This window comes from Oncorhynchus gorbuscha, linkage group LG09 (genome assembly GCF_021184085.1).
Source record: "Oncorhynchus gorbuscha isolate QuinsamMale2020 ecotype Even-year linkage group LG09, OgorEven_v1.0, whole genome shotgun sequence".
In the NCBI taxonomy this organism is placed as follows: domain Eukaryota; kingdom Metazoa; phylum Chordata; class Actinopteri; order Salmoniformes; family Salmonidae; genus Oncorhynchus; species Oncorhynchus gorbuscha.
The window spans coordinates 77,665,807-77,809,985 of record NC_060181.1 but is presented as its reverse complement, the minus strand read 5'-3'; the positions used below and the strand labels follow the sequence as shown (position 1 = coordinate 77,809,985).

The window sequence follows — 144,179 nt, the reverse complement described above, 5'->3', positions numbered from 1 at the left end:
GGTCTGCGGCGGTGTGTCACAGCATCATCAGACTGAGCTTGTCATTGCAGGCAATCTCAACGCTGTGCGTTACAGGGCAGACATCCTCCTCCCTCATGTGGTACCCTTCCTGCAGGCTCATCCTGACATGACCCTCCAGCATGACAATGCCACCAGACATACTGCCTGTTCTGTGCGTGATGTCCTGCAAGACAGGAATGTCAGTGGTTTGCCATGGTCAGCGAAGAGCCCAGATCTCAATCCCATTGAGCATGTCTGGGACCTGTTGGATCGGAGGGTGACGGTTAGGGCCATTCCCCCCAGAAATGTCCGGGAACTTGCAGGTACCTTGGTGGAAGAGTGGGGTAACATCTCACAGCAAGAACTTAATGTACTTAATGCAGCTGTTGGCCACACCAGATACTGACTGTTACTTTTGATTTTAACCCCCCCCTTTGTTCAGGGACACATTATTCCATTTCTGTTAGTCACATGTCTGTGGAACTTGTTCAGTTTATGTCTCAGTTGTTGAATCTTGTTATGTTCATACAAATACTTACACATGTTAAGTTTGCTGAAAATAAACGCAGTTGACAGTGAAATGTGGGTTTATTTTTTTGCTGAGTTTTGTTGTAAAAAATTGATTTCTTGTCATCTTTTGGTTGAACAGGTGAAAGGTCAGTGATGAAAAGTCACAATTCGGGAAAACTCAGGTAATTACGAGTCGGGGTGTAGTTCAAGCTAATCTTTTGAAACTCATGTTTTTAATCATTCCGAAGGCACCATTAGGTGTGAAGGCACCATTAGGTGTGAAGGCACCATTAGGTGTGAAGGCACCATAGGTGTGAAGGCACCATAGGTGTAAGTAAAGGTACCATTAGCAACAGATCTCAACAGGACTAGAAATAGATACGCATCACTGGTTTTAGTGCATTTCACTATGTCAACACTTTTCTTTTTATCAAATTAAAACGTGTTGGAGCACCTCTAAGATGCCTTTTGTGAGACTGTATTTTTTTTAGATGTAAGGCATGAGTTTGCTTGTTCTGTGTTTTGTTTATTTAGAGGAAGAATCCAACATATACGTCTCTCTATTGTTTGTTAAAGCGGTGTGGAGAGTTGAGTTTGGCTTTGTGCCTGGGAGATATTGCATTTGGGGTTTCTGTGTTATATGCAAATATGTGTCTGTAGGTGATAATGGGATACATGTTGTCACAGTAACTGGAGAGGAAATGTAATGCGACCTCTCCCTGGCTCTCAGGGACAGAGAGTTACCAACCCCAGTTGTTTAACTGTTGCCTCACTGACTCTTTGATAACCTCAAAGTCCAAAAGTAATCCCTGTCTGTCGCTATCCGATTCCTTTGAAAAGAGTGCACCATTTTGTTGAAGTGTGTCCAAACAATTAGGACCCCCCTGCCCTCATCCCCCTCTCTCTCTTTCTCTCTTGCTCTCCCTCTTTCTTTCTCTCTGGACCTCCAATGAAACTGAACATTTTTGCAGTGTCTCCCTTCACTTGTAATTACAAGTTGGGGTGTAGTGATTCTGAAGGCACCATTAGGTGTGAAGGAAACATTAGGTGTGAAGGCACCATTAGGTGTGAAGGCACCATTAGGTGTGTAGGCACCATTAGGTGTGAAGGCACCATTAGGTGTGAAGCCACCATTACGTGTGTAGGCACCATTAGTTATGTTTCCTGACAGAGAGATATCAACACTCTCTCTCTCTGGACCTCCAATGACACTGAAAGCTTTTGCAGGGTCTCTCTCCACAACCCCATCTTAACTTTTCCCCTCTTTTTTCCTTCTTTCCCATCCTCCCATTCCCCATTCCATCTCTTCTAACACCATTTAGGAATATGCACTACTTTTAACATAATTCAGCTCATTGTCTGCCCACCCCCACCCTTTGGGGGACAAGGGGCCAAGGGAGACAGTGGTCCCCAGTGAGCCAGGTGTTCCCACTCTGTAATGGCTGTAGCCTGGTGCCTCTGCAGCTGCCTGCCGGCCGGGACCCTTTTGTTTGGCTGCCATTGTTAGTGCACGCCCCTTGTCCATTCATGGCTCGAGCTGGAGGGGTGGAGGGAAGGGAGAGGTGCTTATTTTATTGCCATATTGGTGTGTGGGGGTTTGTGTGTGTTGATGGGGGGGTCGATGTAGTGGGTTTAGGGTGGTGTGTGTGTGTGTGTGTGTGTGTGTGTGTGTGTGTGTGTGTGTGTGTGTGTGTGTGTGTGTGTGTGTGTGTGTGTGTGTGTGTGTGTGTGTGTGAGTGAGTGAGTGAGTGAGTGAGTGAGTGAGTGAGTGAGTGAGTGAGTGAGTGAGTGAGTGAGTGAGTGAGTGAGTGAGTGAGTGAGTGAGTGAGTGAGTGAGTGAGTGAGTGAGTGAGTGAGTGAGTCAGTCAGTGAGTCAGTCAGTGAGTCAGTGAGTCAGTGTGTTTATGTTTGCGTGTGTGAATAAATGTGTGCCGGAGTAGACGGCTTGGTGGTGGTCACTGCTGTGCTCTTATTGGTCACTAGGCAGACTGTGTGTAATGGGGAAATTAATGGTAGACACTGCAGCTCCATCTGTTCACACTCACATTGTTCAACCCTCCTGCCTTGGGACCAGACTGCAGCACTACCAAACCTAAAAGGGCATTGAGTTGAGTTGAGTTTGGACCACTGTGCTACAAAGAAGCTTGATTCACTACACCTTCGTTTGGATTTTTTGTCACTTTATTCATTCTCTGCTGGATACATAGAACCTGGATTTGTACGTACAAAAAGTAGAAAAACCTGAGAAAGTCCTTCTGGCATGCTGGAATGACCAAAGCTATTCTGTCCAGAGCATATCTTTAGGAGTTCCTTCTGTATTTGTGTTGCTGTTCTTTTCTTCTTCCTTGAAGCCTGTGGTAAGTCTTTTAATAAACATTTGTATAGGCAGTTATATACATTCATTTTATAGTTACAAGTGTAAAAACTACATCTGAAATCAACATTTTCTCTGTCTGATCCTGACCGTTGCACAGTTTAGTGCACAATTGTTCATTGTCATTGATTATGTGATTTACTTTAAGTGTTTGATTAAGTGTTTTTGTTTTCCGAAATCTTGGTTGGAAACAATCTTAAATATATCTAATGATAGATAAGCTTTATCCCAGTTTGATTATTTATTCATTTGATATCTATGATAAATGAATTGATAAATAGACTACAATCAATAATACCGGTATACTATCAGTAAAACAGTAAAGATGTAAGATGCTAATTGTCCTAAACATAGATATGTGGTCCTCAGTTGGTAGCGCAGGGTGCTTGCACCACCAGGGTTATTGGTATGATTCCAGGGGCCACCCATATGTAAAATGTATGTATGCATGACTTTAAGTTGCTTTGGATAAAAGCGTCTGCTAAATGGCATACATTATTATGTTTATACTCTGAACATAGCAACCAGGGAATCCCTACCCCATTGAAGTTTACATTTACAATGGTTAAGGTTAGTGTTAGGTAAGGGTTATGGGTATGGATGGCCCAAGGATCCCAGATAGCTCTAACCCATAAAACAGTGTTGGAGTAGACAATACAAGATGGAATGTGTTAGTGTTGAAACTTTTCATTTCACCTTTGGGCTAAAGATACAGTTTACGTTTGAAAGATCAAATTGTTCAATCTATGTAGTCAGGCGCTTTCAGGGTCACCAGTCTTCATGTTTAATGACAGGGGAAAGACAGGTCAGGGATTGCTGCCAATGAAAATACAATTCGCATATAGTATATTATGATACAGTGAATATTTTGTCTGAGAGAGCGAGAGAGAGAACCTGTCCACTGTCGCTATGTACAGACACAGTGAGCGTTTTTATTGATAGAGGCCACTTATAGGCAGACCTGGCTCTTAAGAGAAGACAGACTGTCACACCCTGACCGTAGACATGCTTTTTATGTCTCTATTTTGGTTTGGTCAGGGTGTGATTTGGGTGGGCATTCTATGTTCTTTATTTCTTTGTTTCTGGCTGAGTGTGGTTCCCAATCAGAGGCAGCTGTCTATTGTTGTCTCTGATTGTGGATCATACTTAGGCAGCCCTTTTCCCTCCTTCTGTGTGGGATCTTGTCTTTGTTTGTGTGCAGGTAGTTTGCACAACGAAGCTGGTCGGTTGTTGTATTCTTTATTGTTTTGTCTTTTCTAAAGTTTCAGTTCGTTAATAAAGTATGTGGAACTCAAAGTACGCTGCGCCTTGGTCTCGTCCTTCATCCAACGACACCCGTGACACAGACTATGTGCACACTGCCCACAATATGAAGTGGAAACTGAGCTGCACTTCCTAACCTCCTGCCACAGATTACACAGACCCACAACAAATTTTAAAACAAATCAAACACTGATAAATTCACATATCTATCTGTCAGGCGAAATACCACAGTGTGCAATCACAGCAGTAAGATTTGTGGCACATTGCCACGAGAAAAGGGCAACCAGTGGAGCACAAACCACATTGTAAATAACACCAATATTTATCTGTTTATTTATCTTCCTCTACTATTCGTACTAGAAGTATTTGCACATTGCTAAAACACTGTACATAGCTGATAATATAACACATGGAATTTATTTTTGAGTGCAATATTTACTGATACATTTTAATATTTAAATATGTTCACTTTTGTTTATTGTTTATTTCACTTGCTTTGGCAATGTTCCCATGCCAATAAAGCCCCATTTAATTTAATTTAATGGAGAGAGCGAGAGAGAGAAGCAAGAGCAAGAGAGAGAGAGATGGGGGGGCAGAATATAAAATGAGTGAAGGACTGAGCAAATGGAAATTTGTGTTCATGTCTGTGCTGAGGGGTGAAAGTGAGGTCCATTACCGGGTCACATGACAGTGGTGATATGTATCAGCCTTTACTGAGCGCCAGTTTCCGTGGTCCCCTGTGGTTTCAGTAGGCATCTGTTGCCCCTGCTGCCTATACACTCACCCTGTCCCCCCCCCCCCTCTCTTTCACTCTTTCAGTGCAGACTTCAGAGTGTCATGGCTCAGCATTCAGAGGGGAATAGGTCAGGGCTTCCCCAGCCCCAGGGGAAATAGCAGGGCCTAAGGGGGCTAACCCTGGCTCTCTCCCTCAGCCCCAGGTACAACCATCCCGAACACTGAGGAGGAGGCCGCAGCATCTGCTCACTGTAGTAGGACCTTAACGCCCACTTCCATCTCTGTCTCTATCTCCATGTCTAGATCTAGCTTGCCTTTTATTTCCATTTTTCCATATCATTCTTTGTCTTTATTTGTATCTCTCTTCAGCTGGAAGTATAGCTTTACATTTACTTCCACTCATCTTTGCTGGAGACTGAGGCAGTGCAGAGAGAAGAGCAGTTGTGGCGTTTCTAGGACTGCTAGTGTCTGTGGTTATTGTATGCTAAATAAAATGTGCAACCAGGCTCACTTATTTTCTAAATAGCCATTCAAGTTTCTCTTCATCTCTAATACAGAATTGTTCTGGTTTCTGTTGTTGTGTTTAACAAAACAAGATTACACTTAAATCATCATATAAATAAGTAAAGTCCTCTATATTGTAATTTAAATTCAGTGTCTATTCAGCCATGGTCCTTTACATCTGACTACAGTAAAATCAATGGACTGAGAACTGCACTGTACTACTTATCTTCATGGGGAGAATGAGTATATCTATGATGTGTAGAAACATGGAAATAATCTGACCTCCTTATCCACTGCTTATGGAATATTTTAATGGTGTCTGTATTTGTTTGGAATATTGTTGGGGTAAAATTTGGAGGTTGTGTGTTTGTGTTTAAAGAGAGAGAGAATAAGAGTGTGTGTGTGTAGTGTTGGTGTGTGTGTAGTGTTGGTGTGTGTGTAGTGTTGGTGTGTGTGTAGTGCTGGTGTGTGTGTGTTCATGTTGGTGTGTGTGTTCGTGTGTGTGTGTGTGTGTGTGTGTGTGTGTGTGTGTGTGTGTGTGTGTGTGTGTGTGTGTGTGTGTGTGTGTGTGTGTGTGTGTGTGTGTGTGTGTGTGTGTGTGTGTGTGTGTGTGTGTGTGTGTGTGTGTGTGTGTGTGTGTGTGTGTGTGCTGGTATGTGTGTGTTCATGTTGGTGTGTGTGTTGGTGTTGGTGTGTTTGTGTTTGTGTGTGTGTAGTGTTGGTGTGTGTGTGTTGGTGAGTGTGTTCGTGTAGGTGTGTGTGTAGTGTGTCTTATCATGTTTAAACACTTGCGGATTCCATCTGATGAGCAGTGACTCAGGCCCGCACAAGTACATCTGTTCTGATTTTAATGGGATAATTGTATGTGTGTGTATGTGGTGTGTGTATGTGGTGTGTGTGTGGTGTGTGTGTGTGTGTGTTTGAATAGCCCCATCCTCTATCTGTGCACACCGCACGCCGCTGTGGAACAATGCTCTGTCAGAGGAGTCCAGATTGGGATGGCAGCAGCATTGTTTGGGGACGGCAAGCCAGACACACTTTAGCCCCTCCATATCACCCTCCCACACACACACTCTCTCTTTCTTTGTTTGTGCCCCTTTTGTTGTTAGAGGACTAAATTATTTCAGCCATCTTGTGGCATTCATAGCGACCCACAATGGGGCAGCAGCTTGGATACTGAGGGGCAGGTCATTAGGAGGCCTTTTTTCCAGTACTGAGATCCCACCTTTACCCTACTTATACATGCAGACACACACAGACATATACACACTAATACATAACTCCACACACACACACTTATACACACTCATATATCACTCCACACACACACACACTTATACACACTCATATATCACTCCGCACACACACTCATACACACTCATATTTCACTCCACACACTGAAACACACTCATATACCACTCCAGACATTCCCTTAAGTTAGATGTGCAGTGGTCTGGTGTAAATACAGGGCTATAGGACAACTGCTTGTGCACATTGATGAAATAATAGTATAATGCAAAAGTCTAGCAACCCAATGATTCCGTGTTCAAATCTCATTACTGACAACTTTAGCATTTTAGCTAATTAGCAACTGTGCAACTACTTACTACTTTTTAGCTACTTTGCAACAATTTAACATGTTAGCTCACCCTTCCCCTAACCTTAACTCTTTAACCTAACTACTAACCTTAACCCTAAACTTAAATTGTCGCCAAGATGGCATAGCAGTCAGATGTCTTTTGTCCTTGTCTTGTCGTGTCCCGTATATATATATATTTACAACTTTCTTCGCATACCTATTTATATATTTTTTTGCTTTTCCATAAACTCATCTTCAAAACACTCTCCTGCAACCCGCCTCACCAATTTATATTTTAAAAAAGGAAAGTATTATTTACCTCAAATCTGTAATCCTCCATAGAAGCTAACCAGAAGCTAGCCAGAAGCTAACCAGAAGCTAGCCAGAAGCTAGCCTGAAGCTAATCAGAAGCTAGCCAGAAGCTAGTTAGCTTCTTTACTGGCTAATCGTTCGTATTCAGCTAACCACGGTTTGTGGTCATCAGGTATCCTTCAGCTCGAAAATCTATCGCCAGTTTTGTACGGCGCGGCTCGGACCGGAACATACCGGACTTATTTTTCTCTCCATGTCCCTGGATTTCAACCGCAAGCTCTGGACATTTATACCTGGATCTCGCAGCTAGCTAGCTGCTATCCGTGTGACTATCGGCTTACGTCGATTCCAGAGCAAACATAAATTATTCCGGAGCTAGCCAGCTGAAGAGTTCCATCAGTCACTCCTGGGCTACAATCACCTATCTGGACCCGTTTTACTGCCAACGTGGAGCCCCACCAGGCCTTTACAACTGGACTACGGACGTTATCTGCCCGAGGGAGTTATCCAGCTGGCTCCTCCGTCTTGACGTTACCTGAACGCCCATCTGCGGTCCGCTAATCGTTAGCTGTCTTATCGGCTGCTATATGAATAGACCTATCGGACAATTTTTTTTTCTTTCTTGGGCCTCTATAACTATATCTATTTTTTTTTTTTTGCGAATTGGATTGATCCCCTCTACCACACGGAAACCTACTAATCCTACCAACAGAAACGCACGAGGTGGCTAAAAACAGACCTCCATCCTATGCTAGCTTGCTACTGATGGCCCGGCTAGCTGTCTGAATCGCAGTGACCCCAACCAACCTCACTACTCACTGGAACCTTTTGATCACTCGACTAAGCATGCCTCTCCTTAATGTCAATATGCCTTGTCCATTGCTGTTCTGGTTAGTGTTTATTGGCTTATTTCACTGTAGAGCCTCTAGTCCAGCTCACTATACCTTATCTTGTTAGGGAAGTGCTCCCGCTGTGGGAACATCAATCAGTGGAAATCAGTGGAAATTTCAAGTGCGCCACGTATAGTTTTTGATAAAACTCAAACTTTCATTAAAATTTACATACAATATACTGAATTAAAGCTCCACTCGTTGTGAATCTATCCACCAAGTCAGATTTGTAAAATGCTTTTCGGCGAAAGCATGAGAAGCTATTATCTGATACCATGCACCCTCAAAATACTGCAATGTCACCTAACACGACAGATTTTGCATTAGCCGTCGCAAACCAAAACGCTGAAATAAAATATAAAACAGTCATTACCTTTGACGAGCTTCTTTCTTGGCACTCCTAGATGTCCCATAAACATAATTTAGGGTCTTTTTTTCGATTAAACCGGTCCATATATAGCCTAGATATATCGATCTAAGAATACTGTGTGATAAACGGAAAAAATAGCGTTTCATAACATAACATAATTTTTTAAAATTCAAAAAGTCGACGATAAACTTTCACAAAACACTTCGAAATACTGTTCTAATGCAACTTTGGGTATTAGTACACGTTAATAAGCGATAAAATTCATCAGGAGGCGATGTAATTTCTTTTGCTGTCCCTGTATAAAACATGTCCTGAGAGAGCTCGATCAAAACATCCGGTCGGAGACCGGAGGGAAGGAGTTCCCTTGAACCGGTTAGAAGAATCAAGAATCAATTGCGACTCAAATGACAAGACAAATGACAAGACTCTAGACAACGTGTGGAGGCTGTAGGCAGTGTAACCTCAGCCCTATTTAATTCGGTTCACTTTGAACAATTCCTTGAAGTCGCGGAAGGATATATTTTTCCATTTTCAGTAAACAGATTTCCCTGCACTTTTCGATGAAACGCACGTTCTGTTAAAGCCACAGCCGTGATTTAAACAGTTTTAGAAACATCTGGGTGTTTTCTATCCACACATACTAATCATATGCATATACTATATTCCTGGCATGAATAGCAGGGCGCTGAAATGTTGCGCGATTTTTAACAAAAAGCTGCGAAAAGCTGCCTGAATTCTCTACTTCCTTAACAGGTTTTAAACAACCTATTAGTTCCACCTCCCACACATGCGATGACATCTCCTGGTTTCAATGATGTTTCTAGAGACAATATCCCTCTCATCATCACTCAATACCTAGGTTTACCTCCACTGTATTCACATCCTACCATACCTTTGTCTGTACATTATACCTTGAAGCTATTTTATCGCCCCCAGAAACCTCCTTTTACTCTCTGTTCCAGACATTCTAGATGACCATATCTCATTGCTTTTAGCCTTACTCTTATCCTACTCCTCCTCTTTTCGTCTGGTGATGTAGAGGTGAATCCAGGCCCTGCAGTGCCTAGCTCCACTCCTATTCCCCAGGTGCTCTCTTTTGATGACTTCTGTAACCGTAATAGCCTTGGTTTCATGCATGTTAACATTGGTTGGTTTCATGCATGTTAACAAGTTTTACTCACTGCTTTAGCACACTCTGCCAACCCGGATGTTCTAGCTGTGTCTGAATCTTGGCTTAGGAAGACCACCAAAAATTCTGAAATGTTCATCCCAAACTACAACATTTTCAGACAAGATAGAACTGCCAAAAGAGGCGGTGTTGCAATCTACTGCAAAGATAGCCTGCAGAGTTCTGTCCTACTATCCAGGTCTGTACCCAAACAATTTGAACTTCTATTTTTAAAAATCCACCTCTAAAAACAAGTCTCTCACCGTTGCCGCCTGCTATAGACCACCCTCTGCCCCCAGCTGTGCTCTGGACATCATATGTGAACTGATTGCCCCCCATCTATCTTCAGAGCTCGTGCTGCTAGGCGACCTAAACTGGAACATGCTTAACACCCCAGCCATCCTACAATCTAAGCTTGATGCCCTCAATCTCACACAAATTATCAATGAACCTATCACGTACCTCCCCAAAGCCGTAAACACGGGCACCCTCATATATATCATCCTAACCAACTTGCCCTCTAAATACACCTCTGCTGTCCGACCAAGATCTCAGCGATCACTGGCTCATTGCCTGCATCCGTAATGGGTCAGCGGTCAAACTACCTCACTGTCAAACGCTCTCTGAAACATTTCAGCGAGCAGGCCTTTCTAATCGACCTGGCCGGGGTGTCCTGGAAGGATATTGATCTCATCCCGTCAGTAGAGGATGCCTGTTTTTTTTTATGCCTTCCTAACCATCTTAAATAAGCATGCCCCATTCAAGAAATTTAGAACCAGGAACAGATATAGCCCTTGGTTCTCCCCAGACCTGACTGCCCATAACCAACACAAAAACATCCTGTGGCGTACTGCATTAGTATCGAACAGCCCCCGTGATATGCAGATTTTCAGGGAAGCTTGAAACCATTATACACAGGCAGTTAGAAAAGCCAAGGCTAGCTTTTTCAAGCAGAAATTTGCTTCCTGCAACACTAACACAAAACAGTTCTGGGACAGAACACCCCCCTCCCAGCTGCCCACTGCACTGAAGATAGGAAACACTGTCACCACTGATAAATCCTCTATAATTGAGAATTTCAATAAGCATTTTTCTACGGCTGGCCATGCTTTCCACCTGGCTACCCCGGTCAACAGCACTGCACCCCACACAGCAACTCACCCAAACCTTCCCCATTTCTCCTTCTCCCAAATCCAGTCAGCTGATGTTCTGAAAGAGCTGCAAAATCTGGACCCCTACAAATCAGCCGGGCTAGACAATCTGGACCCATTCTTTCTAAAATTATCTGCCGAAATTGTTGCCACCCCTATTACTAGCCTGTTCAACCTCTCTTTCGTGTCATCTGAGATTCCCAAAGATTGGAAAGCAGTCATCCCCCTCTTCAAAGGGGGGTACACTCTTGACCCAAACTGTTACAGACCTATATCTATCCTACCCTGCCTTTCTAAGGTCTTCAAAAGCCAAGTCAACAAACAGATGACCGACCATTTCGAATCTCACCATACCTTCTCTGCTATGCTATCTGTTTTCAGAGCTGGTCATGGGTGCACCTCAGCCATGCTCAAGGTCCTAAACAATATCTTAACCGCCATCGATAAGAGACATTACTGTGCAGCCGTATTCATTGATCTGGCCAAGGCTTTCGACTAGGTCAATCACCACATCCTTATCGGCAGACTCGACAGCCTTGGTTTCTCAAATGATTGCCTCGCCTGGTTCACCAACTACTTCTCTGATAGAGTTCAGTGTGTCAAATCGGAGGGTCTGCTGTCCGGACCTCTGGCAGTCTCTATGGGGGTGCCACAAGGTTCAATTCTTGGACGACTCTCTTCTCTGTATACATCAATGATGTCGCTCTTGCTGCTGGTGAGTCTCTGATCCACCTCTACGCAGATGACACCATTCTGGATACTTCTGGCCCTTCTTTGGACACTGTGTTAACAACCCTCCAGGCAAGCTTCAATGCCATACAACTCTCCTTCCGTGGCCTCCAATTTCTCTTAAATACAAGTAAAACTAAATGCATGCTCTTCAACCGATCGCTGCCTGCACCTGCCTGCCTGTCTAACATCACTACTCTGGACGGCTCTGACTTAGAATACGTGGACAACTACAAATACGTAGGTGTCTGGTTAGACTGTAAACTCTCCTTCCAGATCCACATCAAACATCTCCAATCCAAAGTTAAAGCTAGAATTGGCTTCCTTTTTCGCACCAAAGCATCCTTCACTCATGCTGCCAAACATACCCTTGTAAAACTGACCATCCTACCAATCCTCGACTTTGGCGATGTCATTTACAAAATAGCCTCCAATACCCTACTCAACAAATTGGATGCAGTCTATCACAGTGCCATCCGTTTTGTCATCAAAGCCCCATATACTACCCACCATTGCGACCTGTATGCTCTCGTTGGCTGGCCCTTGCTTCATACTCGTCGCCAAACCCACTGGCTCCATGTCATCTACAAGACCCTACTAGGTAAAGTACCCCCTTATCTCAGCTCGCTGGTCACCATAGCATCACCCACCTGTAGCACGCGCTCCAGCAGGTATATCTCTCTGGTCACCCCCAAAACCAATTCTTTATTTGGCCGCCTCTCCTTCCAGTTCTCTGCTGCCAATGACTGGAACGAACTACAAAAATCTCTGCAACTGGAAACACTTATCTCCCTCACCAGCTTTAAGCACCAACTGTCAGAGCAGCTTACAGATTACTGCACCTGTACATAGACCACCTATAATTTAGCCCAAACAACTACCTTTTTCCCTACTGTATTTATTTTATTTTATTTATTTATTTATTTTGCTCCTTTGCACCCCATTATTTTTATTTCTACTTTGCACATTCTTCCACTGCAAAACTACCATTCCAGTGTTTTACTTGCTATATTGTATTTACATTGACACCATGGCCTTCTTTTTGCCTTTACCTCCCTTATCTCACCTCATTTGCTCACATCGTATATAGACTTGTTTCTACTGTATTATTGACTGTATGTTTGTTTTACTCCATGTGTAACTCTGTGTCGTTGTATGTGTCGAACTGCTTTGCTTTATCTTGTCCTGGTCGCAATTGTAAATGCGAACTTGTTCTCAACTTGCCTACCTGGTTAAATAAAGGTGAAATAAATAAATAACTCCTAACCCTAATTGTTTATTATATTGCGTATACCCCTGAGTGCAGGTTTCCCTGGATGCCTAGATTAGTGTGTCACCGTGTTCAGATGATGCTGTAATACATGTCCCTTTTAAAGGGGTCACTGAGAAATTAGGAGGCTGGCCCATTAGAACAGGTCTTTCTTTTTTTCAACCAATCACAAACCCCAGCACACAACCACTGATCCTAGTTTGAACATCAGGTGGTGGATGTAAAGAGTCCCCTTTAAATCATGTCAAGACAATGCAATGCAGAGTATGTTATTGAGTGTCAATTCTGCCAGGTTTGTGTGTCTTAGCACGGTGTGTTGTTAACACCGACGTTGATGAGAGCTTCTCTGACTGCTGATCTCATCGCTGCTAAAATGCAAATCAATTGAAGTGAATGATGGAAACGATGGTTTTAAACCTGCCCTTTTGGAAATGCATCTGGTGTGTCATTCAGCCTAACGCTTAATAAGCTCTACTACAGCTCAGGTTACTCAATTAGAGCTCTTCAAGGTTACCTACCACCTGCAGCATGGGGAGGGCTGGGCTCAGTGATTTAAGGGAGGGCTGGGCCCAGTGATTTACTCTGGCTGTTATAAAGTATCTCAACAAGTTAGGAAATAGGAGTCAAATCACTTGGGGGTTAATTGTAACATTACGAAAGGTTCAGATAGAAAAGTATTGAAAATTTCCCAGATTTATAGGAGGAAACCAGTCTGACCAATGCACCTCCTTCTCCCCCAGGCTTCTGTCTCAGGATTGGTCAGAGAGCAGCCTATCAGCAGCAGTGACATTGGGGTCGTCCGGGGTCAGAGGTCCGGTGTTAGATACTGGATGTATGAGACGGCTTAATGGGCCTGAAGGACCATCTGGAGGATGAAACAGGCCACATCCTCAACCTGGGGCTGGATTTGGACTACCTCCACGTGGAAGGCACCGACCGCCAGGCCAGCTTGAGTGCCACAGTTGGCACCCACTCAGGAGCCTTGGAGGGGGACGAGACGGAGGTAGGAGGCACCCATAGCAGTGTCAGTAGTAACAGCATCAGCAGTAGTAGTAGTTGTAGTAACTCCTCTGAAGAGAGTGCTGCGTCGGACAGCGAGGATGAGCGAGGGGTCCAACATGGCTCTGGTTCTGACGCTCAGACCACCCACCCACACCCCTGTCACCCAGCTGGGCAGGGCCCGGCACAGAGCCCCCATTCTAGAGACCCAAAACACTCCACCAACCCCTTCACAGAGTTTCGCCCCAAGATGGAGTTTGCCCTGAAGCTGGGCTACTCTGAGGAGCTGGTTCTGCTGGTTGTGCGGAAGCTAGGGCCCGACGCCCTCATCAATGACATACTGGGAGAACTGGTCAAACTGGGCACCAAGTCAGAAATGAATCAGGCTGGGGGGTCAGCCACCTCCCACTCACCCTCCTCCTCCTCCTTATCCTCCTCCTCTCTGGACTCCTGCAGGCTGGACTGCTCCTCCCAGCTGCTGTTGGATGACAAGGAGAACATCAGGCCTGTGGTGGTGGATGGGAGTAATGTAGCCATGAGGTGAGTCAACACAAACTGCTGCTGCATTCAGAAACACTTTACTGAGGTTCACTCTGAAAAAGCTTATCCACTAGTTCATCTAATCTTCATTCTGTAGTATTATAGAAATAAACGAAGACGCCAAGAATTTCATGACCATGGATTTGTGTATGTTTTTCCACAGCCATGGGAATAAGGAAGTGTTCTCCTGTCACGGCATCCAGCTGGCTGTTGATTGGTTCCTTGAGCGCGGTCACCGTGACATCACTGTGTTTGTGCCCGCCTGGAGAAAGGAACAGTCCAGACCGGACACCCTTATCACAGGTTAACCAGCATTTCCACGTGCACCCTCAACATTCCATAACTCTCCAAACCCCAACCTTATTTAGATTAAACTCCACCCTCACTCCTGTTTTAAATCACCTCTTTCTCCCAACATTTGTGTCTTCCCTTTTCCCTTTAAGGACAGTAACACCAATAGCATATTTGAGGTAATTGAGGATGCTCAAATCTCAGGACATTAACCCTTAAAAAAACGTGATCTATCCTCCTTTTTTTTACACAACATAAGTGTTTGGGGTGGAAAACAACATGTTACAAAAAAATGTGTTTAGAAAAAATTATTTAGTTATTAAAAAAAAGATATTTATATTTCATGGTAAGAGCAAAATTGTCCTCTGTAGTGGTCATTAGGATTTAATTATGAAAACATGTACAGTAAGGGCGAAAAATGTAATAACATATATTAATAACATAAATATAAATTTTCACAAAGTCTGCTGCCTCAGTTTGTATGATGGCAATTTGCATATACTCCAGAATGTTATTAAGAGTGATCAGATGAATTGCAATTAATTGCAAAGTCCATCTTTGCCATGCAAATAAACTGAATCCCACAAAAACATTTCCACTGCATTTCAGCCCTGTCACAAAAGTACCAGCTGACATCATGTCAGCGATTCTCTCGTTAACCTCTTACGTCGACCCAACACGCATGCGTCCCATCTAGCCATCTGGAAATGCAAATGCGCTATGGTAAATGCTAATAGCACTCGTTAAAACTCAAACGTTCATTAAAACACACATGCAGGGTACTGAATTAAAGCTACACTCGTAGTGAATCCAGCCAACAAGTCAGATTTTTAAAATGCTTTTCGGTGAAAGCATGAGAAGCTATTATCTGATAGCATGCAACACCCTGAAATACCCGAAGGGGACGTAAACAAAATAATTAGCATAGCCGGCGCTACACAAAACACAGAAATAAAATATAAAACATTTATTACCTTTGATGATCTTCTTTGTTGGCACTCCTAGATGTCCCATAAACATAACTATTGGGTCTTTTTTCGATTAAATCGGTCCATATATACCCTAAATATCGATCTATGAAGAGTGTGTGATCAAGGAAAAAACAGCGTTTTAAAACGCAACGTCATTTTTTTTATTAAAAAAGTTGATGATAAACTTTCACAAAACACTTCAAAATACTTTTGTAATCCAACTTTAGGCTTTTAGTAAACGTTAATAATCTATCAAATTGATCACGGGCGATGTGTATTCAATAGCTCCACGTCTTAAAATCATGGTCGGAAATTTCTCATCCAAAACATCCTATCGGAGACCGGAAGGAATGGGCTCTTTCTCACTCGTTTGACCAAGAAACAAAGGCCAGGCAATTGACAAGACTGGCAACATCCTGTGGAAGCTGTAGGAATTGCAATCTCAGCCCCATGTAATTTGGTTTCCCATAAACAATACATGCAAGTGGCGCATTGATATATTTTCCAGATTTTGGTGATCAGTTTTTCTTCCGCTTTTCGATGAAACACACGTTATGTTATAGTCACAGCCGTGATTTTACCAGTTTTAGAAATGTCAGAGTATTTTCTATCCACACATACTAATCATATGCATAGACTATATTCCTGGCATGAGTAGCAGGACGCTGAAATGTTGCGCGATTCTTAACAGAATGTTCGAAAAAGTAGGGGGTAGGATTAACAGGTTAATCACCCTGTCATCTCAGATTTTCAAAATATGCTTTACAGCCAAAGCTAGACAAGCATTTGTGTAAGTTTATCAATAGCCTAGCATAGCATTTTGTCCAGCTAGCAGCAGGTAACTTGGTCACGGAAATCAGAAAAGCAATCAAATTAAATTGTTTACCTTTGATGAGCTTCGGATGTTTTCACTCACGAGACTCCCAGTTAGATAGCCAATGTTCCTTTTTTCCCAAAAGATTATTTTTGTAAGCAAAATAGCTCCGTTTGTTCTTCACGTTTGGCTGAGAAATCGCCCGGAAATTGCAGTCACAAAAACGCCTAAAAATATTCCAAATTAGCTCCATAATATTGACAGAAACATGGCAAAAGTTGTTTTTAATCAATCCTCAAGGTGTTTTTCAAATATCTATTCGATAATATATTCACCGGGACAATTGGTTTTTCAGTAGGACTGATTGGAATAATGGCTACCTCACAATGCTGTAGATACCTTGGGGAATACGGAGAAAAAGTCATCTGGTTGATAGCCCATTCACTGCTCAATAGGGACGCATTGGAACGCAGCGCTTTCAAAACATGAGGCTCTTCCGGATTGGATTTTTCTCAGGCTTTTGCCTGCAATATCAGTTCTGTTATACTCACAGACAATATTTTTACAGTTTTGGAAACTTTAGAGTTTTTTCCATCCTAAGCTGTCAATTATATGCATATTCTAGCATCTTGTCCTGCCAAAATATCCCATTTACTACGGGAATGTTATTTTTCAAAAAATGAAAATACTGCCCCCTAGTCACAAAAGGTTTTAACTATTCCTGGGATATTCACTCGCTAGAAGTAATTTGAATATCAAACTGACAAAAATGATCATTATTAATTGCACATTACAAATGTGCTGATTCTGACGACAGCCATTTTCTTCTACCAGGAAGATAAAGTTGTCAAGGTCATACCACCACACGTGATATAATTGAACATCCCAGAATGTCCTCTCAAAGGGACAACATGACTTATTACAGTGGCTTGCATGGCCTTAGAGATACGGACCAAGAACTGATGTTCACTAGAGAGGACAAAAATGGAGGATAAGATAAATGATTTCCTTTAATTGAAATTGAGTAACACCAATGATACTTTGTTTCAAGGCATAAACATACATTTCTGCAGTATAAAGGACTTGCATTATGTTCTTCATTGATATGTTTTATCATTGATAAAAGTTCAACATAAACACAAACATATATGATGTGTAACTATATGTCAATTTTAAAGTGTTTTTCATGGTTGCAAAGGCGAGGGATGCACACCAATTCAAGGACAAACATGAAGCCACTTTAGACTGTTATAGACTTGTCTAACATTTTACTGATATCATTGCTTATTGTCATATAGGTGGGAATTGCGTACTTTTACATTCTCTATAGGCACAAGCCGAGCCCTGGTGTTAGGCTACTTGACATTTAAATGTTTCATCAGAAAATAATCACAGACAAACGCTGGGTGGCTTTGTTCATGAATTCAAATCAAATCAAAATAAATGTTATTGGTCACATACACATGGTTAGCAGATGTTATTGCGAGTGTACTGCAAAGTTTCCAAAGGACTAGAATTGAGGCAGCCCTCTCTGTCATTGCCATCTTAATTCATTGGTTTTTACATGTCTCACCAGAGTAAAAGTCTGAAGCCATAGTCGATTTCTGCACCTAAGTTCCTAGTTTATATTATACTGTATAAGTTCGATCAATCAATCAAATGTATTCATAAAGCCCTTTTTACATCAGCCGATGTAAGTGCTATACAGAAACCCAGCCTAAAACCCCAAACAGCAAGCAATGCAGATGTATAAGCACTGTGGCTAGGAAAAACTCCATAGAAAGGCAGGAACCCAGGAAGAAACCTAGAGAGGAACCAGGCTCTGAGGGGTGGCCAGTCCTCTTCTGGCTGTGCCGGGTGGAGATTATAAGAGTACATGGCCAAGATGTTCAAACGTTCATATATGACCAGCAGGGTCAAACATAATTTACGGTGATACGGCCTCTGCAGAAGTCAGGGCATTCAAACTTCTTGCGCTTTGTAGAGCAGCGCAGAGCTGTTGTGAAGGAATCAAATCAAATGTTATTTGTCACATGCGCCAAAATGCTTACTTACACGCCCTTAACCAGCAATGCAGATTTTAAAAAATACCTAAAAAAGGTATGAGATAAGAATAGCAAATAATTAAAGAGCAGCAGTAAATAACAATAGTGTGGCTTTATACAAGGAGTACCGGTACAGAATCAATGTGTCAATGTGGGGGCACCGGCGTCAAGGTAACTGAGGTAATTATGTACATGTAGGTAGAGTTATTAAAGTGGCTATGCATTGATAATAACAGAGAGTAGCAGCAGCGTGGGTGGGGGGGCAATGCAAATAGTCTGGGTATCCATTTGATTACCTGTTCAGGAGTGTTATGGCTTGAGGGTAGAAGCTGTTTAGAAGCCTCTTGGACCTAGACTTGGCGCTCCGGTACCGCTAGCTGTGCGGTAGCAGAAAGAACAGTCTATGACTAGGGTGACTGGAGTCTTTGATAATTTTTAGGGCCTTCCTCTGACACCGCCTGGTTTAGAGGTCCTGGATGGCAGGAAGCTTGGCCCGAGTGATGTACTGGGCCGTACGCCCTACCCTCTGTAGGGCCTTGCGGCCGGAGGCCGAGCAGTTGCCATACCAGGCAGTGATGCAACCCGTCAGGATGATCTCAATGGTGCAGCTGTAAAACCTTTTGAGGATCTGAGGACCCATGCCAAATCATTTTCAGTCATTTTCAGGGGGAATAGGTTTTGTCGTGCCCTCTTCACGATTGTCTTGGTGTGCTTGGACCATGTTAGTTTGTTTGTGATGTGGACACCAAGGAACTTGAAGTTCTTAACCTGTTCCACTCCACTACAGCCCCGTCGATGAGAATGGGGACGTGCTCGGTCCTCCTTTTCCTGTAGTCCACAATCATCTCCTTTGTCTTGATCACGTTGAGGGAGAGGTTGTTGTCCTTGCACCACACGGTCAGGTCTCTGACCTCCTCCCTATAGGCTGTCTCATCATTGTATGTGATCAGGCCTACCACTGTTGTGTCATCGGCAAACTTAATGATGGTGTTGGAGTTGTGCCTGGCCATGCAGTCATGAGTGAACAGGGAGTACAGGAGGGGACTGAGCACGCTCCCCTGAGGTGCCCCTGTGTTGAGGATCAGTGTGGAGGATGTGTTGTTACTTACCAATACCACCTAGGGGCGGCCCATCAGGAAGTCCAGGATCCAGTTGCAGAGGGAAGTGACCAGCCTTTCAAAGCATTTCATGGCTACAGACGTGAGTGCTATGGGTCGGTAGTCATTTAGGCAGGTTACCTTAGTGTCAAGGAAGTGAGTTTGTATCTATACAGGACCCCCACCTACCGTCAACCAATCATGTGAATGGGGAGCTATATGGAGCTATACAGAGCCCTCCGCATTATTACAAAATTTGAAAGGCGCATGGCGATATATACATTTAACATTTAAGTCATTTAGCAGACGCTCTTATCCAGAGCGACTTACAAATTGGTGCATTCACCTTATGACATCCAGTGGAACAACCACTTTACAATAGTGCATCTAAATATTTTAAGGGGGGAGGGGGTGAGAAGGATTACTTTATCCTATCCTAGGTATTCCTTAAAGAGGTGGGGTTTCAGGTGTCTCCGGAAGGTGGTGATTGACTCCGCTGTCCTGGCGTCGTGAGGGAGTTTGTTCCACCATTGGGGAGCCAGAGCAGCGAACAGTTTTGACTGAGCTGAGCGGGAACTGTACTTCCTCAGTGGTAGGGAGGCGAGCAGGCCAGAGGTGGATGAACGCAGTGCCCTTATTTGGGTGTAGGGCCTGATCAGAGCCTGGAGGTACTGAGGTGCCGTTCCCCTCACAGCTCCGTAGGCAAGCACCATGGTCTTGTAGCGGATGCGAGCTTCAACTGGAAGCCAGTGGAGAGAGCGGAGGAGCGGGGTGACGTGAGAGAACTTGGGAAGGTTGAACACTAGACGGGCTGCGGCGTTCTGGATGAGTTGTAGGGGTTTAATGGCACAGGCAGGGAGCCCAGCCAACAGCGAGTTGCAGTAATCCAGACGGGAGATGACAAGTGCCTGGATTAGGACCTGCGCCGCTTCCTGTGTGAGGCAGGGTCGTACTCTGCGGATGTTGTAGAGCATGAACCTACAGGAACGGGCCACCGCCTTGATGTTAGTTGAGAACGACAGTTTGTTGTCCAGGATCACGCCAAGGTTCTTAGCGCTCTGGGAGGAGGACACAATGGAGTTGTCAACCGTGATGGCGAGATCATGGAACGGGCAGTCCTTCCCCGGGAGGAAGAGCAGCTCCGTCTTGCCGAAGTTCAGCTTGAGGTGGTGATCCGTCATCCACACTGATATGTCTGCCAGACATGCAGAGATGCGATTCGCCACCTGGTCATCAGAAGGGGAAAGGAGAAGATTAATTGTGTGTCGTCTGCATAGCAATGATAGGAGAGACCATGTGAGGTTATGACAGAGCCAAGTGACTTGGTGTATAGCGAGAATAGGAGAGGGCCTAGAACAGAGCCCTGGGGACACCAGTGGTGAGAGCGCGTGGTGAGGAGACAGATTCTCGCCACGCCACCTGGTAGGAGCGACCTGTCAGGTAGGACGCAATCCAAGCGTGGGCCGCGCCGGAGATGCATAACTCGGAGAGGGTGGAGAGGAGGATCTGATGGTTCACAGTATCGAAGGCAGCCGATAGGTCTAGAAGGATGAGAGCAGAGGAGAGAGAGTTAGCTTTAGCGGTGCGGAGCGCCTCCGTGATACAGAGAAGAGCAGTCTCAGTTGAATGACTAGTCTTGAAACCTGACTGATTTGGATCAAGAAGGTCATTCTGAGAGAGATAGCGGGAGAGCTGACCAAGGACGGCACGTTCAAGAGTTTTGGAGAGAAAAGAAAGAAGGGATACTGGTCTGTAGTTGTTGACATCGGAGGGATCGAGTGTAGGTTTTTTCAGAAGGGGTGCAACTCTCGCTCTCTTGAAGACGGAAGGGACGTAGCCAGCGGTCAGGGATAAGTTGATGAGCGAGGTGAGGTAAGGGAGAAGGTCTCCGGAAATGGTCTGGAGAAGAGAGGAGGGGATAGGGTCGAGCGGGCAGGTTGTTGGGCGGCCGGCCGTCACAAGGACGCGAGATTTCATCTGGAGAGAGAGGGGAGAAAGAGGTCAGAGCACAGGGTAGGGCAGTGTGAGCAGAACCAGCGGTGTTGTTTGACTTAGCAAACGAGGATCGGATGTCGTCGATCTTCTTTTCAAAATGGTTGACGAAGTCATCTGCAGAGAGGGGGAGGGGGGAGGGGAGGAGGATTCAGGAGGGAGGAGAATGTGGCAAAGAGCTTCCTAGGGTTAGAGGCAGATGCTTGGAATTTAGAGTGGTAGAAAGTGGCTTTAGCAGCAGAGACAGAGGAGGAAAATGTAGAGAGGAGGGAGTGAAAGGATGCCAGGTCCGCAGGGAGGCGAGTTTTCCTCCATTTCCGCTCGGCCTTCCGGAGCCCTGTTCTGTGAGCTCGCATTGAGTCGTCAAGCCACGGAGCGGGAGGGGAGGACCGAGCCGGCCTGGAAGATAGGGGACATAGAGAGTCAAAGGATGCAGAAAGGGAGGAGAGGAGGGTTGAGGAGGCAGAATCAGGAGATAGGTTGGAGAAGGTTTGAGCAGAGGGAAGAGATGATAGGATGGAAGAGGAGAGAGTATGTTATATATATAAGATATGTTACGGTCCTCAATTTGGCCTCTGCAATTGCGTTACATAATGCATACCTCTCTCTCTATCTCTTCTCTCTCTAGACCAGGAGATATTGCGGCATCTGGAGAAAGACAAGATCCTTGTGTTCACTCCCTCTCGTCGGGTCCAGGGCCGCCGGGTGGTCTGCTATGACGACCGCTTCATCGTCAAGCTGGCCTACGAGTCCGATGGTATAATCGTCTCTAACGACAACTACCGGGACCTGGCCAATGAGAAGCCAGAGTGGAAGAAGTTCATTGACGAGCGGTTGCTCATGTATACGTTCGTCAATGACAAGTATGGAAGTCCCACCAACACAGTGGACAAAGAGCCTATCACTATTAGTATCTGGAGTTGTTTTTCCAAGGGGATTGATCTGTGGATATCTGATGGTGTGTCTGGTATGTGGTTGTGTCCAGGTTCATGCCTCCTGATGATCCTCTGGGTCGCCATGGTCCCAGTCTGGAGAACTTCCTGAGGAAGAGACCAGTTATCCCAGAACACAGGAAGCAGCAATGTCCCTATGGTAACACCTAGCCATTCTCTCTTATGCGTCATTCATTCAGCCTCTTTTGGTTTGTCTCAAAATTGAGAGTTAACCATCCTGTATTCTCTCCTTAGGGAAGAAGTGCACTTACGGCCACAAGTGTAAGTTCTTCCACCCTGAGAGAGGCAGTCAGCCCCAATGCGCTGTGGCCGACGAGCTGCGTGCCAAGAACTCCTCTTCATCCTCTACGTCTTCCTCCAAAATGGTGGGCGAGGCTCTGATGGTGAAGACTCACAGCATGTCCAGCAGCTCCAGGGTAGACGGGATGCCAGACCCCCACCAAGCTCCCCCAAAGAGACAGTCGGACCCCAGCCTTTGCGTCCCCTCCTACAACGACCTCCTGGAAGAGCGTCTGGGCAGGAGGACTAAAGCAGAGGCCCGCAGAGGGAGTAGCAGCAGCAGTAGCAGCAGCAGCAGCCTCCTGGCTTCTGCTCCTGGGGGACCTCCTTCCAGCCACGGCTTCTCTCTTCGGGACTGGGGGAACACCTCCTCCAGAGCTCCAGGGCTGTCGGGGCTTGGTCACTCAAAGTCATACTCCACCTGTGAATCCCCGGAGCTAAACTACCACTCCCTGATGGGGGCTTACTCCAGCCTAAGCCTGGTAGTGCCGCGGAGCCCCGATCGGCTGTTCCCAGCTGACCTACGGACGGGCTCAATGGTGTCTGACTGCAGCAGCGAGGGCAGCGTGAGCTCAGACTCCTTCTCCCCTGATCCCCTGCTGGATGACAGCCTCAAGTGCCACTATCCCCACCCCCATCACCACCACCATCACTGCCCTAGCTGCTACCCACAACACCCCAACCACCCACCCCCTGGTTTGACCCAGCACCCCCATGGAGGCTCCCACCATGGCTACCCTCTAGCTCAGAGCAGCCTGGAGGATCCTCCCTCCTCCCTCCACCACTTCAAGGCCCAGCTCTCCTACCTTCCTCCCCATATTCAGCAACCGTCTGTGGGGAGCCACTCTGGCTGTTCTGGGAACTACCCTCCCCAACCTCTATCCCAGATCTCAAGCCCCCTCTCCCACTCTCACAACTCTCCTCTGGGGCATAACCTGGGGGGCTCCACCTGGCAGGACAACAACAGCCTCTACAAGCAATCCCCTGTCCACCCAAGGAGGATCTACCCTGGGCCAGGACAGGAGCAGCGACTGGCCAGATGGGACCCCCACTACAAGCATCCCCCCCAGGCCTGCTACGAGCCTTTCACTTTCCAGTCCCTGCCTCAGGGCCGCAAACAACCCTGGCACTCGCCCTGGCCCAGGGGGACACACTCTCCCCATCCTCAATCCCTTTCCTCCTCCCATCTTCAACCTCTTACCCACCACTCTACGGCCCCCCAGCACCAGGAGCCCCCTGCACTGGGCAGATACCAGAACGTCAGGGAGAATGTGTTTGTCAACCTGTGTAACATCTTCCCCCCAGAGCTGGTGAGGGTGGTGATGGTGAGGAACCCCCATGTGATGGATGCCCAGCAGCTGGCTGCAGCCATCCTGGCTGAGAAGTCCCAGGCTGGCTACTGAATACTGACACTACTGTAGCAGAGGAAATAAGTGGCGTGCTCAACTCTATAGTCTCCCCAAAACATCTACAATGGCAGGGGAAGATGCTTTATCTTTTTCCATCAAATATTATTTTTTCAACCTTATTGGTTTTTTTTTCACTGCCCTGCTCATTCATTACTGTTGTGTGGTATGAGAACATCTTCAGCACTAAGGTCAGGATTCCGGAGATTCTGAATGGGATGTGTTGCTTTAATTAATTTATTTTGTAATATATTTTAAATTATTTCTATAGCTTTTCATATTTTTTAAGGGCACTTTTCATAGATTTATTTATGATTTTTATTTTATTTGTGGAAATCATATCATAGTGTAAGGAGGGCTCAAGTGTTTCAGGGTGCTTCAGAGTTAGGGAAAGTCCTGAGGTGTCAAAACAGGGTGAATTCTGGGATTCCAAATCTAGGGTATGGTTTGTCGTCATAAAATTACACTTCCAAACATTTAAATTTAAAGACAAAGCAAATACATAAGTCCAAGCTACACTGATTTAATTTTATCCCTGTCATTTCTCATCAGAGAATTGTTAAAACAGGTGGTGAATTTGATATCATTGTTGAAAGATTTAATGAATGTTCCCCTTTAGAGAAGTGAAACGCAGGAACTCCAACTGTTAAAGGCCCGATAAAGTTTATGTGAAAACCCCAGATTATTGTTTACTCTTACATACAGGAGCTAGTTCCTCTCTGGGGAGAGACCAAAAACTTACGTCACAGCATGGAACATTGCGATATTGATTTTCTTTTCCTTTTTTTAATCATTTTTCTTTGTCCTCCAAAAAACATTCTGGCCATTGAAATCATATCAAGATGGTTCTTGAGGATATTCAAACTAGTGCAGGTGCACTGTTCGTTTTAACAGTTTTTAAAAATATATATTTTCTTTTACGTATGAATGTGTTAATTTATTTGTCCCTTTGTCATTTTCATTATGAGTAAGAGTATTTTAGTTAAAGAGGGTATCATTACAAGAGAAGACGTCTGGTGTAACCATCCAGACAGACAGACAACTGTAACTTCAGTCTGTGGAGAGGGTATTTCTAAACTCTACCTCCTGGCTTAGAATCCATTGCAAGTTGTCACTATCACTGAGTGAATATAATAAATAGTTAGGCAATGACACCTCTCACACAGCAGTCCAAAACACTGGACTTGTGTTGCCAAGGTAACCTGACCACCACATACTTTAGTGAACAAGAGAATGCCTCTCCTCGTTGATACAAATTGTATCCTATTAACTTAAACCAGATCATTGTTTTATAGGAGAATATTTATACAAAAGGTATTTTGAGTATATGTGGCGTAATTGGTCACATTTGTTACTGTTCTAAAATATACTGAAGAAAAATATAAACGCAACATGTAAAGTATTGATCCCATGTTTCATACAAGATCCCAGATATTTTCCATACGCACAAGAAGCATATTTCTCTCAAATGCTTACATCCCTGTTAATGAGCATTTATTTTTTGCCAGGATAATCCAGATGTGGCCTATCAAGAAGCTGATTAAACAGCATTATCATTACACAAGAGCAACTTTTGTTCAGTATATATTTTGGGATTTGTGAAAGAAAAGGGCATCAAATGCAATTTCTTCAAACTACTGTTACTGTGATTGATGATCAGCATACAGAGAGGACAGAAAAAGGTATGTGATATCCGGGTTCCTTGGGACATCCCCACTCCATTGAAGTTGACATTTGAAATAGTTAAGGTTTGGGTTAGGTAATGGTTAGGATGGAGGTGAAGGTTTAAGGTAGGGATGTCCCAAGGATTCCGGATAGCACTGATCGACAGGAAAAGGTGGGTTGTTGTTTTATTATTGTTGAACTGAAATTGTGTTCTCAGTCATGTGAGTGGGACTGTGGGGGTCAGCTTTATGGTGAAGCCATTATTTGTTCACCATCAGCCTCTATTGACAGTCATGATCTTTCTCTTAATATATTTCTGTACAGTGGTTCTCAGCTCTCTCTTCAAACTAAGGCTATCCCTTCAGAGGATCAGTGGAACACCGCTGACTTGACAAAGACAGCACTTAAGTCTCTGGAACCAGTTTCTCAACATGACAACAGCCAAAAGTGATTTTTTTTAGCTGAGCAACGTGTAGCACCTTCTCGGGCACTATGTGCCAGTGTGCTTGTGTGTGTGGCAGAGTATTAAATGCCTCTACATGGCATTGTGCTTCTTTTAACCACATCTGATGATAGTCTGAACCATGTTCAGTTAAAAAATGTAATATTTTTTCCATGTTCAGAATTTTTAAAGAGATGTTTTTGGAATTCTGGGTGATGTTTTTACTTTTTTATCAGCATTAAGATATTTGAGGGGAATTGTTTGGGTGGTTTCCCTCAGTGTCACTGGATATGGCCTGTGCTGTACTCTACTGTTAATCTCTGCTATAATGAAACACCCTTTGATGAGGTGACTTGTTCGGTTCGGTTTGTTCGGTTTGCAGACAGTGTATGTATACTGTATGTCAGTGGAGGCTGCTGAGGGAAGGACAGCTCCTAATGATGGATGGATTGAGTAAATGGAATGGCATCAAACATGGAAATCATGTATTTGATACCATTCCACTTAATCTGCTCCAGCCGTTACCACGAGGCGTCCTCCCTAATTTAGGTGCCACCAACCTCCTGTGGTACAGTGCCTTGCGAAGGTATTCGGCCCCCTTGAACTTTGTGACCTTTTGCCACATTTCAGGCTTCAAACATAAAGATATAAAACTGTATTTTTTTGTGAAGAATCAACAACAAGTGGGACACAATCATGAAGTGGAACGACATTTATTGGATATTTCAAACTTTTTTAACATATCAAAAACTGAAAAATTGGGCGTGCAAAATTATTCAGCCCCTTTACTTTCAGTGCAGCAACCTCTCTCAGAAGTTCAGTGAGGATCTCTGAATGATCCAATGTTGACCTAAATGACTAATGATGATAAATACAATCCACCTGTGTGTAATCAAGTCTCCGTATAAATGCACCTGCACTGTGATAGTCTCAGAGGTCCGTTAAAAGCGCAGAGAGCATCATGAAGAACAAGGAACACACCAGGCAGGTCCGAGATACTGTTGTGAAGAAGTTTAAAGCCGGATTTGGATACAAAAAGATTTCCCAAGCTTTAAACATCCCAAGGAGCACTGTGCAAGCGCTAATATTGAAATGGAAGGAGTATCAGACCACTGCAAATCTACCAACACCTGGCCATCCCTCTAAACTTTCAGCTCATACAAGGAGAAGACTGATCAGAGATGCAGTCAAGAGGCTCATGATCACTCTGGATGAACTGCAGAGATCTACAGCTGAGGTGAGAGACTCTGTCCATAGGACAACAATCAGTCGTATATTGCACAAATCTGGCCTTTATGGAAGAGTGGCAAGAAGAAAGACATTTCTTAAAGATATCCATAAAATGTGTCGTTTAAAGTTTGCCACAAGCCACCTGGGAGACACACCAAACATGTGGAAGAAGGTGCTCTGGTCAGATGAAACCAAAATTGAACTTTTTGGCACCAATGCAAAATGTTATGTTTGGCGTAAAAGCAACACAGCTCATCACCCTGAACACACCATCCCCACTGTCAAACATGGTGGTGGCAGCATCATGGTTTGGGCCTGCTTTTCTTCAGCAGGAACAGGGAAGATGGTTAAAATTGATGGGAAGATGGATGGAGCCAAATACAGGACCATTCTGGAAGAAAACCTGATGGAGTCTGCAAAAGACCCGAGACTGGGACGGAGATTTGTCTTCCAACAAGACAATGATCCAAAACATAAAGCAAAATCTACAATTGAATGGTTCAAAAATAAACATATCCAGGTGTTAGAGAATGGCCAAGTCAAAGTCCAGACCTGAATCCAATCGAGAATCTGTGGAAAGAACTGAAAAACTGCTGTTCACAAATGCTCTCCATCCAACCTCACTGAGCTCGAGCTGTTTTGCAAGGAGGAATGGGAAACAATTTCAGTCTCTCGATGTGCAAAACTGATAGAGACATACCCCAAGCGACTTCCAGCTGTAATCGCAGCAAAAGGTGGCGCTACAAAGTATTAACTTAAGGGGGCTGAATAATTTTGTACGCCCAACTTTTCAGTTTTTGATTTGTTAAGAAAGTTTGAAATATCCAATAAATGTCGTTTCACTTCATGATTGTGTCCCACTTGTTGTTGATTCTTCACAAAAAAAATAGTTTTATATCTTTATGTTTGAAGCCTGAAATGTGGCAAAGGGTCGCAAAGTTCAAGGGGGCCGAATACTTTCGCAAGGCACTGTATATGTGCTATTTTTTGTATAAAGTATTTCTTCCACCAATTTTTTTTAAATCATTTTGGAATTTGGTTAATTTTATTTTATCTGACTGGTTAGTATATTATTCTATTTGACTGTTTGTTTCATTGTGTCCGTCTGTATCCAAGGCCTACAATTCAGGTTTAAAAAACAGTTTGTCAGACACTTCTCCAAATACCATGTATAATTTATTCAAATATCCATCCCTGTTGTGCTTTAAATCCAACATAATTTGTGCTACAATAACTGTTAAATCTAATAAATGCCTTATAAAAGTGTGAAAAATAAGGTTGGGATGCAGTATTCCGTCAGGGACCAAAGCAATTGGCAAAATGATTGAGGGTTAGCCTATGTTATGTATGTATTATGATGATCCTCTCTTCACAGGTCAACATGGGTCATTTCAAGCCAAAATGTAATGGAGGAAAATGGAGAACTGTGACCTGATATGATGTTGATGTTCTTGCCTTAGTGACTGTACAGTATGTGAATGGGGGGGCAACGCATGTTAAAACAATGAGCTTTAAGTGCCGTAAACCCAGAGCACGTGACTCTTTATAATACTCTGGCATGTGTAGCAGTCTTACTTGCTGATTCAGGGAACTGAGGCCAAATGGAAAATGTTGACTCCTCATGAGTTATGAATAATAAAGCAATAAAGCCTTACTCAAGGTGGTGACGATGAGTCTTTTTCGGGGGGAAAGGAATGGGTTTGCTGCCTAAATTGTTCTCAGGTTCATTTAGATACAGTAGGATGCTAGTGAGGCATGTGTGTATCATCATGTGATAATGAAATTTCAACACTTGGGGGGCATATGTCAGACATGTACTGTAGCCTACACTGAATGGGATGACAGGTTAATGACACTTAATAAGAAGCTCGTCATTTCAACATCATGATAATAATGCGAGACTTTCCTCCACTTTTGCATGTCAATTCAAATAGGCCTACCTGAAATATTCTTCACAACTTTTATATCTATTTGTTTTATTATTGTCATACTGAACGGAATGTCTGAAGATGATGCGTACATAAATAAACTCCAACATCTGAAATTAAATTTAAAATCAAAACAGTTGTTACATTTACTGTGGTGATGAAGTTGAATGAATAACCTGGTGTGTTGTCATCCACAACACTACACATGTACTTTGGAAGGGTTACCACCACTATAGTTATGGGTTTAACTTAAATGATTTCACATCTAGAAGAGGTCAGTACATATAGTACATACTGTACTTTGGTTGACATTTAAGGATAACACAGTTGACATGACTATTTGACCTAGTCTTAGATTTCCCAGACTGGAACATTGGTTACATTGTGGGAGGCAACCCGTCAGTCTAGACTAGAGACTGTTTTACCAGTTGTAGGAGGAGCTAGACAGATCATTGGTTACATTGTGGAAGGCAACCTGTCAGTCTAGACTAGAGACTGTTTTACCAGTTATAGGAGGAGCTAGACAGATCATTGGTTACATTATGGGAGGCAACCCGTCAGTCTAGACTAGAGACTGTTTTACCAGTTGTAGGAGGAGCTAGACAGATCATTGGTTACATTATGGGAGGCAACCCGTCAGTCTAGACTAGAGACTGTTTTACCAGTTGTAGGAGGAGCTAGACAGATCATTGGTTACATTATGGGAGGCAACCCGTCAGTCTAGACTAGAGACTGTTTTACCTGTTGTAGGAGGAGCTAGACAGATCATTGGTTACATTATGGGAGGCAACCCGTCAGTCTAGACTAGAGACTGTTTTACCAGTTGTAGGAGGAGCTAGACAGATCATTGGTTACATTGTGGGAGGGAACCCGTCAGTCTAGACTAGAGACTGTTTTACCAGTTGTAGGAGGAGCTAGACAGATCATTGGTTACATTGTGGGAGGGAACCCGTCAGTCTAGACTAGAGACTGTTTTACCAGTTGTAGGAGGAGCAAGACAGATCATTGGTTACATTGTGGGAGGGAACCCGTCAGTCTAGACTAGAGACTGTTTTACCAGTTGTAGGAGGAGCTAGACATATCCTTTGTTACATAACCTTAGTGTCAAAACCATGATTTAGACCACTAAAATGTCTCAGGTGGTTTTATGATTATTTTCCCTTCAATCATTCTTAAAATGCGTGTCGGAGATCTTTGTGGGCTATACTCGGCCTTGTCTCAGGATGGTAAATTGGTGGTTGAAGATTTCCCTCTAGTGGTGTGGGGGCTGTGCTTTGGCAAAGTGGGTGGGGTTATATCCTTCCTGTTTGGCCCTGTCCGGGGGTGTCCTCGGATGGGGCCACAGTGTCTCTTGACCCCTCCTGTCTCAGCCTCCAGTATTTATGCTGCAGTAGTTTATGTGTCGGGGGGCTAGGGTCAGTTTGTTTATCTGGAGTACTTCTCCTGTCCTATTCGGTGTCCTGTGTGAATCTAAGTGTGCGTTCTCTAATTCTCTCCTCTCTTTCTTTCTCTCTCTCGGAGGACCTGAGCCCTAGGACCATGCCCCAGGACTACCTGACATGATGACTCCTTGCTGTCCCCAGTCCACCTGGCCATGCTGCTGCTCCAGTTTCAACTGGCCTGGGCCCTAGGACCATGTCCCAGGACTACCTGACATGAGGACTCCTTGCTGTCCCCAGTCCACCTGGCCATGCTCCTGCTCCAGTTTCAACTGTTCTGCCTTACTATTATTCAACCATGCTGGTCATTTATGAACATTTGAACATCTTGGCCACGTTCTGTTATAATCTCCACCCGGCACAGCCAGAAGAGGACTGGCCACCCCACATATGCTCTCTCTAATTCTCTCTTTCTTTCTCTCTCTCGGAGGACCTGAGCCCTAGGACCGTGCCCCAGGACTACCTGACATGATGGCTCCTTGCTGTCCCCAGTCCACCTGACTGTGCTGCTGCTCCAGTTTCAACTGTTCTGCCTTATTATTATTTGACCATGCTGGTCATTTATGAACATTTGCACATCTTGGTCATGTTCTGTTATAATCTCTACCCGGCACAGCCAGAAGAGGACTGGCCACCCCACATAGCCCGGTTCCTCTCTAGGTTTCTTCCTAGGTTTTGGCCTTTCTAGGGAGTTTTTCCTAGCCACCGTGCTTTTACACCTGCATTGTTTGCTGTTTGGGGTTTTAGGCTGGGTTTCTGTACAGCACTTTGAGATATCAGCTGATGTACGAAGGGCTATATAAATAAATTTGATAAAATGCCTGGAAGGTGATTCATCTGGAATGTTCAAAATAAACAGTTCCTCATACCACTCTATCCATATAATATTGAACTGCTGCCTCCCTCCCATTCTACCCTCATCCAACCTGGGATAAATACTTTAACTAGCTGGAAGTAAGAAATATACATGGATTCTTTATTGTGAACCAAAATATATGTTAACAAAACCGTCAATGGACGGTGAATCACACATCAAACGTATAGGTTTGAAGGGACAAATAAAAAGCTGTGTTCAAATTCTGAAGGAATTAAACCACTGGTTCAACATCAGCTGACCCAAGACTAGAGCACAACTAACTCACCACAGTTAAATATGAAACCAAAACTGAAGTAATGTAAATGAAATGAGACGAATAAGGCAGTTTAAGAAAACCATTTAAATACTTGATCACAAACAAAAAAAAGTAAGGTACGATATTTAAAGCTTTACATACATGCTTGTCAACATCAAAAAGCTACAGATGGCAATTCTCTCAATAAAAGCAAGATATTCACTAATTTCTCTCTACATTATTAAAAAAAAAATCAATTCTTACATCAGACATGCAAGGGTTAAATTATCCTTTGCTCAAGGAGAAGTTCATTTCGGCAGGATATGTTGCTTGTCATTCCAGATTGGATGATTCCAGATGTGGTTGGGTGGAGCTCTAAGCATGGAGCGGTTTGATTGGCCAACCGCTAGTGGGCAGAGCTTTGGCAAGGAGTAGTGGGTGGGACATTGAATCCACACACCTCTGGCCTTTTTGAAAGTACGGATTTGGGGGAACGGGGTGGGAACGAGCAGGGTCGGCTATCCAAGAAAGTGAGCTGTTGTCATGGCAACGCAGGGTTGGGAGGGCGCTGACTCTTACATGGACTCGAACTCGTCAATGCGCTGCTTGGTGTTGCCCTGTCGGATCTGGCGCAGGGTTTTGTACTTGTCCCTCCCAGCCTTCACATTCTCCGCATGTAGCATGTCATTCTGGGTCTTCTTGGTGTCGTCCCTCGCCTGAGCCAACTCTGAACTCAGAGCCTGACAAAGAGGGAGAGGGGAAAGCAAAGAACACTTCATTTTGACAGTTGCAGACAGATGGTGTATTGTTCAACATATTATCAGCAAACTGTTGATCTACTGACCCCAACACTAGCCCTAAACATAACCCTACATTTTTTTGCAGTTGATAGCTACAAGCATTTCGCTACACCGACAATAACATCTGCTAAATATGCGAGTGACCAATAAAACCGTATTTGATTATTATCTTGTTGAGCCTGTATGGGGTCTATCCATCCTAATGATATGAGGCCACGTCTTCCTGAGCCTACCTGCAGCTGTTCCTTGACGCGTTCCTTCTTCTGGGCCTCTGTGACACGTTCCTCCTCGCTGCGGTGGCTGGTGACCCAGTCACTGTGCAGCTCGGTACTGCCCTCTGCGTTAGTCTCATCTTGCTCATCGTGCTCCGGCGCCGGGGGTGATGACATCACAGACTTCAGCTCCTCTTTAGTCTTTTCCAGGTCTTCCTGGGCTGAGATGGCCTGGCGGGAGGGTTAATGTGGGAATAACTGTTTGTCATTTGGTGTTCAATAAACTACTCATCTATTGTATCATATATAAAAATCATACAGTACTGACACATTTCAATATTCTATTTGGAACAGGAAACACAAAAACATTATTGCTTACACACACACAAACACACACACACACAAACACAAACACATTTCAAGACAACTTTGTCAAAAGACAGGGACACCTGTATTTAAATTGCTTGCCGGTGTGGGACCTGAGTAGACCAGAGACTTTCCAAAAACAATAAAACACTCACGCAGACACACACATACTAAACTGGGGGTTAACATGCAAATAAGGGACACAATAACATCTTAAAAACATATTGTTCTGGCTCAAGCACACCATTTTAAAAACTCAGCTCTTACTCATACATATACTGAACAAAAATACAAAGGTAACATGCTACAATTTCAAAGATTTTACTGAGTTACAGTTCATATAAGGAAATCAGTCAATTGAAATAAATTCACTATGGATTTCACATGACTGGGAATACAGAAATGCATCTTTTGGTCAAAGAAAAAAAGTAGGGGCGTGGATCAGAAAACCAGTCAGTATCTGGTGTGACCCCTATTTGCCTCATGCAGCGTGACTTCTCTCCTTTACATATAGTTGATCAGGCTGTTGAATGTGGCCTGTGGAATGTTGTCCCAGTCCTCTTCAATGGCTGTGCTAAATTGTTGGTTATTGGGGGGGGGGGGGGGGGGACTAGAGCATACTGACGTACATGTAGATCCAGAGCATGTTCAATGGGTGACATTCCTGGTGAGTATGCAGTTCATGGAAGAACTGGGACATGTTTAGCTTCTAGGAATAGTTTACAGATCCTTGCGACATGGGGCCATGCTGAAACATGAGGTGATGGCAGCGTACGACAATGGGCCTCAGGATCTCATCACGGTATCTCTATGCATTTAAATTGCTATCAATAAAATGCAATTGTGTTCCTTATCCATAGCTTATGCCTGCACATACCATAAGGCCACCTCTACCATGGGGCACTCTGTTCACCCACACAATGCCATACACGTGGTCTGCGGTTGTGAGGCCGGTTGGACGCATGTCCAAATTCTCTAAAATTATGTTGAAGCCGGCTTATGGTAGAGAAATTAACATTAAATTCTCTGGCAACAGTTTGTGGACATTCCTGCGGTCAGCATGCCAATTGCGTGCTCCCTCAAAATTTGAGACATCTGTGGCATGTGACAAAACTGCACCTATTAAAGTGGCCTTTTATTGTCCCCAGCACAAGGTGCACCTGTGTAAAGATAATGCTGTTTAATCAGCTTATTGATATGCCACACCTATCAGGTGGATGGATTATCTTGGCAAAGGCGAAATGCTCACTAACAGGGATATAAATACATTTGTGCACACAATTTGAGAGAAATAAGCTTTGTGTGTATGGAACATTTCTGGGATATTTTATTTCAGCTCAAGGAACATGGGACCAACACTGTACATGTTGCCTTTACATTTTTGTTCAGTGTACATTAGATCTTATGAATGCTGTTAAATTATTTGGTTTGAGGGCATACAGCCCCACACATTTGAATACAGACACTATTATTTATGTGTCAGTCCCAGGGGGCAGAGCAGTGGAGGCTGCTGGGGACGGCTCATAATAATGGCTGGAACTGAGTGTTCTGGCTGGAATGGAGTGAATGGAATGGTATCAAACACATGAAAACCATATGTTTATGTTTGATACCATTCTATTAACTCTATTCAAGACATTATTATGATCCATCCTTCCCTCAGTAGCTGCCACTGGATCAGAGAGAGGTAGCCGTTACTTTGTGTTGCCATTCAGTTGCCTCCTCTTCCTTCTTCCTCTTGGCCTCTTCAAGCAGAGCGATTTTGGCAGTGAATTCTCCTAGCTCAGCGGCCTGCGAGAGACAAGCACAAAGCACTCTTCTGTCAGACATATACACCAACACACTGGCCACCAGACTGCAAGAGCTGACCATGGCGCCCATGAGGTTTAATGGGCCAACCAGTATGAAAATGTAATTGACACATGGTTTCATGGTGAGTACTGTTAACCATGTAATACCACCCATTAAATATTATTTGAAATACCAAAGAGAGAGTGGGGGGTGGTGAGAGCAGAGAACTTCCCCTAGGGCACGCCGTCTGCACATTAACACCTCAATCACAGATATCTGTCAGCACCCAGAGATTATATCTAGTTATCATTGCAAAATAGGCAGGTAGCCTGGCGGGTAGGAGCGTTGGGCCAATAACTGAAAGGTTGCTGGATCAAATCCCCAAGCAAGGCAGTTAACCCACTGTTCCCCGGGCACTGATGACGTGGATGTTGATTTAGGCGGTCTCCAGCACCTCTGATTTTGATGGGTTGGGTAAAATGCGGAAGACACATTACAGTTGAATGCATTCAGTTGTACAACTGACTAGGTATCTCCTTTTCCCTTAAAAGGTTACTGCCTCAGGGCCTTCCAAAACTGTATAAATGTTATTTCCCTACACCCAATGAAAAGGTGTCTAGTCTCTTTGGCTTATTGTCTCCCTCTCTCCGTATCACTCGTAACTCTACTAACTTGGCAGTACTTTTTTGGGATGTTATTTCACACCTTATTACTGTAGCTCAGAACGCATCCTTTGCATTATTACATACAGCCGGAAATAACGTTTGGATATTAGAGCGGTGGTAACTCACCAGCATTTTGCTACACCCTCAATAACATCTGCTAAATATGTCTATGTGACCAATCAAATTTGATGTGGAAACAGTTACATGAACAATAAGCCTACTGTCAGTCACTTGGAGCTGTAAGCCATTAGTAGAGCTATGGGATTCCAGGTTAAATACCATGAGGAATAACCATATCACCTTTGGAGTGCATGTCGTAAAAGCATCCATACATTTTCTGTAAGCAAGGGAGGTGTTTACAAGAGGTCAGTCAGTGTCACTCATTTACATAGAACCATAGGTATTGACGTGATACTAATTTAGCAGGTACAGTGCAGATATGTTGTAGGTTAGAGTGTTTACAAAGGTTTTAGTGTGTTGGACAATCCAGAAGAGACCGATGGCTTAGAGAATTGCTGTATACCTGTCTACAGTAGGTATATGTACATCCTTCAGGTAATCAATCAATAGGAAGTTGAGTAGGGTGTCTATTATATTGCATTCATCAATCATTTAACATAAAATCAGTGATTTCTTTAAGGAAGGAAGGAAAGAAGGATGCACTGAAAGTATGTTAACGGGACCCTAATCGAAAGTGGTGAAGTGAAGTGTTACCAGTTGTTCCTGGTTCTTCATCTGGTCAGCGGACTGTTTAGCCAGCGCTGCCTTGGCCTCCTCTGCTGCCTGTCTCTCTCCCTCCAACCTTTCCGCCTCCTCCTTCGCCCTCTTCCTCTCCTGGTCCAACTCCAGGGCCCTGCGTGTCTGCTCCTCCAGCTCTGTGCACACACACACACACCACACACACACAACAATGTTACTGTATAACAAATATAATCAGATCTTAGCGAGAGTCGCACCTGTAGCGTTTGCTTGCAACTCACACACTCAAATACATAGATCCCCTGAACGCAGCTCACTCTCCAGATCCCAATCACACACTTGTATGTCATTATCACACACCATTTGGTTCAGTTCTTTGCACCCCATCATTGTGAGGTATTTGTTTTGTGACACACTTCTATTCGGAGCTCTGTTTTTCCCATAATTGAAACCTCCCGTGTATGTTAGTTTTTGCCTGCCTCACTAATGACCCCTTTTGCCTATTCCCTGCCTGTACTTTATCGTATTTCCTGTTATCTACCTATTGCCTGATCTCACAGGATGACGTTACTAGTCTTTTCCCTGCTTGTACTGTTGCCTTTTTGGACCCCCTGTGTATGACCTTCTGCCTGCCCCTGGAACCAGCTACCTGCCGCCTCCTGTAGTCCTTTACAAATAAACACCTGCTGCACCCTGCTCTTGAAACCAGCTCTCCGTCTCCCATTGTGTTCATTACAGCACCCATCTTTCCTGACACACATTCACACATTCATCTCATGAAATACAAGAGGACTTGAATAATCTCCCAATAATCTGGAACACAAATGTTTATATAGGGAGATACCTCTGAGACAGGCCCGACCTATATTTGATGAGAGCATTTCTAGAGGCAACATTCTGTAGAAATCAATCATTCTGATTGGAATGGCACTTTCAGGATCAAATCATTTTTTATATTAGCCAATCAAACTCCTGTCTTTTACCAACAGAATGGCTCTGCAGTGATTCGTTAGATCTGCTGGGGATTTCAGGGCTGTAGCTAACTCTCTCCCTCCAGCCGTTCACTATGTAAATAGTGTGTTCTGTCCTTTTCGGTTATGACAGCCGTGGTGCTAGGGCCAACACTATAGAGAATGAATGTTCATGTCCCCCTCCCTGTAACATGATAAAACAGCTAACAGTCCTCCTATGGTCTCTAAATGATATCCCATTCCTCACTCCTCCTAATAAGAGCTAGTATGCAAATCCCAGTGTTGCGTACTATAGCTGTGAACTTGTCTGAACACCAGCTGTGAACTACAGCGGGTGTAAGTGTTACTCCAGGGTGTTGGTTGCATGATAACCTATGACATGTAAAATAAGTGAGATGATCAGTCCCATTTACATTGTTCCTCTGAAGTTGTATCCGTTGTTGGTGTATGTGTAATGCATGTGCATGTAATTTGTGTGCATTTATGTAATGTAAGTGTGTGTGCACGTGTGTAATGCACGCATGTAAGTGTGTGTGCGAGCGTGTGTAATGCATGCACGTGTGTAATGTTCATGCGCTTGTCGGAAGTCATTAAAACTTCTTAGGGATCAAATCCCATTAACGGGATCAATTTGACAAAATCCGGTGAAATGGCAGAGCGCCAAATTCAAATTGATTTATTAGAAATATTTAACTTTCATACAATCACAAGTGCAATACACCAAATTAAAGCTTTACTTCTTGATAATCCAGCCACCGTGTCAGATTTCAAAAAGGCTTTCGGCGAAAGCAAACCATGCTATTATCTGAGGACAGCACCCTAACAAACAAACACAGACAATATTTCATCCAGCAAGACGCGACACAAAACTCAGAAATAACGATATAATTCATGCCTTACCTTTGAAGAGCTTCTTCTGTTGGCACTCCAATATGTCCCATAAAAATCAAAAATTTTAATTTTGTTCATTTATATCGATTATATCGTTATATCTCCAAAATGTCTATTTATTTGGCGCGTTTGATACAGAAAAACATTGGATCCAACTCGCTCAACATGACTTCAAAATATCTAATAAGTTACCTGTAATCTTTGTTCAAACAACCTTCCTAATACAACTTTAGGTTATTTTTAACGTATATATTCGATGCAATTTAAGACGGGATAAACTGTGTTCAATGGCGGATAAAAAGTGGTGGTGGTGCAAGCTTCAGGTCATGCGCCCCAACCAGTACACTAGACTCAACCCTGGTTCTGAAAAGCCTTACTTCTTCATTACACAAAGGAAAAACATCAACCAATTTCTAAAGACTGTTGAGATCCAGTGGAAGCGATATGAACTTCAAGCAAGTGCCTTAGAAATCTAGATCCACACAGAAAAAACATTGAAAACACTGTCACCTCAACAACAACAAAGATTACTAGATGGTTTGTCCTCGGGGGTTTCGCCTGCCAAATAAGTTCTGTTATACTCACAGACATCATTCAAACAGTTTTAGAAACGTCAGAGTGTTTTCAATCCACATCTACTAATAATATGCATATCCTAGCTTCTGGACCTGAGTAACAGGCAGTTTACTTTGGGCACACTTTTCATCTGGACGTGAAAATACCGCCCCTAGCCTAGAGGTTAAAACTAATTTTTCAACCACTCCACAAATTTCTTGTTAACAAACTATAGTTTGCAAGTCAGTTAGAACATCTACACTGTGCATGACACAAGTAATTTGTCCAACAAATGTTAACAGACAGACTATTTCACTTATAAATTAACTGTATGACAATTCCAGTGGGTCAAAAGTTTACATACACTAAGTTGACTGTGCTTTTAAACAGCTTGTGAAATTCCAGAAAGGGATGGCATGGCTTTAGAAGCTTCTGATAGGCTAATTGACATCATTTGAGTCAATTGGAGGTGTACCTGTGGATGTCTTTCAAGGCCTACCTTCAAATTCAGTGCCTCATGGGAAAAATCCAAAGAAATCAGCCAAGACCTCAGGAAAAACAATTGTAGACCTCCACAAGTCTGGTTCATCCTTGGGAGCAATTTCCAAACACCTGAAGGTATCACGTTCATCTGTACAAACAATAGTACGCAAGTATTAACACCATGGGACCACACAGCTGTCATACTGCTCAGGAAGGAAACCCGTTCTGTCTCAGAGATGCAAATCAATCCCAGAACAGCAGCAAAGGACCTTGTGAAGATGCTGGAGGAAACAGGCACAAAAGTATCTATATCCACAGTAAAACGAGTCCTATATCGACATAACCTGAAAGGCCACTCAGCAAGGAAGAAGCCACTGCTCTAAAACCAAAACCCAGACTACGGTTTGCAACTGCACATGAGGACAAACATCGTACTTTTTGGAGAAATGTCCTCTGGTCTGATGAAACAAAATTAGAACTGTTTGGCCATAATGACCATCGTTATGTTTGGAGGAAAACGGGGGAGGCTTGCAAGCCAAAGGTCAGCATCCCATCCATGAAGCACAGGGTTGGCAGCATCATGTTGTGGGAGTGCTTTGCTGCAGGAGGGACTGGTGCACTTCACAAAATAGATGGCATCATGAGGAAGGAAAATTATGTGGATATCTTGAAGCAACATCTCAAGACATCAGTCAGGAAGTTAAAGCTTGGTCGCAAATTGGTCTTCCAAATGGACAATGACCCCAAGCATACTTCCAAAGTTGTGGCAAAATGGCTTAAGGACAACAAAGTCAAGGTATTGGAGTGGCTATCACAAAGCCCTGACCTCAATCCTATAGACAATTTGTGGGCAGAACTGAAAAAGTGTGTGCAAGGAGGCCTACAAACCTGACTCAGTTACACCAGCTTTGTCAGGTGAAATGGACCAAAATGCACCCAACTTATTGTGGGAAGCTTGTGGAAGGCTACCCGAAACGTTTCACCCAAGTTAAACAATTAAAGGCATTGCTACAAAATACTAATTGAGTGTATGTAAACTTCTGACCCACTGGGAATATGATGAAAGAAATAAAAGCTGAAATAAATAATTCTCTCTACTATTATTCTGACATTTCACATTCTTAAAATAAAGTGGTGATCCTAACTGACCAAATACAGGGAATTGTGAAAAACTGAGTTTAAATGTATTCGGCTAAGGTGTATGTAAACTTCCAACTTCAACTGTAGATACCTTTCTGGGCCTTTAGCGTCTGTTGCTCAATCTGTCTGAGCCTCTCGACAAGCTCGTCCTTCTCCTTCTCTATCTTCGCCCTCTCCTTCTCCGCATGCTCTCGTTTTCTCTTCTCGTTTTCTAGCTGGGCTCTGTAAAACAAAAGAGACATAGTTCAGTTGATGAAAATGCATGGGCTAATAATATATTCAAATTAAATGTAATTAATTGTTGAATATCTTACTCATATCATTCAATATATTGTTGTATAAAATATGATCACAACACTGGTGCAACTTTCTGCAAATTCAAGATGCTTTACAAAAAGGTAAAACACAAAAATGCACATAAGAGCAATACAGAGATATCCAGTCCATAGCTGTCTCCAAATGGCCTCATTAGACACACGAGAGCAGTGTTAGGATGGTGGATCGGCCTAATATTTCAATTGTATTTCTGTAATTCCCAATATCCGCTCTTCTCACCTCCTTTGAGGAATCAAGGGAATACAGAGATCCACCCTTTATATAGCTCTGGTACAGAGATATTTTATACAATGCTGCCCCCTTCTGGTCAGAATCACAACCTCATGTTTGCATGTGTTCTTTCTGTACCTTTCCATCTGTTTGTGGTGTTTCTCCTCCCTGGCCTGGGCCTTCATTTGCTGAACCTCAATGGTGTCAGGCTTTCTCCTCCTCATGTACAGTTCGTGGTTCCCCATGCACAGTGCCAGGATACGCTTGTTGATCCGCAACCGCGGGGCATAGAACACAAAATCCTATAGAGAGAGGAGTGGAGAGGAAAAGGGGAGAGGAGGGACACAGTGCCAGGATACGCTTGGAAGATCCGCAACGGAGGAAGGGGAGAGGAGAGGCGGAGGAAGGGGAGAGGAGAGGCGGAGGAAGGGGAGAGGAGAGGCGGAGGAAGGGGAACACAAAATCCTATAGAGAGAGGAGTGGAGAGGAAAAGGGGGAGAGGAGGGACAGGGAGGAGAGAGGGAGGAGAGGAAAAGAGGAAGGGGAGAGGAAAAGAGGAGTGGGAGGGAGGGAGGGAGGCAGAGCAGGGAGGTGGAGATGAGGGAGAGGGAGGAAGGGGAGAGGAGAGGCAGGGATGAGGAGGGGAGGGCGGAGGGGAGATGAGGGAGGAGGCAGGAGGGAGGAGGGCGGAGGAAGGGAGAGGCACGGAGGAGGGAGAGGAGGGAGGAAGGGAGAGGAGAGGCGGAGGGGGAGAGGAGAGGCGGAGGAGGGGAGAGGAGAGGAGGGAGAGGAGGAGGAAGGGGAGAGGCGGAGGAAGGGAGAGAGAAGGAAGGGGAGAGGGGAGGAAGGAAGAAGAGGCGGAGGAAGGGAGAGGAGAGGCGGAGGAAGGGAGAGGAGAGGCGGAGGAAGGGAGAGGAGAGGCGGAGGAAGGGAGAGGAGAGGCGGAGGAAGGGGGAGGAGAGGCGGAGGAAGGGAGAGGAGAGGCGGAGGAAGGGAGAGAGAGAGGAAGGGAGAGGAAAGGAGGAGGGAAGAAAAGGAAAGGAAGGGAGTTGACTCATTTTGCAACGGAGGAAGGGAGAGGAGGAGGGAGAGGAAGGCAAGGAGGAGAGAGGAAGAGAGGAGAGAGGAAAGGAGGAGGGAAGAAAAGGAAAAGGGGTTGACTCATTTTGCAGGTAATTTTACATTTAAGGAATTTAGCACTCATTTTACGAATTTACAGATTAGTGCAATGTCTTTATTATATTATCAATGTTTATTGTACATTGTGTTGTATTGTTTCCTCCCGCCTTCCCCAACCTTCCCAGTAGACTGACCAACCCTAAACCTTCCCCAACCTTCCCAGTAGACTGACCAACCCTAAACCTTCCCAGTAGACTGACCAACCCTAAACCTTCCCAGTAAACTGACCAACCCTAAATCTTCCCAGTAAACTGACCAACCCTAAACCTTCCCAGTAAACTGACCAACCCTAAACCTTCCCCAACCTTCCCAGTAGACTGACCAACCCTAAACCTTCCCAGTAGACTGACCAACCCTAAACCTTCCCAGTAAACTGACCAACCCTAAACCTTCCCAGTAGACTGACCAACCCTAAACCTTCCCAGTAGACTGACCAACCCTAAACCTTCCCAGTAGACTGACCAACCCTAAACCTTCCCAGTAAACTGACCAACCCTAAAACCTTCCCAGTAAACTGACCAACCCTAAACCTTCCCAGTAGACTGACCAACCCTAAACCTAACCCTACCTTCCCGGTAGACTGACTAAGCCTAAACCTACCTTCCTGTTCGACTGACTAAGCCTAAACCTAACTCTACCTTCATGGTAGTCTGACTATGCCTAAGCCTAAACCTAACTCTACCTTCATGGTAGACTGACTAAGCCTAACCCTACCTTCCTGGTAGACTGACTTACTGGAGCTTTCTTGTCGATGGGTTTGATGACAAACTTCTTGTCGCTGAAGGAGATGTTCCTGATCTCGCTCCAGGGGAAGCCAATCTTTGGTGTCAACCTGGGGAGAAGGGAAGGAAAAATACGGACTGTCTCAACACTATGCTAGTACAGTACAATGCCATGTGAAGGTAACTACCCACCCATATCAGTGTAGTATTAAATTAAGCTAGAGGCACCATCCATGCCCAGCAGAGGGCGATAGTGTCATGGAGTATATCTGACAAGGCCATGCTCAGGTATGCTCTCTTACGTTCCACCTTAGTGGATGAATGGCATATTCCACCTTCCACTCTAAAATAACAACAAAAAACTGTATATCAGTATTGCGTACTTGTCCTCGTGTTCGTAGATATTGAGTCCCAGTGCATCCACACCCAGCCACAACTCTGTTCCCTTCTTGTTCTTGATCTCAAAGTAGTTGACGCCATACATCTCCAGGTCCTGGGCTATCTTCAGATACTCCATCACTGAGTACTCTCTGTGGACACAAACACACATTACAACTTGTGTAGAGAAGCAAGTTTGACACTAACAGACTCATAACGAAACACACATATAGAGCCTTGTACAAAGCCCTACCTGAGCATGCCTCTGTGTTCCTCATGCCAGGTCTGTATTCTGTCCTCCCACTGCTCCTTAGTCAACTTGTGCTGCTCCAAGACTCTGCAGGACACACAAAAAAATACAACGGGTTATTCAAACAGGGTTATTCAAAAAGGGCCACACTAGAGGCCTAGCATCAAAAGACAGAACAGATTTATAGTGAGGGAGGGGCAAGCCACTCTACTGAAGAACAACTCCTTTACAAAAGCACACAATCCCTCCCTCCAGCACACACTAACGGGGGAGAATGGAGAGAATTCATTAAGTAGCAGGACATTCCAGCCTCCTCAACCATTGTAGGAGCAATTTCAATAGAGATTCTCTGAGTTGCTATGACAACAAGACTCTTCCCCTGGTATTCTTTGAGTGGGACAGAGGAAGTGAAGGTGGAAATGTGGAAGTCTCTTCTGCACAGAGAGGGTTAGAGAGGGGACAGAGAGAGAGAGGTGCGTGTGGGGTACGGACCTCTGTGGCAGCAGGCGGTCGGAGGTAAGGTAGCCAGGCCTGTGGAGGTCTCTGTTGTAGTCTGCGTACTTGGCCTGGACAGAGTAGGAGGCCAGCAGCACGGCTGTCTCTGGAGGACAGTAGTTCTCATCATTCAGGATGGCCTCCTTTACCTGGTATGGGCAGGGAACACACACACACTTGTTTAAGTACTTTGTTTGGATTTGCAATGTACATTCTGAGTATGAAGGACACCAATAAATACTGAACAAAAATAAACGTAACATGTAACAATTTCAAAGATTTTACAGTGACAGTTCATATAAGGAAATCAGTCAATTGAAATAATTTCATTAGGCCCTAATCTATAGATTTTACATGACTGGGAATACAGATATGCATCTGTTGGTCACAGACACCTTTAAAAAAAGGTAGGAGCATGGATCAGAAAACCAGTCAGTATCTGGTATGACCACCATTTTCCTCATGCAGCTTGGCACATCCCCTTCGCATAAAGTTGATCAGGCTGTTGATTGTGGCCTGTGGAATGTTGTCCCAGTCCTCTTTAATGGCTGTGTAAAGTTGCTGGATATTGCCAGGATCTGGAAGTCACTGTCGTACAAGTCGATCCAGAGGATCCCAAACATGCTCAATGTCTGGTGATGGAAGAACTGGGGCATTTTCAGCTTCCAGGAATTGTGACATGGGATCGTGCATTATCATGCTGAAACATGAGGTGATGGTGGCGGATGAATGGAATGACAATGGGCCTCAGGATCTCATCACGGTATCTCTGTGCATTCAAATTGCAATTAATAAAATGCAATCGTGTTCGTTGTCTGTAGCTAATGCCTGCCCATACTATAAACCCACCGCCACCATGGGGCACTATTTCCACAACGTTGACATCAGCAAACCACTCGCACACACACAAAGCCATACACGCTGTCTGCCATCTGCCCGGTACAGTGAAACCGGAATTCATCCGTGAAGAGCACACTTCTCCAGCATGCCAGTGGCCATCGAAGTTCAGCATTTGCCCAATGAAGTTGGTTATGACGCCGGACTGTGGTCAGGTAAAGACCCTGGTGAGGACAATGAGCACGCAAATGAGCTTCCCTAAGACGGTTTCTGACAGTTTGTGCAGAAACTTTTCAGTTCAGCAAACCCACAGCTGCCCGGATGGCTGGTCTCAGAGGATCCCGCAGGTGAAGAATCCAGATGTGGACGTCCTGGGTTGGCGTGGTTACGTGGTCGGTTGGACGTACTGCCAAATTCTCTAAAACAACATTGGGGGTGGCTTATGGTTGATAAATTAACATAAAATTATCTGGCAACCGCTCTGGTGGACAATCCTGCAGTCAGCATGTCAATTGCACGCTCCCTCAAAACTTGAGAAATCTGTGGCATTGTGTTGTGTGACAAAACTGCAAATTTTAGAGTGGCCTTTTATTGTTCTCAGCACAAGCTGCAAATAATCATGCTGTTTAATCAGCTTCTTGATATGCCACACCTGTCAAGTGGATGGGTTCTTGGCAAAGGAGAAAAGCTCACTTACTTACAAAACATGTGACCAACTATTTACATGTTCCGTTTATATTTTTGTTCAGTGTGTGTGTGTGTGTGTGTTACCTGCAGGAAGAAGAGTCTCTGTGTGATCTCCTGGATGAGTTCCTCAGACACGTCCTCCGGGAAGAACTTGGCTCTGAACTTAAACTGCAAAGGGTTCTCCTTCTTCACATCCTGCTGCGTCACCTTCTTGTTGAGTTTGAGCCACGTGCTGTAGCCTTTACTGTCTGTGTACTGCAGGCCAAAGAACCACACCTCCCGGAGGCCCACTGTCTTCACCACCTGAAAACACAATATGTGTCAATGGTTAGCAGGTTAGGCCTCACGTAGCACTGAGAACCCAGATTCACCCTAGCCCAAAGCCTGCTCACCATTGAGGCTCAAGTGTGTGAGCCACCTCACTGTTGGAGAACATCACTTTTTTTACAACACTCCTCTTTTCGCCATTCACACGACATCTTTCTCTCTCTCAGAAAGGCCCCTGAGGGTGTGTTCTCTCAGGTGCCGGCTCAACCATCAGGACTGATGTGATTTACAGTCAATAGAGCACCGCTGACCAGGGACATCATTCACTAACAACACACCATTAACTCTCCTCTCAATCTTACTCTGTCCATTTCTCACTCCCTCTGTGGTCCCATTCTCTCAAACACACACTTGTATTGAACGAAGCCTGTTTGTGTTTTATTATTATTTCATTATCATCGGACACACACACACACACACACACACACACACACACACACACACACACACACACATTCAAAAGTTTGGGGTCAGTTAGAAATGTCCTTGTTTTTTAAATCAAATTGATCAGAAATAGTGTAGATATTGTTAATGTTGTTATTTACTATTGTAGCTGGAAACAGCTGATTTTGAATGGAATATCTACATAGGCATACAGAGGCCCATTATCAGCAACCATCACTCCTGTGTTCCAATGGCACATTGTGTTAGCTAATCCAAGTTTATCATTTTAAAAGGCTAATTGATCATTATAAAACCCTTTTGCAATTATGTTAGCACAGCTGAAAATTGTTGTTCTGATTAAAGAAGCAATAAAACTGGCCTTCTTTAGACAAGTTGAGTATCTGGAGTATCAGCATTTGTGGGTTTGATTACAGGCTCAAAATAGGCAGAAACAAATAACTTTCTTCTGAAACTCAGTCTATTCTTGTTCTGGGTTCTGGGGAGGCTATTCCATGTGAGAAATTGCCAAGAAACTGAAGATCTCATACAACACTGTGCTACTCCCTTCACAAAACAGTGCAAACTGGCCTTAACCAGAATAGAAAGAGGAGTGAGAGGCCCTGGTGCACAACTGAGCAAGAGGACAAGTACATTAGAGTGTCTAGTTTGAGAAACAGACACCTCACAAGTCCTCAACTGGCAGCTACATTAAATAGTACCCTCAAAACACCAGTCTCAGTCAACAAAGAAGAGGCGACTGACTCTGGGATGATGGCCTTCTAGGCAGAGTTGCAAAGAAAAAGCCATCTCTCAGATTGACCAATAAAAAGAAAAGATTAAGATGGGCAAAAGAACACAGACACTGGACAGAGGAAGATTGGAAAAAGGTGCTATGGACAGACAAATCTAAGTTTGAGGTGAAAAGTGAAGATGCTGGAGGAGTGCTTGACACCATCTGTCAGGCATGGTGGAGGCATTGTGATGGTCTGGAGGTGCTTTGGTGGTGGTAAAGTGGGAGATTTGTACAGGGTAAAGAGATCTTGAAGAAGGAAGGCTATCACTCCCTTTTGCACAGTCACCAGATCTCAACCCTATTGAGCTGTTGTTGGAGAAGCTTGACCGTATGGTACATAAGAAGTGCCAATCAAGCCAATCCAACTTGTGGGAGGTGCTTCAGGAAGCATGGGGTGAAATCTCTTCAGAATACCACAACAAATTGACAACTAGAATGCCAGGATTCTAGTTGGAGGATTCTTTGACGAAAGCAAAGTTTGAAGAACACAATTATTATTTAAATTAAAAATCCTTATTTATAAACCATGTTAACTTCTTGACTATATTTCCTATTCATTTTGCAACTAATTTAATGTATGTTTTCATGGAATACAAGAAAATTTCTAAGTGACCCCAAACTTTTGAACAGTAGTGCATATGTGTACATTATGATTCATCTCAAAACAGGCCTCCTAGATCACAGAAAGGGAGGGGTAACTCCTGAGGTATGTTAGTACTAATATTGACATGCATAACACCATAGAGCCTCTTTTTTCATTTCACCTTTATTTAACCAGGTAGGCTAGTTGAGAACAAGTTCTGCGAAACGGCCAAGATAAAGCACAGCAGTTTGACACATACAACAACACAGAGTTACACATGGAATAAACAAACAGTCAATAATACAGTAGAAAAAGTCTATAGTGTGTGCAAATGAGGTAAGGGAGGTAAGGCAATATATAGGCCAATAGTGGAAGTAATTACAATATAGCAATTAAACACTGGAGTGATAGATAGGCATTAGATTAATATGCAAGTAGTGATACTGGGGTACAACGGTGCAAAATAAATAAATAAATACAGTATGGGGATGAGGTAGTTGGATGGGCTATTTACAGATGGGCTATGGACAGGTGCAGTGATCTGTGAGCTGCTCTGACAGCTTGTGCTTAAAGCTAGGGAGGGAGTAAGAGTCTCCAGCTTCAGTGATTTTTGCAGTTCATTCCAGTCATTGGCAGCAGAGAACTGGAAGGAAAGGCGGCCAAAGTAAGAATTGGCTTTGGGGTGACCAGTGAAATATACCTGCTGGAGCGTGTGCTATGGATGGGTGCTGCTATGGTGACCAGTGAGCTGAGATAAGGCGGGGCTTTACCTAGCAAAGACTTGTAAATGACCTAGAGCCAGTGTGTTTGTGAAGAATATGAAGCGAGGGCTAACCAACGAGAGCGTACAGGCTGCAGTGGTGGGTAGTATATGGGGCTTTGGTGACAAAACGGATGGCACCATGATAGACTGCATCCAATTTGTTGAGTAGAGTGTTGGAGGCTAGTTTGTATATTACATCACCAAGTCGTTGATTGGTAGGATAGTCAGTTTTACGAGGGTATGTTTGGCAGCATGAGTGAAGGAGGCTTTGTTGCGAAATAGGAATCCGATTCTAGGTTTAATTTTGGACTGGAGATGCTTAATGTGAGTCTGGAAGAGAGTTTACAGTCTAACCAGACACCTAGGTATTTGTAGTTGTTCACATATTCTAAGTCAGAACCGTCCAGAGTAGAGATGGATGGGCGGGCAGGTGCGAGCAGCAATCTGTTGAAGAGCATGCATTTAGTTTTACTTGCATTTAAGAGCAGTTGAAGGCCACGGAGGAAGAGTTGTATGGCGTTGAAGCTCGTCTGGAGGTTAGTTAAACACAGTGTCCAAAGAAGGGCCAGAAGTATACAGAATGGTGTTGTCTGCGTAGAGGTAAATCAGAGTATCACCAGCAGCAAGAGTGACATCATTGATGTATTCAGAGAAGAGAGTTGGCCTGAGAATTGAACCCTGTGGCACCCCATAGAGACTGCTAGAGTTCCAGACAACAGGCCCTCCGATTTGACACACTGAACTCTATCAGAGAAGTAGTTGGTGAACCAGGCGAGGCAGTCATTTGAGAAACCAAAGCTGTTGAGTCTGCCAATAAGAATGTGGTAATTGACAGAATCAAAAGCCTTGGCCAGGTCGATGAATATGGCTGCACGGTATTGTCTCTTATCAATGGTGGTTATATCATTTAGGACCTTGAGCGTGGCTGAGGTGCACCCACGACCAGCTCTGAAACCAGATTGCATAGCGGAGAAGGTACAGTGGGATTTGAAATGGTCGGTAATCTGTTTGTTAACTTGGTTTTTAAAGACCTTAAAAAGGCAGGGTAGGTTAGATATGTCTGTAGCAGTTTGGGTCTAGACTGTCTCCCCCTTTGAAGAGGGGGATGACCGCAGCAGCTTTCCAATCTTTGGGAATCTCAGACAATACGAAAGAGAAGTTGAACAGGCAAGTAATAGGGGTTGCAACAATTTTGGCAGATCATTTTAGAAAGAGAGTGTCCAGATTGTCTAGCCCGGCTGATTTGTAGGGGTCCAGATTTTGCAGCTCTTTCAGAACATCAGCTATCTGGATTTGGGTGAAGGAGAAATGGGGAGGCGTGGGGGTTGCAGGGCTGTTGACCGTGGTAGGGGTAGCCAGGTGGAAAGCATGGCCAGCCATAGAAAAATGTTAATTGAGAATTTCAATTATCATGGATTTATTGGTAGTGACAGTGTTTCCTAGCCTCAGTGCAGTGGGCAGCTGGGAGGAGGTGCTCTTATTCTCCATGGACTTTATAGTGTCCCAGAACTTTGAGTTTGTGCTACAAGGCCTACTCGCTGAAGTGTTTTAGGGAGAGTTTGACATTGATGAGGGATTGTCGCTTGACCGCAGACCCATTAAGGGTGCAGGCAATGAGCCAGTGATCGCTGAAATCTTGGTTGAAGACAGCAGAGGTTTATTTGGAGGGCAAGTTGGTTAGGATGATGTCTAGGAGGGTGCCCGTGTTTACGGATTCGGGGTTGTACCTGGTAGGTTCATTGATAATTTGTGTGAGATTGAGGGCATCAAGCTTCGATTGTAGGATGGCTGGGGTGTTAAGCATGTCCCAGTTTAGGTGACCTAGCAGCAAAAGCTCTGAAGATAAATGGGGGGCAATCAATTCACATATGGTGTCCAGGGCACAGCTGGGGGCAGAGGGTGGTCTATAGCAAGCGGCAACGGTGAGAGACATGTTTCTGGAAAGGTGGATTTTTAAAAGTAGGAGCTTGAATTGTTTGTGCACAGACCTGGATAGTGAGACAAAACTCTGCAGGCTCTATCTGTTATCTCTGCAGGCTCTTTGTGCTATTGGGGAAAATAAATATTAGATTGATTAAATATGTTACTGAATTGTATTTGGAATTCAGTTTAATTTCAGTTTTCAGACCTGATTTGCTTGTTTTTATTTAGTTGTCTAAAAATATATCTATTTTGTTATATTATGATTTAGTTTCAGTTTTCGTGTTCGGTTCAGAAAGCATGCATGGGCCAGGCTAGGAGCCATGTGTGTTGAAAAGTGTTTTTTTAGGATGTCACTAATGGGGGGCAGTAATACAGTCATGACCAAAAGTTTTGAGAATGACACAAATATTACTTTTCACAGAGTCTGCTGCCTCAATTTGTATGATGGCAATTTGCAAATACTCCAGAATGTTATGAAGAGTGATCAGTTGAATTGCAATTAATTGCAAAGTCCCTCTTTGCCATGCAAATGAACTGAATCCCAAAAAATAATTTCTACTGTATTTCAACTCTGCCAGAAAAGGATCAGCTGACATCATGTCAATGATTCTCTCGTTAACACAGGTGTGAGTGTTGACGAGAACAAGGCTGGAGATCACTCTGTCATGCTGAATGAGTTTAAATAACAGCCTGGAAGTTTCAAAAGGAGGGTGATGCTTGGAATCATTGTTCTTCCTCTGTCAACCATAGTTACCTGCAAGGAAACACATACAGTCATCATTGCTTTGCACAAAAAAGTGCTTCACAGGCAAGGATATTGCTGCCAGTAAGATTGCACATAAATCAACCATGTATCGGATCATCAAGAACTTCAAGGAGAGCGGTTCAATTGTTGTATAGAAGGCTTCAGGGTGCCCAAGAAAGTCCAGCAAGCGCCAGGACCGTCTGCTAAAGTTGATTCAGCTGCGGGATCGGGGCACCACCAGTATAGAGCTTGCTCAGGAATATGAGGCAAAGACTTTTGGAGGATGGCCTGGTGTCAAGAAGGGTAGCAAAGAAGCCACTTCTCTCCAGGAGAAACATCAGGGACAGACTGATATTCTGCAAAAGGTACAGGGATTGGACTGCTGATGACTGGGGTACCGTCATTTTCTCTGATGAATCCCCTTTCCGATTGTTTGGGGCATTTTGAAAAAAACTTGTCCGGAGAAGACAAGGTGAGCTCTACCATCAGTCCTGTGTCATGCCAACAGTAAAGCATCCCGAGACAATTCATGTGTGGGACTGCTTCTCCGCCAAGGGAGTGGGCTCACTCACAATTTTGCCTAAGAACACAGCCAGGAATAAAGAATGGTACCAACACATCCTCCGAGAGCAATTTCTCCCAACCATCCAGGAACAGTTTGGTGACTAACAATGCCTTTTCCAGCATTACATTTACATTACATTTAAGTCATTTAGCAGACGCTCTTATCCAGAGCGACTTACAAATTGGTGCATTCACCTTATGACATCCAGTGGAACAACCACTTTACAATAGTGCATCTAAATATTTTAAGGGGGGTGAGAAGGATTACTTTATCCTATCCTAGGTATTCCTTAAAGAGGTGGGGTTTCAGGTGTCTCCGGAAGGTGGTGATTGACTCCGCTGTCCTGGCGTCGTGAGGGAGTTTGTTCCACCATTGGGGAGCCAGAGCAGCGAACAGTATGATGGAGCACTTTGCCATAAGGCAAAAGTGATAACTACGTGGCTTTGGGAACAAAACAATGATATTTTGGGTCCATGGCCAGGAAACTCCCCAGACCTTAAGCCCATTGAGAACTTGTGGTCAAACCTCAAGAGGCAGGTGGACAAACAAAACCCCACAAATTCTGAAAAACTCCAAGCATTGATTATGCAAGAATGGGCTGCCATCAGTCAGGATGTGGCCCAGAAGTTAATTGACAGCATGCCAGGGCAGATTGCGGAGGTTTTGAAAAGGAAGTATCAACACTTCAAATAGACTTTTTGCATCCACTTCATGTAATGGTCACTTATGAAATGCTTGTAATTATACTTCAGTATTCCATAGTAACATCTGACAAAAATATGACACTGAAGCAGCAAACTTTGTGAAAATTGATATTTGTGTCATTCTCAAAACTTTTGGCCACGACTGTACATAATGAGGTGATGGGTCAGGTCATAGGTTAGGCTGAGTTTCATCTCTCGTGGACAGACCAGTTCAACAGAAATGGTTCCATAGATCAGCCATGGTACAACAAGATGCATTAGACAAAAAGCAGTATTAGTTCCGGTGCTTTGAACAAATCACGATTTGAGGAAACAATCGGCCATCAGACTTGGATCAACAGTTGGCCCAGTGCAGTGTGTGTGAGAGAGTGTGAGAGAGTGTGAGAGAGTGTGAGAGAGTGTGAGAGAGTGTGAGAGAGTGTGAGAGTGAGTGAGTGAGTGAGTGAGTGAGTGAGTGAGTGAGTGAGTGAGTGAGTGAGTGAGTGAGTGAGTGAGTGAGTGAGTGAGTGAGTGAGTGAGTGAGTGAGTGAGTGAGTGAGGAGTTAGAGAAATTATTTTGTAGAAAATGCAACAGAGTATCTTGTAGTGTGTGTTGCAGCGATTATCACATGGTGTGCATGCAAGAGTGTAAGTAAAGGTCATTGGAGTCCAGTGACTGAGTGTGTCATTGGAGTCCAGTGTGTCCACTGATATGACTCTGCCTGCGTGACCAGCAGAGTCAGCAGAAGAGGATGCCTGCTGATTCAGAGCTGGGCTCCAGTCCAGCACTACAGAGATAACGAGTTTCTATCAATCGGACTAGAATGGAGTCGCAAATTGAACGGACTGTCAACGTAAACCACATTACGGGTTAAAAGGTTTCAAATCTCAGCATTTCCTCGACTCACATACATAGCCATTTCCTGTCTCAATCAGCTTCCATGGGAAACACATGCAAACAATATCTGTCTCTACATCTCTCTGCCTATCCCTCTCTGCTGCTCCAGCATTCTCCTGTAGCCCACCCGAGTTCTGCTACTGAAAGCTGCCCTTTCTTCACACAACACACACACTGGCCTCCCACCTCTCTGTCTTAGTCTCCACTGGCCTCTCTCTGTCACTGCTCTGCACAATGACTGCTTTGTTTGTCTCAGTCTCTTCCTCTCTGTTCCTGACAATACCCATACAGGCTCTAACTAGACCAGCTCCCAGCCTTGTTGACCCTCTATAGTGTGTGTGTGTGTCTGTTCTAAGTCAACCCCATGCTTACCTGGTCAAAGAGCTGTTTGCCGGTGGTGTTGGGCTGGATGGCAAACTCCAGCTCTGCATCCATGGTGGTGACCCGCACATTTATCTACATAGACAGACAGAATAAACATTAGTAACTCATATGCTCATAAACACAGACAGTACTTTAAGCAAAAGGAGAGGAAACATTTGTGCACAACAGGGTAATTCTCTTCCAAGGTGCTGGTTTTGACGAGACCAATTTGAGCACAGCAAATTCAGAGGAAACAGATACACATGTTAATGTTCCACAGATATGTGTCACACAGAACCCACTTGGCAGCATGCTCCCCCTCCCTTCCCCCTCAGCCAGTCTCCTTATCTGCATCCCTCCATCTCACAGCTGGAATGAAGAGAACACATACTGTTAATGTACAGCAGTAAAAAGTGAGAGTCCATGACACTGATACACCACCACTGCTGGGTAACTGAAAAGAGAGGGCCAAGGACTTTAGCGGCATGTACTGTAGCCTAACGTGTGTTCACATGGATGTTGGAGTTATCCGACTGTGTTGAGTGGGCACCTGTGCAGTCTTCTGCTGAAGACATGTAAGTGTGTGTGCTCCGCTTCTTATCATTTTTCTAGAAATATCTCTAACCTCTTGTAGGACATCAAAATAAGCCAGAAAGTGCTCTGGGCCAGAATCTAAGTGAGTCACACTTGCTCTGTTGAAATGATCCCCTCTCTCACTCTCTCTGTCCCATTTCTCTCCCCCTCTCCTCTCGTCCCAAGGCACTGAGCTTCACAGAAAGAGGGTACAATAGCAGTCAATTGGCACCAGAATAGCAGCAGCAGCCATTTGACTGAGGATTCTCTGATGGCCCTTTAGCACACTGGTTCTCAATCCTGGTCCTGGGGACCCAAAGGGGTGCACATTTGTTTTTGCCCTAGCACTACACAGCTGATTTAAATGATCAACTCATCATTTGCGACCAAGCTTTAACTTCCCGACTGATGTCTTGAGATGTTGCATCAATATATCCACTTAATTTTCCTTTCTCAATTATGCCATCTATTTTGTAAAGTGCACCAGTCCCTCCTGAAGCAATGCACCCTCACGACATGATGATGCCACCCCTGTGCTTCAAGGTTGGGATGGTGTACTTCGGCATGCTAGCCTCCCCCTTTTTCCTCCAAACATAACGATGGTCATTATGGCCAAACAGTTATATTTTTGTTTCATCAGACCAGAGGACATTTCTCCAAAAAGTACGATCTTTGTCCCCATGTGCAGTTGCAAACCGTAGTCTGGCTTTATTATGGCGGTTTTGGAGCAGTGGCTTCTTCCTTGCTGAGCGGCCTTTCAGGTTATGTCGATAGAGGACTTGTTTTACTGTGGCTATAGATGCTTTTGTACCGGTTTCCTCCAGCATCTTCGCAAGGTCCTTTGCTGTTGTTCTGGGATTGATTTGCACTTTTCACACGAAAGTACGTTCATCTCTAGGAGACAGAATGAGTCTCTTTCCTGAGCAGTCCGAAGGCTGCGTGGTCCCATAGTGTTTATACTTGCGTACTATTGTTTGTACAGATGAATGTGGTAACTTCATGTGTTTGGAAATTGCTCCCAAGGATGAACCAGACTTGTGAAGGTCTACAATTATTTTTCTGAGGTCTTGGCTGATTTATTTGGACTTTCCCATGATGTCAAGCAAAGTGGCACTGAATTTGAAGGTAGGCCTTGAAATATATACACGGGTACACCTCCAATTGACTCAAATTATGTCAATTAGCCTATCAGAAGCTTCTAAAGCCATGACATGTTCTGGAATTTTCAGAGCTGTTTAAAAAGGCTCAGTCAACCTAGTGTATGTAAACTTCTGACCCACTGGAATTGTGATACAGTCAATTTATAAGTTAAATAATATGTCTGTAAACAATAGTTGGAAAAAGTACTTGTGTCATGCACAAAGTAGATGTCCTAACTGACTTGCCAAAACTATAGTTTGTTACCAATACATTTGTGGAGTGGTTGAAAATGAGTTGTAATGACTCCAACCTAAGTGTATAAAAACTTCCAACTTCAACTGTAGCTGATGTCTCAAGAGGAAACTTCTAACTGTGCCTAATGCCTGTAATCTAACCCCGATTATCACTCAACCATCTTGAGTACATACCAATAGTGTTGGATCTGTGACATCCACTTTGATCATATCTTCAATAATGCTGAATAAATTTGCTCCAAAGCAATATTAGTTTTCATTGGCTGTAGTGACCATAACATTTTGGCAATAACAAGGAAAGTCAAAGCGCCAAAGGTTGGGCCTAAAGAAATTCATAAAAATCATACAAAATGTTTTCTTAGGATTCTTTTGTTAAATAATGTATGTTGGTCTGATGTGCATGAGGAAGTGAATCCAGATGCAACACCGGAAGTATTTGTACAATTATTCATACAAATGATTGACAAGCATGCAACTGTGAGAACCATTAGAGCCCCCTGGATTAATGATGAATTGAAAAATGGTATGGTTCAAAGAAATAATGCAAAAGAGGTGGCATGCTCGGATGATTTTCTCTTTTTCTCAGATGATTGTTTGACATACTGTGAATTGATAAATGTGGTGACTAAACTTAAGAAAATTATACATTATATTACCAAACAGATATAAATGACATAAAACAAAATAGAAAAAGACTTGAGTACCTTGAATGAGCATCATGGTCAGAAAACCCAATACATCTACATCGTTCATTGAAGTTGATGGGTCATATAAAACAAAACCTTTTGATATTGCCATTCATTTCAATTGCTATTTTACTAGTGAAATTAAATTACTTTGAAAAGTGAAGCATCATATTTTGGTATAAAATATCTAATAATGAAAGAGAAGGATTGCCTTTTTTAATTTGGTCAAATTAGTGTGGGAGAGTTGTAAAAACGATTGTTATCCATTAATAATGATAAGCCACCAGGTATAGACAACTTGATGGAAAACAAAAAATAGTAAAGCACTTTGCTGGCTCTAACAGCCGCCCAATCAGTTTGCTGCCTGTTTTTAGTCAACTGATGGATTATAGTGTTTGACGAAATACAATTATATTTTTCAGAGAACAAGGTAACTACAGACTTTCAGCATGCATCTAGAAAAGAGCACTCAACTTGCACTGCACTGACTCAGATGACTGATGATTGGTTATAAGTTGATAGTTGGAGCTGTATTGTTCGATTTCAATGCAGCCTTTGATCTTATTGACATAAATAAAACATACTTGCTATGGCTTTACATCAACTGCCATCACATGGTTGGAGAGTTATTTATCCTATATAACCCAGAGAGTGTTCTTCAATGGACGCTTCCCTAACATCAGATATGTACAGTGCAGTGTCCCTCAGGGCAGTTGCCTTGGGCCATTATTCTTCTCTATTTTTTACTATTTGCTACTGGTCTTACACAAAGCTAGAATGACTATGTATGTGGGTGATTCCACACTCATGACAGCACCCAAAGCCAGTGAGCTCACTGAAAATCTGAGGAGTTAGTCAGTATCATAATGGTGGCTTATTAATAAAATAGACTTAAATACATTAAAACTAAACGCATTGTATTTGGTTCAAAACATTCTCTAAGCTTTAAACACCAGCTGTTAATAAGTTGTTAATAAAGGTTGTGACCATTGAGCAAATTGAGGAAGCTGAACTCCTAGGTATAACATTGGATGGTCAATTATCATTGGCAAGTCATATTTACAAAGTCGTTGTGAAGATGGGGGGGGGTGTCTGTTATAAAAAGAGGTTCTGTGTTTTGACACAAAAATCAACTGTACTAGTTGTTCAGGCGCTGGTCTTGTCCCATCTTGATTACTATCTGGTAATATGGCCAAGGGCAGCAAAGAAAGACCTAGCAAAGCTGCAGCTGGCTCAAAACAGAGCAGCATGCCTTTAACTACACAGGCAGCACTAACATCCACAACATGCATGCCAGTCTTTCCTGGTTGAGGGTTGACAAGATATTAACTGCTTCTTTTCTAGTATTTATGAGAACTATTAATGTGACAAAAATTCCAGATTGTCTGCATAATCAAAAAATTCAACTCAGTCATCCATACATACACCACCTAACATACCACCAGGGGTCTCTGCACAATTGTATACAGAGCAATGATAGCATGGAACTCCGTTCCAACTCCAATTTCTCAAGCAAACAACATAATTACCTTTTTTTTATTTATTAAAAAACAACCCATGGAACGGCGGGGACTGTGAAGGGACAAACACAAACACACATTGTTTGTAAATTGTTGTATTTTACATTTCTGTGACTGTCCTTGTCTATCAATGTATCAGTGTTTTGTTACTTGTCATGTTCTGTGTTTAATTGTAGGGTTAGGGTTATGCAGCTGGGGACAATGCACTAGCAGTAAGAGGGGTGTGCATGCCAGAGACAGAAGCTTGAAGGGCATGCACACACTTAGCAGTGTGCACAAGCAGAGGATGTGCCTTTTGATTGTGCACTAGGAACGAGGAGCAAGAGAATATGCTAAGGAAGTCAGGCTAAAATAGTGTGCACAAGGAGAGCGGATCGATCAGGAGCGTGCAAAAGGAGAGCGGATCTATCAGGAGCGTGCACAAGGAGAGCGGAACTATCAGGAGCGTGCACAAGGAGAGCGGATCTATCAGGAGCGTGCACAAGGAGAGCGGATCTATCAGGAGCGTGCACAAGGAGAGCGGATCTATCAGGAGCGTGCACAAGGAGAGCGGATCTATCAGGAGCGTGCACAAGGAGAGCGGATCTATCAGGAGCGTGCACAAGGAGAGCGGATCTATCAGGAGCGTGCACAAGGAGAGCGGATCTATCAGGAGCGTGCACAAGGAGAGCGGATCTATCAGGAGCGTGCACAAGGAGAGCGGATCTATCAGGAGTGTGCATGAGGAGAGGGGACCAATCAAGAGTGTGCATGAGGAGAGTGGATCTATCAGGAGCGTGCACAAGGAGAGCGGATCTATCAGGAGCGTGCACAAGGAGAGCGGATCTATCAGGAGTGTGCATGAGGAGAGGGGACCAATCAAGAGTGTGCATGAGGAGAGGGGACCAATCAAGAGTGTGCATGAGGAGAGAGGTGCAATGCTAGAAGAGCATGCACATAGAAAGCAGTAGGTCAGGTATTATTAGAGGAGGATGCTGACATGTTGGTAGTCAGTGAATTAGCAGGTCAGGACAGGGCTGTGGGAGGTTTAGTGGGTCACGGCTTTGGTGTCTATATATACAGTAAGTACTGTGTCTTTATGTGTTGTGTAAATTAGGGTTACAGAGGGTTAGGATGGGGCTGTATGAAGGGTTTGGTTTGTATATAAGTGTCTTCAGAAAGTATTCATACCTCTGTACGTATTCCACATTATGTTGTGTTAGACTGAATTCAACATATATTAAATAGTTATTATTTTTTCACCCATCTACACACAATACCCCATAATTACAAAGTGAAAACATGATTAAAAAATAATTCCACTTTGACATTATGGGATGTTGTGGGTAGGCTAGTGACAAAAGACATCTAAATTAAATCAACTTTAAATGCAGGCCTTAACACAACAAAATGTGGAAAAAGTAAAGGGGTGTGAATACTTTCTGAAGGCACTGATATATATACAGTGTATTGGGAAAGTATTCACACCCCTTAACATTTTCCAAATTTTGTTTCATAACAACCTTACTCTAAAATTAATTAAATTGTTTATTTTTCCTGGTACTGTATATACACACTACATGACCAAAAGTATATAGATACTAGAGGTCGACCAATTAATCGGAATGACCGATTAATTAGGGCCGATTTTAAGTTTTCATAACAATTTAAATTGGTATTTTTGGGGTGCCAATTTTGCCGATTTAAAAAAAAGTCAGCTAAGAACACATTCTTATTTTCAATGACGACCTAGGAACGGTTGGTATTTTTGGGGTGCCAATTTTGCCGATTTAAAAAAAAGTCAGCTAAGAACACATTCTTATTTTCAATGACGGCCTAGGAACGGTGGGTTAACTGCCTTGTTCAGGGGCAGAACGACCGATTTTCACTTTGTCCGCTCGGGGGATCCAATCTTGCAACCTTACAGTTAACTAGTCCAACGCTCTAACCACCTGCCTCTCATTGCACTCCACGAGGAGCACAGCGCTGGTTATGACTTCAAGCCTATCAGCCTAATGGCTGGTGTAACCGATGTGAAATGGCTAGCTAGTTAGCTGGGTGTGCGCTAATAGCGTTTTAAAATGTCACTCACTGAGACTTGGAGTAGTTATTCCCCTTGCTCTGCAAAGGCCGCGGCTTTTGTGGAGAGACGGGTAACACTGCTTCAAGTGTGGCTGTTGTCGATGTGATCCTGTTTCGAGCCTAGGTAGGGGCGAGGAGAGGGACGGAAGCTATACTGTTACACTGGCAATACTATAGTGCCTACAAGAACATCCAATAGTCAAAAGGTATATGAAATACAAATGGTATAGAGAGAAATAGTCCTATAAATACTATATTAACAACAACCTAAAACCTCTTGCCTTGGATTATTGAAGTCTCATGTTAAAAGGAACCACCAAACTTTCATATGTTCTCATGTGCTGAGCAAGGAACTCAAACGTTAGCTTTTTTACATGGCACCTATTGCACTTTTACTTCAACATTTTGTTTTTGCATTATTTAAACCAAATTGAACATGTTTCATTATTTATTTGAGGCTAAATTGATTTCTATTGATGTATTATATTAAGTTAAAATGAGTGTTAATTCAGTATTGTTGTAAGTGTTATTATTACAAATAAAAAAACGTTTTATTTAATTTAATTTTGTTTAATTATTATTATTATTATTATATATTTATTTTTAAAATCGGTATCGGCTTTTTTTTGGTGCTCCAATAATCGGTATTGGCGTTGAAAAATCCTAATTGGTCGACCTCTAGTAGATACAGTGGGGCAAAAAAGTATTTAGTCAGCCACCAATTGTGCAAGTTCTCCCACTTAAAAAGATGAGGCCTGTAATTTTCATCATGGGTACACTTCAACTATGACAGACAAAATGAGGGGGAATAAATCCAGAAAAATCATATTATAGGATTTTTTATGAATTTATTTGCAAATTATGGTGGAAAATAAGTATTTGGTCACCTACAAACAAGCACGATTTCTGGCTCTCACAGACCTCTTCTTTAAGAGGCTCCTCTGTCCTCCACTCGTTACCTGTATTAATGGCACCTGTTTGAACTTGTTATCAGTATAAAAGACACCTGTCCACAACCTCAAACAGTCACACTCCAAACTCCACTATGGCCAAGACCAAAGAGCTGTCAAAGGACACCAAAAACAAAATTGTAGACCTGCACCAGGCTGGGAAGACTGAATCTGCAATAGGTGAGCAGCTTGGTTTGAAGAAATCAACTGTGGGAGCAATTATTAGGAAATGGAAGACATACAAGACCACTGATAATCTCCCTCGATCTGGGGCTCTATGCAAGATCTCCCCCCGTGGGGTCAAAATGATCACAAGAACGGTGAGCAAAAATCTCAGAACCACACGGGGGAACCTAGTGAATGACCTGCAGAGAGCTGGGACCAAAGTAAGAAAGTCTACCATCAGTAACACACTACGCCGCCAGGGACTCAAATCCTGCAGTGCCAGACGTGTCCCCCTGCTTAAGCCAGTACATGTCCAGGCCCGTCTGAAGTTTGCTAGAGAGCATTTGAATGATCCAGAAGAAGATTGGGAGAATGTTATTGGTCAGATGAAACCAAAATATAACTTTTTGGTAAAAACTCAACTCGTCATGTTTGGAGGACAAAGAATGCTGAGTTGCATCGAAAGAATGCCATACCTACTGTGAAGCATGGGGGTGGAAACATCATGCTTTGGGGCTGTTCTTCTGCAAAGGGACCAGGACGACTGATCCGTGTAAAAGGAAAGAATGAATGGGGCCATGTATCGTGAGATTTTGAGTGAAAACCTCCTTCCATCAGCAAGGGCATTGAAGATGAAAAGTGGCTGTGTCTTTCAGCATGACAATGATCCCAAACTCAGTTGCAAATGAGAACTTGTTCTCAACTAGCCTACCTGGTTAAATAAAGGTGGGGGGGACAATACTTTTTAATTAACCGCCCGGGCAACGAAGGAGTGGTCCTGAAGTGACCTAGCCAGTCTCCAGATCTCAACCCCATAGAAAATCTTTGGAGGGAGTTGAAAGTCTGTGTTGCCTAGCAACAGCCCCAAAACATCACTGCTCTAGAGGAGATCTGCATGGAGGAATGGGCCAAAATACCAGCAACAGTGTGTGAAAACCTTGTGAAGACTTACAGAAAACGTTTGACCTCTGTCATTGCCAACAAAGGGTATATAACAAAGTATTAAAATAAACTTTTGTTATTGACCAAATACTTATTTTCCACCATCATTTGCAAATAAATTCATAAAAAATCCAACAATGTGATTTTTTTTCTCATTTTGTCTGTCATAGTTGAAGTGTACCTATAATGAAAATTACAGGCCTCTCTCATCTTTTTAAGTGGGAGAACTTGCACAATTGGTGGCTGACTAAATACTTTTTTGCCCCACTGTACCTGCTCATATTACATCTCATTCCAAAATCATGGGCATTAATATGGAGTTGTTCCCCCCTTCACTGCTATAACAGCCTCTAATCTTCTAAGAAGGTTTTCCACCCCTATACATTGCTGACGGGACTTGCTTCCATTCAGCCAGAAGAGCATTAGTGAGGTCACGCACTAAAGTTAGGCGATTAAGCCTGGCTCGCAGTCGGCTTTCCAATTAATCCCAAAGGTGTTCAATGGGGTTGAGGTCAGGGTTCTGTGTAGGTCAGTCAAGTTCTTCCACACAGATCTTGACAAACCATGTGTATGAAGTCACCACAAGAATAATAAACAAGCAACTTTTGCTAGTCCCCACAAGGTCAAATGCTATTCTAGGAGGTTAAGGGTTACAGTTAGGCTTATGGTTAGTTTTAGGTTTAGGAGCTAGGTCTACTGTAGGTTTAGGGTTAAGGTTAGGTTTTAAGTTAAAGGTTAGGGTAAGGAGCTAGGGTTAGTTTTAGGTTCAGGGCTAGGGAAAATATTATTTTAAATGGGACTTAAGGTTATTTATACAAGACTGTGTGTGTGCGCACACACACGTGTAAGCGTGTCTGCACATATGCATGTGTGCACGTGCGTAACAGGTGGCTGACAACGTGGCAGACACCTTGCGGGCTTGCTTTAATGTAATTGTAAAAAGCTGCCCGACACCACTAAATAGGGATTTAAACACTGACTGGGGCACAGAAAACAATGACTGTAGGATTAACCTCTTAGGCTGCATCATTAACGCATGATGGACCACTTTAAAACGGAAAGGTTGCACGATATATATATTCCACAAATCTAACAACATAGATTAATTATGTTCGATCTAAACAGTCTTTATGAAAAAGTTTATACAAATATATATAATTATATACTTCAATAGCTACAGGACTAGCTACAGAAGCCTTGCAGGTAGACCACTTTTAACCCTTCAAGAAATGATTATGTGGCCTAGAACCTGGAATTGGAGGTAATTCTGGTGCGTTGTAAAGATAATTTCCTTTGTGTCGTATGCAGTACCCATCCTATAGCCCATCAATAGCTTATTTCTACAAGGAAATAATTTAATATGTTTGTGTATGCGTGTTCGAGAGCAAGAGAGAGCGAGAGAAACTGAGCAGGAGAGAAACTGAGCAGGAGAGAAACTGAGCAGGAGAGAAACACTACTGAGTGGGAGAGAAACTCTACTGAGTGGGAGAGAAACTGAGCAGGAGAGAAACTCTCTACTGAGCGGGAGAGAAACTGAGCAGGGGAGAGAGGGAGAGAAACTGAGCAGGGGAAAGAGGGAGAGAAACTGAGCAGGGGAAAGAGGGAGAGAAACTGAGCAGGAGAGAAACTAAGCAGGAGAGAAACTGAGCAGGAGAGAAACACTACTGAGTGGGAGAGAAACTGAGCAGGAGAGAAACTCTCTACTGAGCGGGAGAGAAACTGAGCAGGGGAGAGAGGGAGAGAAACTGAGCAGGGGAAAGAGGGAGAGAAACTGAGCAGGAGAGAAACTAAGCAGGAGAGAAACTAAGCAGGAGAGAAACTAAGCAGGAGAGAAACTGAGCAGGAGAGAAACTGAGCAGGAGAGAAACTGAGCAGGAGAGAAACTGAGCAGGAGAGAAACTGAGCGGGAGAGAAACTGAGCGGGAGAGAAACTGAGCGGGAGAGAAACTGAGCGGGAGAGAAACTGAGCGGGAGAGAAACTGAGCGGGAGAGAAACTGAGCGGGAGAGAAACTGAGCGGGAGAGAAACTGAGCGGGAGAGAAACTCTACTGAGCGGGAGAGAAACTGAGCTGGGGAGAGAGGGAGAGAAACTGAGCAGGAGAGAGAGGGAGAGAAACTGAGCAGGAGAGAAACTGAGCGGGAGAGAAACTGAGCGGGAGAGAAACTGAGCGGGAGAGAAACTGAGCGGGAGAGAAACTGAGCGGGAGAGAAACTGAGCGGGAGAGAAACTGAGCGGGAGAGAAACTGAGCGGGAGAGAAACTGAGCGGGAGAGAAACTCTACTGAGCGGGAGAGAAACTGAGCAGGGGAGAGAGGGAGAGAAACTAAGCAGGAGAGAAACTGAGCAGGAGAGAAACTCTACTGAGCGGGAGAGAAACTGAGCAGGGGAGAAACTGAGCAGGGGAGAAACTGAGCAGGGGAGAGAGGGAGAGAAACTAAGTAGGAGAGAAACTGAGCAGGAGAGAAACTCTACTGAGCGGGAGAGAAACTGAGCAGGGGAGAGAGGGAGAGAAACTGAGCAGGAGAGAAACTGAGCAGGGGAGAGAGGGAGAGAAACTCTACTGAGTGGGAGAGAAACTGAGCAGGAGAGAAACTGAGCAGGAGAGAAACTGAGCAGGAGAGAAACTGAGCAGGAGAGAAACTGAGCAGGAGAGAAACTCTACTGAGCGGGAGAGAAACTGAGCAGGGGAGAGAGGGAGAGAAACTAAGGAGGAGAGAAACTGAGCAGGAGAGAAACTACTGAGCGGGAGAGAAACTGAGCTGGGGAGAGAGGGAGAGAAACTGAGCAGGAGAGAAACTGAGCAGGAGAGAGAGGGAGCGAAACTGAGCAGGATAGAAACAGATGGAGAGAAACTGAGCAGGAGAGAGAGGGAGCGAAACTGAGCAGGAGAGAAACAGAGGGAGAGAAACTGAGCGGGAGGGAGGGAGAGAAACTGACATATACTGTAGAATAGAACAGCAAACAGAGCAAGATGTCTCAAAACTGATAGGAGCTGATCACCAACTGACAAAACACGTAGAGACAGCAGTGCACAGTGAATACTAGAACCCTTCATTCTCTGACTGCAACTCGGCTATACATACAGTAGCAACGTCTGCTAGTTAGCGGTCAATTCAGTTTCTTTGCAGCTAATTCAGGAAGTAAATTGAAAATGGCTTAGAAAACCAGGCAAAAAAAAAAAAAAGGATAACACCATCTTTATGCTTGAGTGGCTATTTCTTTTTGTCCAGTGACCCCCAAAGCAAAGGTAGCCCGTTACATATCCCCAACCCAAGCAACACTTGATAAGTATTGGTAAAAATTGGTTAAAGATGGACAGCTGTGACTTGTAGATAGCAAAATAGTTGTGAAGAGATGTGCCATTGAATCGGTACATGGTTTGTGAACTGACACACAAGACAACGCTGGATTCAAAACCTTTCAGTTTAACTGATTATACAAAATTATTGCAATCAATAGAATGTTATATACATGTATATGGGGTATAGAACCATCCCAGCTCTGCAGATTTTGCTGCGAAGAGACAGAATCATTAGATCATTATTTTACTACTGTCCATATGTAGCTTGTTTTTCGTCGCAGGTTCAAGAATGGCTGAATAATTGCAACATTTACCTGGGGCTAACTCTGCAAATAGCACTGCTAGGTGATTTAAAAAGTCATAGTCAATTGATCAATAACAATTATACTCATAACAAAAATGTTTCTTTAATTTACAATATGTAGAATCTATGAGAATAGAAAGGTTCAGAACTTTAATGAAAGTTCTGAAAAACAAACAAAAGATAACTATTGTAAACTATACTCTGTCTGTGAACATGTATACAGTACGTACATTGAAGACGGAACTAGAAGCATAAGTCTTGTTGTCCATTAGTTTACTCCAATTAGGGGAGGGGTGGTAGGGTTAGGAGAAAATATATAACAAAATTGTGGAATAATAGTGAAGATATCAAAACTATGAAATCATGTAGTAACCAAAAAACACCCTTTGCCTTGATGACTGCCTAGTGTGCAAAGCTTTCTCCCAACCAGATTCACCTGGAATGCTTTTCCAAAAGTCTTGAAGGAGTTCCCACATATGCTGAGCACTTGTTGGCTGCTTTTCCTTCACTCTGCAGTCCAACTTGGGTTGAGGTTGGGTGATTGTGAAGGCGAGATCATCACTCTCCTTCTTGGTCAAATAGCCCCTACACAGCATGGAGATGTGTTTTGGGTCATTGTCCTGTTGAAAAACAAATGATAGTGGGACTAAGTGCAAACCAGATGGGATGGTGTATCACTGCAATATGCTGTGGTAGCCATGCTGGTTAACTGTGCCTTGAATTCTAAATAAATCACAGACAGTGTCACCAGCAAAGCACCCTCACACCTACTCCTCCATGCTTCACGGTGGGAATGCTTCCGTTCAGCTACTCTGCGTCTCACAAAGACACAGGGTTGGAACCAAAAATAACTTATCCTCTGCAGCAGAGGTAACTATGGGTGTTCCATTCCTGTGGCGGTCCTCATGAGAGCCAGTTTCATCATGATGGTTTTGCAACTGCACTTGAAACTTTACGTTTTTGAAATGTTCTGCATTGACTGACCTTTATGTCATAAAGTAATGATGTACTGTCGTTTCTCTGCTTATTTGAGCTGTTCTTTACATAATATGGACTTGGTCTTTTACCGAATATGTCTATCCCCTACCTCGTCACAAAACAACTGAATTGCTCAAACGCATTAAGGAAAGAAATTCCACAAATGAACAAAGCACACCTGTTAATTGAAATGCATTCCAGGTAACTACCTCATGAAACTGGTTGAGAGAATGACAAGAGTGTGCACAGCTGTCATCAAGGCAAAGGGTGGCTACTTTGAAGAAAATATATTTTGGTTTTTTAACACTTTTTTTGGTTACAACATTATTCCATGTGTTATTTCATAGTTTTGATATCTTCACTAATATTACACAATGTAGAAAATAGTAAAAAATAAAGAAAAACCCTTGAATGAGTAGATGTGTCCAAAATTCTGACTGGTACTGTATATTTACAAAATATATATATAAGGGGGATTGGAAATTATGCATTGTGGCTTCCATCAATCTGCAATATTCAATCTGATATACCCCCACCCCCACCAAAAATATAAAACCTTGATGAGTGCGGATTTTCCATATGGTAAACTGTGTGTGTGTGTGGTACCAGACAGGCCTAATTAAATGCACAGCTGTTTGTTGCTAAGCCGGTTACCAGGGGCTTTAAGGCACAGAGGACCCGGCTTTACCCCTCTTCACTCCCTCCTCCTCTACCGCACCTCTCTTCACCCATCCTCCTCCTCTACCTCATCACACTTCACCCTCTGCCTAACCCATCCCCTTTACCTCCATTACCTCACCCTCTCCTCTTGCCCGGGATCTACTAGATTATTTTTACATAGCAAGACATATAATAGGAAAGATACAGAAACTGGATGTAGGGACATACGGCCAAGAGAGCAAGGGTTGAGTGTTTCAAGATAGTTATTTTGGGTCCAAACTGCTGCAGAAGACTCTTGATTTACCACCACCAGCTGTCCTACTAGGCACCACAACACCAAGTCCATGTTTTTCTGGGAGATGCAGCTTTCTCCCTACATGAGAAACTGAGTCGCCCTTATCCAGATATGTTGATATTAGAATGTTGGAATCAATTTTTCTATTTCTAATTTCCCTTGTTACTGTATAGACGTATGCACATCTGTATGAGAAATGCCATTTTATTAAGGCTTTTGGAATACGGTTCTGGAAAATTGTATTATTATTTATTTTTTTACCAAATAGGCTATATTTTATATCTAACATATATTCTTATTATCTCTCATTCACAGGTGTCCATCTCAATGAACCTACCTACAACTACCGCCACTCTTGTTGTCATAGAGAATGCATTCGGCATCATGGCTGCAAGGATGAGGACTCTAGTTCGGCTAATCGAGTGTACCCCTGAAAAGGCTAAGGACATTCTGAAGGCTTGTCTGACCTTCCACAACTACCTGTCCTCCACAATTGAAGCTCATGAACCGAAACGAAATATAAGTGTCTCCCACTTTTGGGGACACTCCGCTCCCTTCTGGCAACTACCAACCTGGAGAGTGGAAGTGGGTTGTGGCCTGGGGACAACAATCTCCAAGAGCCAGGCAGACTCTCCCGTGCCAGGGCGACACAGCTTGCAAGTGAAACAAGAAAAAGCTGAGGGATGTCCCCCCCCCCCCCCCCCGCATGTGTGCAAAAAGACATGGTTAGGAGAGGACAACTCAACCCATGACCAGCCAATCGTGCAGAATAGGACTTTGTTTGGACTGCTCACACACACACCCCTTGATGGAGGCACGCATTCTTTGTGTGCACTGTGAACCAAAGTATTTCGTACTAAAATGTAGTTTTAATCTTGTTAAACCAAACTTTATGATGTATGTGTGCGTTAATTTAGATTGAACTACACCACACAAAAGACAGCCTGTAAGGTCTGCAGCACACAGCTCTTCCAACATTGTCAGTACTTGATTATCAAATAGAATGCATTGAAACACCTTGTATCGAGATGAAGAAACAGAGCTTTTTCAGCACACAAAAAAAAAAAAACCTTATTCTTGCAACAGGGCTCTGAAAGTAAACTACAATACAACAGTGTCTGCTAAGAACAGACATGTAAACAACACATCAATGAAATATCATTAAAGTGTCAGACAAATTAATTATTTGAAGAATAGTACAAATGTGTCTATGAAAAACAGACACGCAAACAACAAGACAAGTGTCTATGGAATAAAATTGTCTAGAGTCTGACTCCTGAGATGTCTGAACAACAAGTTGTTAATTTCACCGTGGTCCCAGTCGTTCGGTCCATGTCTTCTTGAAGTCATGCACAAATTCATGCAGCTGGTGATCGAATTCCAACCAGAGTTTTGTCAATAGTTCATCCATGAAATCAGATATAGGTGCCAGGGCCCTGTGGAGAGGATGAGAAGAGGGGGGACATGTTAGGAGTGTCTGTGGCGAGCAGTGTGCATGGTGAGGAGAGGAGGGGAAAAGGACAACAAAAGAAAGGAAAGGATATCAGAATAAAGGAGGAGAGTCTGAAATGATTTACCTCTGGATGGCTCAATGCATGACGTTCTCCAGATCTTGAGATCGGTCTTTGCAACGCCTTTACGGGTGATGTGTCTGAGTCTGCAGCTCTTTTCTCTCTTCTTCTCACTGTCCTGCGACTACTGCTGCTGCTCTGTGGCATTGGTGAGGAGCAAGCCAGTGGAGTAGATATTGGAAGTGGGCCCAGGATAGGGTTTCCCAGGTCCTTCATAGAGATGGTTTTCCATTCTGCACTGCAGCTCAGTGCGGGAGATGGGCTGGGGGTTAATGACCAGTCAGTGCTGGGGGCCGGTGAAGAGGCAATGATGGGAAGCAGAGAACAAAACCTGGTGCTGTCCCCAGTCACTGGTGTTTGTGCCTTGGAAAATAAAAAAGTAGAGGGCTTTTTAGTTCACATAATCAAACCATCCAAAACAACCAATGAACAACATATCAAATATCATTAACCAAGACTAAAATAGATTATAATGTTGCAAATGTTTGAGCAGAGTTGAGTTGGCCTAACTAGACATTTGCAACATTTTAGCTAGCTGGACCTTGATACTGAACTTTGACTTAGGTGTTACCAATGTGGGAAGCTTATGATTTTCATTCTCTGACAAAATTATGTTTAATCAAAAGGTTGTAAAGATCTTTAGTTTAATTGGTTGGCTTGCTTGCTTTCTCTACATGAGTATGCTGCTAAGCTAGAGCTAGCTGGCTGGGTTTAGTTCGCAAACATGGCTGCTCTTTTCCTCGACTACAATAGAAAATACAACATACCTCATTCTCTGGTGAAGATGGCATGTTGCTTTCCGCCTTGCTTACTTCTGTCCCTTCTTGGCTAAGAAACGCTTGAAGTTGTCCTTCGCCATGTTGAATCACACTGAGTTTTCGGACTAAATCGAGAAAAAGAAACTCGTGCCACCCCTACAGTTGACCAATCGCCAAAGAAGGGGTGTAGACTTCGGCTAGCTTCGCAAAACATTTTGTGTGCACGAACAGATTAACAAAACCCTTAACAAAGACCAAAACTAACCAAACTATCACAAAATGTCTTCATAATATATGCACAAGGAGAAACTAGGAGAGGATGAAAATAGAGAGGGAGGACTAGAAGGACATCAAAAGGTATTGAGAAAATAAAGAGCAGGGGAGAGCGACGGTACATTTTTCTGTGTGTTTGGGCTAAGGTAAGGTTGAGGGAAAGGGATGGGTGAGTGAACTTCACACTTGATAATTAGATTTAGTGACTTGGATAATTCCCATTATATTAATGAAAACCGGCTTATGAAATATTTAAAGCCTGCCTGTGTCCCCGGCGGGTGGGCGCAGGCGTGCTGGTGTGGAGCAGGGAAAGTAGTGAGGCGAACCAGAGGGGCGACATGTGCAAAACGTTTCAGTAAATCAATAATGCATTAAGTCCCACCACGCCCCACACCATAGTCCTACAATGGTGATACATGCTTACAAGCAACACAAATATACAGATGAAGTACACACACAACAAACAAGTACTCACTAGCACACACACAACCCCCCCCCCCAAAAAAAAAAAAAACCTGCAGACACTCAGCCCTCCGTGGAATGAGTTTGACACCTCTAGTTTACAGTGATTGACGGACTATAGAGTGGAGGGTTTACAGTGATTATGGAGACTCTCTGGAGCTCTCCATCAGTCTGTCCCCAAGCTCTGAGCCTGTTACAAACTAAATAAGCCTGTGTGTGTGTGTGTGTGTGTGTGTGTGTGTGTGTGTGTGTGTGTGTGTGTGTGTGTGTGTGTGTGTGTGTGTGTGTGTGTGTGTGTGTGTGTGTGTGTGTGTGTGTGTGTGTGTGTGTGTGTGTGTGTGTGTGTGTGTGTGTGTGTGTGTGTGTGTGTGTGTGTGTGTGTGTGTGTGTAAGAGTAAAAGATGCCTTTGTGTTTTCTCCAAACAGGTCTGAAGTGGGTAATCAGGACTCTGTGTTTTTGTTTGTGTGTTGGGGGGAGGGGTACTGTGTGGTTGTCAGTGGAGGCTGCTGAGGGGAGGACGGAGCAAATGGAATGGCATCAAATAGGTGTGTGATGTATTTGATACCATTCCACTAATTCCGCTCCCGCCATTACCATGAACCTGTCCTTCCCAATTAAGGTGCCACCAACCTCCTGCGGTGTATGTGAGTGTTTGCTACAGTCAGGTTACTGTGTCCTAACATGTGGCTGCTGTTCTTGGATGGTGTGAAAGATACTTTGGGACAAAGCCTGAGGTGTTGTGGTGGAAAATACATTGTGAAATTCACAACACAACCTGAACATTCACGCCTCCTGTAAATATTGTTTTCCCCAGTGTGTTTATACATCTAAATTTTCATAATTCTTTCCTGAGGTGAGTCTCACCGGTTTGGGCATCTTTGTCCTCTCTCCAGCCTTGCCCTTCTGCTGAGAAAATGCAAAGAAATCGTCCTCCGTCTCGTTGACTCGCCCTGGGCTCCACTGCCTGTAGGAGAGAGCAGATAAGTTATTACTAACACTATAAATAACAATGAAATGTACAGATCAGTTACCATTAACACAGAGAAAGAAAAAAATTGATCTAACATCAATTCAGGATAACAAAACTTGTGTAAAAAAAAACATAAAATCAAATGTATTGATATAGCCCTTCTTACATCAGCTGATATCTCAAAGTGCTGTACAGAAACCCAGCCTAAAACCCCAAACATCAAGCAATGCAGGTGAAGAAGCACGGTGGCTAGGAAAAACTTCCTAGAAAGGCCAAAACGTAGGAAGAACCCTAGAGAGGAACCAGGCTAGGAGGGGTGGTCAGTCCTCTTCGGGCTGTGCCGGGTGGAGATTATAACAGAACATGGCCAAGATGTTCAAATGTTCATAAATGACCAGCATGGTCAAATAATAATAATAATCATAGTAGTTGTCGAGGGTGCAGCAAGTCAACACCTCAGGAGTAAATGTCAGTTGGCTTTTCATAGCCAATCATTAAGAGTATCTCTACCGCTCCTACTGTCACGAGAGTTGAAAACAACAGGTCTGGGACAGGTAGCACATCCGGTGAACAGGTCAGGGTTCCATAGCCGCAGGCAGAACAGTTGAAATTGGAGCAGCAGCACGGCCAGGTGGACTGGGGACAGCAAGGAGTCATCATGCCAGGAAGTCCTGAGGCATGGTCCTAGGGCTCAGGTCCTCCGAGAAAGAGAGAATTAGAGAGAGCATACTTAAAATTCACACAGGACACAGGATAAGACAGGACACAGGATAAGACAGGAGAAGTACTCCAGATATAACAGACTGACCCTAGCCCCCCGACACAAACTACTGCAGCATAAATACTGGAGGCTGAGACAGGAGGGGTCAGGAGACACTGTGGCCCAATCCGATGATGCCCCCGGACATGGCCAAACAGGCAGGATATAACCCCACCCACTTTGCCAAAGCACAGCCCCCACACCACTAGAGGGATATCTTTAACCACCAACTTACCATCCTGAGACAAGGCCAAGTATAGCCCACAAAGATCTCCGCCACGTCACAACCCAAGGGGGGCGCCAACCCAGACAGGAAGATCACATCAGTGACTCAACCCACTCAAGTGACGCACCCCTCCAAGGGACGGCATGGAAGAGCACCAGTAAGCCAGTGACTCAGCCCTTGTAATAGGGTTAGAGGCAGAGAAATCCCAGTGGAGAGAGGGGAACCGGCCAGGTAGAGACAGCAAGGGCCAGACTACACTCAATCATAGGACCTACTGAAGAGATGAGTCTTCAATAAAGACCTAAAGGTTGAGACTGAGTCTCCGTCTCTCACATGGATAGGCAGAACATTCCATAAAATGGAGCTCTATAGGAGAAGGCCTTGCCTCCAGCTGTTTGCTTGGAAATTCTAAGGACAATTAGGAGGCCTGCGTCCTGTGACCGTAGCATACATGTAGGTATGTATGGCAGGACCAAATCGGAGAGATCGGTAGAAGCAAGCCCATGTAATGATTTGTAAGTTAGCAGTAAAACCTTGAAATCAGCCCTTGCCAAAACAGGAAGCCAGTGTAGGGAGGCTAACACTGGTGTAATATGATCAAATTTTGGGGTTCTAGTCAGGATTCTAGCAGCCATAGTTATTACTAACTGAAGTTTATTTAGTGCTTTATCCGGGTATCCGGAAAGTAGAGCATTGCAGTAGTCTAACCTAGAAGTACCAAAAGCATGGATTAATTTTTCTGCATCATTTTTGGACAGAACGTTTGCAAAATTCAATGTTACGTAGATGGAAAAAAGCTGTCCTTAAAACGGTCTTAATATGTTCGTCAAAAGAAAGATCAGGGTCCAGATTAACACAGAGGTCCTTCACAGTTTAATTTGACACGACTGTACAACCATCAAGATTAATTGTCAGATTCAACAGAAGATCTTTGTTTCTTGGGACCTAGAACAAGCATCTCTGTTTTGTCCGAGATTAAAATCTTGCTCCAAGATGGCATAGCAGTCAGACATATTTTGTCCTCGTCTTGTCGTGTCCCGTATATATATATATATATTATATATATATTTACAACTTTCTTCGCATACCTTTTTATATATATTTTTTATTTTCCATAAACTCATCTTCAAAACACTCTCCTGCAACCCGCCTCACCAATTTATATATTTTTTTAAAGAAAGTATTATTTACCTCAAATCTGTAATCCTCCATAGAAGCTAGCCAGAAGCTAACCAGAAACTAGACAGAAGCTAGACAGAAGCTAGACAGAAGCTAATCCAGAAGCTAATCCAGAAGCTAATCCAGAAGCTAATCCAGAAGCTAGTTAGCTTCTTTACTGGCTAATCGTTAGTATTCAGCTAACCACAGTTTGTGGTCATCAGCTATCCTTTAGGTCAAAAATCTATCGCCAGTTTTGTACGGCGCGGCTCGGACCGGAACATACCGGACCTATTTTTCTCTCCATGTCCCCGGATTTCAACCGCTAACTCTGGACATTTATACCTGGATCTTGCAGCGAGCGAGCAGCTATCCATGTGACTACTGGCTTACATCGATTCCGGAGCAAACATAAATTATTCCGGAGCTAGCCAGCTGAAGAGTTCCATCAGTCACTCCTGGGCTACAATCACCTATCCGGACCCGTTTTACTGCCAGCGATGGGAGCCCCACCGGGCCTTCACAACGGGACTACCGACGTTATCTACCAGAGGGAGTTATCCGACTGGCTCCTCTGTCGCGTCGTTACCTGAACACCCATCTGCAGTCCGCTAATCGTTAGCTGTCTTATCGGCTGCTATCTGAATAGACCTATCGGACAATTTATTTTATTTTTTTCATTCATTTTTTCTTGGGCCTCTAAATATATCTATTGTTTTTTTGCGAATTGGATTGATCCCCTCTACCACACGGAACCCCACTAATCCTACCGACAGAAACGCACGAGGTGGCTAAAAACAGACCTCCATCCTATGCTAGCTTGCTACCGATGGCCCGGCTAGCTGTCTAAATCGCCGTGACCCCAACCAACCTCACTACTCACTGGACCCTTTTGATCACTCGACTAAGCATGCCTCTCCTGAATGTCAATATGCCTTGTCCATTGCTGTTCTGGTTAGTGTTTATTGGCTTATTTCACTGTAGAGCCTCTAGTCCTGCTCACTATACCTTATCAAACTATTAGTTCCACCACCCACACATGCGATGACATCTCCTGGTTTCAATGATGTTTCTAGAGACAATATCCCTCTCATCATCACTCAATACCTAGGTTTACCTCCACTGTATTCACATCCTACCATACCTTTGTCTGTACATTATACCTTGAAGCTATTTTATCGCCCCCAGAAACCTCCTTTTACTCTCTGTTTCATATGTTCTAGACGACCAATTCTTATTGCTTTTAGCCGTACACTTATCCTACTCCTCCTCTGTTCCTCTGGCGATGTAGAGGTGAATCCAGGCCCTGCAGTGCCGAGCTCCACTCCTATTCCCCAGGTGCTCTCTTTTGATTAGTTCTGTAACCGTAATAGCCTTGGTTTCATGCATGTTAACATTTGAAGCCTCTTCCCTAAGTTTGTTTTATTCACTGCTTTAGCACACTCTGCCAACCCGGATGTTCTAGCTGGGTCTGAATCCTGGCTTAGGAAGACCACCAAAAATTCTGAAATTATCATCCAAAACTACAACATTTTCAGACAAGATAGAACTGCCAGATGCCTGATAGATGATATTTTTTTAAATGCCTTCCTAACCATCTTAAATAAGCATGCCCCATTCAAGAAATTTAGAACCAGGAAAAGATATAGCCCTTGGTTCTCCCCAGACCTGACTGCCCTTAACCAACACAAAAAAATCCTATGGCGTTCTGCATTAGCATTGAACAGCCCCCGTGATATGCAGCTGTTCAGGGAAGCTAGAAACCATTATACACAGGCAGTTAGAAAAGCCAAGGCTAGCTTTTTCAAGCAGAAATTTGTTTCCTGCAACATTAACTGAAAGTCCTGGGACACTGTTAAGTCCATGGAGAATAAGAACACCACCTCCCAGCTGCCCACTGCACTGAAGATAGGAAACACTGCCAGCACTGAAAAATCCACTATAATTGAACATTTCAATAAGCATTTTTCTTTGGCTGGCCATGCTTTCCACCTGGCTACCCCTACCCCGGTCAACAGCACTGCACCCCCCACAGCAACTCGCCCAAGCCTTCCCAGTTTCTCCTTCTCCCAAATCCAGTCAGCTGATGTTCTGAAAGAGCTGCAAAATTTGGACCCCTACAAATCAGCCGGGCTTGACAATCTGGACCCTTTCTTTCTAAAACTTATCTGCCAAAATTGTTGCCACCCCTATTACTAACCTGTTCAATCTCTCTTTCGTGTCATCTGAGATTCCCAAAGATTGGAAAGCAGCTGCGGTCATCCCCCTCTTCAAAGGGGGGTACACTCTTGACCCAAACTGTTACAGACCTATATCTATCCTACCCGGCCTTTCTAAGGTCTTCGAAAGCCAAGTCAACAAACAGATTACCGACCATTTCGAATCTCACCATACCTTCTCTGCTATGCAATCTGGTTTCAGAGCTGGTCATGGGTGCACCTCAGCCATGCTCAAGGTCCTAAACGATATCTTAACCGCCATCGATAAGAAACATTACTGTGCAGCCGTATTCATTGATCTGGCCAAGGCTTTCGACTCTGTCAATCACCACATCCTCATCGGAAGACTCGACAGCCTTGGTTTCTCAAATGATTGCCTCGCCTGGTTCACCAACTACTTCTCCGATAGAGTTCAGTGTATCAAAACGGAGGGTCTGCTGTCCGGACCTCTGGCAGTCTCTATGGGGGTGCCACAGGGTTCAATTCTTGGACTGACTCTCTTCTCTGTATACATCAATGATGTCGCTCTTGCTGCTGGTGAGTCTCTGATCCACCTCTACGCAGACGACACCATTCTGTATACTTCTTGCCCTTCTTTGGACACTGTTAACAACCCTCCAGGCAAGCTTCAATGCCATACAACTCTCCTTCCGTGGCATCCAATTGCTCTTAAATGCAAGTAAAACTAAATGCATGCTCTTCAACCGATCGGTGCCTGCAGCTGCCCGCCTGTCCAACATCACTACTCTGGACGGCTACAACTTAGAATACGTGGACAACTACAAATGCCTAGGTGTCTGGTTAGACTAAACTCTCCTTCCAGACCCACAACAAACATCTCCAATCCAAAGTTAAATGTAGAATTGGCATACTATTTCGCAAAAGAGCATCCTTCACTCATGATGCCAAACATACCCTTGTAAAACTGACTATCCTACCAATCCTCAACTTCGGCGATGTCATTTACAAAATAGCCTCCAATACCCTACTCAACAAATTGGATGCAGTCTATCACAGCGAAAAAAATTGTTTTGTCACCAAAGCCCCATATACTACCCACCATTGCAAATCTACCATTCCAGTGTTTTACTTGCTATATTGTATTTACTTTGCCACCCTGGTCTTTTTTTTCCTTTACCTCCCATCTCACCTCATTTGCTCACATCGTATATAGACTTGTTTATACTGTATTATTGACTGTATGTTTGTTTTACTCCATGTGTAACTCTGTCGTTGAATGTGTCGAACTGCTTTGCTTTATCTTGGCATGGTCGCAATTGTAAATGAGAACTTGTTCTCAACTTGCCTACCTGGTTACATAAAGGTGAAATAAATAAAATAAAAAAATACTTAATTAAAGTAGAAAGTTTGCAGCCATCCACTTCCTTATGTCTGAAACACAGATTTCTAGCGAGGGCAATTTTGGGGCATCACCATGTTTCATTGAAATGTACAGCTGTTTGTCATCTGCATAGCAGTGAAAGTTAACATTATGTTTTTGAATGACATCCAAGAGGTAAAATATATAGTGAAAACAATAGTGGTCCTAAAACGGAACCTTGAGGAACACCGAAATTTACAGTTGATTTGTCAGCAGACAAACCATTCACAGAGACAAACTGATATCTTTCCTACAGATAAGATCTAAATCAGGCCAGAACTTGTCCATGTAGACCAATTTGGGTTTCCAATCTCTCCAAAAGAACGTGGTGATCGATGGTATCAAAAGCAGCACTAAGGTCTAGGAGCACGAGGACAGATGCAGAGCCTCGGTCTGATGCCAATAAAAGGTCATTTACCACCTTCACAAGTGGAGTCTCAGTGCTATGATGGGGTCTAAAACCAGACTGAGCATTTTGTATACATTGTTTGTCTTCAGGAAGGCAGTGACTTGCTGCGCAACAGCTTTTTCTAAAAATGTTGAGAGGAATGGAAGATTTGATCTAGGCCGATATTTTTAAAATATTTTCTGGGTCAAGGTTTGTTTTTTTCAAGAGGCTTTATTACTGCCACTTTTAGTGAGTTTGGTACACATCAAGTGGATAGACTGCTGTTTATTATGTTCAGCATAGGAGGGCCAAGCACAGGAAGCAGCTCTTTCAGTAGTTTAGATGGAATAGGGTCCAGTATGCAGCTTGAAGGTTTAGAGGCCATGATTATTTTCATCATTGTGTTGAGAGATATACAGTGCCTTGCGAAAGTATTCGGCCCCCTTAAGTTAATACTTTGTAGCGCCACCTTTTGCTGCAATTACAGCTGTAAGTCGCTTGGGGTATGTCTATCAGTTTTGCACATCGAGAGACTGAATTTCTTTCCCCATTCCTCCTTGCAAAACAGCTCGAGCTCAGTGAGGTTGGATGGAGAGCATTTGTGAACAGCAGTTTTCAGTTCTTTCCACAGATTCTCGATTGGATTCAGGTCTGGACTTTGACTTGGCCATTCTAACACCTGGATATGTTTATTTTTGAACCATTCCATTGTAGATTTTGCTTTATGTTTTGGATCATTGTCTTATTGGAAGACAAATCTCCATCCCAGTCTCAGGTCTTTTGCAGACTCCATCAGGTTCTCTTCCAGAATGGTCCTGTATTTGGCTCCATCCATCTTCCCATCAATTTTAACCATCTTCCCTGTTCCTGCTGAAGAAAAGCAGGCCCACACCATGATGCTGCCACCACGTTTGACAGTGGTGATGGTGTGTTCAGGGTATGAGCTGTGTTGCTTTTAAGCCAAACATAACGTTTTGCATTGTTGCCAAAAAGTTCAATTTTGGTTTCATCTGACCAGAGCACCTTCTTCCACATGTTTGGTTTGTCTCCCAGGTGGCTTGTGGCAAACTTTAAACAACACTTTTTATGGATATCTTTAAGAAATGGCTTTCTTCTTGCCACTCTTCCATAAAGGCCATATTTGTGCAATATACGACTGATTGTTGTCCTATGGACAGAGTCTCCCACCTCAGCTGTAGATCTCTGCAGTTCATCCAGAGTGATCATGGGCCTCTTGGCTGCATCTCTGATCAGTCTTCTCCTTGTATGAGCTGAAAGTTGAGGGAAGGCCAGGTCTTGGTAGATTTGCAGTGTTCTAATACTCCATTTAAATATTATCGCTTGAACAGTGCTCCTTGGGATGTTTAAAGCTTGGGAAATCTTTTTGTATCCAAATCCGGCTTTAAACACAACAGTATCTCGGACCTGCCTGGTGCGTTGCTTGTTCTTCATGATGCTCTCTGCGCTTTTAACGGACCTCTGAGACTATCACAGTGCAGGTGCATTTATACGGAGACTTTATTACACACAGGTGGATTGTATTTATCATCATTAGTCATTTAGGTCAACATTGGATCATTCAGAGATCCTCACTGAACTTCTGGAGAGAGTTTGCTGCACTGAAAGTAAAGGGACTGAATAATTTTGCACGCCCAATTTTTCAGTTTTTGATTTGTTAAAAAAGTTTGAAATATCCAATAAATGTCGTTCCACTTCATGATTGTGTCCCACTTGTTGTTGATTCTTCACAAAAATGACAGTTTTATATCTTTGTTTGAAGCCTGAAATGTGGCAAAAGGTCGCAAAGTTCAAGGGGGCCGAATACTTTCGCAAGGCACTGTAGTACTAAAACACTTGAGTGTCTCTCTTGATCCTAGGTCCTGGCAGAGTTGTACAGACTCAGGACAACTGAGCTTTGGATGAATATGCAGATTTAAAAGAGTCCGTAATTTGCTTTCAAATGATCATGATCTTTTCCTCAAAGAAGTTCATGAATTTATTACAACTGAAGTGAAAGCCATCGTCTCTTGGGGAATGCTGCTTTTTAGTTAGCTTTGCGACAGTCTCACAAATACATTTTGGATTGTTCTTATTTTCCTCAATTAAATTGGAAAAATAGGATGATCGAACAGCAGTGAGGGCTCTTCGATACTGCACGGTACTGTCTTTCTAAACTAGTCGGAAGACTTCCAGTTTGGTGTGGCACCATTTCCGTTCCAATTTTCTGGAAGCTTGCTTCAGAGCTCGGGCATTTTCTGTATACCAGGGAGCTAGTTTCTTATGACAAATGTTTTTAGTTTTTAGGGGTGCAACTGCATCTAGGGTATTGCACAAGGTTAAATTGAGTTCCTCAGTTAGGTGGTTAATTTTGTCCTCTGACATCCTTGGGTAGGCAGAGGGAGTCTGGAAGGGCATCAAGGAATCTTTGTGTTGTCTGAGAAGTTATAGCACGACTTTTGATGCTCCTTAGTTGGGGTCTGAGCAGATTATCTGTTGCGATTGCAAACGTAATAAAATGGTGGTCCGATAGTCCAGGATTATGAGGAAAAACATTAAGAGCCACAACATTTATTTCATGGGACAAAACCAGGTCCAGAGAATGACTGGGACAGTGAGTAGGTCCAGAGACATGTTGGACAAAAACCCATTGAGTTGATGATGGCTCCGAAAGCCTTTTGGAGTGGGTCTGTGGACTTTTCCATGTGAATATTAAATTCACCAAAACTTTGAATATTATCTGCTATGACAAAGACGTCTTTTTTTGTAAATTGAAATTTGCTATCGTAAATGTTAGCAACACCTCTGCCTTTGCGGGAAATGGTCACTAGTGTAACCAGGAGGTGAGGCCTCATTTAACACAGTAAATTCATCAGGCTTAAGCCATGTTTCAGTCAGGCCAATCACATCAAGATTATGATCAGTGATTAGTTCATTGACTATAACTGCCTTTGAAGTGAGGGATCTAACATTAAGTAGCCCTATTTTGAGATGAGGTATCACGATCTCTTTCAATAATGACAGGAATGGAGGTCTTTATTCCAGTGAGATTGCTAGAGCAAACACTACCATGTTTAGTTTTGCCCAACCTAAATTGAGGCACAGACATGGTCTCAATGGGGATAGCTGAGCTGACTACACTCACTGTGCTAGTGGCAGACTCCACTAAGCTGGCAGGCTGGCTAACAGCCTGCTGCCTGGCCTGCACCCTATTTCATTGTAGAGCTAGAGGAGTTAGAGCCCTGTTTGTTGGTAGATAAGATGAGAGCACCCCTCCAGCTCGGATGGAGTCCGTCACTCCTCAGAAGGCCAGGCTTGGTCCTGTTTGTGGGTGAGTCCCAATTATCAAAAAAATATATCTTTTGGGAGGGGCAGAAATTGTTTTTCAACCAGCGATTGAGTTGTGAGATTCTGCTGTAGAGCACATCACTCCCCCTAACTGGGAGGGGGCCAGAGACAATTACTCGATGCCAACATCTTTCGAGCTGATTTACACGCTGAAGCTGTTGCGCTTGGTGATCTCTGAGTGTTTCATCCTAACATCGTTGGTGCCGACGTGGATAACAATATCCCTATACTCTCTACACTCGCCAGTTTTAGCCTTAGCCAGCAGCATCTTCAGATTAGCCTTAACTTCGATAGCCCTGCCCCCTGGTAAACAGCGTATGATCGCTAGATGATTCATTTTAAGTCTAATACTGCGGGTAATGGAGCCGCATATGACTAGGGTTTTCAATTTGTCAGAGCTAATGGTGGGAAGCTTCGGCGTCTCAGACCCTGTAACGGGAGGAGTAGAGACCAGAGAAAAATCAAATCAAATTTTATTTGTCACATACACCGAGAAGGCTCGGCCTCAGACTCCGACTCGCTGCTTAATGGGGAAAACCGGTTGAAAGTTTGTCGGATAAATGAGCGACACCGGTTGAGTATTCCTACAGCATTTTCCTCCAGAAGCCATGAGAACGTTGTCCGGCTGCGGGGACCGTGCAAGGGGATTTATACTAACGTTACTATCTGTACTTACTGGTGGCACAGACACCGTTTCATCCTTTCCTACACTGAAATTTCCCTTGCCTAACGATTGCGTCTGAAGCTGGGCTTGCAGCACAGCTATCCTCACCGTAAGGTGATCGTTCTCCTGTATATTATGAGTACAGCGACTGCAATTAGAAGGCATCATGTTAATGTTACTACTTAGCTTCGGTTGTTGGAGTTCCTGACGAACCACGTCCTGATAAATCGTCCGGAGTGAAAAAGTTGAATGAAAAAAAAGTTGAATGAGGGAAAAACTAAAAATATAAACGGTAATTAAAAAGTAAAAACCGTAAAGTTGTCAGGTAGCAAAGTGAGGTTGGCAACAAAACGCACAGCAACACGTAAACAGCTCTGAAAGTTGTGACATCACATTTCAACTTATTTTGTATTGAGGCAGTTGTAGTGGTTACTACACTTCCCAACTGGAAACATATGCTGGCTCCTGAACAACAACTGCAAACAGTGAAAAGAGAAAATGGGGGGGAACGTACATGGTGGGAGGGAGGGGGAGGGCTCAAGCGCCAGCGGTAGGTAGGCCTTGAAGTAGTCCCTGTGGTGACAGAGCCCTGAGATGGCAAAGGCCAGAAATAGGCTCTGCTAATGAAGTAATGAAAGTCAGCCCCGAGAGATGTGATAGCAGCCAGCCAGGCAGGCAGGGCTGCAGAACTAAGCAGGAAATGAGGAGCAGGCTTACTGAGGAACGGTAATCTGACTCTACCTTTACCTCTCTCTCTCCCTAGCAGAGACTGGGGGAACAGATATACTGCAGTGTGATAGGGGAGGTAGAGAACCCAAGCTGAGCCTGCCCCACTTACCTGGTACAGAGGAGATAAAAGAGTGGAAAGAATCATTAGAGAATTATGGAGGAAGAAGGGGCAGAAGCTACACATTGCTTCCTAACTTAAACTTTCTCCCTAATTGAGCACGAAGGAAGAAAGAATAACCTTTATTTAACTTCAGAGTAATAATTACCCTTTTGAAGGACACATGAACTATTTTAGATAAGGTATTGAGTCCAAATAGACATTTCATGCTATTCCTCTACTTTTTAATCTCCCTTTTATCTCCCTCATAAATTATAGGGTGTAGTCAAGTCCCTGGACTCCCTGCGTTTAGTAGGGCACAACGTTGTGGTACGCTGAGATAGAAATATGTCAGGCCAGACATGCCTCTCTAACATGTAGAGGAAGCAATCATATCTATTACCGTCCTCAACGTGACACAGGTGCTTAGATTTCCTCCCTAGAGCAGGACTGGTTTCTATATAGTCTAGCTATATTAGTCTCTATAAAGGACCTCCGGTGGGTCTTTGGGAGAAAGATGACCTATGATTTCCCCGCCCACCTCAGAGCAGCCTTACTTAACCTGCGACTTTGTGAGGTAATTAATTAGCATCCGGTGCCAAATACTTTCACTTTTAGGCAGAGAAAAGCTATAATCCGGTCTGCAGTGTGTGTGTGTGTGTTACCTGACCCCTCCATTCACCAAATCATGAGCGTCACTCTCAAACGGATACAGCTTCCAGGTCACCATTCATGCAGAAAGTAACAGGCTCTGCTCTCCACATTACTCTTTCATCTCTCTCCCTTTGTATTTTTCTTTCGCTCTCTCTGACGCAGTAGCTTTTAACAGGACATGGCTTATAGCTCTCATAAAACCCGTTACAGGCATCTAAGTGACAAGCCTTTTCCACACCCTGTCAGTGTACTCCTCACAAATCCTGTTTCCCTCCTCTCCATTCCCCTGTTCCATTCATTTCAAACTTTCACTGCAGTGGTACAAGCGAGTGGAGAAGGCCTGCTGAACACATGGCCCAATGGGTTTGCGGGGTGTGCGTGTGTGTTTACAGATCTGATGGCCACATCTCTAGTTGTGGTGTGAGTGATACTACAGAGGGTATACAAACAAAGGAGATGTAGAACCCACTACAACAACAAACTGTACTAGGCTCTCCTTATGGGCGCATTACAATTTCCAGAGAGTTGGGTGAAAGGCTCACAAGAGTGACACTGTGTACGATCTCTGTCATAACCTCGCCTGATGGTTCCAAAGAAAAGTTCACCCCTCCAAAATAGATTACACATCAAACCTTGTTACTTTTGCCAAGCCCATCAAGAAAGACCCTGATTGGCTAACCACTGCTCCATTCACAGCTATTGTTGTCTGTTGGCAAGGATACTCACATACACAGTGCTTTTAACAGTGTTTTCAACTTATATATTTAACACACTTTGACATACATTATTACATTGTGCATGTTCATTTACACAGTATTCAACATGTCCTCTTGGTTCACATATTGCTGCTATGCCACCATGTCCATTATCATTTAGTTGATTTGAATATTTTCTCGTCATTGATGTAAGGGCTTAGTTATCTAATGTTGATGGGGCATATTAACCTGTTTTAAGGATACTCCTGAATCAAATCAAAGTTTATTTGTCACATGCGCCGAATACAAAAGGTGTAGACCTTACAGTGAAAATGCTTACTTACAGGCTCTAACCAATAGTGCAAAAAGGGTATTAGATAAACAATAAGTAAAGAAATAAAACAGTAAAAAGACAAGACTAAAGTAGCGAGGCTATAAAAGTAGCGAGGCTACATACAGACTGGTTAGTCAGGCTGATTGAGGTAGTATGTACATGTAGATATGGTTAAAGTAACTAGATATGGTTAAAGTGATCACTATGATCAATAATCGTTTTTCTTAAGTGTACCTTTAACAGAGCTGACATTCAAGTGCCTTCACCCTATTGCTTACCCCTATCAAGTTGTTTCAGATCTACACAATTGCCTAGGGAGGAGGGTTTACGGTTTCTTCTGGACAAGGCATAACTGTACTGGCCCAATTAGCACATGCCCTAGAGATATCCCTTACTGGGGCAGTGGTTAAGGTGTTTGTCATTGGTGCTAGTGGCCTGGGTTTGCGACCCACTTGGGGAATCCCCCTAAGCTCACATTCTTAGCAATATACACTGCTCAAAAAAATAAAGTGAACACTTAAACAACACAATGTAACTCCAATTCAATCACACTTCTGTGAAATCAAACTGTCCACTTAGGAAGCAACACTGATTGACAATACATTTCACATGCTGTTGTGCAAATGGAATAGGCAACAGGTGGAAATAGGCAATTAGCAAGACACACCCAATAAAGGAGTGGTTCTGCAGGTGGTGACCACAGACCACTTCTCAGTTCCTATGCTTCCTGGCTGATGTTTTGGTCACTTTGGAATGATGGCGGTGCTTTCACTCTAGTGGTAGCATGAGACGGAGTCTACAACCCACACAAGTGGCTCAGGTAGTGCAGCTCATCCAGGATGGCACATCAATGCGAGCTGTGGCAAGAAGGTTTGCTGTGTCTGTCAGCGTAGTGTCCAGAGCATGGAGGCGCTACCAGGAGACAGGCCAGTACATCAGGAGATGTGGAGGAGGCTGTAGGAGGGCAACAACCCAGCAGCAGGATCGCTACCTCCCCCTTTGTGCAAGGAGGAGCACTGCCAGAGCCCTGCAAAATGACCTCCAGCAGGCCACAAATGTGCATGTGTCTGCTCAAATGGTCAGAAACAGACTCCATAGGGGTGGTATGAGGGCCCGAAGTCCACAGGTGGGGGTTGTGCTTACAGCCCAACACCGTGCAGGACGTTTGGCATTTGTCAGAGAACACCAAGATTGGCAAATTCGCCACTGGCGCCCTGTGCTCTTCACAGATGAAAGCAGGTTCACACTGAGCACATGTGACAGAGTCTGGAGACACCGTGTAGAACGTTCTGCTGCCTGCAACATCCTCCAGCATGACCGGTTTGGAGGTGGGTCAGTCATGGTGTGGGGTGGCATTTCTTTGGGAGGCCGCACAGCCATCCATGTGCTCGCCAGAGGTAGCCTGACTGCCATTAGGTACCGAGATGACCTCTTCAGACCCCTTGTGAGACCATATGCTGGTGCGGTTGGCCCTGGGTTCCTCCTAATGCAAGACAATGCTCGACCTCATGTGGCTGGAGTGTGTCAGCAGTTCCTGCAAGAGGAAGGCATTGATGCTATGGACTGGCCCGCCCGTTCCCCAGACCTGAATTCAATTGAGCACATCTGGGACATCATGTCTCGCTCCATCCACCGACGCCACGTTGCACCACAGACTGTCCAGGAGTTGGCGGATGCTTTAGTCCAGGTCTGGGAGGAGATCCCTCAGGAGACCATCCACCTCATCAGGAGCATACCCAGGCGTTGTAGGGAGGTCATACAGGCACGTGGAGGCCACACACACTACTGAGCCTCATTTTGACTTGTTTTAAAGGACATTACATCAAAGTTATATCAGCCTGTAGTGTGGTTTTCCATTTTAATTTTGAGTGTGACTCCAAATCCAGACCTCCATAGGTTGATAAATTTGATTTCCACTGATAATTTTTTTGTGATTTTGTTGTCAGGACATTCAACTATGTAAAGAAAAAAGTATTTAATAAGAATATTTAATTCATTCAGATCTAGGATGTGTGATTTCAGTGTTCCCTTTATTTTTTTGAGCAGTGTATGTTAATGTCATTAGGTCCGAGGTAGTAGTGTTGCTTCTGATAGAATCATGGTCCGAGGTAGTAGTGTTGTTTCTGATAGATAGTTGCCATATTCTCAGGAATGTGTATATTTACAGTAGCATGTCTGTACTCTCACATTTGTGAGTGGTGGGTCGGGCCGGAGGTGTGTGTGTGTGTGTGTGTGTGTGTGTGTGTGTGTGTGTGTGTGTGTGTGTGTGTGTGTGTGTGTGTGTGTGTGTGTGTGTGTGTGTGTGTGTGTGTGTGTGTGTGTGTGTGTGTGTGTGTGTGTGTGTGTGTGTGTGTGTGTGAGAGAGAGAGAGCAGCACGCATGCATGTTGTGACAACTTATTACCAGATGACAGTGACGGATTTAGACATATATATATATTCCGAAAGGTGACTTTTGCGTGGTCGGTTTTCTATCGCTCCTTTGATATCATGTCACTGTTTGGGAATGCAGGTCAATTAACCTTGTCGGAGTGGGCTCGCTGGGAAGGTCTGCCACTCAGAAGTACGAGATGGGGAGGGGGCAGGGGTAGGTTGACCTCAGGTCTCCCAACTGGAAGCCCGAGGTAGGGGGAGAATCTATCAAATAGCACACCTCTAACTTTGTACAGTACTAAAGCAATAAGTTGTGCAATATAGTTGTGTGTTTCTTGTTTGAAGTGCAGTAGTGTAATAATCAGGTTCTCTTCTTTATAAGTGTGTTTTTCTATTTGTGTGATAAGATTTGTGCAATTTAGTTTTATTTGTGTGGTTTTTGTTAGCAATAGGGTAATAGTGTAATCATTTATTACTACAATTTGTTTCTATGTGTCTTTGCTTATTTTTGTATATATTTTTATATAGTTGTAAATGTTTTGATTATTTGTGTTGTTCCAAATGTCTGAATAAAAATTACAATTACTTCAGAATTTGAAGGGGGGGCACCCAGGGAGCCATACAAGTTAGAACAGCCATTGCCAGTTGTATGTAGGCTATTTAGATTGTCATTATGGAGACACCAATTTCCAACTCTTTAAACATAAAACATGAATATGCTAAAACTGATTCTCATCAAGAAATAATGGAGACAAAGCACTGGAAAAATACTTTGGGCACACTAGATGAAGTCGGCCGTAGTTGGTTTAAAGTGCAGTCTAATGTTTAATGCTGAAAGAAAACGGTATCAAGCGAAGTGCTTATGCAGGCTTAGCTCTTGGATATTGGGGAATTTTGAAATGGAGGTTATGGAACTTCCTCATGTGGCTCTTTTTATGGAGAAAGTCCTCAATGAAACTGACAGTAGGCAAAATCTGAGGAATGATACATTTGCCTCTGTCTGTCATCAAGTAGCCAATTAATGTATATGCCATTGTCGGCTACAATTTTATGCAATAAATATGAAATGACTATATCACTGGAGTCATTGCAAATCAATTTGTGCAATGAAACTTCAGTTTATTGTTGTTGTAGCCTTGTGTTATTATGCAATTATTAATGGACATGTTTGGTTAATTAAATTGGAAATTATCAAAGCTCTATTGCATTTGTTAGAATGCATTAGATTGACGGTAATAGCAGTCAGATTGTGCTACAGGTAAAACAAATTCTAATATTTAAACACTGGCTGTTGACAAGCATATTCAGTTCATATACATATTATTAATATTTATTTCAGTCATTGAAATGACCCCATCCTCAAGTAGCCTATTCCAGCAGGCTATTGGGAAACAAACACTTCTTACCTCTTAATCGCCTCGTTATTCATGTTGAATAAATTAGTCAGTTAATTTGAACTAAGCAAGCTGTTAAATTGTTCAGTTTTCATCATGCCTATGTAGCCGATGTGAAATGGCTAGCTAGTTAGCGGTGGTGCGCGCTAGTGGCGTTTCAATCGGTGACTTCACTCGCTCTAAGACCTTGAAGTAGTGGTTCCCCTTGCTCTGCAAGGGCCGCAGCTTTTGTGGAGCGATGGGTAACAGTGCTTCGAGGGTGACTGTTGACGTGTGCAGAGCGTAAAGTCTATACTGTTACACCTACATCTTGTCTAGGCTAACTGAAATGTTGAAGCTCGCATCCGCTACAAGACCATGGTGCTTGCCTACGGAGCTGTGAGGGGAACGGCACCTCAGTACCTCCAGGCTCTGATCAGGCCCTACACCCAAACAAGGGCACTGCGTTCATCCACCTCTGGCCTGCTCGCCTCCCTACCACTGAGGAAGTACAGTTCCCGCTCAGCCCAGTCTAAACTGTTCACTGCTCTGGCCCCCCAATGGTGGAACAAACTCCCTCACGACGCCAGGACAGCGGAGTCAATCACCACCTTCCGGAGACACCTGAAACCCCACCTCTTTAAGGAATACCTAGGATAGGATAAGTAATCCTTCTCACCCCACCCCCCCTTTAAGATTTAGATGCACTATTGTAAAGTGACTGTTCCACTGGATGTCATAAGGTGAATGCACCAATTTGTAAGTCGCTCTGGATAAGAGCGTCTGCTAAATGACTTAAATGTAAATGTAGATGTAGGCCTTGTTTAACCAAGTTTTCCTTGCTCAGAGATTGAGATCCTCTGTCCAACTCTCCTGTCAGATGTATCTACAGTTATGCACATGCGCAAAGGGGATTTATTTACAATTATAAACCTGGTTCGAGCCCTGAATGCTGACTGGTTGAAAGATGTGGTATGTCAGACCATATACCATGGGTATGATTAAACATAACTTTTTACTGTTCTAATTACATTGGTCACCATTTTATAATAGCAATAAGGTACCCCAGGGGTTTGTGATGTATGGCCATTATACCACGACTAACAGCTGTATCCAGGCACTCCACGTTGCATCATGCATAAGAACAGCCCTTAGCTGTGCGATATTAGCCATATACCATACCCCCTTGTGCAAATGATCTGGTGAGGTTAATAAGGGCGAATTCTCTTCTCTTGCCACATATTCAAATTCCTTTGTTATGTCATGTCATAGCTTGCAATAATTATAATTTTGAAACCCAAATTTAGCTTTAAACCCAAGTTACTATTATATTCCTTCTTATTGGTCTCGATAACTCTATGGAAAAAGGGTTTATTGTGTAAATATGGCAACGCCTCTTTGATGTGAAAAAATTCATAAATGGTCTAGTTTTCAGACCTTTTGGGACGGTTTTGAATGGTCATTGGGCTAGACATTTTAGATTAACCTGGCAACCCTGCTTGAGGAGACAAGTGAAATTTGAATTAAGTTACTAACACAAAAATAAATCTAAAAACACTCCACTGGCAAGCTATTTTGAGGACCCTGGTCGCAAGAGTGCAAAAAGAAACAGCTTTTACAAATGCTGCATATAATCACTTGCAACAAAGTTGCACAACGTTGTTTCGACTATGCCACAATGGGGAGCATGTCCATGAATCTCATAAATTCTAAAATTTTATATATTTCTAAATAAACACTTAACTCCTTATCTATGCCAGTACAATGAATTAAATGTAACGTTTTAAAGTGTATGAAGTTTCCAATTAGCTTAATGTTGATTCACAGTAGCCTAAGGGTGCAACACTAGTCATGAATCTAATTAGATAACTTTTGAAATGTTTAGCGCTTAAAATGTTGTTCTATTGTCGATGGACCACAGTAATGCCCTTGAATAAAACGTGGAACATGATACCAAATATTTACAACAAACAAATGGGATTAATATCAATATGCATATAGAGCGCACGTAGACTATACTTAGGTAGGCAACAAGCCTGCGTAACGACGACAAACAGCCACCGTCAAGCACAGGGCAAATCCTCTTCATTCTGAGCTGTTTAGGAGCCACCAGCGAATAAATACACCCAGTAAAAACTCACCTCAGTAGATGGACTGCGTTCAGAAAAAGGTAAACTGCCTCTCCTGGGCCCACAGGGTAGTCTACTTTATATATCCAACGCGACCAAAATAGATCGATTTTTTTACCGTTAGACACTCCGCTGTTTCTCAGCCTTGGTATGGAGTGTGATGTATGAAGCGACTGAGCCAGTGTCACCGCCGGGCAAGAGAGGAGGTGTAGACAGTCAATATGGCCGTCGAACTTTACCGTGCGACGCGAGGCGTGGTTGAGCCGGGGGCATAACGTGTGCCGCGAAATTCAGACACGCTCCCTTCAAACTGAGTTGAGAGAGGAATACACGTACCCGATTAGCCACCAATCACCCCATTAACAAACACACACACAAACGTAAATATAACAAAAGAGTCAACTTCAAGATATCCTACAATAACCTGAAGGTAACCCATAGAAAGATGGACTAGACTACAGCCAATATAAAATATTTCTGAAAATAGTAATTATTTTATACAGGTTAAGTGTTGAGATCAGTATATCATTTCAAGGTAGTGTTGTTTCTTTGAATATATTTTTTTCAGGGGCTAAAATGTCATTATCTTTTATATTTTTATTTAAGGTCTAATTAAATATAGCCTTCATTTTGTGAGTTACATCATCCACATACTGTAGTTTACAGACTAGACCAGTTCCAGGCATGACATATGACTGACTTCCAAGATTTGCTTGTGAGGATGACACTTCAGAAACATAAGACCTACCAATTTATTCACTGACATATTGCTTTCTTCTATGAGTACTGTACTGCATTACCAGCTTGTGTGAGCAGAAAATTTGACTCACTGATTATGAACATCCTAATGATGACAAAATATGACTGCAATTTGTTGTGACACCTGTGGTTCCTAAACCTGTCTTCTCTATGGACCTAGGCCAACTCATACTTTTCTAAGAATATAATAAGCCTACATTTCATGCACTTGATCAAACATGTCCCGGTCTACACACACTTTCTTCTCCTACAGTCGTGGTCAAAATGTTTGAGAATGTGGAAATTCATATTTGTGTTAAAGTTTGCTGCTTCAGTGTCTTTAGAAATGTTCGTCAGATGTTACTATGGAATACTGAAGTATAATTACAAGTATTTCACAAGTGTCAAAGGCTTTTATTGACAATTACATGAAGTTGATGCAAAGAGTCAATATTTGCAGTGTTCACCCTTCTTTTTCAAGACCTCTGCAAGCCGCCCTGGCATGCTGTCAATTAACTTCTGGGCCACATCCTGACTGATGGCAGCCCATTCTTGCATAATTCTATTTTTATACTGTTATTTTACCAGGTAGGTTGACTGAGAACACATTCTCATTTACAGCAATGACCTGGGCAATAGTTACAGGGGATGAATGAGCCAATTGTAAGCTGGGGATGATTAGGTGACCGTGATGGCATGAGGGACAGCTTGGGAATTTAGCCAGGACACCAGGGTTAACACCCCTCTTACAATAAGTGCCATGGGATCTTTAATGACCTCAGAGAGTCAGGACACCCATTTAACAACCCATCCAAAAGACAGCACCCTACACAGGGCAATGTCCCCAATCACTGCCCTAGGTTTTTTATTTTTAGACGAGGTAAGAGTGCCTCCGACTGTCCCTCCAACACTACTTCCAGCAGTATCTGGTTTCCCCATCCAGGGACTGACCAGGACCAACCCTGCTTAGCTTCAGAAGCAAGCCAACAGTGGGATGCATAGTGGTAAGCTAATCAATGCTTCAAGATTGTCAGAATTTGTGGGGTTTTGTTTGTCCTTCCTCCTCTTGAGGATTGACCACAAGTTCTCAATGGGATTAAGGTCTGGGGAGTTTCCTGGCCATGGACCCAAAATATTGATGTTTTGTTCCCCGAGACACTTAGTTATCACTTTTGCCTTATGGCAAGGTGCTCCATCATGCTGGAAAAGGCATTGTTCGTCACCAAACTGTTCCTTGATGGTTGGGAGAAGTTTCTCTCGGAGGATGTGTTGGTACCATTCTTTATTCATGGCTGTGTTCTTGGGCAAAATTGTGAGTGAGCCCACTCCCTTGGCGGAGAAGCAGCCCCACACATGAATGGTCTCAGGATGCTTTACTGTTGGCATGACACAGGACTGGAGGTGAGGGCCCTTGGAGTGTGGTGTCAGGAAAATAACCTCACACTCAACGTCAACAAAACGAAGGAGATGATTGTGGACTTCAGGAAACAGCAGAGGGAGCACTCTCCTATCCACATTGATGGGACAGTAGTGGGGAGGGTAGTAAGTTAAGTTCCTCGGCATACACATCACAGACAAACTGAATTGGTCCACCCACACAGACAGCGTTGTGAAGAAGGCACAGCAGCACCTCTTCAACCTCAGGAGGCTGAAGAAATTTGGCTTGTCACCAAAAGCACTCAAACTTCTACAGATGCACAATCGAGAGCATCCTATCGGGCTGTATCACTGCCTGGTACGGCAACTGCTCCGCCCACAACCGTAAGGCTCTCCAGAGGGTAGTGAGGTCTGCACAACGCATCACCGGGGGCAAACTACCTGCCCTCCAGGACACCTACACCACCCGATGTCACAGGAAGGCCATAAAGATCATCAAGGACAACAACCACCCGAGCCACTGCCTGTTCACCCCACTATGACCTAAATGTAAATGTAAATGTATCATCCAGAAGGCGAGGTCAGTACAGGTGCATCAAAGCAGGGACCGAGAGACTGAAAAACAGCTTCTATCTCAAGGCCATCAGACTGTTAAACAGTCACCACTAACATTGAGTGGCTGCTGCCAACACACTGACTCAACTCCAGCCACTTTAATAATGGGAATTGATGGAAATTGATGGAAAATATATCACTAGCCACTTTAAACAATGCTACTTAATGTAATGTTTACATACCCTACATTACTCATCTCATATGTATATACTGTACTCTGTATCATCTACTGCATCTTTATGTAATACATGTATCACTAGCCACTTTATACTATGCCACTTTGTTTACATACCCTACATTACTCATCTCATATGTATATACTGTACTCGATACCATCTACTGCATCTTGCCTATGCCGTTCTGTACCATCACTCATTCATATATCTTTATGTACATATTATTTATCCCTTTACACTTGTGTGTATAAGGTAGTAGTTTTGGAATTGTTAGGTTAGATTTCTCATTGGTTATTACTGCATTGTCGGAACTAGAAGCACAAGCATTTCGCTACACTAGCATTAACATCTGCTAACCATTTGTATGTGACAGATACATTTGATTTGATTTGACACAGGACTGATGGTAGCGCTCACCTTGTCTTCTCCGGACAAGTTTTTTTCCGGATGCCCCAAACAATCAGAAAGGGGATTCAGAGAAAATGATTTTACCTCAGTCCTCAGCAGTCCAATCCCTGTACTTTTTGCAGAATATCAGTCTGTTCCTCATGTTTTTCCTGGAGAGAAGTGGCTTCTTTGCTGCCCTTCTTGACAACAGGCCATCCTCGAAAAGTATTCGCCTCACTGTGCACGCAGATGCACTCACACCTGCCTGCTGCCATTCCTGCGCAAGCTCTGTACTGGTGGTTCCCCGATCCCGCAGCTGAATCAATTTTAGGAGACGGTGGTGACGCTTGCTGGACTTTTTTGGGCGCCCTGAAGCCTTCTTCACAACAATTGAACCTCTCTCCTTGATGTTCTTGATTTTCTGATAAATGGTTGATATAGATGCAATCTTACTTCAGCAATATCCTTGCCTGTGAAGCCCTTTTTGCGCAAAGGAATTATTACGGCATGTGTTTCCTTGCAGGTAGCCACGGTTGACAGAGGAAGAACAATGATTCCAAGCACCGCCCTCCTTTTGAAGCTTCCAGTCTGTTATTCGAACTCAATCAGCATGACAGAGTGATCTCCAGCCTTGTCCTCGTCAACACTCACACCTGTGTTAACGAGAGAATCACTGACATGATGTTAGCTGGTCCTTTTGTGACAGGGCTGATTCAGTTCAGGGATTCAGTTCATTTGCATGGCAAAGGGGGACTTTGCAATTAATCTGATCACTCTTCATAACATTGTGGACTATATGCAAATTGCCATCATACAAACTGAGGCAGCAGACTTTGTGAAAATTAATATTTGTGTCATTCTCAAAACCTTTGGCCACGACTGTAGTCACACATGTAGGCTACACATTCTCATTATTACTTAGTCACTGTTCTCTGACTGTCCCTCACACTATCACCACATCGTAACTGCCCCCATGCTGTGTTGATGAGTCATACCTAGCCTACCTACTGATGTGGTTACTTCACACTCCATTACCAACGCCTTATGAGGTGACATTCCTTGATTTGGCTTTATACATTTTTATTTTTGCACTGTTTGACATCATACTGCATTGCGGTGCTTATTTTAGAAATTGGAAGGTGCTGGAACAAGTGAACCGTGGATGGGGTACCTGGGGGTGTTGCCTGGGGGCCTCTGAGGTAGTGGAACACATGAAAACAAATCACCTTTATAATAAAGCATTGCATGCAATATCATCACTTTTGCTACTGGCGTAGAGCAGTAGAGCTGAGGTGCTTGCAGAAGTTGCACACATGGGGAAACATTTTTGTAGCCTAAGGTCTGTGAGAAATGTGGCTTTTATAAACGCATTTCATGCAATTCTACGTCATTTTAGATGACTGAAGACTTTAGCAGAAATATTTGAAAACCTCACATGATCGAAATGAGAGGCTACGTTGATAATGACAAACTGACAATCTGAGATCAATAAATCCATATTCAATCTATTGTAACAGAATTCCTCTTCTTCAGAGGAGGGGTAGCAAGGATCAGACCAATGTGCAGCGTGGTAAGTCCATAATGATATATTTAATAAATCAACAGAATACTGAACAAAATAACAAAAGTACAAACAACCAAAACAGTCCCGTATGGTGAAAACACTAACACAGGATACAACCTGTGACGTAGTGTTCCTAGGAGTGACAGAACACTGAGCCAATCACGGCGCAACGCTCCATATTTTCTGCTGGCTTGCCCCACCACCACCACCACAGAAAGCACTGAGCTAGGCTGAAACACCTGCATTTTGGAACTGCCTTACTCAAGAAAACAAAAAAAAGAGACCCTGTTTGTACAGTATGCAGCTTTATTAACTCAATTATATATATTTTTTTTTTTACATTGTTTACAAACTGTTATGACACATATTCATGCCAAAATAACATAGAAAACAAGAAATCACTCCCCAAAAAAACAAAAACAAATGTGGGGCTCAAAGCAGGTGGGGATCTGCCCCATCTGCCCTAAATATGGGTCGCCACTGTGTGAAGACAAAGATTGTACAATATGAGGAAATTAGTCCTAAACAAGCTTTCCAGTTTCACTGACTCACCCAATGATGGGCAGCTCACCCAATGATGGGCAGCTCACCCAATGATGGGCAGCTCACCCAATGATGGGCAGCTCACCCAATGATGGGCAGCTCACTCACCGGCGATGGCCTATGCACTCCTGCCAAAAGCTTTTCACTCAATAGGCCTATTTGGGAGTTGATAACTTGTAAGGTACAGACAGATTAGTCTTCTCTTTTTAGCAGGACCCACTTGCTTTCCAATCTGTGTTTTCCCACGATTGTATTTGAAATATTACAAAAGGCCTGTTTTGGCTGCATGCTATTCACTGACAGATGAGTGTTCCCGACTGTAGGCATGGCTTGTGATTGGCCTACAAACAATCCACAGCTAGATCTTTTTTTTTTTTACGAATGAACCACTGGCTAAATTATAGGCCTACTCCTGTTGTAGTATTCAGAATTCTATTTTTTTTCTGAACAGACAACAGTAATTCTATAACTTTGGCAAATGTATTTATATTTATCAGGGATGCTGCACCACCTCCAGCACCCTTCCCGCGGCTATGATTCCATAAGGAAATAAATGATGAAGTGCAAAGCTGGAGAGATGAGAGTTGCAGGCTTATGTCTATTAGAGCAGCGAGAGATCATAGAAAGTGAATCTTGTTTGAATTATGTGAGAAATACAGGCATGCTTGTCTCCCTCGCCACAGTATTGGGCTAAAATGTTGCGCAAACCATAAACCCAGACCAGCCTTAACACTTGAATCAATTCCTAGAATCTCACGTTGCGTTTTTCAGGGTTGGCAGCCAGGAGAAATACAGAGAAGTGAATTTGAATTAACTCTCAATTGCTTTTATTAGTCTTTTTTACATTGCAAATCATTTGGCATGCTAGGAGAGGTACGAGATCCTAGCAAATGTTTTCGTAACAAAACAATCCAAAACAGCGAGGTGCCTGATCCTGTTCTGGCAGGATCTAGCTCAAATTAAGCACTGCCTTTTTAGGAGCTAGTAACATAAGCATTTCGCAGCACCCACTATAACATCTGCTAAACTCTGTACGTGATCAATAAACTTTGATTTCACTCTTTAAGCCTGTGCTATGTCTCTGACTCATTTAGTCTGCACTAATTAACACAGGGAATGTGTTTTTCACCCATCGGTCTTTTGAACAATCAGACCAGCTCTGGAAAAGATCTGATGTGATTGTTCAAAAGACAAATTAGTAGGCAAAATATCAGAATTGGGCTGCCTGTGTAAATGCAGCCAGACTAGCTCAGTTTATCACTTGGCACTAGTCTACCTTGACGTCACCGCTGTAACGCTGAATACTGACTGTAAAGCCATTATCAACATCTAGTGGGCAAATGTTCTCATATATATATATATAAAACCGGCTGCCCATCTCTTGTTTTGTCAGTCACTCAATTAGCCAGATCAGCTTACAAGTCCTAAGGGACACTGACCTCCAGGGGGGACTTTTGATTTTGTTAGTCACTCTCACTCTGATATCATTAACATGGCATAAGTCTTGGAAATGTGTAGAATTGCAGGAGATTTGCTATAAAACTGCAAAAATGCCTCTCTGCCCTATTGCAAAATAAGTAGAATTGCATGCAATGTGTTACAAAATGGCAAAAATGTTCACCCCATGGCAAAATGTCTAACTGAAGAAAACAGAAACATTTTCTCTACACCCGAGAGCAGAATGTGTAGAATTGCAGGAAATGTACTTTAAAATTAAATTGTTCTCTCTGCTGTCAAGAGGTGGGCATCTACATTTGTTTGCCTGCTTGGTGGCTGGGCCCCCCAACCAAATCTTGCTTAGGCCACCAAAAGGCTAGAGCTGGCTCTTACAGCGAGGTTATTAATTATGCGGTGAGTCTGATTCCATTTCAATCTTGTGGATGCCACAACAATTCACGGAATGTTCTTAGCCATTGGTTTTAGCAGAGCTTGGGGGTATCCTTGCCCCCCAGAAGCAAATTGTACGCTCTGCACCTTGTGACATTTTATTGGAAAAGACCTAAACAGTAGCCTACATCTATCCAATATACTTCTATGATGATGAATTCTATGTATTGTTGCATGTATAAGACAACTATAACATTGTATCTTGTATAATAACAAGACATCAAGGTATATCTGTCATTTTCAGACATCTGAGCTGCAGTTCCTGTTAAAGTCTCTAGGGTTTATACAGTATTGGGACATTGGGGATGGTGAAGGGGATTATGATCTAACTCTAATCTGTCCCTGAGTTTTGATTAACTCTCCTCCCCCATCCTTACTTCCACCCAGTCTTCTAATTAACCCATCCTCTCCTCCCCCTTCCTTACTTCCACCCAGTCTTCTAATTAACCCATCCTCTCCTCCCCCGTCCTTACTTCCACCCAGTCTTCTAATTAACCCGTCCTCTCCTCCCCCGTCCTTACTTCCACCCAGTCTTCTAATTAACCCGTCCTCTCCTCCCCCGTCCTTACTTCCACCCAGTCTTCTAATTAACCCGTCCTCTCCTCCCCGTCCTTACTTCCACCCAGTCTTCTAATTAACCCGTCCTCTCCTCCCCCGTCCATACTTCCACCCAGTCTTCTAATTAACCCGTCCTCTCCTCCCCCGTCCTTACTTCCACCCAGTCTTCTAATTAACCCGTCCTCTCCTCCCCCGTCCTTACTTCCACCCAGTCTTCTAATTAACCCGTCCTCTCCTCCCCCGTCCTTACTTCCACCCAGTCTTCTAATTAACCCGTCCTCTCCTCCCCCGTCCTTACTTCCACCCAGTCTTCTAATTAACCCGTCCTCTCCTCCCCTGTCCTTACTTCCACCCAGTCTTCTAATTAACCCATCCTCTCCTCCCCCTCCTTACTTCCACCCAGTCTTCTAATTAACCCATTGTCTCCTCCCCTATTCCTCCTTCATCCCTACCATCCCCACCTCCATTCAGCCAGTAGGTATAAAGCTGCCCCTAGACACTGATCTCTGGTCAATTTATCAGTTTCCACTAATTAAGGTTGGGATTAGAGGGTAGGCTGATCCTATATCTGTGCCTAAGGGCAACTATCGAAAGTCTATTGCTAATGCCGAGTCTTACTGTAGCCTATACATTGACCTGAGGGTTCATTGTTAATTTAAACAAAACCAAGGCTGCATGAGTGAGTTTAACAAGTCTATGGTTAAGTCAACTGAGTGCTTTGTGATGGGATTAATTGAAATACTACAGTAAATTGATGAAATGGTCAGTGGCTGGTTAAGAGTATTATGAGACCTTGGGGCGGAGACCAGTGTGGGGGAATAAAACAAGATCTATAAGCCTATTGTAGACAGGAAACATATTAAAGAGATGAGGGGCAAGAGCCAAACTGCTCCAACCAGAATATTTTGTTCCATAAATAGCATTCTCGGGGGGTGACAGAAGGCAGTAGTCTGGTGATGTTCGTTGGATTTCAATCTGTTTATGTAACAATGCACCACATTACACACATTTCTATAGGCCAGGGATGGGCAACTAGATTTTTTAAAATCACTTGACTGTTGCCGGCAGCTACTGTAGCCTATGCATTGATACTTGGTCGAGCCTAAACAATGCCTGAATGAACGGTTCCACTTTATTTTACAGAAATAACCAGGTTAAGAAATGCAAAATAATGAATCTACTTAATTTTTTAAAATGACATTTTAGAGTGCTTGTGGGAGGCAACCAGTATTAGAAATAAACCATGGAGTCTAGGATTTTAAATTAATTAGTAACCTACCATTCACACAGTGCTGCTCAAGACACACAAGCACAGGCCCACACACACAAATCCTGGTTTGGGTTACATTGTTCTGTGTAATTTCTCCCCACCTGTCCTATGAGCAATTCCGAGGGAGTAATCCATTTAGGACAGCAAGTAAGGTAAAGGTTTTGCACTCCACTCTAGCCTGGTACATTTCTACACTCCTGAGCTGCTTCTCATTGTTGATTGGCTATACTTGAGGGTATTTTACATTGGCGTCGTGGCAACATGTCAGTTGCGTCTGCATAAAGACCGTTTTTTACACGTTTGCACGGTTTGTTACGATGCCGAACGTAAATGTGATGTTCCGTTTCACGCAGCATCTAGGATTTTAAAAATCACCGTATCTGACCCAGGCCTCTGACGATAATACAGCGCTACTGAGCATCTGTGTACAGCCACCAAGATAGGAAAAATGTATGTCTACAACGTTATTACTTAAGTGTTCAACACTAGCCATAAACCTCAACATATTCCCCCCAAAAGAGAAATGTAACAACTATTATCGCATGCCGAATTAGAATCAGGTGCATTGTTTTGCGCAGTTTAAGTCGACATGCGATAATAGTTGTTACATTTCTCTTCGAGGGAAATATGTTGGGGTTTATGGCTAGTGTTGAACACTAAAAGCAGCTTTTATGTGTTGCAATGGTGTGGACATACCCAACAAACAGAATGGTGTGGGCTTATACTGCTCATTAATATCATTCATGCAAGTAGAGCCAGCTCATTGGCCAGCTCAGCCAATGAGCCAACATGACATCATGTTCTATGAGGAAATAGCAGAAAAGAGGGTAGCTGCAGCCCAATATGACAGCCAGAGACTGGGTGCATCGAAAGAAATGGGGGTTTTAAAAAAAAAGTAGGTGTATCGAAAGCACATGTAATTGGTCAGATTTTCTGTCAGTTCTTGCCAGCTAGTGCAGAGATTCATTGAAACATGACTGTGTAGGAAGGCACATCGAAATGAACTTGAGGACGTTTGGGAAACTCAAAATGATGGTGTCATGAAATCACTCAGGGTGTGGAAAAACATTTGTTATAAACATTTTAAATGTATCACATTCCATTGCAATTGTGTAGGTTACGGTGCGCAAGGTCATTATTCAACTTGTCGAATTAGGCTATCCTGGTGGCAGATCTTCAGGTCTTGTCACAATTGCTTTCATACACCCACTTCTTTAGACATGCCCACTACTCCGAGAACAGTGCGGGACGCAGCTACCGTTACTTTGAAATAGTTAACGTTTTATGAACGGGCCTGTTTGAGATGCAAGTTTGAGGTGGGGTGTTTTTTTTCTCCAATTTATGCTTTGGCCACAAACACAAGTCAACAACATTATTTGGGTATGAGTTAACAGAGTATTGACTTTTATAAGTTATATTTTCACTGGACAGTTAGTTTAAAACAGCCAGAGTTGTTTCTGAACAACAGCTCAAATTTCCTCAGATCAAGTTTATCTGTAATGGGATGGCCTTGAACACAGCCACAAATGACTGTACATCTAGAAGGGTGGTGATTACTGGGTTTCGAAGCCCTTATCTTGCCTATAAGGCCATCCAGCCTATAGCCAGTTCCTAGAAAGAAACAAAGTCCTGAAGAACAAACCAAAGTGCAGTGACATTTCTTTTACATCGAAAGTGCCAGACAAGATGGTGCCGACAGAAAGGGTCACCTTGTTTCTAGCCAACTTTCAGTATTTTGTTTGTTTTTTGTTTTATTTCTTACATTATTCACTCATCTCCAACTCAATCATCAAGTTTGCTGGTGAGACAACAGAGGTAGGCCTGATTACCAACAATGACGAGACAGCCTACAGGGAGAAGGTGAGGGCCCTGGTGGAGTGGTGCCAGGAAAATAACCACTCCTACGTCAGCAAAACGAAGGAGCTGATTGTGGACTTCAGGAGACAGCAGAGAGAACACGCTCCATCCACAGCGACGGGGCCACAGTGGAGAGGGTGATAAGCTTCAAGTTCCTCGGTGTGCACATCATTGACAACCTGAAATTATCCATCCACACAGACAGTGTGGTAAATAAGGCGCAACAGTGTCTGTCTTGACCTCTAAGGCCCTCACAAACTTCTACAGATGCAACATTGATAGAATCCTGTCAGGCTGTGGGCAATTGCACTGTCCGCAACCGCAGGGCTCTCCAGAGGGTGGTGTGATCAGCCCAACGCATTACCGGGGGCACACTGCCTGCCAACCTGGACATCTACAGCACCCAGTGTCACAGGAAGGCCAAGAAGATTATCAAGGACCTCTGCCACCCGAGCCATGGCCTGTTCACACCGTTACCATTTAGAAGGCATAGGCAGTACAGGTGCATCAAAGCAGGAACAGAGAGACTGAAAAACAGCTTCTATCTCCAGGCCATCAGACTGTTAAATAGTCACCACAAGCCGGTCACCACCCAGGAACCTACCCTAAACTTAGTCACTGTCACTAGCCGGTAATCCAATCTCTACTCGCCCCTGCATATTAGAGATTGCTGCCCTATGTACATAGTCATTGAACACCGGTCACTTTAATTATGTTTATATACTGTTTTACCGGCTTCATAATCTTGTCAAGGCTCATCCTACACCTCTTCTATTCATATACTGTCCATACACATTATACACACTGAGTGTGCAAACATTATGACCAACTTCCTAATATTGAGTTGCACCCCCATTTTCCCTCAGAACAGCCTCAATTGGACTCTACAATGTGTTGAAAGCGAGCCACAGGGATACTGGCCCATGTCAATTCCAATGTTTCCACAGTTGTGTCAAGTTGGCTGGTAGTGGATCTCTACTCCGAATAGCTTGTTCCATCTCATCACAGAGATGCTCAATTGGATTGAGATCTGGTGACTGGGCAGGCCACTGCAGTAAACTGAATTGGCATTTGTGGAACCATTCCTGGACAATCCTAGCCTTGTGGCATGGGTATTATCCTGATGAAAAAAATCTATTTGCAGGTGGATACACTGCTTCCATGAAGGAATGCATCTGATTGGCAATGACGTTCAGATATCATGTGACATTCAAACATTGATCTACTTTTATCAAGGGGCCCAATGTGTGCCATGAAAACTCACCCCACACCTTCATCACCACCGGCCTGCAATTTTGACTCGTGGCATGATGGATGCATGTACTCATGTGGTTCTCCATACCCTAGGTATTTGGGCACCAATGTTGTACTCGACTGCGAGTTGAATAACTGTGCCCGTCTGTTGCGTTGCACAATTCGTGTCAGCTTCCATTGTCCTCTCTCGTGATCCGTTTGCGACCACTGGCCTGCACTTGGCTGGATGTCCGTTGGGTAGGGGACCATTCTTCATACACACTGAAAACTATTGAGTGTGGAAAAACCCAGCAGCATTGCAGTTATTGACACAAACCGATGTGCCTGGCACCTACTACCATACCCTGTTCAAAAGCACTTAAATCTTCTGTCTTGTCCATTCACCCTCTGAATGGGACATATACACAATCCGTATCTCAAGGTCTCCTCCCCTTCATCTACACTGATCGAAGTGGATTTAACAGGTGACTCAATAAGGGATCATATCTTTCACCTGGATTCACCTGGTCAGTCTATGTCATGGAAAGAGCAGGTGTTCCTAATGTTTTGTACACTCAGTGTGTATATATATATATTCCGGACTCTGATGTTGCTCGTTCTAACATTTCTTAATGTGTTTATTTTTATTTTGGGGAATTTGTGTGTATTGTTTTGTATTGTGAGGTGTTACTACACTGTTGGATCTGCAAAATAAGTGTATGCAACCAATACAATTGTATTTTTATTGAATTTCTTTAATTCATTAGAGAGAGTGAGCAGGTGCACTCTTCAGGGAGAAGGTGTGGCGACTCCATGCCAAAACTGTCTTCTCACATGTAGACACAAGAGGGCAGCAAAATATTACCATAAACCACTGTGTGCTGAGGACACTCCCTTCCCTTGTATGTGCTGTTTACTCTTTTGGTTTAGTATTTAATTCAGAGGTGGACTTAGACCATAAATCATCCCTGGCATTTATAACACATCGGCCCATTTTTTTCCCATTATGACCCCAAGTTGTAGTCAGATAATTCTAATTTTGCAAACTACTGTACTGGGCTAAAAATGGATCAGCTCATCTGGCATTTGCCTGAAATACCAGATGACCAGTCCTTCCTTGATTGCATTTGAAATATTTAATTAGTATTTCACATTTCTTGTAGTAGCCTTTGGTATTTAAATTAATAACTAAATTGTTAGTGGCAGCAGCATGAACACTTTGACCTTGACTTTGACCTTTGACCTTGGTCCTTCTGTAGCTCAGTTGGTAGAGCATGGCGCTTGTAACGCCAGGGTAGTGGGTTCAATCCCCGGGACCACCCATACATAGAATGTATGCACACATGAAACCATAAAAGTTGTAAATGGCATATATTTATTTATATTTATTTTATATTTACTAAACCATGTTGTCTGGTTACAATGAAGACTGTTTGTTTGCATAGGGGGGAGGAGCACTGACTGACGTGACAGTTATCAAGCTCTCGTCTGACCTCTGTTAAAACCTCTACGGGATCGGTGTCCCCCCCGCGGGACGGTTGTGCTAACGTAGGCTAATGTGATTAGCATTAGGTTGTAAGTAACAACATTTTTTTCCCAGGACATAGACATATCTGATATGGGCAGAAAGCTTAAATTCTTGCTAATCTAACTGCACTTTCCACTTTACAGTAGCTATTAAAGTGAAAGAATACCATGCTATTGTTTGAGGAGCGTGCACAATTATAAACTTGAAAATGTATTAATAAACCAATTAGGCACACCTGGGCAGTCTTGATGATAAAATACGTTAAGGCCTTTCTCAAGCATTTCAAATATGTTTTTTCTTTGTATTATCTTTTACCAGATCTAATGTGTTATATTCTCTTACATTAATTTCACATTTCCACAAACGTCAAAGTGTTTATTTTCAAATGATATTAAGAATATGCATATCCTTGCTTCAGGTCCTGAGCTACAGGCAGTTAGATTTGGGTATGTCATTTTAGGCAAAAATATCAAAAAAGGGTCTGATTCTTAAGAGGTTTTAAACCCCCATGGCAGTGATTCGGCATGTTAGAGTACAAACAGAGAAAGTGTGTTGTTCTTATTGTCTAACTCTATAAACCAAAGCCTCTGGCCAACACAGTACAGCACAGCACACAGAACAGTCTGCCTTGTAAAAGTCTGTTATGTTGATGGTGTTTGGGTGCTGTGCTCTGGCAACCAAACCACTACAGTGTTGGATACTCAACAGACAGTGTTGCTTTTTTTCAGATGATGTAGTAAGACGAGGGGATACTTGGTACTGTGACCAGACAGCACTAAAGTGGCACCAGAGTTTGTCGACCATCCACTAAAAGCCTACATATCAGTGAAACTATGTTTTAGTTTTTCTAAGAAAAAGAGTAACTGTAAAATAATAGAATGATGTGTGTGTGGGTAGCATTACCTGGATACTTTGGTCCTTTTGAGGCTTCAACTAAATGTATTTGCACCACTAACATACATCATGTAAACTCATTTCAGTTGGGTTCAAAGGCAGTCCAATATGTTTTGATCCTGTGAAGGTTTTATGATTCTATTCTTGGCTCACCTGAAGAGTAATGTACAGTATACACCTGAATACACTTGAATGATCCCACCTCTCTCTCGCACTCTCATTCTGTCTCATTCTGTCTCCATTTACTCGCTCTTCCATACTCTAGGTCAGAGGAGAAGGTGACAGTTTATTTCTTCAACCGTGACACTATTTCATCAACCGTGACAGGCAGAAGATCACCACTTCCTGTGCCAAGGGCAACAGTTTTCTAGACCTGGTCGTCGACCAAAACGTATATATCGATGGCTTTGGTAAGTTTGGTGTGCCATGGTGAAATTGGTGAAATTGGTCAACAGACAAGTGGATACAGTCCTGGTTAAATGCTTTACTGTATATGGTGCATGCACTGTTGGCATCCCAACATGGGTCCATATTTCTGATGCTGTGTTTATTTGATAAGATCCAAGACACATTTCCCAGAATAAGCTGAGAAGAAGATGGAGGATGGTATGGCATTGTGTCCATATTAGGACATGTGGTAAGACTGTCACCCTCTCACTAAGAGTGGCACTTCAACATGCTGCCCATTTACCTCTGGCACTCTGGGCACGTTTGGTTGGTTTCCACTAAATATTTGCATGACTTTATATGGATGAGCCCCAGGATCAAACAGTCTATCCAGACATAGTGATAGAACCGATGGAGGGAGGCAGAGAAGAAGCAGAGAGAGAGAGAGAGGGTCAAAGAGAGGGGATGAATACAATATGGCGTCAGCAACGTCACCTTTGATGTTTGCAAGGCTTTTCTTTCTCGCTCTATATTTCCCTTTCTCTGCCTCTGTCACTCGTTTCTGCTCTTTTCTCGTGCACATCTGTCCTATTTAGGCATTGACATGATACAATCTGGATTCCTGGAAGGACTCCGGTCTGGAAAACCGGTCTGGTGTTCTCTTCTTTTGCAGATGTCAGGACTTCAACACGGTTCATTTTAGAGTGATCTGGTGAATCATTTTATGTTCAAAACATTTCCAAAAGAGACACTTAATTGTCTTGATTTTCACATGCTGTTATTAACACTGTCCTCAGGTTAGGTACTTGTCGTACGTGTGTAAGAAATGTACAATTATTCGTTTTTATGAGGAAAAACCTACATTTATCACATTCTTAGTTCATTCTTAGTGACTACCGCATAAAGCTGGTTGACAGAATGCCAAGAACATGCAAAGGGTGGCTCCTTTGAAGAATGTAAAATATATTATTGATTTGTTTAATACTTTTTTTGTGGTTACTATATGATTCCATATGTGTTATATCATATTTTTGATGTCTTCACTATTATTCTACAGTGTAGAAAATAGTAAAAACAAAGAAAACCCTTGAATGAGTAGCTGTGTCAAACTTTCCACTTGTACTGTATGTTTTTTTGTGTTTTTCTTACTCAGACTCCCGTGACCCATTCAAAACTTCCGTCGACCCAAATTTTGGTTGTGACCCACCAGTTGAGAATCACTGCTATATAAGACCTCTACGGCAGGGCTACTCAACTCCCGGCCCTCAAAGTATTGCTGGATTTCTACAAAACTAACACCTCGTGTCAAATCATGTGGGGCTCGCAATGGCCCGCACAGCCACAAGCAATAACCTAAATGCAACCATTAAGTTGGACAGGAATATCTGGCAACCCAGACTAATAAAGAAGAAACTCAAATTGGGTGCAAAGTTATCAACAATGTTGATGGAGAGCCTGGAGAAAGTAGTTAAGCCAAAGAGGCCCTGGGTGGGGCTGCAGAAAGAGTTCGTTAGCGGGTGGAATGTGGCTGCAGAACAGTGTAAGAGGCGCGAAGGGAAAGGAGAGAGGGAAGGAGAGAGAGAGGGACTCCATTCGTTCTCAATCCTACTTGGACCATGTGAGGCCAAGGCTGGTAAAAACCAAGTGCTCCGATAACATTCTCCTTATTCAGAGAGAACTCTCCTCTCGCAGAAGGAAGGACGTCCTGAATGGAATGTGCATTTCATAGGCTGAACTGATTTTAATGGACTGTTTCTGGGCAGGTCCAGGGTGTGGGTGGAACTGTGTTTTGAATGAACCCAACGCGTGGCTCAGCCAGGTGTAAAGCTCCCAACCTCTCGCCTCTCACAGTGAAAACTGCTACATGCCTTAGAGTAGACCTTAATCCAGTAGCTCCAGAACTTTATAGTGCCTTGATCCTCTGAGCCTTCTGGACGTCCATGTCCCATCAAATTAACAAAACACTGTTTTTAGCTCCAACCACACACATGGTGCCTCACTCACTCACTCACTCACTCACTCACTCACTCACTCACTCACTCACTCACTCACTCACTCACTCACTCACTCACTCACTCACTCACTCACTCACTCACTCTCCCCATACTGAAACTGCAGGGTGAAGGTAATACAATGATGTGTTCCCCCAAACGTTTCAATCAAATGAACTAAACAAAAGTCAGTCAAGTCTTGGGCTCTGCTCTACCGATAGATCCTGATATACATCATCGCTTATCCCTCACCCTTTGAGCTGGAAGAATTTAGAAACATGATGTCCTAAACCAGCAATGTACAGTGCACTGTAATGTATTTCAATTGTAATGTAGTCGACATCTGTAATGTACAGTACATGATCTAATCCAGTACAGAGTGGTCTGCAATGTACAGTCTCATCTCATTGTATTACATCCTTTTCCTTTGTAGTTCCCCAACGCAAATTCTTTAGAAACATCTAGTCCAGTTTAAACTTCAGCAGTAACAGTTGAGAAAAACTATACAGTCATTACATATCTTACAGAAGTATAACTCATTTAACATTACATTTAAGTCATTTAGCAGACGCTCTTATCCAGAGCGACTTACAAATTGGTGCATTCACCTTATGACATCCAGTGGAACAACCACTTTACAATAGTGCATCTAAATATTTTAAGGGGGGGGGGGGTGAGAAGGATTACTTTATCCTATCCTAGGTATTCCTTAAAGAGGTGGGGTTTCAGGTGTCTCCGGAAGGTGGTGATTGACTCCGCTGTCCTGGCGTCGTGAGGGAGTTTGTTCCACCATTGGGGAGCCAGAGCAGCGAACAGTTTTGACTGAGCTGAGCGGGAACTGTACTTCCTCAGTGGTAGGGAGGCGAGCAGGCCAGAGGTGGATGAACGCAGTGCCCTTATTTGGGTGTAGGGCCTGATCAGAGCCTGGAGGTACTGAGGTGCCGTTCCCCTCACAGCTCCGTAGGCAAGCACCATGGTCTTGTAGCGGATGCGAGCTTCAACTGGAAGCCAGTGGAGAGAGCGGAGGAGCGGGGTGACGTGAGAAAACTTGGGAAGGTTGAACACTAGACGGGCTGCGGCGTTCTGGATGAGTTGTAGGGGTTTAATGGCACAGGCAGGGAGCCCAGCCAACAGCGAGTTGCAGTAATCCAGACGGGAGATGACAAGTGCCTGGATTAGGACCTGCGCCGCTTCCTGTGTGAGGCAGGGTCGTACTCTGCGGATGTTGTAGAGCATGAACCTACAGGAACGGGCCACCGCCTTGATGTTAGTTGAGAACGACAGTTTGTTGTCCAGGATCACGCCAAGGTTCTTAGCGCTCTGGGAGGAGGACACAATGGAGTTGTCAACCGTGATGGCGAGATCATGGAACGGGCAGTCCTTCCCGGGAGGAAGAGCAGCTCCGTCTTGCCGAAGTTCAGCTTGAGGTGGTGATCCGTCATCCACACTGATATGTCTGCCAGACATGCAGAGATGCGATTCGCCACCCGGTCATCAGAAGGGGGAAAGGAGAAGATTAATTGTGTGTCGTCTGCATAGCAATGATAGGAGAGACCATGTGAGGTTATGACAGAGCCAAGTGACTTGGTGTATAGCGAGAATAGGAGAGGGCCTAGAACAGAGCCCTGGGGGGACACCAGTGGTGAGAGCGCGTGGTGAGGAGACAGATTCTCGCCACGCCACCTGGTAGGAGCGACCTGTCAGGTAGGACGCAATCCAAGCGTGGGCCGCGCCGGAGATGCCCAACTCGGAGAGGGTGGAGAGGAGGATCTGATGGTTCACAGTATACTCCAAGGTGACACATTCAAACCTGTGCAGTATGGCTACCTTTGTTCTGCCTGGTTTCAACACCCAACCCTGTGTACTCTGTACATACCGTTCATAATGGAGAATGGCCTTGGATATCATTCCAACTAGCTCTCACAGTCTCACATCAGAATTAGATGTGCATACATGTTTCTCAAATGTCAAAAGTGTTTAAGGTTAAGTTTAGGCATTAACTCCACATGTTTAAGGTTATGGTTAAGTTTAGACATTAACTCAGAAATCTTAAGGTTAGGCATTAACTCTGAATGGTTAACGTAAGGCTTCAGTTATACAAAAGTTATATTTAAATCCAAACTGGTTCTCTAGCAAATTAGTAAGAATGTCTCACCCTATGTTAAAAAATGGCCTTTTCCCCTTTATTCAGATTACAACCTCTCTTTCAGTATCAAATACGTATGCCATGCAATAAAATGCAAATGAATTACTTAAAAATCATACAATGTGATTTTCTGGATTTTTGTTTTAGATTCCGTCTCTCACAGTTGAAGTGTACCTATGATACAAAGCATGTTGAGGTCTGTAATTTGTAAGTTGGAAAACCTGCAAAATCGGCAGTGAATCAAATACTTGTAGATGGACAGGTAGATGGACAGGTGGCATCTGTCCTTTTGTCTGATGAGTCCAAATTTTTGATTTTAGATTTCAACCGCCGTGTCTTTGTGAGATGCAGAGTAGGTGAACGGATGATCTCTGCATGTGTGAAGCATGGAGGAGGAGGTGTGGGGGTGCTTTGCTGGTGACACTGTCTGTGATTTATTTCGAATTCAAGGCACACTTAACCAGCATGGCGACCACAGCATTCTGCAGCGATACACCATCCCATCTGGTTAGTGCTTAGTGGGACTATCATTTGTTTTTCAACAGGACAATGACCCCAAACACACCTCCAGGCTGTGTAAGGGCTATTTGACCAAGAAGGAGAGTGATGGAGTGCTGCATCAGATGACCTGGCCTCCACAATCACCCGACCTCAACCCAATTGAGATGGTTTGGGATTTATTTATTTATTTTTTATTTCACCTTTATTTAACCAGGTAGGCTAGTTGAGAACAAGTTCTCATTTGCAACTGCGACCTGGCCAAGATAAAGCATAGCAGTGTGAACAGACAACACAGAGTTACACATGGAGTAAACAATTAACAAGTCAATAACACAGTAGAAAAAAAGGGGGAGTCTATATACAATGTGTGCAAAGGGCATGAGGAGGTTGGCGAATAATTACAATTTTGCAGATTAACACTGGAGTGATACATGATCAGATGATCATGTACAGGTGGAGATATTGGTGTGCAAAAGAGCAGAAAAGTAAATAAATAAAAACTGTGGGGATGAGGTAGGTGAAAATGGGTGGGCTATTTACCAATAGACTATGTACAGCTGCAGCGATCGGTTAGCTGCTCAGATAGCTGATGTTTGAAGTTGGTGAGGGAGATAAAAGTCTCCAACTTCAGCGATTTTTGCAATTCGTTCCAATCACAGGCAGCAGAGTACTGGAACGAAAGGCGGCCGAATGAGGTGTTGGCTTTAGGGATGATCAGTGAGATACACCTGCAGGAGTGCGTGCTACGGATGGGTGTTGCCATCGTGACCAGTGAACTGAGATAAGGCGGAGCTTTACCTAGCATGGCCTTGTAGATGACCTGGAGCCAGTGGGTCTGGCGACGAATATGTAGCGAGGGCCAGCCGACTAGAGCATACAAGTCGCAGTGGTGGGTGGTATAAGGTGTTTTAGTGACAAAACGGATGGCACTGTGATAAACTGCATCCAGTTTGCTGAGTAGAGTGTTGGAAGCAATTTTGTAGATGACATCGCCGAAGTCGAGGATCGGTAGGATAGTCAGTTTTACTAGGGTAAGCTTGGCAGCGTGAGTGAAGGAGGCTTTGTTGCGGAATAGAAAGCCGACTCTTGATTTGATTTTCGATTTGAGATGTTTGATATGAGTCTGGAAGGAGAGTTTGCAGTCTCGCCAGACACCTAGGAACTTATAGATGTCCACATATCCAAGGTCGGAACCATCCAGGGTGGTGATGCTAGTCGGGCATGCGGGTGCAGGCAGCGATCGGTTGAAAAGCATGCATTTGGTTTTACTAGCGTTTAAGAGCAGTTGGAGGCCACGGAAGGAGTGTTGTATGGCATTGAAGCTCGTTTGGAGGTTAGATAGCACAGTGTCCAATGACGGGCCGAAAGTATATAGAATGGTGTCATCTGCGTAGAGGTGGATCAGGGAATCGCCCACAGCAAGAGCAACATCATTGATATATACAGAGAAAAGAGTCGGCCCGAGAATTGAACCCTGTGGCACCCCCATAGAGACTGCCAGAGGACCGGACAGCATGCCCTCCGATTTGACACACTGAACTCTGTCTGCAAAGTAATTGGTGAACCAGGCAAGGCAGTCATCCGAAAAAACCGAGGCTACTGAGTCTGCCGATAAGAATATGGTGATTGACAGAGTCGAAAGCCTTGGCAAGGTCGATGAAGACTGCTGCACAGTACTGTCTTTTATCGATGGCGGTTATGATATCGTTTAGTACCTTGAGTGTGGCTGAGGTGCACCCGTGACCGGCTCGGAAACCAGATTGCACAGCGGAGAAGGTACGGTGGGATTCGAGATGGTCAGTGACCTGTTTGTTGACTTGGCTTTCGAAGACCTTAGATAGGCAGGGCAGAATGGATATAGGTCTGTAACAGTTTGGGTCCAGGGTGTCTCCCCCTTTGAAGAGGGGATGACTGCGGCAGCTTTCAATCCTTGGGGATCTCAGACAATATGAAAGAGAGGTTGAACAGGCTGGTGATAGGGGTTGCGACAATGGCGGCGGATAGTTTCAGAAATAGAGGGTCCAGATTGTCAAGCCCAGCTGATTTATACGGGTCCAGGTTTTGCAGCTCTTTCAGAACATCTGCTATCTGGATTTGGGTAAAGGAGAACCTGGAGAGGCTTGGGCGAGGAGCTGTGGGGGGCGGAGCTGTTGGCCGAGGTAGGAGTAGCCAGGCGGAAGGCATGGCCAGCCGTTGAGAAATGCTTGTTGAAGTTTTCGATAATCATGGATTTATCGGTGGTGACTGTGTTCCCTAGCCTCAGTGCAGTGGGCAGCTGGGAGGTGGTGCTCTTGTTCTCCATGGACTTCACAGTGTCCCAGAACTTTTTGGAGTTGGAGCTACAGGAAGCAAACTTCTGCCTGAAGAAGCTGGCCTTAGCTTTCCTGACTGACTGCGTGTATTGGTTCCTGACTTCCCTGAACAGTTGCATATTGCGGGGACTATTCAATGCTATTGCAGTCCGCCACAGGATGTTTTTGTGCTGGTCGAGGGCAGTCAGGTCTGGAGTGAACCAAGGGCTGTATCTGTTCTTAGTTCTGCATTTTTTGAACGGAGCATGCTTATCTAAAATGGTGAGGAAGTTACTTTTAAAGAATGACCAGGCATCCTCAACTGACGGGATGAGGTCAATGTCCTTCCAGGATACCCGGGCCAGGTCAATTAGAAAGGCCTGCTCACAGAAGTGTTTTAGGGAGCGTTTGACAGTGATGAGGGGTGGTCGTTTGACTGCGGCTCCGTAGTGGATACAGGCAATGAGGCAGTGATCGCTGAGATCCTGGTTGAAGACAGCGGAGGTGTATTTGGAGGGCCAGTTGGTCAGGATGACGTCTATGAGGGTGCCCTTGCTTACAGAGTTAGGGTTGTACCTGGTGGGTTCCTTGATGATTTATGTGAGATTGAGGGCATCTAGCTTAGATTGTAGGACTGCCGGGGTGTTAAGCATATCCCAGTTTAGGTCACCTAACAGAACAAACTCTGAAGCTAGATGGGGGGCAATCAATTCACAAATGGTGTCCAGGGCACAGCTGGGAGCTGAGGGGGGTCGGTAGCAGGCGGCAACAGTGAGAGACTTATTTCTGGAGAGAGTAATTTTCAAAATTAGTAGTTCGAACTGTTTGGGTATGGACCTGGAAAATATGACATTACTTTGCAGGCCATCTCTGCAGTAGACTGCAACTCCTCCCCCTTTGGCAGTTCTATCTTGACGGAAGATGTTATAGTTGGGTATGGAAATCTATTCAGACACAGCAAGGACATCAGGGTTAGCAGAGTGTGCTAAAGCAGTGAGTAAAACAAACTTAGGGAGGAGGCTTCTGATGTTGACATGCATGAAACCAAGGCTTTTTCGATCACAGAAGTCAACAAATGAGGGTGCCTGGGGACATGCAGGGCCTGGGTTTACCTCCACATCACCCGCGGAACAGAGAAGGAGTAGTATGAGGGTGCGGCTAAAGGCTATCAAAACTGGTCGCCTAGAGCGTTGGGAACAGAGAATAAGAGGAGCAGGTTTCTGGGCATGGTAGAATATATTCAGGGCATAATGCGCAGACAGGGGTATGGTGGGGTGCGGGTACAGCGGAGGTAAGCCCAGGCACTGGGTGATGATGAGAGAGGTTGTATCTCTGGACATGCTGGTTGTAATGGGTGAGGTCACCACATATGTTGGAGGTGGGACAAAGGAGGTATCAGGGGTATGAGGAGTGGGACTAGGGGCTCTATTGTGAACTAAAACAATGATAACTAACCTCAGCAAAAGTATACAAGGCATATTGACATTTGAGAGAGACATACAGCGAGGCATACAGTAATCACAGGTGTTGAATTGGGAAAGCTAGCTAAAACAGTAGGTGAGACAACAGCTAATCAGCTAGCACAACAACAGCAGGTAAAATGGCATTGTCTTGGCAACGGGGCAGACAGATAAAACAAACAAGCAGAATGGAGTACCGTGATTAATGGACAGTCCAGCGTGCATCAGCTATGTAGCCAAGTGATCAGTGTCCAGGGGGCAGTGGTGGATGGGGCAGGGGAGCTGGACTGGCGAGTGTTATCCAGGTTAAAAAACTAACAATGACTAAATAGCTTGTAGCTAGTTAGCTGGTTAGCTTCTGGAGGTTCTTGAGTGTGTTCTAAAAATTAAAAATAATAGCGATTCCGTATCACATTGGGTGAGGCAGGTTTCCGGAAGGTATGAACAATTTTTTTTTTTAATCGGGAAGAGATAGAAAGTACATATGGGTCACTGAGTGTTTGGGACGCGGCGATGCAGACGGGTAGCAGGCCTGTGCTAACAAGCTAAAAGTTAGCAGGCCGGGGTAAACAAGGTAGCAGTTAGCGGACCTGGGCTAAACAAGCTAGCAGTTAGCAGGCCGAATTAGCAAGCAAGGAGATAGCAAGGGCTAGAGAGTTAGCCTTTGGGGGACGTTGCGATGGGGTGAGTCTGTTTATTCCTCTTCATGCGGTGACATCGATAGACCGGTCGTGGGTTGCGGTTTAGCTCGATAGCTAGTTGTGAAGATCCAGCTGAAAAATGTTCCGTTTGCGGTGGGAATCCGGGGATAAAAAATAAATAGGTCCGTTATGCTCTGGTTAGCGTCGCGTTGTTTCGAACTGGCGAGAGCTTTCCGAGCTAAAGGTTAGCTGATGACCGGTTAGATGAAGACCGCTAGCATAGCTGGTGGTTAGCTGGCTAGCTTCAGTTGAGGGGTTCCGGTTCCGAAGTAAATATAAATACTTTAGGAAAAAGTAGCTACATTGGGTGAGGCGGGTTGCATGAGAGTATTTGGAAGCTTAGGTTTAGCAAAATGTTTTTAAAGATATGCGAAGAAAAATATGCAAAACTAAAAATAGACGATATATACAGGGGACACGATACGACAGGACGACCTACTGCTACGCCATCTTGGATTGGACCACAGAGTGAAGGAAAATCAGCCAACAAGTGCTCAGCATATGTGGGAACTCCTTCAAGATTGTTGGAAAAGCATTCCAGGTGAAGCTGGTTGAGAGAATGCCAAGAGTGTGCAAAGCTGTCATCAAGGCAAAGGGTGGTTACTTTGAAGAATCTAAAATATATTTTGATTTGTTTAACACTTTTTTGGGTACAACATGATTCCATATGTGTTATTTTTTGATATCTTCACAAAAATTATACAATGTAGAAAATAGTAAAAACAAAGAAAAACCATTGAATGAGTAGGTGTGTTCAAATGTTTGAATGTGTGTGTGTGTGTGTGTGTGTGTGTGTGTGTGTGTGTGTGTGTGTGTGTGTGTGTGTGTGTGTGTGTGTGTGTGTGTGTGTGTGTGTGTGTGTGTGTGTGTGTGTGTGTGTGTGTGTGTGTGTGTGGTTTGCGATAGGCTTTCTATCACTGGATTTGAACTTGCAACTTTTGGAATCAGAGGCAAATGTAGCTCCCTTCAGTAACCACGAGCACAACCGTTCCTTGATTTTAACTGGCGGCCTTATTCTGTAGTTTTAGTCAGAATTATCACCTTCCGTGAGAACTATAAAGTAAATGAAAAATACAGTTAAGCACACTCTTACAACCTTATCTTACGAGTGACTTATTAGCTTGGTATAACTCTGAAGTGCTTACATACATAACAGTTTAACCGGCGTTATAACAGGTTCAGATTAACACATGAATAAAATAACAAATACCTCATTGGCTGCTTATTACAGAAGGGAGGAAATCAAACTTCACACTTATTATTCCTTGAAAACTTAGCTAACGCAGCGCAGGATTGCCTTCCCTCCAAAAGTGTGTTGCTACAATAAGGATCCCCGTTACAACAGTATTAGCTACGTAGTTCCGCTTGTATTATCATTTCCCCCGCACAGCGGACACATAAACAATTCAAACAAAAGACAACGACATAACCTGTAAGTCTAACTGTCAGTTACAGCAAATGCTTACGCCAATTCACAACACCCCAGCAAAACTGAAACCTACTTGAAGGTAACAGAACTCACTGTTGCCCCTAGTGGCCATTTTCCACGTAATCTTCCGACGTCCTCAGACATGGAAGGACGTCAAATACGGACTTGTATCACAGTTGACCTTCATTCACATCATCACATTGATATCCTAATAAAGTATCATATTCTCATCCATTCATCCCGTAGTCTCTGAGGGATACAGCCCATATGATGGTGATGCAGAGCCAGAATTAGCTCATGGATTTGTAAGGGCTTTGTAACCATCAACAAGCATCAACAAAGAGAGATGCTAGAGGTGCTCAGCAGTACCATCAGAAGGGCCAGTACTAATTGGAGCTGAACTGACTGGGGAGGTCTTACCTCACTCGCACTGACCTGTGTCCCTGGAATGAATTATGCTCTACAGTGAATTACATCCAACATAATAAGGCATTATTATGACATAATAGGGCATTCCGTTACTCAGAATGGAGCAATTTTGGAGGCTGGGGGGTTTGCCAGAATGACCCACCCACCACTAACCCCCTACACTCAACTCCCCAGATAGCACAGCGCCAGAGTGTCTAGGGATTCATCCAGAACCAGACATGATATTAATTTAATGCTTTACATTGATATAGCACGTTTCACTAGGCCTGAGTTCATTAGCTATATTGATATAGTATAAGCTGTGTCTTGACAGTTTGAATGTGTGTGTGTGTTCCCCAGGTGCATGTGAGGGGACCCTGGCCTGTTCCACCTGTCATGTGATCCTGGATCAGAAAGGGTACGACCAGCTGTGGCCCATCATTGATGAGGAGAATGACATGCTGGACATGGCCTTTGGCCTCACTGACATGTGAGTCTCGCACGCACACACATACACACACGAAGGCATACATACACACACACGTAAGTAGGCATTCCCAAACACACATTGACAGGAAGATCAATGTGGCTTAAGGCCTCACAAGTGACACACTTGCTGATGCATACCCATCAAATACTTTAACTCTCTCCGAAACACACAGAACACCTACAGTATGAACATGTTGAGCCTGGCCCATGTCTAACCAGCACGTGAGTGACAGCTGGCTAACACCTTCACACCTTCTCATTAGTCACGATACCTCAGGTAGGTTTCAGATGCGATGAGATGAGCAGATTAAAGATATAATCATACTTTGACTATTGACGATTGTTTCTGCCCAATTCACTTCACATTAGAATATAATCAGTTTGGTATGAAAATTGTACAAACTCCCCTCAGGTGACAAATCAGATAAGTACAGTTATAAAACATTTTCTGATTAAATATGTGTTTTTTCTCCCTCACAGTTGCTCTGTGTCAGCAACTTGAGGCTCTCAGCCACCTTGTAGTTTTTTAAAAATGTTTTAATTCACCTTTATTTGACCAGGTAGGCTAGTTGAAAACAAATTCTCAACTACAACTGCAACCTGGCCAAGAATAAAGCAAAGCAGTTTGACACATACAACACAGAGTTACACATGGAATAAACAAAAATACAGTAAATAATATAGTAGAAAAAATCTTTATACAGTGTGTGCAAATGAGGTAAGGTAGGTAAGGCAATAAATAGGCCGTGGTGGCGAAGTAATTGCAATATACCATTTAAACACTGGAGTAATTGATGTGCAGAAGATGAATGTGCAAGTAGAGATACTGGGGTGCAAAGGAGCTAAATAAATAAATACAGTATGGGGATGAGGTAGTTGGATGGGCTATATTACAGATGGGCTATTTATATGTGCAGTGATCTGTGAGCTGCTCTGACAGCTGGTGATTAAAGTTAGTGAGGGAGATATGAGTCTCCGGCTTCAGTGATTTTTGCAGTTTGTTCCAGTCATTGGTAGCAGAGAACTGGAAGGAAAGGGCGGCCAATGGAGGAATTGGCTTTTGGGGTGACTAGTGAGATATACCTGCTGGAGTGCGTGCTACGGGTGGGTGCTGCTATGGTGACCAGTGAGCTGAGATAAGGCAGGGCTTTATCTAGCAGGGACTTATAGATGACCTGGAGCCAGTGGGTTTGGCGACGAGTATGAAGCGAGGGCCAGGCAATGAGAGCGTACAGGTCGCAGTGGTAGGTATTATATGGCGTGAAGGATGCTTTGTTGCGAAATAGGAAGCCGATTCTAGATTTAATTTTGGATTGGAGATGCTTAATGTGAGTCTGGAAGGTGTTGTCCACATATTCTAAGTCAGAACCGTCCAGAGTAGTGATGCTGGACGTGTGGGCAGGTGCGGGCAGTGATCGGTTGAAAAGCATGCATTTTGATTTACTTGCATTTAAGAGCAGTTGGAGGCCACGGAAGGAGAGTTGTATGGCATTGAAGCTCGTCTGGAGGTTAGTTAACACAGTGTCCAAATAAGGACCAGAAGTATACATAATGGCGTCGTCTGCGTAGAGGAGGATCAGAGAATCACCAGCAGCAAGAGCAACATCATTGATGTATACAGAGAAGAGAGTCCGCCCGAGAACTGAACCCTGTGGCACCCTCAGAGACTTTTAGAGGTCCAGACAACAGGCCCTCCGATTTGACACACTGAACACTGAACTCAGATAAGTAATTGGTGAACCAGGCGAGGCAGTCATTTGAGAAACCAAGGCTGTTTAGTCTGCCGATAATAATGTGGTGATTGACAGAGTCGAAAGTCTTAGCCAGGTCGATGAATACGACTGCACAGTATTGTCTCTTATCGATGGCGGTTATGATACTGTTTCAACCATGACTAGCTCTGAAACCAGATTGCATAGCATATCTGTTTGTTAACTTGGCTTTCGAATACCTTAGGAAGGCAGGGTAGAATAGATATAGGTCTGTAGCCGTTTTGGTGTCTCCCACATTGAAGAGGGGGATGATCGCGGCAGCTTTCCAATCTATGGGAATCTCAGACGATACTAAAGAGTGGTTAAACAGGCTAGTAATAAGGGTGGCAACAATTTTGGCAGATAATCTTACAAAAGAGAGGGTCCAGATTGTCTAGCCCGGCTGATTTGTAGGGGTACAGATTTTGCAGCTCTTTCAGAACATCAGCTATCTGGATTTGGGTGAAGGAGAAGTGGTGGAGGCTTGGGTGAGTTGCTGTAGGGGTGCCAGGCTGTTGACTGGGGTAGGGGTAGCCAGGTGGAAAGCATAGCCAGCCGGAGAAAAATGCTTATTGAAATTCTCAATTATAGTGGATCTATCGGTGGTGACAGTGTTTCCTATCTTCAGTGCAGTGGGCAGCTGGGAGTAGGTGCTCTTATTCTCCATGGACTTTACAGTGTCCCAGAACGTTTTTGAGTTTGTGCTACAGGATGAAAATTTCTGATTGAAAAAGCTAGCCTTAGCTTTTCTAACTGCCTGTGTATATTGGTTCCTAACTTACCTGAGAAGTTGCATATCACTAGGGCTATTCGATGCTAATACAGTACGCCACAGGAAGTTTTTGTGCTGGCCAGGGCACTCAGGTCTGGAGTGAACCAGCGGCTATATCTGTTCCTGGTTCTACATTTGTTTTAATGTAACATGCTTATTTAAGATGGTGAGGAAGGCACTTATAAAGAATAACCAGGCATCCTCTACTCACGGGATGAGGTCAATATCATTCCAGGATACCCAGGTTGATTTGAAAGGCCTGCTCGCTGAAGTGTTTTAGGGGGTGTTTGAAAGTGATGAGGGGTGGTCGTTTGACCGCAGACCCATTACGGATGCAGGCAATGAGGCAGTGATCGCTGAGATCTTGGTTGATGACAGCAAATGTGTATTTGGAGGGCAGGTTTCTATGAGGGTGCCCCTGTTTACGGATTTGGGGTTGCACCTGGTAGGTTCATTGATAATTAGTGTGAGATTGAGGGCATCAAGCTTCGATTGTCGGATGGCCGGGGTGTTAAACATGTTCCAGTTTCAGTGACCTAGCAGCATGATCTCTGAAGATTGATGGTGGGCAATCAATTCACATATGGTGTCCAGGGCACAGCTGGGGGCAGAGGGTGGTCTATAACAAGCGACAATGGTGAGAGACTTGTTTCTGGAAAGGTCGAATTGTTTGGGTACAGACCTGGATAGTAAGACAGAACTCTGCAGGCTGTCTCTGTAGTAGATTGCAACTCCGCCCCCTTTGGCAGTTCTATCTTGGCGGAAAATGTTATAGATAGGGATGGAAATTTCAGGGTTTTTGGTGGTCTTCCTAAGCCAGGATTTAGACACGGCTAAGACATCCGGGTTGGTTGAGTGTTTTAAAGCAGTGAATAAAACAAACTTAGGAAGGAGGCTTCTAATGTTAAATGCATGAAACCAAGGCTTTTACGGTTACACAAGTCAACAAATGAGAGCACCTGGGGAATAGGAGTGGAGCTAGGAACTGCAGGTCCTGGATTAATCTCTACATCACCAGAGGAACAGAGGAGAAGTAGGATAAGTGTACAGCTCTAGCCTATAAGAACTGGTTGTCTTGTATGTTTGGAACAGAGAGTAAAAGGAGCAGGTTTCTGGATGTGATTGGAGGTAAACCTAGGCATTGAGTGATGATGAGAGAGATATTGTCTCTAGAAACATTTAAACCAGGTGATGTCATCGCATATGTGTGAGGTGGAACTACATGGTTGGTTAAGGCATATTGATCAGGGCTAGAGGCTCTTCAGTGAAATAAAACAATAATCACTAACCAGAACAGTAATGGACAAGGCATATTGACATTAGGGAGAGGCATGCATAGCCGAGTGATCCAGTGAATAGTTGGGCTGGCTGGAGACACGGCGATTCAGACATCTAGCAGGCCGGGGCTAGCAAGCTAGCAGAAGGGCCTTAAAGGGACGTCGTGATGGAGGAAAGTCTGTTGAAGCCTCCTTGTGCGGTTCCGTCGATAGACCAGTCATGATGGATTAGTAGGGTTCCGTGTAGCAGAGGGGTTCAGTCCAATTGGCAAATGGATCTATTCAGCTAACAGTCCAATATGGTCTAGACAGCTAGAAAGCCGCGGCTAGCAGGCAAGCAAATGGGCATTCAGGATACGTTGCGACCGAGGGGCCTGTTGGGAAAAAAACCTTGGGCAGATTACATTGGTGGTCCAGTCCTGATGGATAACCAGGGCTTCGTGTAGTAAAAGGAGCCCAGGCCGATTAGCAAAATAGGAGTAGTGGCACGGGAAATTGGCCGATGGACCTATTAGCTAACAGTCCGATATGCTCTAGACAGCTAGCGGGCCGCGGATAGCAGGCTAGCAGATGGGCATTCAGGGGACGTCATGTGACGTAGGAGCCAGTTGAGTAACCCCATCAAGCAGATTTCATCGCTAGTCCTGTCATGAAGAATCGGCAGGGTTCCGTACCACGTACCGGCAGTAAAAGGGGTCCAGGCCAGTTGGCAGAATAGGTATTGTAGCCCAGGAGTTGCTGATGGACCTCTTCAGCTAGCCAGGAGATGGGCCTAGCATGGGCTAGTTCCAGGATAATTGGTGCTCGGGACAGAGACGCTAGCCAGGAGCAGTCACTCGGATTGCAGCTAGCTAGCTGCGATGATCCAGGTGAGACTCTTGTCTGTCTGTAACATTTAACCTGGTCAAGACCAGATCTTTCCCCTGGCGACCTTTCACATATCTAACATGATTATCCAGAAAACATAATTTCTAATCTAATGTTATTCTCTAGAACACATCATTATCAGACACTGACTTAGTGCTTAATTCTCTACTAATGAGGAATGTTTCATCCCAGTCTTATCTTTAACAAACATGCTTCTCCCACATGGCTCCCATCCAGTTTAAGTGAAAAAACAGTTTAAACAGTAACTCAGACATGTAGAATGATAACATAACATGTTACGTAAGGTACATTCACATGTGAATGTGAACATACTGTATGTGCACTTTATTTTTTATTTTTTATTTCACCTTTATTTAACCAGGTAGGCTAGTTGAGAACAGGTTCTCATTTGCAACTGCGACCTGGCCAAGATAAAGCATAGCAGTGTGAACAGACAACACAGAGTTACACATGGAGTAAACAATTAACAAGTCAATAACACAGAGAAAAAAAGGGGAGTCTATATACAATGTGTGCAAAAGGCATGAGGAGGTAGGCGAATAATTACAATATTGCAGATTAACACTGGAGTGATAAATGATCAGATGATCATGTACAGGTGGAGATATTGGTGTGCAAAAGAGCAGAAAAGTAAATAAATAAAAACTGTGGGGATGAGGTAGGTGAAAATGGGTGTGCTATTTACCAATAGATTATGTACAGCTGCAGCGATCGGTTAGCTGCTCAGCTAGCTGATGTTTGAAGTTGGTGAGGGAGATAAAAGTCTCCAACTTCAGCGATTTTTGCAATTCGTTCCAGTCACAGGCAGCAGAGTACTGGAACGAAAGGCGGCCAAATGAGGTGTTGGCTTTGGGGATGATCAATGAGATACACCTGCTGGAGCGCGTGCTACGGATGGGTGTTGCCATCGTGACCAGTGAGCTGAGATAAGGCGGAGCTTTGCCTAGCATGGCCTTGTAGATGACCTGAAGCCAGTGGGTCTGGCGACGAATATGTAGCGAGGGCCAGCCAACTAGAGCATACAAGTCGCAGTGGTGGGTAGTATAAGGTGCTTTAGTGACAAAACGGATGGCACTGTGATAAACTGCATCCAGTTTGCTGAGTAGAGTGTTGGAAGCAATTTTGTAGATGACGTCGCCGAAGTCGAGGATCGGTAGGATAGTCAGTTTTACTAGGGTAAGCTTGGCAGCGTGAGTGAAGGAGGCTTTGTTGCGGAATAGAAAGCCGACTCTTGATTTGATTTTCGATTGGAGATGTTTGATATGAGTCTGGAAGGAGAGTTTGCAGTCTCGCCAGACACCTAGGTACTTATAGATGTCCACATATTCAAGGTCGGAACCATCCAGGGTGGTGATGCTAGTCGGGCATGCGGGTGCAGGCAGCGATCGGTTGAAAAGCATGCATTTGGTTTTACTAGCGTTTAAGAGCAGTTGGAGGCCACGGAAGGAGTGTTGTATGGCATTGAAGCTCGTTTGGAGGTTAGATAGCACAGTGTCCAATGACGGGCCGAAAGTATATAGAATGGTGTCGTCTGCGTAGAGGTGGATCAGGGAATCGCCCGCAGCAAGAGCAACATCATTGATATATACAGAGAAAAGAGTCGGCCCGAGAATTGAACCCTGTGGCACCCCCATAGAGACTGCCAGAGGACCGGACAGCATGCCCTCCGATTTGACACACTGAACTCTGTCTGCAAAGTAATTGGTGAACCAGGCAAGGCAGTCATCCGAAAACCCGAGGCTACTGAGTCTGCCGATAAGAATATGGTGATTGACAGAGTCGAAAGCCTTGGCGAGGTCGATGAAGACGGCTGCACAGTACTGTCTTTTATCGATGGCGGTTATGATGTCGTTTAGTACCTTGAGTGTGGCTGAGGTGCACCCGTGACCGGCTCGGAAACCAGATTGCATAGCGGAGAAGGTACGGTGGGATTCGAGATGGTCAGTGACCTGTTTGTTGACTTGGCTTTCGAAGACCTTAGATAGGCAGGGCAGGATGGATATAGGTCTGTAGCAGTTTGGGTCCAGGGTGTCACCCCCTTTGAAGAGGGGGATGACTGCGGAAGCTTTCCAGTCCTTGGGGATCTCAGACGATATGAAAGATTGGTTGAACAGGCTGGTAATAGGGGTTGCGACAATGGCGGTGGATAGTTTCAGAAATAGAGGGTCCAGATTGTCAAGCCCAGCTGATTTATACGGGTCCAGGTTTTGCAGCTCTTTCAGAACATCTGCTATCTGGATTTGGGTAAAGGAGAACCTGGAGAGGCTTGGGCGAGGAGCTGCGGGTGGGGGCCGGAGCTGTTGGCCGAGGTAGGAGTAGCCAGGCGGAAGGCATGTCCAGCCGTTGAGAAATGCTTGTTGAAGTTTTCGATAATCATGGATTTGTCGGTGGTGACCGTGTTCCCTAGCCTCAGTGCAGTGGGCAGCTGGGAAGAGGTGCTCTTGTTCTCCATTGACTTCACAGTGTCCCAGAACTTTTTGGAGTTGGAGCTACAGGATGCAAACTTCTGCCTGAAGAAGCTGGCCTTAGCTTTCCTGACTGACTGCGTGTATTGGTTCCTGACTTCCCTGAACAGTTGCATATCGCGGGGACTGTTCGATGCTATTGCAGTCCGCCACAGGATGTTTTTGTGCTGGTCGAGGGCAGTCACATCTGGAGTGAACCAAGGGCTGTATCTCTTCTTAGTTCTGCATTTTTTGAACGGAGCATGCTTATCTAAAATGGTGAGGAAGTTACTCTTAAAGAATGACCAGGCATCCTCAACTGACGGGATGAGGTCAATGTCCTTCCAGGATACCCGGGCCAGGTCGATTAGAAAGGCCTGCTCACAGAAGTGTTTTAGGGAGCGTTTGACAGTGATGAGGGGTGGTCGTTTGACTGGGGCACCGTAGCGGATACAGGCAATGAGGCAGTGGTCGCTGAGATCCTGGTTGAAGACAGCGGAGGTGTATTTGGAGGGCCAGTTGGTCAGGATGACGTCTATGAGGGTGCCCATGCTTACAGAGTTAGGGTTGTACCTGGTGGGTTCTTTGATGATTTGTGTGAGATTGAGGGCATCTAGCTTAGATTGTAGGACTGCCGGGGTGTTAAGCATATCCCAGTTTAGGTCACCTAGCAGAACAAACTCTGAAGCTAGATGGGGGGCAATCAATTCACAGATGGTGTCCAGGGCACTGCTGGGAGCTGAGGGGGGTCGGTAGCAGGCGGCAACAGTGAGAGACTTATTTCTGGAGAGAGTAATTTTCAGAATTAGTAGTTCGAACTGTTTGGGTATGGACCTGGAAAGTATGACATTACTTTGCAGGCTATCTCTGCAGTAGACTGCAACTCCTCCCCCTTTAGCTGTTCTATCTTGACGGAAGATGTTATAGTTGGGTATGGAAATCTCTGAATTTTTGGTGGCCTTCCTGAGCCAGGATTCAGACACGGCAAGGATATCAGGGTTAGCAGAGTGTGCTAAAGCAGTGAGTAAAACAAACTTAGGGAGGAGGCTTCTGATGTTGACATGCATGAAACCAAGGCTTTTTCGATCACAGAAGTCAACAAATGAGGGTGCCTGGGGACATGCAGGGCCTGGGTTTACCTCCACATCACCCGCGGAACAGAGAATGAGTAGTATGAGGGTGCGGCTAAGGGCTATCAAAACTGGTCGCCTAGAGCGTTGGGGACAGAGAATTAGAGGAGCAGGTTTCTGGGCATGGTAGAATATATTCAGGGCATAATGCGCAGACAGGGGTATGGTGGGGTGCGGGTATGGCGGAGGTAAGCCCAGGCACTGGATGATGATGAGAGAGGTTTTATCTCTGAACATGCTGGTTGTAATGGGTGAGGTCACCACATATGTTGGAGGTGGGACAAAGGAGGTATCAGGGGTATGACGAGTGGGACTAGGGGCTCCATAGTGAACTAAAACAATGATAACAAACCTGAGCAACAGTATACAAGGCATGTTGAAATTTGAGGGAGACATACAGCGAGGCATACAGTAATCACAGGTGTTGAATTGGGAAAGCTAGCTAAAACAGTGGGTGAGACAACAGCTAGTCAGCTAGCATAACAACAGCAGGTAAAATGGCATTGACTAGGCAACGGGGCCGACAGATAAAACAAACAAACAGAATGGAGTACCGTGATTAATGGACAGTCCAGCGTGCATCAGCTATGTAGCCAAGTGATCAGAGTCCAGGGGCAGCGGTAGATGGGGCAGGGGGGCTGGGCTGGCGAGTGTTATCCAGGTTAAGAAAACTAACAATGACTAAGTAGCTTGTAGCTAGCTAGCTGGTAGCTAAATAGCTTGTAGCTAGCTGGTTAGCTTCTGGAGGTTCTAGAGTGTGTTCTGGGCTAAACAAGCTAGCAGTTAGCATGCCGAGTTAGCAAGCAAGGAGATAGCGAGGGCTAGAGAGTTAGACTTTGGAGGACGTTGTGATGGGGTGAGTCTGTTAATTCCTCTTCATGCGGTGACATCGATAGACCGGTCGTAGGTCCAGGTATTGTAGCCCAGGAGTATGCTAGGAGCTCTGGCCGGGCTAGCTTCAAGCTACGTGGGTGGAAACAGGTGTAATCAACCAGGGTTGCTGTTTAGCTCGATAGCTAGTTGTGAAGATCCAGCTGAAGAATGTTCCGTTTGTGGTGGGAATCCGGGGGTAAAAAATAAATAGGTCCGTTATGCTCTGGTTAGCGTCGCGTTGTTCGAACTGGCGAGAGCTTTCCGAGCTAAAGGTTAGCTGAAGACCGCTAGCATAGCTGGCTAGCTTCAGTTGAAGGGTTCCGGTTTCGGTTTCGAAGTAAATATAACTACTTTAGGAAAAGTAGCTACATTGGCGGGTTGCAGAAGAGTATTTGGAAGCTTAAGTTTAGCAAAATGTTTTTAAAGATATGCGAAGAAAAAAATATCTAAAATATCTAAAACGAAAAAGAGACGATATTTACAGAGAGACGATACGACAGGACGAGTTACTGCTACGCCATCTTGGATCATGCTAGCATGGTTACAGACAGGTTGCTTTAGCTATCTGTAGTATTAAATTATTATCTCTTATATTTTGGGGGGAGGCACGAGTCCCCGAAAGAGCCAAACCAAGCTGCTAGTGGAAAGGGAATAGATATGATAACATGATTCCTAAAGTGTGTATAATGACCTTGTCCCTGTACCTGCTGTCTCCTGTCCTGCAGGTCTCGTCTGGGTTGCCAGGTCTGCCTATCCAGAGATCTGGAGTGAGTAACAGTCTGTTTGCCAGACGGGGTGAACGACATAGGTGATCTGATGATGCTGGACCTACACTGTAAAACAAATGGTGTTGTTTTTACAATATTGTACAATAAAAATAACAGTACTGTATTCATTATTTACAGTAAATTGCCGTAAATCGCAATACACTGTGGGTGATTTTAGGCATAACTGGTAAATTATACTGTAAATTCTAAATAAGTTGTAAGTTCTTTGTTTTAACAGTACACTACTGTAAAGAAGTGCTGTATTTCGAAAGGTACTGTAATTCCATCCCACAGAATACAGTACCTTACCAGTAGTTGGTGCATGGTATTGTTGTTTCATGGTGTTGGTGTCTCATTTTGAGGAATGCCTTGTAAGAGGCTACATTTGTTGCAACCGTTAGTTAGAGTGATCTGGTGATGTAGAGTGATGTAACGTGATATACCAATGTATCTGATGTGTGGCACTAATCTATGGATTTCACATGACTGGGCAGCGGTGCAGCCATGGGTGGGCCTTGGAGCATTAAGACCCAACCACTTTGCAGCCAGGCCCAGCCAATAAGAAGGAGCCTTCACCCACAAAAGTGCTTTGGAGGCGGCGTATGGTATAGAAAAGAACATTCAATTCTCTGGCAACAGCTCTGTTGGATATTCCTGCAGTCAGCATGCCAATTGCACTCCCCCAAAAACGTTGTGTGACAAAACTGCACATTTTAATGGGGCCTTTTATTATTCGCAACACAAGGTGCACCGGTGTAATGAGCATGCTTTTTAATCAGCTTCTTGATATGCTGCATCTGTTAGGTGGATGAATTATCTTGTAAAGGAGAAATGTTCACTAACAGGGATGTAAAAAAAATGTTCCCCCCTTTGCCCTCAGAACAGCCTCAATTCATTGGGGCACTGACTCTTCAAGGTGTCGAAAGCGTTCCACAGGGATGCAGGCCCATGTTGACTCCAATTCTTCCCACAGTTGTGTCAAGTTGGCTCGATGTCCTTTGGGTGTTGTACTATTATTGAAACACACAGGAAACCTTTGATGTGAAAAACCCAACAGCATTGCAGTTCTTGACACAAACCGGTGCACCTAGCACCTACTACCATAACCAGTTCAAAGGCACTTTCAAAGGCACTATTTTGTATTTCCCATTCACCCTCTGAATGGCACACATAAACAATCAATTGTCTATCATGTCTTTAGTATCATTAAAGGTGAATACTATTATTTTATCAAATCAATTCTCTGTAATTATTATTACGTGATTAAACTAATCATGTATATTTAATTAACTAGGAAGTCGGGGCACCATGGATAATCTTCAGATTACAAAGTTATACTTTTCCGAATACAACTCTTCAGATATTTTAATATCTAATCAATTAGTCTTCTATTAATGAATTATTCTTTACCTTACGTCAGTCTAATTTCAAACATCATAGAATTCTTGGTTATCTGCACGAACCCAACCATGAATCATCCATACACCAATTGGCTTAATCATTTATTTACTAACTAACTAAATAATCACAGAAATGCAGAAAAAAACAGTAGATATTGGTTATAATAATAATAATAATATAATAATATAATAATAATATATATAATATATATAATAATAATATATGCCATTTAGCAGACGCTTTTATCCAAAGCGACTTACAGTCATGTGTGCATACATTCTACGTATGGGTGGTCCCGGGGATCGAACCCACTACCCTGGCGTTAGAAGCGCCATGCTCTACCAACTGAGCTACACAGTGATAGGGCAGATCCCCTAGTGAACTAAACCAATATGACGGCTTGGTATACAAAGAAAGGGGGGTGTGGACTGAGAATGAGCGGGAAAGGCAAAATGGATCACTACACACAGTGGATAATTATATTAATTGAAATGCTAATCTTTTGCACGTGAAGGCTCGCTCATTCAGGAATAATTGTAATCAATATGTTTATGCCCATATGTCGTTGTATTCTCTGTTGGAGTCGTCGGTCCGTCTGCGGGAGAGTCAGTTCAACAGAGAACGGTTGTAGGTCTATCAGCGGCTATCGGTATTTGCATCCCAGGTTTACATACAGTTGAAGTCGGAAGTTTACACACACCTTAGCCAAATACATTCAGTTCTTTACAATTCCTGACATTTAATCCTAGTAAAAATTCCCTCTCTTAGGTCAGTTGAGATCGCCAATTTATTCTAAGAATGTGAAATGTCAGAATAATTGTAGAGAGAATGATTTATTTCAGCTTTTATTTCTTTCATTACATTCCCAGTGGGTCAGAAGGTTACATACACTCAATTAGTCTTTGGTACCATTGCCTTTAAATTGTTTAACTTGGATCAAATGTTTCAGGTAGCCTTCCACAAGCTTCCCACAATAAGTTGGATGAATGTTGGCCCATTCCTCCTGACAGAACTGATGTAACGGAGTCAGGTTTGTAGGCCTCTTTGCTCGCACATGCTTTTTCAGTTCTATAGGATTGATGTCAGGGCTTTGTGATGGCCACTCAAGCTTTAAATTCTTGACTGATGTCTTGAGATGTTGCTTCAATATATCCACATAATTTTCTTCCCTCATGATGCCATCTATTTTGTGAAGTGCACCAATCCCTCCTGCAGCAGAGCACCCCCACACCATGATGCTGCTACCCCCGTGCTTCACGGTTGGGATGGTGTTCTTCGGCTTGCAAGCCTCCCCCTTTTTCCTCCAAACATAACAATGGTCATTATGGCCAAACAGTTCTATTTTTGTTTCATCAGAGCAGGGGATATTTCTCCAAAAAGTAAGACCTTTGTGCCCATGTGCAGTTGCAAACCGTAGTCTGGCTTTCTTATGGAGGTTTTGAAGCAGTTGCTTCTTCCTTGCTGAGCGGCCTTTCAGGTTTTGTCGATATAGGACTTGTTTTGCTGTGGATATAGATATTTTTGTGCCTGTTTCCTCCAGCATCTTCACACGGTCCTTTGCTGTTGTTCTGGGATTGACTTGCACTTTTCGCACCAAGTAGGTTCATCTCTAGGAGACAGAATGCGTCTCCTTCCTAAATGGTATGACGGCTGCGTGATCCCATGGTGTTTATACTTGCATACTATTGTTTGTACAGGTGAACGTGGTACCTTCAGGCATTTGGAAATTGATCCCAAGGATGAACCAGACTTGTGGAGGTCTACAATTGTTTTTCTGAGGTTTTGGCTGATTTCCTTTGATTCTCCCATGATGTCAAGCAAAGAGGCACTGAGTTTGAAGGTAGGCCTTGAAATACATCCACAGGTACACCTCCAGTTTACTCAAATTATGTCAATTTAGAAGCTTCTAAAGCCATGATATCATTTTCGGGAATTTTCCAAGCTGTTTAAAGGCACAGTCAACTTGGTGTATGTAAACTTCTGACCCACTGGAATTACAGTGAATTATTTGTGAAATAATCTGTCTGTAAACAATTTTGGGAAAAATTACTTGTGTCATGCACAAAGTAGATGCCCTTTCCGACTTGCCAAAACTATAGTTTGTTAACAAGAAATTTGTGGAGTGGTTGAAAAATGAGTTTTAATGACTCCAACCTAAGTGTATGTAAACTTCCAACTTCAACTGTAATTTCTAGCTGCAGTCTAGTAATTAGTATGTGAGTCTAGTAATTCATAGCAATAGTCTCAGATTTGTACCCTTTCCAGTCATGCAGCCAATGCTCCACGTGGTATGGTTTTCTAGTCTTGTCTTACTCAAACCTGTGCCACCTCAGCTTACACCGGGGTATGCGTGGTCTGACGAGAATTTCCTCAAGAGGGGGTTTTATTCGTAACAATAGAAAAGGATGGGTCCATGATGCCAGATCATGCCTGTGCTCATGGGGGAGTGGCCGCTGACTAGTTAAACTTCACAGGGAATACATTTCTCTCAAAATTAAATGTTAACATCACATTACATCATTTCACAAATAATTGAATCTTTACTCATTCATTTTATACAATAATTAGATGCTTACACCATAATTGAGAAATGTACACATTTAGAGATATAGTTATGTGTGTGTCCTGTCCCTCGTGAGGTCACCAAATGAAACACACTCAACATAACTGTCCCTTAAGTGTCCACGGACCCTTCCCACATTCTCACAAGTGGGCATATAGTTTCATTTTCCCATTTTGGGGATTTAGGAGTTCGGCCATGTGAAATTCTTTGTTCACTCTGTGGTCACTCTCTGCATGAAATGGGGGAGAGAGTCTCCGCCAGGAATTTACAACCTGAGATAACAGAACCTGGGTGTGAGAGAGGGGGAAGTCACGATCTACATCCAGAAAGCCCAAGTCATGACATGTCTCAAGGGTTAAAATTTTTTTAACCTGTCTACCCCCTCTTCATCTACACTGATTGAATTGGATTTAATAAGTGACACAAATAAGGGTTAAAAGCTTTCACCTGGTCAGTCTATGTCATGTAAAGAGCAAGTGTTCTTAATGTTTTATACAATCAGTGACTCAGTGAAAAAACTAAAACATCACTAGCACCAATCCTATGTAATTCATGTAAAATACTGCAAAGCACAAACCCCACCTCCCCTCAATGAATGTAATTCAATAAATAATTCATCAATTTCATCTCTACAATATAATTGCAGTAGCATTCACTTTTTTACAGTATGATACAATACATTTTTACAGAAATGTACTGTGTGTCATTGGTCTGATGTACAGTAACTTACTAGCAGCCAGTTAATTACAGGAAGAGTATTATTCACAGCAAAATTACTACAGTAGCATTATTGGTATCGTAAATAAATTACAGTAACCATATTGGATACCAGGAATTCTGTTATGGGAACATACTGTAACTCTTTCTAAGGTAACACTACAGGCAACTGTCTGCCAGTAAGTTACAGTACAAACAACAGGACATTCTTACAGTGTACAGGAAATAGGTAGTAACCTACAGTAAATAGCCAGTAAGTGAACATCAAGTTTCCACCTAATTAAAGACAAAGATTTTAATTGTCAGTTGAATACATTCAGTTAGACAACTGACTAGGTATCCCCCTTTCCCTTTGAAATGATCAAATAAAACAGTTTTCCAAATTATTAAGATCACTGCATCCACTCTGTATTTTGTCTCCTACTGTCATTTTACCTTGTGTCATCCATGTTCAGGTAGGCCTAAACCATGATACAAATTTGACAAAACGTACTTAGCCTCGGGAAGTAGGGGTGCGGAAGTTGCTGTCTATGGCACGGGCAAATCTCCCTCCCCCCACCTAACATAAGATTCTCAGCACGCCCACTCCCGCGGCTATGAAAATGTATCAAACTTTTCAGATTTATAATTTCTTGAAGACATTCTGAGCATTCTTTCTCTGTTCAGCATCTTTACACTGTTGCATTTTTCATTTGACAGACACCTCCTTTCCCCTCTGAGAAATGTGCGTTATGTTGCCTCCACTTTTCCCACAGTTCTAATTGAGACATAACTCACTGATGGATTGTGTGGAATCTGTTGAGGCGTGATTAGTGAGAGCAGGGGAAGAGAGGTGGCTTTTACACACTCAGTCACTCGTCTGAGATGTCTCACAGTGATGACATCCTCTTTGTTCTGAGAGAGAGAGCCGCTGACAAACACGTCAATCAATCTTCACTCTGAAAGAGGGAGTGGAAAGAGGGGAGAAATGGGTGAGTGGAGAGACGGGTAAAGGGGTGAAAAGGGGGGAGATGAGCAAAGGTATAGAAAATGAGGTTAGGTGACGAAGTTAAAAAGATACGTGTGAGAGAGGGTTGACGAAAATAGAAACATGGAGAGGAAGAGAGAGGAGAGAGGTTAGGTAAAGAGGTGGTGAGGTCAAGGTAGGGGTGAGGTGAGGGCTCACAGATAGGTACAAGTAGAAGGAGATATGGGTTTAGGCATATTTTAAGAAAATTATGAGAGTAGGAATAGAATAGGGAAGATTCATTTATATATAGAAGATTGATTTGATGCTAGGAGGGAAAGACATGAGTTGTAGAAGAGACTTGTAAAGTACATCATTTTTTATTGAACCTTTTTTAACTTGGCAAGTCAGTTAAGAACAAATTCTTATTTACAATGACGGCCTAAGAAACAGTGGGTTAACTGCCTTGTTCAGGGGCAGAAAGACAGATTTGTACCTTGTCAGCTTAGGGATTCGATCTAGCAACCTTTCGGTTACTGGCCACTAGGCTAATAAAGAAATTTGGTTGCCAATCCGAGAACAGAATAATCCTTTACATCATTGATTGGTCTGTGCAATGTAACAAACAACTCTGTTTAGTCGCAACACTGTACTGTAGATCCCTGTACATCCCTCGCCATCCTAAACTGAGGAATCCTGAGTGCAGATTCCTCTCTCAGTCAAAAGTAAAGGGTTATTAGAAGCAGAACTGTTATAATGATATTGTACTGTAGCTACGTGGAGGCCTTGACACAGATGTACAGGTAGCACAGAACCTTGTGTAACTGAAGAGTTCCATCTGAGTTATGTGTCAAAGGTTATTATAATTATAGCCACCCACCGTCAGGTAATTAGAGGGTGCACACACTCCTGTGGAGTCTAGACACACTCTCACCTCCATCACATGTCTCTCACACACACACACACACACACACACCCCTCTGTTCCATCTCCACCCATCTCCCCCATCCCTCCCTCGCACAACCCATTGCCTGCATTTAGCGGTCACAGGGTTCACTGTTCTTGAAGTTGCATAAGTGTGCACATGCGCATTCACACAAGTTTAGGTCGCAAGGGGGTCAGTGGGTAATTTGAATAACTGTCGATTCTGAGTTGTAAATCACACACACAGGCGATCACAGGATGAGGGTGGAGACAGTGTCAGGAGTTAGGGTCATCTTCTGCTTTTGGAACAGCTAACCGTAAATACAGTGTTACATCAGGAGTCAAACAGCACCTAAACCTTGTGGTCAGTGCAGGGGCTTTTTAGTGGAGAAACATGTGTTGGACATTATCTCTATTAGAGACTTCTAATCTAGGAAGAAATGGGGTTTAGGCTTCACCAACATAGATATAAGCGCACATGTATGGAAGCAGGGCAGCACAGACACACACACATACACACACTATTAAGTGTGCTGTAGGGACATAGGGGAACATTTTGTTTTCCAAACATTTATAAGAATGACATTTGTAGCGCTGACTCATACTCATACATGTCGTGTAAAAACAGAGGTATTTCTAGATGAAACGTCCAAAGCCAGGGGGATGTTGGGGGGTCAGATTACAGCATGTGAGGTATGCTATGGGGCAGAGAAGTGGTGGTGGTGGGTGGGAATAGGCCATTGGATGAAGGTTAGCCTAATCCTTTTATTTTAATGCCAGCGAAGGTCAGTCCCCTGCCCTCCTCACCCCCTCTGACATGCACATGAAAGGGAGTAGGGACCCATGCACATGGGCCAGGAAAAAGGGCAGCTTTAAAGCCGGGGAATGCATCCGGAGGTTTCCGCACACTGATCCTCAAAGCATCCAGAGAATTCTTGATAAAAGAGAGACTGGTGGCTGATAAGGCAGAGTTGTGTGTGTGTGTGTGTGTGTGTGTGTGTGTGTGTGTGTGTGTGTGTGTGTGTGTGTGTGTGTGTGTGTGTGTGTGTGTGTGTGTGTGTGTGTGTGTGTGTGTGTGTGTGTGTGTGTGTGTGTGTGTGTGTGTGTGTGTGTGTGTGTGTGTGTGTGTGTGTGTGTGTTCCGTGCGTGCGTGCGTGCGTGTTAGGACAGTCGGGTATGCTGGGGGCGTTCGTTCATGTGAGGACACACGTCTTTGAAGATCAGACTGAGGTTTCCGGGGATCTGTTTAGAACACAGCCGAGGCCAGGTGCTTGGAATACACCCCACTGAGTACAGAGACATCACTGTCATTGAGCATTCAAGCAACGTTGGATCAACATGAATTTCCATCACTGCTTGGCTGCTCTTCTGAGACTTTGCCAGTCCCTGTCTTCCTCTATCGCATTTTCTTTCCCTTCCTATCCCTATCCCTCTACCTCTCTCTGACAGGTGTCTTCCACTCTCATCAGCCTGCATCCATCTTTCCCTCTCGAAGCCTAGTGTCCACCTCAGAATCAACTCCTCAACTCGACCAGTCTAATGTTATGTCTTATGCAAACTGGGCTTGGGATTTGGTGTCCAGACACATTTTTCCAAGGCCTGTAATTTTGCAATATTTAGACTACAGTATTTGGAAAGAAAGATCTCAAAACACCTTCAGTAAATTACATGTTTATCTCTTTAAGGAATAGTCCAATCAAGATTGTTGGGGGGTACTTTTTCATTAGTCCAGTGTTTATGAAGTCCCCAAAAAATTTTAATGTCAGCAATCAAATTTTCAAGTTATGAGTTTCAAAAGGCAAATTGTCACTTGCCACATCGTCATTGTGATGCATTTTGCAACATATGATGCATTTGGCATCTTCTTTTTGAAAGATAGCTTTTGAGTGGATGTTTTTAATAATATAGTCCTAAACTTTCATTTTAGGACCTAAAGTGTCCAGGCTTGTAAGAATTGCCTCTGTTGTGTTTAACTTTTCCAAATACTATGAGAAATATTAGTTGTATCTCCTTATTTTGACAACGGTATGATTGCCAGAAAGATAACTAATCCAGATTGTACTCAACATTTGCAATAATAAATATAATTTGTCTAACATATTGTGATATTATTATCTCTGCCCTAAAGTAACATCATATGCTGGGTCCCACAGCACATTAGGTAGGAGGGACTCACTCCTGCTTCTCATTGTAACAGTGTAACAACACCAGTATGTGTGTTAGACAAGTGATAGCTGGGAGATCAGGATTTCTATGTAGGGAGGTAAACATGTTATATCACCCAGGTCAAGAGTGCAAAACGAGAAAAAAATACAGTTAATGGCTGTTTTGACTGGGATTGGTAAGAGAGCCAGATATTATCAACTGTGACCTCATCAGAGAGGGCCTGCCAAACTATCTCACCCAGCACCCCCTCCCCCCACCACCTCCACCCTCTCCCCTCTCAACTGGTCCCAATCAAAACAAAAGCAAACGCACCATCGCCAAGGGAACCAGAGAGGACCCGGGCATGTTGGCTGCACCTGTGCTATGGGCAACGTGCCCCATTAGAAATAACAATCCCAGAGTGGAAAGAGTGTAGACAGCCAAGAGTGGCTGTCAAAATACAAGCGACAGATGCTCAGTGTCTCAGTCTATCACTACATGGTAATGAGTTCAACAGGTGATTCTACTGCCTTGGAATTCAACAATGCTGTCAATCAGATGATGTTCTAAATAAGTGTGTATGTTTGGATGGGGTAACCAATCTCGAATGACGAGAAACATTTAATTTGCTCCACAGTCCCCAAGCTAATGCCTAGGCTTTAGCTTAGCTGGCAAATACAGTCTTTTGACATGCAAGAGACTGGGGTTTGGGCCCAGGCAGTCACATAAACCTGCACTGGGACCTTGTCAGAAGTTCTGTCATCTCTTGCAAATTCTGTCCTCTCAAATGGCTCAAAGTGTCAGGGACAGTAGATCACTCATGTGTATTGCAGGTTGTTAGAGCCTAGGAATGCTCGCCTCTTCAAAAATGTGACTTCTGAGGCCAGTTTAACTTCACCGACTCCAAGGCATCCACAACATAGCAATTTCAAGAGTCAAACTTTAGAGTTTGCGTTTCCAAAAGAACACGCTGTTTTACAAGCAGTTGTAATACCCTGTTAAACCATAAATGTTTTACAACAGCCTCTGCTGTTTAGCCTATGTTTTTTTTGCATTGCATAAACTAATTGTGTTGCTTTCATGTGCAAACTTCAAAGAAACAACATGTCAATCATTTAAGAGGCACTGTTGGTTTGAATTATTTTATGTGCTGTCCACTTAATTATTTGGACCTTTTGAATTGATGTAAACTAGAATGGCCTGATTTGGTTTAGTCAATTAGAAGTTTTTGGGCTAATCACGTCTACTCAGTGGCTTTGCGGTTGCACAGGACTTTTGTGAGCAAAGACGGACACTATTTTATTGAAGTAAAAAATGTGACAGATGAAGAGATTACAAATTGCATTTAGCAAAGAGACTGTTGCTTCATTTTAATTACCTATTGCAAGTCTAGAGAAAGTCTAGTTAAAGTGGCAGTGCAGTTCAAACATGATTTTCTAGTTTTCCAGCAGAAGAGAACCTCCCCCGACAGTTTTTTCTTCTTCTCGTCAATACCAGTATGTAGGGATTGTAGTTTCAGGCATTTCTTTTACGCCTGCTACTTTAGGTTATGTGGGATGGAACAATTGGCCCACATAATGACATCACAATTTGATCTGATTATAACAGACCAATGACTGTTCATCTGGGTAAGGGGGTGGGCTCTAGACCAACCTACAATCAGACTAAGCATTTCGAGGGACAAAGGATGTTCAGGGAAATAAATTATTAAAAACATTTGGAGTTATTTTCCTTAATAATTAAATTAACAGACACAGTATTTCTTAGACATACACTACAGTGATGATTTAAAAATACAACTACAAAGACTGCTGCAGGCTTTAAACATCTATCTATCGAATTTTCTTGATTTCGCCTGCTGCTGTTTGGAGAATTTAGCCATCGTAGCCTAGGTTGTCAGATCAGGAGCTGCTTGGTTTCGAGCAAGCTCAGGACTTTTTTTTGTGACACTGGACTTCTCTTATGTTGCATGCAGGGCATTTTCCTCCATGAATTATAGATCGGTATCGTCCTTGGAATTATTGTTTCAGGGAGTTTGCTACATGAGTAACATTGGGTTTCCCATTCATTTGCTCAATAATTTGTCATACCTTCAATGAGCCCCAACGTGCACCAACATTAGCTTGCAAGCTTGCTAGGGTTAGGGTTAGGGTTATGTGAATGTACACCCTGGTCAGTCTACTGTTGCTAGCCCATATTCTGACTTCTGAGCTCTGATTTCTGCTTCACTGATTTCTGCTCTCGTGAAAACCTGGGTTTTCTGAACATTAACACCAGACGTTTATTACCTAAAGTTGATCAATTGAAAGTGTGGGTTCACAGCTCCATTCCAGATTTGTTTGTCTTTACTGAGATATGGTTAAGAAAGAGTGTTCAACACACTGATGTTAACCTGTCTGGTTTAACCTTTTTCGACAAGACATGTCTTTCAAGTGTGGTGGAGTGGCAATCTTTACCAAGGAACACTTTCAGTTGATCGGTTGTCTACACCAACTCTGTCCCAAACTATTTGATTTGCTGGTTTTAAGCATTAATCTTTCAAATAGCTCTTTGTTGACTGTTGCTGGGTGTTATCGTCCATCATCAACACCGGCCTGTACCCTACCTACCCTAAACTCTCTCTTGACCCCTTACACTTTACTTACACAATGTAAGTAACCTCATTTATGTCTCTCTAACTGCCCTGAATTCTTCTGCTGATCCCAAAGCTATTGTATCCAGTAATCATGTGCCTATGAAACATAATTATCTCTGAGACTTACTGAGATAATACCTTTGTTTTATGTGTAATGTAAATGCCTTAACTTCTTAAGATATAGGGGGCAGCATTTTCAATTTTGGATAAAAAGCGTGTCCAATTTCAATGGCCATCTAGGAACTGCGTAACACTGTTGAGAGTTGCGCAAGACTTGAAAAGTATCTTGGTTTGTTGTCTTCCTGTATTGAACACAGATAAACCCGTCTTCAATTTGATCGATTATTAATGTTTAAAAATAGCTTAAGTTGTATTACAAAAGTAGTTTGAAATATTTTGGCAAAGTTTATAGGCAACTTTTGAAATATTTTGTAGTGACGTTGCGCATTTTTTTTCTGGATCAAACGCACCAAATATATTGACATTTTGGATATATATGGATGGAATTAATCTAACAAAGGGACCAATTGTTATGTTTATGGGACATATTGGAGTGCCAACAAAAGAAGCTCGTCAAAGGTAAGGCGTGTTTTATATTTTATTTCTGCGTTTTGTGTAGCGCCTGCGGGGTTTAAATATAGTACCCTCTTTGTTTACTGTTGTGCTATCATCAGATGATAGCTACTTATGCTTTCGTCGGAAAGCCTTTTAAAAATCTGACATGTTGGCTGGATTCACAACGAGTGTAGCTTAAATTGAGTATCTTACATGTGTGATTTAATGAAAGTTTGATTTTTATATCAATTTATTTGAATTTGCCGCTCTGCATTTTCCCTGGTTTTTGGCCAAGTGGGACGCAAGCGTCCCCTATACCATAAGAAGTTAATGTGTTTGGACACCAGGAAGAGTAGCTGATGCCTTATTTGTATTTTATTTCACCTTTATTTAACTTGGCAAGCTAATGCAGCTAATGGGGATCCCTAATACATATAAAAACAAATACACTAAGTCTGAATTTGTCCTGCTAGGTGACCTAAACTGGGACATGCTTAAACCACCTGAACAAGTCTTAAAACAATGGGCTGTAATGTGGTCGGTGTGTAGCTTGTGTAGAGGAGTCTGGCAGCAGATATAAAGTAAATAAACGTACTATACTCAAAATAGGCAAATATAATACAATAAAGCAAGCCCACATAACAGACCGTATTACATACAAAAAATGATTCACAACCAAACATGGGGGAACAGAAGGTTAAATAATGAACAAGTAATTGGGGAATTGAAACCAGGTGTGTAAAACAAAGACAAAACCAATGGAAAATGAAAAGTGGATCGGGGATGGCTAGAAGGCTGGTGACGTCGACCTCCGAACGCCACCTGAACAAGGAGAAGGAAGTTGTGACAGTACCCCCCCCTTGATGTGAGCTCCAGCAGCGTGCCGACACCGACCTCGGGGACAACCTGGAGGACGAGGCGCAGGGAAATCCGGATGGAGACGGTGGAACTCCCGTAGCAACGAAGGGTCCAAGATGTCCTCCACCGGCGCCCAGCATCTCCCAGTCACATTATTGTAGACGTAAGTCCAATAATCACATACACAATAATATTTATACATTAAAAAACAAAAAGTGTGCACCCTATACTAAAAGCTATTTTTGTGTTTACAGCTGACATACAGCCAAGAAGGATAACGGGCTCCTTATGGACCCTGAACGACTTCGGAGGAGCAGATGACACATCAGATGGCACAGAGGCAATTCTCCCATTGTGTACGAACGTTTTTTCAAACACACCGAGAACAGAGGATTTAAACGTCCTGGCAACTCCCCCAGGAACCTCCACCCGCTCGCTCCATATTCCAGACCCTAACAAGCAACGCACAACTTGGGCTATAGTACTGCTCAGTATTGCTCAGAATCCTCCCCTCCAGAAAAGTACTACTGGGCAAGGCTTCACGAGACGGCGCTCCATGGACACGGTATGAAGCCATTATATACAGTGCTTTGCGAAAGTATTCGGCCCCCTTGAACTTTGCGACCTTTTGCCACATTTCGTGCTTCAAACATAAAGATATAAAACTGTATTTTTTCGTGAAGAATCAACAACAAGTGGGACACAATCATGAAGTGGAACGACATTTATTGCATATTTCAAACTTTTTTAACAAATCAAAAACTGAAAAATTGGGCGTGCAAAATTATTCAGCCCCCTTAAGTTAATACATTTACATTTTACATTTAAGTCATTTAGCAGACGCTCTTATCCAGAGCGACTTACAATTTCTTTGTAGCGCCACCTTTTGCTGCGATTACAGCTGTAAGTCGCTTGGGGTATGTCTCTATCAGTTTTGCACATCGAGAGACTGAATTTTTTTCCCATTCCTCCTTGCAAAACAGCTCGAGCTCAGTGAGGTTGGATGGAGAGCATTTGTGAACAGCAGTTTTCAGTTCTTTCCACAGATTCTTGATTAGATTCAGGTCTGGACTTTGACTTGGCCATTCTAACACCTGGATATGTTTATTTTTGAACCATTCCATTGTAGATTTTGCTTTATGTTTTGGATCATTGTCTTGTTGGAAGACAAATCTCCATCCCAGTCTCAGGTCTTTTGCAGACTCCATCAGGTTTTCTTCCAGAATGGTCCTGTATTTGGCTCCATCCATCTTCCCATCAATTCTAACCATCTTCCCTGTCCCTGCTGAAGAAAAGCAGGCCCAAACCATGATGCTGCCACCATCATGTTTGACAGTGGGGATGGTGTGTTCAGGGTGATGAGCTGTGTTGCTTTTACGCCAAACATAACTTTTTTAAATTTCACATGCGTGAATCAGAATCTTGACTATACTGTGTTTTACGTAATGATATTGGATACTCTGAAGGAACTGTTAGACATGTGAAGAGATTATGGCGAACCACGCGATGTCTTACGGTTGGAAATTTGTGGAGATAGCCTGCATAACACTGTATCTCTTATTTTACCCAATGGTGAAGTAGAACTTGAACAATTTATCGCTCTGCTAGAACGACTTGTTCAGTCAAATTTATCCATCATAGCCGATAGAACCCTCGAGCTTGTAGTGTAAATAATATGTCAACCCCAGGGTGGCGGGGGTCAGAGAAGGAAGCTAGATAGCCTAATGCAATCAGAAAACATAAGCAATAAAACGGCCTACCTCATAAACGTTCACAATCCAGGTAATAAGCTATGCTTTGTAATAGGGCTATCCCATTTACTCAACCCTGGGTGTACTGATCTAGCGGCGTTACAAAAGGCTAGAGAGCTCCAAACGGCCGTGGGTCTCGGTATACAGGATGCTGTGGCTTTCTTTGACATTGTCAAATTTGAAAACTTTCTGAATATCAAGATTGTGGATATGTACCACAGTAGAGCTAATGCAGCTCTCTTGAAGTTCCAAAACAACCCCCAACCTCATCCTCAGATTCTGTATTTGTATGTGCAAAACGAACATTACTATGCCATTACTAACATCACAGGATTTTTAGGCGCACCATATGTCTGTACATCGTGCCATACCGGCTACACCCGGATGGGGGGGCACTCATGCCGGTATAACTGTTCAGTATGTCTGGATGAAAATTGTCCTATGCAACCCTTAAACTTGACACCCTGTGAGGATTGTCACCGCACATGTCGTTCGGCCTACTGTTAAGAAAAACACAAAATTGAAACATTAACAAGAAATGTCCTAAATGCCATTGCAATTACAACCTTAAAATAGATACCCCTAAACGGCATGTGTGTGGAATCATACATTGTCCAATCTGTAAAGGGCCCTTGAAAAGCAGAGATGCGGAAGTGGTTCAAGAAGTGCCACACGAGTGTTATATTCAGCCCTTGGATGAAGATGAACATTCAGAGAAATACGTGTTCTATGATTTTGAGACAAATCAGCAATCAGGGGTTTCATCTGCCTATTTTTGTATCTACCATGACTTTCAAGGGTGAAAAGTGGTCGGCAGAGGGACCCAATTGTGCACTGCTCTTTCTAAAACACTTTAGAAAACCTCAGTACAGAAACTTCACGTTTATAGTGCACAATGCTAGAGCCTATGACTCTTACCTTCTTCTGAACCACTTGATACAGCAAGGTAGTAAAATCTTGTGTTTTGTAGAACCCGCCTTCAACCAGAGATACATTGACAGTTTAAGCTTCTTACCCATGAGATTGGCTCAAATGCCAGAGGCCTTGGGTTTTGAAAACTCTGTGAAAGGTTAGTTCCCCCACTTCTTCACATCTGAGGAGAATCTACATTATATTGGATCTTATCTCAGCCCCAAAACGTACGGGTGTGATCAAATGTCTCCCAAAGAGCATGAGAGATTCATGACGTGGTACGAGACAGTAAGACATGGCACATTTGATTTCCATAAAGAGATGGAATCATACTGCGACAATGATGTGGTTATACTTCGTGAAGGATGCCTCAGATTCAGAGAAGAGGTAATCAATGATGCAGGCATTGACCCCTGGAGTTGTACAACTATTGCATCTGCAATATCGCACACACTTTCTACTTACAGCATCTAAAGCTATCCCCTCGCCTGACAATAACCAACGCCAATATGTAGATTTTACAGCCCTTTATCCTCATGTAATGAGTTCCTCATGCTATCCTATGGGGCATCCGGAAATTATTAATCGCGACTTTGACCTACCTCAACTATTTTGGTCTGATCAAAGCAACTGTCTACCCTCCTAGGGGTTTGTTTATACCAGTGTTGCCTTACAAGGGCCCTCAAGGAAAACTTTTCTTTCCCCTTTGTCGCACCTGCAGTGAAACCACAACCAGCAAAACCCATGTGATCATTCAGATCAAGAAAGAGCCCTGACAGGGGTATGGGTCACAGTTGAATTCTCTAAGGCTCTAGAGATGGGGTATCGTGTGGCCAAAATCTTTGAAGTGTGGAACTTTTCCAGGAAATCAGACACTCTTTTTAAAGAGTACATCAATACCTTATTGAGATGCAAGCAAATGGCTTCAGGCTATCCTGCATCGGTCACAGATCAAGAGAGACAGGTACATTCAAGACTATCACGACAGAGAAGGCATACTTCTTGACCCTGACAGAATAGAGGTCAACTGTCAGGATTTGGCCAGGGTTGTTCCGGTTTTTGGTCACTAGATGCCCCCATTGTGCCTTTTGACCTTTTGTTTTCCTTTGATCCCCATTATTATTTGCACCTGTGCCTCGTTTCCCCTGATTGTATTTAAACCCTTTGTTTTCCTCAGTTCTTTGCTCTGTGTTTGTATGTTAGCACCCAGCCCTAGTACTCTGGGAACTCTTGTTGATCCCGGTGGACTCTCTTGTGGAATTCTGTTTTTTTTTGTTCTTGTTTGTTTGTTTTTGAGTATCTTTTGAGGCTTTTTGTGCTTTACCTTCCACCTTGTGGATTTACCTTTTTTGTCTTGGAGGATTACCTTTGTTCTTGTGGAATTCCTTTTGAGGTTGTGGAGTTACATGTTTTCCTGAAGAACTTCACTTTTTACTTCATTAAATACACCGTCTCAAGTAGTGCTGTGTCTGCCTCATCTTCTGGGTTCTGCCGACTATTCGTGGCTCAGTTGGTTAAGTGACTGTTTCTCACTCTGGGGACCCGGGTTCGTAACCGAGTCCTGACATCAACAAAACCAAAAGAAATGTGTCGAATTGTACTTGAACTCACTTTGGGGCAAATTATCTCGGAGATGCAATATGCTAACAATGTCGATCATTAAAGACCCCGAAGAATTTGGGGAATTTTTTTTTCCGGACCAATACAAAATTTCACATTTTTCATTCTTGAGTCAAGACATTGCCCTGGTGCAATGGAGGAGCAACAAGGAGTGGGTTCTGCCCCCGGGTAATGTAAATGTGTTTCTTGCAGCATTTACCACAGCCGACTTGAACTGTACACGCTCATAGAGTAGATTCAGAGCCGGGTTCTTTACCACAACACAGACTCTGTGGTCTATGATTACCCCCCCACTCAGCAACTATCTGGGTGGTTTAACGTGTGAACTCGAAGATGGTGACCATATCAGAGAATGGTCCTCCTGTGGTCCCAAAAGCTATGCTTTTAGGACTAAAGACAATCACATGGTGTTGAAAGCCAAAGGCGTGACTCAAAACTATGAAAATGCCCAGTGTGTAAACTTGGAATCAATCACACTCTTGGTCGAGGGGTTCATAAACGACAGAAATAGTGACTTGGAGATTTTGAGCTCCTACAAAAAAATTGTTAGGGATAAAAAGGGCTTCCATCTAAGGAATGCCCCACTTACTAAAATATTCAGGGTGGTCTAAGACAAGAGACTGCTTTGCCTGATGGTGTTATGCAGGTGAATGAGGACCCAAAAGCGACTTGGCGAAAAC

The 144,179-nt window shown here is 43.6% G+C and overlaps 2 protein-coding genes and 1 pseudogene across 6 annotated transcripts; 2 read left to right on the top strand and 1 right to left on the bottom strand.

The window, feature by feature from the left end:
- Positions 1–13,702: 13,702 nt before the first annotated feature.
- Positions 13,703–27,015, top strand: LOC124044448 (probable ribonuclease ZC3H12C). The gene is made up of 5 exons (XM_046364081.1): positions 13,703–14,394; positions 14,558–14,697; positions 22,233–22,467; positions 22,590–22,696; positions 22,792–27,015. Exons 1-5 carry the CDS (start codon positions 13,703–13,705, stop codon positions 24,237–24,239), a joined length of 2,622 nt encoding a protein of 873 aa, XP_046220037.1. The 3' UTR covers positions 24,240–27,015.
- A 5,129-nt stretch (positions 27,016–32,144) lies between these two features.
- On the bottom strand, positions 32,145–90,428 carry LOC124044115 (radixin-like). Of its 5 annotated transcripts, none has more exons than XM_046363580.1 (14): positions 90,153–90,428; positions 71,511–71,610; positions 53,762–53,845; positions 45,810–46,028; positions 44,199–44,350; positions 43,710–43,793; positions 43,462–43,608; positions 43,092–43,188; positions 41,316–41,479; positions 40,723–40,853; positions 36,607–36,767; positions 35,135–35,227; positions 33,092–33,301; positions 32,145–32,798 (listed from the first exon to the last, which is right to left on the bottom strand). In XM_046363580.1, the coding sequence occupies exons 2-14, from the start codon at positions 71,520–71,522 to the stop codon at positions 32,634–32,636; spliced, it is 1,719 nt and encodes a 572-aa protein (XP_046219536.1). In that variant the 5' UTR covers positions 71,523–71,610; positions 90,153–90,428; the 3' UTR covers positions 32,145–32,633. The 5 variants fall into 5 exon arrangements, with proteins under 5 accessions (XP_046219536.1, XP_046219537.1, XP_046219538.1 ...); XM_046363581.1 differs by having other exon boundaries at positions 90,259–90,428; XM_046363582.1 differs by lacking the exon at positions 90,153–90,428 and adding an exon at positions 72,136–72,194.
- A 14,649-nt stretch (positions 90,429–105,077) lies between these two features.
- Positions 105,078–142,629, top strand: LOC124044447 (annotated as a pseudogene).
- The last annotated feature ends 1,550 nt before the right edge of the window (positions 142,630–144,179 follow it).

Excerpts from the sequence above, each read along its gene's own strand:
- LOC124044448 (XM_046364081.1), top strand. The coding sequence starts at position 13,703 with ATGGGCCTGAAGGACCATCTGGAGGATGAAACAGGCCACATCCTCAAC. Across the intron at positions 14,698-22,232 it reads ACCGGACACCCTTATCACAG|ACCAGGAGATATTGCGGCAT; the intron begins GTTAACCAGCAT and ends TTCTCTCTCTAG. Across the intron at positions 22,697-22,791 it reads GAAGCAGCAATGTCCCTATG|GGAAGAAGTGCACTTACGGC; the intron begins GTAACACCTAGC and ends TTCTCTCCTTAG.
- LOC124044115 (XM_046363579.1), bottom strand. Across the intron at positions 43,794-44,198 it reads GACCGCCTGCTGCCACAGAG|AGTCTTGGAGCAGCACAAGT; the intron begins GTCCGTACCCCA and ends TGTGTCCTGCAG. Across the intron at positions 41,480-43,091 it reads CCATCGACAAGAAAGCTCCA|GATTTTGTGTTCTATGCCCC; the intron begins GTAAGTCAGTCT and ends CTCTCTCTATAG.